Source organism: Acomys minous (genome assembly GCF_964271855.1).
Source record: "Acomys minous genome assembly, chromosome: 9".
Lineage (NCBI taxonomy): Eukaryota > Metazoa > Chordata > Mammalia > Rodentia > Muridae > Acomys > Acomys minous.
The window spans coordinates 89,843,667-89,984,445 of record NC_140490.1 but is presented as its reverse complement, the minus strand read 5'-3'; the positions used below and the strand labels follow the sequence as shown (position 1 = coordinate 89,984,445).

General features: G+C 45.8%; 4 protein-coding genes and 2 long non-coding RNA genes across 16 annotated transcripts; 3 read left to right on the top strand and 3 right to left on the bottom strand.

The window, feature by feature from the left end:
• The first annotated feature begins 2,759 nt into the window (after positions 1-2,759).
• Positions 2,760-25,645, top strand: TDG (thymine DNA glycosylase). Of its 5 annotated transcripts, none has more exons than XM_084794244.1 (10): positions 2,760-3,135; positions 12,659-12,789; positions 14,220-14,461; positions 15,629-15,698; positions 17,594-17,729; positions 17,899-17,981; positions 18,454-18,548; positions 22,563-22,734; positions 23,277-23,402; positions 23,900-25,645. In XM_084794244.1, the coding sequence occupies exons 2-10, from the start codon at positions 12,711-12,713 to the stop codon at positions 24,034-24,036; spliced, it is 1,140 nt and encodes a 379-aa protein (XP_084650370.1). In that variant the 5' UTR covers positions 2,760-3,135; positions 12,659-12,710; the 3' UTR covers positions 24,037-25,645. The 5 variants fall into 5 exon arrangements, with proteins under 5 accessions (XP_084650370.1, XP_084650368.1, XP_084650366.1 ...); XM_084794242.1 differs by lacking the exon at positions 2,760-3,135 and adding an exon at positions 3,845-3,987; XM_084794240.1 differs by lacking the exon at positions 2,760-3,135 and adding an exon at positions 3,869-4,087.
• On the bottom strand, positions 15,707-57,483 carry GLT8D2 (glycosyltransferase 8 domain containing 2). Of its 3 annotated transcripts, none has more exons than XM_084794246.1 (10): positions 56,606-57,479; positions 47,885-47,931; positions 45,260-45,352; positions 38,314-38,485; positions 34,895-35,012; positions 34,365-34,449; positions 33,386-33,498; positions 31,714-31,880; positions 29,038-29,150; positions 15,707-16,841 (listed from the first exon to the last, which is right to left on the bottom strand). In XM_084794246.1, exons 2-10 carry the CDS (start codon positions 47,901-47,903, stop codon positions 16,678-16,680), a joined length of 1,044 nt encoding a protein of 347 aa, XP_084650372.1. In that variant the 5' UTR covers positions 47,904-47,931; positions 56,606-57,479; the 3' UTR covers positions 15,707-16,677. The 3 variants fall into 3 exon arrangements, with proteins under 3 accessions (XP_084650372.1, XP_084650371.1, XP_084650373.1); XM_084794245.1 differs by lacking the exon at positions 15,707-16,841 and adding an exon at positions 25,852-26,896 and having other exon boundaries at positions 56,606-57,474; XM_084794247.1 differs by lacking the exons at positions 15,707-16,841; positions 29,038-29,150 and adding an exon at positions 30,056-31,202 and having other exon boundaries at positions 56,606-57,483.
• Positions 40,591-44,403, top strand: LOC311604400. Its single transcript, XR_014781474.1, has 2 exons — positions 40,591-40,622; positions 43,691-44,403. It is a non-coding gene; the product is annotated as an uncharacterized lncRNA (long non-coding RNA).
• Positions 57,484-66,769: 9,286 nt separating the features above from the next.
• Positions 66,770-108,487, top strand: HCFC2 (host cell factor C2). 3 transcript variants are annotated; one of them, XM_084796139.1, is made up of 16 exons: positions 66,771-66,972; positions 69,077-69,225; positions 70,828-70,988; positions 75,535-75,743; positions 76,457-76,541; positions 82,031-82,137; positions 82,247-82,435; positions 88,249-88,416; positions 88,977-89,029; positions 92,970-93,144; positions 97,316-97,389; positions 99,340-99,474; positions 101,679-101,864; positions 102,389-102,674; positions 103,658-103,736; positions 106,037-106,169. In XM_084796139.1, the coding sequence occupies exons 1-15, from the start codon at positions 66,810-66,812 to the stop codon at positions 103,720-103,722; spliced, it is 2,205 nt and encodes a 734-aa protein (XP_084652265.1). In that variant the 5' UTR covers positions 66,771-66,809; the 3' UTR covers positions 103,723-103,736; positions 106,037-106,169. The 3 variants fall into 3 exon arrangements, with proteins under 3 accessions (XP_084652263.1, XP_084652265.1, XP_084652264.1); XM_084796137.1 differs by lacking the exon at positions 103,658-103,736 and having other exon boundaries at positions 66,770-66,972; positions 106,037-108,487; XM_084796138.1 differs by lacking the exon at positions 106,037-106,169 and having other exon boundaries at positions 103,658-105,831.
• Positions 108,488-109,476: 989 nt separating this feature from the next.
• Positions 109,477-127,020, bottom strand: NFYB (nuclear transcription factor Y subunit beta). 3 transcript variants are annotated; one of them, XM_084796331.1, is made up of 8 exons: positions 126,847-127,019; positions 124,411-124,495; positions 118,397-118,490; positions 116,273-116,403; positions 113,710-113,907; positions 112,316-112,397; positions 111,728-111,807; positions 109,477-111,191 (listed from the first exon to the last, which is right to left on the bottom strand). In XM_084796331.1, exons 2-8 carry the CDS (start codon positions 124,414-124,416, stop codon positions 111,159-111,161), a joined length of 624 nt encoding a protein of 207 aa, XP_084652457.1. In that variant the 5' UTR covers positions 124,417-124,495; positions 126,847-127,019; the 3' UTR covers positions 109,477-111,158. The 3 variants fall into 3 exon arrangements, with proteins under 3 accessions (XP_084652457.1, XP_084652458.1, XP_084652459.1); XM_084796332.1 differs by lacking the exon at positions 126,847-127,019 and adding an exon at positions 126,288-126,423; XM_084796333.1 differs by lacking the exon at positions 116,273-116,403 and having other exon boundaries at positions 126,847-127,020.
• Positions 127,021-128,848: 1,828 nt separating this feature from the next.
• LOC311605632 lies at positions 128,849-132,067 on the bottom strand. The gene is made up of 2 exons (XR_014782034.1): positions 131,944-132,067; positions 128,849-129,357 (listed from the first exon to the last, which is right to left on the bottom strand). It is a non-coding gene; the product is annotated as an uncharacterized lncRNA (long non-coding RNA).
• Positions 132,068-140,779: the final 8,712 nt, after the last annotated feature.

The following is a 140,779-nucleotide window of genomic DNA, read 5'->3' as shown; positions in this document are numbered from 1 at the left end:
GAGGAAGCTGGACGGTGGATTTTTTCCCCCCCTTTCTTTTATTTAAAATTTATTTGTTTTTGTTTCTTTGGGTTTTTTGTTTGCTTATTATGTATACAGTGCTCTACCTTCAGGCCAGTGGAGGTGCTGGGGATTGAACTCAGGACCTCAGGAAGAGTAGTCAGTGCTCTTAACCTCTGAGCCATCTCTCCAGCCTTCTTTTTTTCTTTTCGATTTTTTGTTTTGTTTGACCAACTTGCGATCCTAGCTTCTGGTCACTATCCCTATCCTGTCCTTTGCCCTTCCTGGCCATTGTGGTGTTTACTGCATCATTTGTCCTTTCGCACAAAAGAAACTAACTGCATGTGTCCGGAGTTTGATAGCAGAGCGCTTGCTCGAAGAGCACCGGCTTTCAACCTGTCAGTCTCGACCTCTTTGGAAAGGTTCCACTGACCCTTTTACAGGGGACACATATCAGATAGCTTCAGATATTTACGAGTCAATAACAGCAGAATTACAGTTATGTAGTAGCAACGAAAATAAATTTATGGTTGTGCTCACCACAAACTGAGGAACTGTATTAAAGGGTCCACCCAGCATTAGGAAGGTGAGAGAGAGAGAGAAAGAGAGAGACAGACAGACAGACAGCTAGCTTTGTTCTCCAAGTTCTTTGATACTTTACACAGAGCCCCGCCCAGGCATGGTGACTTGGGTCATGGTTTTCCTGTAAAGAATCCTCCAATCTACATTACTTAATCCATGGGTGTTTTTAAAGATCATGCTTTGGCCTGGTCTACAATGTGTGCCTAGGACAGCCAAGGCTGTTATATAGAGAAACCCTGTCTTGAACCATGCCCCTCCCCCCAAAAAAAGAACCTCTGGGACTGAGCCAGGTGTGGTGACTCAAGCCTGGGATCCCAGATCTCAGAGGCAGAGGCAGGGAGATCTCTGAGTTCCAGGCCAGCCTGGTCTACAGAGTGAGTTTCAGAGAAACTCTGTCTCAAACAAACAAACAAACAAAAAACAACAAACAAACAAACAAAACCCAAAGACTGGAATGTTCTTTATTTTGGATACAAGCCTTTTATCAGATACACTGCAAATAACACTTTCCAATCTACGATTTGTCTTTCCCTTAGTAGTATAAAGAGAAACTTTAAATTTTAAATAAATTCCAAAATCATTCTGTTCCCACCCCTTTTTGAGACAAGACCTTAGTTTGGGTTTTATGGCTATGAAGAGATACCAGGACCACAACTCTTTTTTTGTGTTGTTTTGGAGACAGGGTTTCTCTGTTATCTTGGCTCTCCTGGTCTCACTTTTTTTTTTTTTTTTTTTTTGGTTTTTCGAGACAGGGTCTCTCTGTGTAGCCTTGGCTGTCCTGGACTCACTTTGTAGACCAGGCTGGCCTCGAACTCACAGTGATCCACCTGCCTCTGCCTCCCGAGTGCTGGGACTAAAGGCGTGCGCCACCATGCCTGGCTCCCTGGTCTCACTTTGTAGACCAGGTTGGCTTAGAACTCAAAGTGATCTGCCTGCCTCTGCCTCCCAGGTGCTGGGATGACATGCGTGTGTCATCATGCCTGGTACCCTACCCACTCTTAAAAGTTGAACCATTTCTCCAGCCCAAAAGGCCTCTCTTTTCTTTCTCTCTTTTTTTTTTTTTTTGGTTTGGGTTTTTCTTTTTGTTTGCTTTTTCAAGACAGGATTCTCTATTTTAGCCCTAGCTGTCCTGGAACTCACACTCTAGGCCACACTGGCCTCAAACTCACAGAGATCCACCTGTCTCTACCTCCCCAGTGCTGGGATTAAAGGCGTGCACCACCACGCCTGTCAAGGCCTCTCTTTTCTAAGCAAGGATTTTATTATTTATGTACATTTTACTTTATGTATATGTGTTTTGCCTGCAGGTTTGTCAGTGCACTACTTTTGTGACTGGTGTACCCAGGAAGTTAGATAGGGGTGTCATGTTCCCCTGGAATTGGAAGTAAGCGACAGTTGTGATCCACCATGCGGGTACTAAGAATCGAAGTCAGGACCTCCGGGTGAGCAGCCAGTGCTCTTCACCGCTGAGCCATCTCTCCAGCCGCCAGTGTGCTTTTCTTTAAAATACCCTAGAAAGAAAGACACAGGGGCCGGGTGCACACCTTTAATCCCAGCACTCGAGAGCCAGAGGCAGGCAGATCGCTGTGAGTTCGAGGCCAGCCTGGTCTACACAGTGAGTCCAGGACAACCAAAGCTACACAGAGAAACCCTATCTCGAGGAAAAAAAAACCCAAAACCTCTCATGTTTTCATCATGTAATCTGAAGAAACAAGGAAGCCAATCACTAGATGATGTCTGTAATGATTAAAGAAATAAGGTGCCAGACAACAGCTATAGTATTGAAACGCTTATTAGTGGGAGGGGCAGCACAGAGAGAGAGAGACAGAGAGATAGAGACAGTAAGAGAGAGGAAGAGAAGGGAGGAAGGGAGGGAGAGAGGGAGGGAGAGAGGGAGGGAGGGAGGGAGGGAGAGAGAGAGAGAGAGAGAGAGAGAGAGAGAGAGAGAGAGAGTGAGTCTGCCCTTTTGATAATTTGATAATCCTGGGCAGGGGCACTCCTAGTGGCAGGCAGATAACACGTCATAGGTTGCTAGGCAGACTGGGGACTGTATGCTAATAGTGTCAGTGTTCTGGGTTTCTCTGAGACAGTGCTAAGCCACCACGCCTGGCTTAGCAACAGCTCTGGGAGGCCTTCAAAGAGCAACTCTATAAAAATCTACCGGGCGTGGTGGCGCACGCCTTTAATCCCAACACTCAGGAGGCAGAGGCAGGGGGATTTCTGTGATTTCAAGGCCAGCCTGGTCTACAAAGTAAATCCAGGACAGCCAAGGCTACACAAAGAAACCCTGTCTGGGAAAAGAGACAGAGAGACAGAGAGACAGAGAGGAGCCACCGGAAGCCACGTGTGGTAACACACGGTTTGTAATCCTAGTCAGTACTCAAGAGACTGAATGTAGCACGGGGACTGCCTGGACTACAGGTGCAAAATTCTAAGCCCGTCGGGTACACCCTGAGACTGCCAAAACCAAACGAACGACGGAGACGTGGAAGTGGGATTGGTGTATGAGATTCGGAGGAAGCCTTGACGCATCCAGTATCACGGACTTCAAAGGTTCGTCCATCGATTTATGCCATTACAGATTAGTAAACTGAGGCCCAAACGGTAGGGACCTCCACTTTTAGGTTTTCCAATTCCAAACAGCCCTACTCCCCGTTACAGGAATTGACAATAAAGGCAGGTTTGTTGTTGTTGTTTGGGGGTAAGGCACAGTTTTTATTATTTATCATTATTATTTTGGCTTTCAAGGCAGGGTTTCCCTGTGTAGTTTTGCCCAGTACTGAAACTTGCTCTATAAACCAGGCCGGTCTTGAACTCAGTTCTGTCTGCCTCCGCATCCCAGCATTTGGGATTAAATGCGTGCTCCACCACGTCCGACCAAGACAGGCACAGTTTTTGGTTTGGTTTGGTTTTTCGAGGCAGGGTTTCTCTGTGTAGGCTGTCCTGGACTTGCTTCATAGACCAGGCTGGCCCCGAACTCACAGCGATCCTCTTGCCTCTGGCTTCCAAGTGCTGGGATCAAAGGCGTGCAGCACCACGCCCGGCCAGGTACAGTTCTCCATCTGCCCAAAATTCGGGGTGGAAAGACATCAACTTGCCACCAAGCATAACCTTCCGCCTACACATCCCAAAAGGCACCCGGAAACTCAGCCCACAAAAGCTGACGTCACCCGGGCGCACCCCATCCCTCGCCAGCCTTCAAGTTTCCCGAAAGGCTAAGCGGCGGACTTGGGGGGGGGTACCCCGAAGAGGGGAGGCCATTGGCCTAGCCAGCGTCACGTGACGGCGAGGCCGCCGGCCTCCACGGAGGGAGGCGGAAGTGCGCCGCGGACCGCCGCGGTGATGTAGCGGCGTGGGAGGGGCCGAGGCCAGCGCCGTCCGTCCACCGGCCGCCCCGATCTTGTGGTGAGTCCGCGCGCCGAGCGGCAGAGCGGGGCGCCCGTGGGCCCGGCAGGAGTAGCCGCACCCTCGGCGGCGCCGCCATGGATGCGGAGGCCGCGCGCAGGTAACGCGGGCGCTCGCGGCTGGGGTCGGCGGGGGCCGCGGCCCGCACAAAGGCCGGCCTGCGCGTGCGCGGTGGGCACCTCACCGCCCCCCTCCACCTCCCCACTCCACCTCCACCTCCCCTCTCCGAGCTTCTCCCCCAGCCCGCGCGGGTCCGCAGCCCCTGGTACCCGCGAGCTTTAAAAGGCTGGGTGCGGCTTCAGCCTCGGTCACCTGAACCGTAAACAATGGAGCAGGTGCCCTGTTGATGCATTGGAGGCTGCTTCCTCCGCATCCTCGCGGGAAGCTAGGAAGGGTGGTAGGGTAGATGCTTATTGCGGTGGAGTGTATATAACGCGCAAAGAAAGCAGTTTAAAGAGTGTCCCTTTTCAGTGGCCCCGGGATGGACTTTTAAAATGTCCCTTAGGGGTACTGGAATGTCAGGGGGACCTGCCAAAGTATAGATTTGGAGATTTAGACTCTTTGACAGAGAGCTAAATAAGAAAAAAAAAAAAAAAAAAAACCAAAATGGCAGGGCCTTAGCAGGTAAACGGGATATTGATTTACATATTAGGCCTGGTGAAGAATTAGCCTGCCTCGCAGTGGCGAATGGAGATTGAATTTAGGTAAGACACTCTTGTCTTCAGTGCGCCTCTCCATCCGACGCTGCGCATCTTTGAGAAGATTGGTGGAGGCTGATGGACCACCACGGAGTGAAATGAAAACATGCTTTACCATCAAAAGATTCAAGGGCACACTCTAGAGCGGTCCCTACCGACAGGGCAGGTGGATCTATCTCCAGCTTTTCAACAGTTTCCCACCTGCAGGGTGCCAGTGGCCTGTTAGTGAGAGTGGTGAGTGTTCCAGCCCAACTTTCACAAGGGTTGTAGAACTGATAGATTAGAGTAGTATAGAGGAAGTATCAGGTGAAGAAAAGCTTAGGTCCAGGCATGGTGATACATTCCTTTAATCACAAAAGAAGGAAAAGTTAGTTTGTAGAAGGAAGCACCCAGGCAGAAAGTGATGTCAGAGATTTGACAGAATAGGATATGCCCAGTTCTCAAGAGAGAGGAAAAGAAAGCTAATTAAGAGGCAGTGTTACAGAGAGAGAAGGCAGTTTTTACCAGGCAGTAATAGTTGCAGAGAGAGAGAGAGAGAGAGAGAACACGAACACTAAGGTGAAGAAGCAACAGGCCAGAAAATGAGAAGAAGCCAGAAGATTAGAACAGATTGCTGAATTACTTTGAGACCAAGCAGAGCAATTACAGGCCGAGAGAGACCGATTAAATAAGTCAGCTGGGAGAAGAGTTTGAGCCAGAACAGCTGAGCTGAACCAGCCAGCCCAGAGCTCAGAAAGAACAAGTAAGGGTGAGCTTATTAAGCAGTAAGTCTTAGAGGCTGATGACATTCTAGGCCTAGGTTAGAGTGTACGGAGGCTAGAAGCTTCCAGGACTAGGTCTAGGATACCAGACTAAGACAGTAATCCTAGGAGACAGCAATTAAAACAGGCAAATCTGGGCATGGTAGCCTTTAACCCCAGGCAGAGGCATCCATGTGAGTTCGAGGGGATGGCGTGGTTGGGGATTGAGCCCAGAGCCTCCAGTATGCTAACCAAGAATCTTACTACTGAGCCATGTCCCCAGCCATCTTTTATAAAGAGGTCTTGCTGTGTTGCCTGGGCTAGCCTTGGGTTCACCATGTAGCCCAGATGGACCTTGAATTTTTGAGCCTCCTGCCTCAGCCTCCCAGATGGCTGGGATTGTGGGCCTTTCCTACACGGCCTTGTTTGAACTGGACATTGTGATTGGTCCTAAGGTCTTAGTGCTCCCTGCCCATAGTAGCTAACGCACAGGTGAGTGTGCATTCTCCGTGTAGCACTGTCAGTGGCAGGCCGTACATGGTGTTCCTTCCCAGTCCACACAACCAGCTCCCTGGCGCTGAGTGCTCTGCTCCTTTAGCACTGGTCAGTTGTCTGTGGGTGTTCAGTGTCATGTATACTCGTTCAAGTGAGATGACTAAAGGAATTTGGAAAATGGCACCACAGACCCTTAAAATAGTGCAAAATAATTGAAAAGTAAAGAAGTTTCAAGCCCGCCCAGGTGGTGCACACCTTCTTTAATCCCAGCACTCGGGAGGCAGAGACGGACGGATCTCCGTGAGTTCGAGGCCAGCCTGGTCTACAAAGTGAGTCCAGGACAGCCAGGACTACATATAGAGAAACCCTGTCTCGAAAAACTAAAAAGAAAAAAAGAGTTTCTCATTTCTAGAGAAAGCTTTAAAAGATTTAAAACACATCTGAATTGTATTAATTGTATTAACTAGAGTTTTTTTGGGGGGAGGTGGGGGGGTGAAGTTTCGAGACAGGGTTTCTCTGTGTAGTCCTGGCTGTCCTGGACTCAGTTTATAGATCACTGATCCCCCTGCCTCTGCTTCATGAGTGCTGAGATTAAAGGCGTGCACCACCACACCCTGCCTTTTTTTTGTTTTTTTGGGCTTTTTTGAGACAGGGTTTCTCTGTGTTACAGAGCCCTGGCTGTCCTGTAGACCAGTGTCTGTCTACAAGGTGCTGTTTGATTCTGAGTGTCACTCGTCTGTCTTTGTCCACAGACACTTCGAAAACTCCCGACCCAAGGACTGATACCCAACTAAGATAGTCCGAGACAGACCAGGCTGGCCTCAAACTCACATCAATCCACCTGCCACCGTTTCCCAAGTGCTGGGATTAAAGGAGTGCACCACCACACCTAGCTTAGTCTTAAAAATAAAAAAATATGAGACAGTCTTGCTATGTAGCCCCAAGCAAGCCTCAAATAGCATTCATCCTGCCTCTGCTTCCGTGCTGGGATTAGAGCTGTACAAGGTGGTGACATCCCATAGGCCTCTCAGTCAGCTGTGTGAGTGTTAAGAGACCACAGACAGCTAGGAGCCAGTTCCGGGAACAGGAGGTCAGTAAGAGGGGGTAGAGGAGCAGTCTAGGAGAGAAAAAATCAGCAGGTAAGACTAACAGAAAATTGGGGGGGGGGGGGTTGGGGGGTAGAATGGGACCTTTTGGTGGAGTTTTTTTTTTTTTTAATCATTTATTTAATTTAAATGCATTGGTGTGAGGCTGTCAGATCACCTGGAAGTAGAGTTTCAGAAAGTTGTGAGCTGCCGTGTGGGTGCTGGGAATTGAACCAGGGTCCTTTAGAAAAGCAGACAGTGTGCTCTTAACCACTGAGCCATCTCTCCAGCCCCTCACCGAGCTTTTTAAAGTTCACACAGAATGGAAGGTCTGGGGCTTGTACTAGGCCATCAGTGTCGACGTGAGCTGCATCCACCTTGAAGACCACTCCTCCAGATCTGTCCTTAGGGTGTTTCCAAGAAGCTAAACTGAGGAGTCAGTCAGTGGCCTCTGCTCAATTAAAGCTGAGTGTTGGACTGCAGTACACAGAAGGCTCAGGCAGAGGCACAGCAAAGCAGAGTTGGAGAGCTTGCTGGGTAGCGTTGAGGCATAGTACTTATTGTTAGCATTGGTAGTACTTATTTTTACCTTTAATGGTTTACTCCGTGTGTATGTGCGTGCTCACAAATCTGTGGGAGGCCCATGTGCCACAGTTCAAGTATGGAGGTCAGAGGCCAGTTCCCTGGAGTTTGTTTTCTTCTTCCACCTTGTGGATTTCGGCTGTCAGACTCAGGGCATCAGGCATGGTGGCAAGCACCTTTACCCGCTGTCACTGGCCCAAGCATAGAGGCAGTGGGGGTGGGGGAAATGGCGGGCTTAGTTTAAAAGGATAGTACACAGCTAAGACATGGGTACAGCCGGGCGTGGTGGCGCACGCCTTTAATCCCAGCACTCGGGAGGCAGAGGCAGGCGGATCGCTGTGAGTTCGAGGCCAGCCTGGTCTACAAAGTGAGTCCAGGATGGCCAAGGCTACACAGAGAAACCCTGTCTCGAAAAACCAAAAAAAAAAAAAAAAAAAAAGACATGGGTACAGCTTCTCAAAGGGAAAAGTTCACAGGTGTCGTCAGTGGCTGTTTGTTTTTTGTGGGTTTTGTTGTTGTTGTTGTTGTTTTTAGACAGGGTTTCTCTGTGTAGCCCGGCTGTCCTGGGCTCACTCTGTAGACCAGGCTGGCCTCTGCCTACCAGAGTGCTGGGATTACAGGCATGTGTGCCACCACACCCTGTCTTGTGTGGCTGTACATAAAATTCCATGTCCTCCCGCTGTGCTTGAAGGATGTGATTTGCAACAAAGGTTAAAGACTGGGTGAGGAGAGATACATACACTTGTCTTAGTCACTGTCCTGTTGCTGTGAAAGAGACAGCATGACCAACTCTTAGAAAAGGAGACATTTAACTGGGGGGGGGGGGCTTCTTAACAGTTTTAGAGCGTTAACCTGTTACCTGGTGGGGAGCGGGCAAGTGTGGCACCGAACAGTAGTTGAGAGCTTTACATCCTGATCTGAAGACAGCAGGCAGGGCAAGAGCATGAGCGAGTCAGTGGGCCTGGTGTGGGCTTTAGAAACCTCAAAACCACCCCCACCCCCATACTAACCCCCTGTGACACACTTCTTTTGGTAAGGCCACCTCCTAACCCTTCCCAAACGGTTCATCAAGTAGGAAGTAATCCGGCAAATGTATGGGACTGCCCGGGCCACTGTCATTCAAACCACAGCACTGGTGTCTTTGTCTCCCTCTTACGGAATGTCCCTTGTCAGTAAAGTCCTAAGAGGTTTTATGAGGTACCCTCTTTAGATTTAGGGGCATGAGAAGAGTGTGTGTAATAGAGTTAAACTCAAGGCCACAAACACTCTTGGGCCTCATTGAGCCTAGTTTGCAGTTTTTAATATCCTTACTTGTATGTATGTCCTTAGAAAGATAGGCAATCTCTGTAGGAAGCGTGGTTCTCTTCAGTTATGTTAACATTTTTGACTCTGGAATAAAAAAAAAAACTTCCCCTTTTCATGTCCTCCAATTTTTCCTGTATCCTTCTTTGTGCCAGGTCCCAGACCTGGGGAAAAGGGGGGAAAGGAAAGAGCCTGCTACGCCTTTCTCTGCCTCCTGGTCAGCACTGTGGACCAAGTGGCTCTCTCTGCCTGCCTTCCCCAACAGGACGGACTATATTCTGTACTGGGCCTGGGCCTAAGCTCTTCCAGGGAGTTGCTTTTTCTCAGGTATTACCATGCCAGCCAGGAAAGGAATGAATATGGGGTCTGTTCAGTTTGAAACACTTAAATCTAACTCTTCATTATTATAGGGAGGAAGGGGAAGCTAGAAATACCAATGATGACTCAGTTTCCCTTTTACTGCCCTTCTCTTGGAGACTTATCATTCAAAAACACTGCAGAATTCTATCCCAAGTCGCATGTAAGTGTGGCATATTTTTTTTGTCTCTCTCGAGCAAGGGCTGGAAAGATGGTTGAGCAGTTAGGAACACTTGGTCTTGCTGAGATCGTGAGTTTCCCATCACCCACATACATGGCTCACAACTGCCCGTGACGTCACACTGACTTCCCTGCCTGGCCTCCACAGGCATGACACACATGGCATGCACATAAACTCATGCAGACAAACATAGGTACACACAGATCTTTCTTTCTTTCTTTTGGTTTTTCGAGACAGGGTCTCTCTGTGTTAGCCCTGGCTGTCCTGGACTCGATTGTAGACCAGGATGGCCTTGAACTCATAGAGATCTGCCTGCCTCTGCCTCCTAAGTGCTGGAATTAAAGGCGTGCGTCACCACGTCTGGCAAAATACTTTAAATGTATATAATTTCTTTGTACTTTTCACAATACCAGTTAACTTTTTAGTAGCTGCGTTGTTGCTGTACAATAGTGTATTAAGCCATCATATAATTTGAGAACAGTGTATTTAAGGAAATGAATGTTTGGGGGCGTAGAGGTGGGGGTGTAACAGTTGAGAGGACCTTGTGGAGGGCCTGGATTTGATTCCTAGCGCCCATGTGGAGGCTCACAGCTATCCATAAGTTCAGGTGTAGAGGCTATGGTCTGACACCTCTGACCTGCATGTACATGTTGCACATATATGCAGACAACTCTCTAACATATAAAATTAACCTTTAAGGTTACTAAGTTTGGGATTTTTTTGTTGTTTGTTTGTTTTATAAGAAATAAAATATTAGCTGAGTGTGGTGGCACACGCCTTTAATCCCAGCGCTTGGGTGGCAGAGGCAGGTGGATCTCTGTGAGTTTGAGGCTGGCCTGGTCTACAAAGCAAGTCCAGGACAGGCAAGGCTACACAGAGAAACCCTGTCTTGCAAAAGCAAAAAAGAAAAAAATAATAAAAATTTAAAGAGAGAGTTAATATTCTTCACTGGTGCCAGACCCTTCTCTGGCTAATCCAGTGCTTATCCGCTGGGCTTGGGCCTCTGTTGTCTCAGAGCATGCAGCACTCTAAGCTGGCCTCGCATAGGCAGCCTTTACCCCGTGTGACCTGTGCTGAGGAATTCAGGTTGGTTCAGCAGAACCGGGGACTCCAGGCAGCACTGCTCAAGAGCTGGTTGCTTTGCTGATAGCCCAGGGGTCAGAACAGGGACAGAAGCAGTGGTGACCATACAGAGGATTCCTGGTCACTCAATTTGGATGTGCTTCCAGGAAGAAAGTCTCAAGGCAGCCAAGGCCGTTAGCATAGTGGTTTTGAATGGCTAAGCTAGGGAAAGGCATTCCTCCCAGAGGAACGAACAAAAGTCTAAAGGAGCAGAGTTCCCACAGCAAGGGAGTGTGGGAAAATCTATTGTTGTCATTTGAGTTTATCTAGGAAATCAGAGGTTTTTTTTTTTTCTTGTTTTAGTTTGGTCGGCTATTTTTGTTTGTTTTCTCAAGACAGAATTTCTCTGTGTTTGAGACAGGATTCCTCTGTATGTAGACCAGGCTGTCCTGAACCCAGAGAGTCACCTGCCTCTGCCTCCCCAGTGCTGGAATTAACCATCAACCAGCAGTTTCTTTTTACCTTTTAACTTGGCCATTTTACTGAGATAAATCTTATTATAGAATTCATCTCCTTTGACCTTTGCTTTTTTTAAATTTATGTGTGTTTGTGTGTAATATGAGAATGTGGGCCCTATCTATGAGCAAGTGCCCACGGAGTCCAGAAGAGGCTGTCCAGTCACCTGGAGCCAGAGTCCCAGGGGATTGGGAGCTGCCTCATGCAGGGACCTGGGTCCTCCGAGAGCAGCGAGTGTTCCAAGCTCACTGTCTTTCCCCACAGAACACTGAGAAAGAAACCCGCTAAAGGAAACATCGCCTCCCTCCCTTTCCCCCTTCACTCTAATGCATTCTGCATTTAATGCCTGCGTGTGTGCTGCTGCAGTAGACTGCATGTACAGCATCCGTGGCCCTTGCTCTTGTGCTAACAGCAGCAGCTTGAGGCATTGTTTGCAGGTCACTATAGAAAGGCTTTTGGAAGTGGCTTCCATTGAAGGGCCTGGGCTTTGGAGTGGGTTTTGGTTGGCTGCTCCTTTTCTGCCTTGTGAGTCAGGGTTTCTCTGTAGGTGGACAGGATTACAGGGGTGCACCCCCGTGCCCAGCAAGGCCTTACATGCTTTACTTTCTCTCTCCTCCCCGCCCCCTCTCTTTTCAGAGCTGAGGACTGAACCCAGGGCCTTGCGCTTGCTAGGCGCTCAACCACTGAGTTAAATCCCCAATCCCCATAGGCTTTACTTTTAATGGAATTTAAGTCACGCTCAGAAGAGAGTTTAGAGAGATTTATAAAATAGTCCATTTCTACTGTCCACAAAGTGGCAAGCAACAACTAAAACAAAAAGCCAACAATAGCAAAAAATACAAATCTATTGGATACATTAAAAACAAAACAAAACAAAACAAAAAAACACAAAGAAGCCAGGTGTAGTGGCACACACCTTTAATCCCAACACTGGGGAGGGAGGGGCAGGTGGATCACTGTGAGTTCAAGGCCAGCCTGGTCTACAAAGTGAGTCCAGGACAATCAAGGCTACACAGAGAAACCTGCCCCCCCCCCAAAAAAAAACCCACAAAGAAGCCAAAAGAAAACCTAAATTAACATCATTAGGGAAATCTTTGTGTCAGAATGGGGAGTGGTGCTTATGTGGATATAGACTGTATTTTTAATTCCTGTGGGTTGATCATCCTTCAGGCTGGCCACCTAGAAAGTTCCTGTGCTCTCATTTCAGAGACAGTGCAGGTGGCTTCACAGCACCGGCAGGCTGTGTTGGTGGCACTTCTGGACACTGAGCAGTAAGAGTTAACGTGCGTGTAGTGAGGGCCTCGGTGAAGGCCAGTAAAGTATGTGCGGTGTCTGAAGCATGACTACAATCTGGCTGTAAAACACTTAGATTCTGAGGAGTCTTCATACAACCGATCATTTAAACTCCCACTTCGGAGCCGAGCATGGTGGCGCAAGCCTTTAATCCCAGCGCTCTTGAGGCAGAGGCGGATAGATCGCTGCTGTGAGTTCGAGGCCAGCCTGGTCTACAAAGTGAGTCCAGGACAGTCAAGGCTACACAGAGAAACCCTGTCTGGAAAAAAAAAAACCCAAACAAATAAATAAGAAAATAATAAGCTCACACTTGGGTACTTTTACTTTGGCAACAGAGCTTCTCCCTATCTGTTCTTTCAGCTATTCTCTGGAGCAAGTTCAGCCTTTTTGTTCATTTCCATATCAACAAACGATGGCGGAAGCTCCTGACATGGCTGTCACGGCGGAGCAGCAGATGCCAGCAGAGGCTCCTGCCCAGGAACCTGTCCCAGGTAGGTCTTATCCATGGCCCCATCCTAACGTGCCTCCGCCTCTGGCAGAGCTGTTAGTGAACACTTTCCACTTCTGCACGCTGTTACCTTACAGCATTGGCATTGAACGTGGTCCAAAGGCTCCGAGGCAGCGGAGCAGTAACACAGGCACTGCAGAAGTTGAGGTAGAGTGATGTCTCGGGAACAGCTGAGGGGACAGAGTGGAGGCATGGCACCCAAAAACCTGAGCGATTATGAACCTTTGGATTCTGGAGCAGCGAAGGAAAAGTTGGGAAATAGGACCAGATGAGGCAATCAGCCCAGCCTGGTCTACAAAGCGTGTCCAGGACAGCCAGGGCTACACCGGGAAACTCAGTCTGGAGGGTATAGTAAGAGCAAGGCTGGCTTGAAGGCACAAGTGGATTAGAGACTGCACACGTGGGGAGACTCTGAAGACTGTCAGAGCAGGGGAAGGAGCTGGGAACTACTCACGAGGTACAGTTACTTGGCTACAGCTAATGTATTGCATGGAGATGCTGAGGGAGAAGGGCACACTGAAGTACCAGTCATACTCCATTCTGTTATTGTAGTGACGTGGGTGTGTGTGTGTGTGTGTGTGTGTGTGTGTGTGTGTGTGTGTGTATGTATGTGTTGTACCTGCATGTCAGTGAACCGCTTACCTGTCTGCTACCTTTGGAGGCCAGAAGCTAACGTAGAATCCCTTGGAACTGGAGTTACAGATGGGTGTGAGAGCTGCCAGGCGGGTGCCAGGAGTCAAAGCAGGTCCTCTGTAAGAGTAGCCACTGCTCTTAACCATGAGCCATCTCTCTGCTTTGAGAAAGGGGTTTTGTGCACATGATGGGTGATGGTATACACTCTGTAATGGACAGGGTAGGCCTCAGCACACATCCTACAGCCCTTAATAACAGTTTATTCTTACCTTTGAACAGTGCTACCAGCCCAGAGAGCTTGCCCTCAGCATCTTTAACTCACTTTGAATGTGAGTGGAGCTTGTTCTAAAATAAGCCATAAGCCACCTGTGGCTGTCTACTCAGGGGAAATGAGTTAAAACCTCCCCCTTTGAGGACAGGGTCTCACTATACAGACCAGGCTAACCTTGAACTCATAGAAATTGCCTCCTGACGGCTGGTATTAAAGATGTGTACTGCCTCGTCTGGCCTTGTTCAAAAATTTGTTTTCTTAATTATTTACGTGCTGATAGAATTCTTATAAAGTGGTACATAGATCCCTAGGAAAACCAAGAAGCCACCGAGCAGCCATAGAGAATCAGTCTGACTATCAAATCTGCCTAGATGGAGAGTAAAAGGAGAAACCCGGTGGGGGGGGGGGGTACAGGGACGTAACTTGGATCAGATAGCATGGGGTGACCGCGTGGGGGGGTCTCCTGCAGCTTTTAGGTTCAAGTGATTCTGAATATCACTGTGTTTCAGAGGCTCCAAAGAGAAGGAAGAGAAAAGCCAAAGCAGCAGAACCCAAGGACCCAGTGGAACCCAAAAAACCTGCTCAGTCAAAAAAATCTGCCAAGTCCACAAAAGCAAAAGAAAAGCAAGAAAAAATCACAGACACTTTTAAAGTGAAAAGAAAAGTGGACCGTTTCAACGGTGTTTCTGAAGCTGAGCTTTTGACCAAGACACTTCCTGATATTTTGACCTTCAACCTGGACATAGTGATTGTAAGAATTTCTCTTGCTTGTTTGACAATAAGTAGCGTTCTTCCGGAAAGGTTTCTAAGAGCCTTGTGGAGGTGGGTAGTGTTACCTTCCTGAGGTTGTGTTACATGAGCGTGAATAAGAGGGTGAGCTTGGGATTGGGGCTGCTGTGAAGGGAAGGCCTTGGCAAGCCTTCATCTTTACAATGTTTTTCATTAGTGAAATATGAGATAATGCCTCCCTCACCAGATTGCACTTGAACGAAACAGCCCACGTGAAGCACTTTGGGTATGTGATCGTTGATAGTACTTGGGATGTGGCCGCACTGGGGTGGTTTTGCTTTTTGATGTTTGGAGCTACACTCACTATTAATCTGGCTGGCCTCAAGCTTGCAGCCGTCCTGGTGCCTGTGCCACGGCACCCAGCCCGGCACTGCTAAATTTGCGCTTATGTCTGTAGCTGTAAGAACCATTAGAATGACCATCGGGGCAGCTGTGTAGGTGCTCTGTGGAGGAAATTACAGTTTGGGAGGTGGCTCAAGACACAGCTCAGTTCGGCTGTTGAAAGACCTGTCTCTTTCCCGACCAAAGGCAGCCTGCCTTGGTAGGGGTCGGACTTCTTTTGTTTTTCAAGACAGGGTTTCCCTGTGTAGCAGCTCTGGCTGTCCTGGACTTGCTTTGTAGACCAGGCTGGCCTTGAACTCACAGATCTACCTGCCTCTGCCTCCCGAGTGCTGGGATTAAAGGTATGTATGGAGTTAAACAGTGTTGTGTTTCACTGTTCCCTTTTGTCCTTCCTTCCCTAATTTTTTTTTTTTTTTTAAAAATCGTGTAGCTTTTCTTTTCTTTGGAGGGGGAGAGGGTCAAGCCAGGGTTTCACTGCATAGCGGTGGCTCTCCTGGAACTCGCTCTGTAGACTAGGCTGGCCTCAAACTGAGCACTCCGAGAGTCACCTACCTCTCGTGCCCAAGCACTGGCATTAAAGGCCACTACTGCCTGGCTGTTTTCTTTTTCTTTTTTTCTTTTTGGAACAATGCACAGTAATTTAGTATGCTACATAGTGAAGGCGTGTGGCAGTATTAGAACAGCCTGCCTTTTGTCTGGACTTTGCAAATGAAACAAATGGGATATTTGCCTCAGTTCTAAAGCCCTGTTTTTAAGGATAAAGGTGTTTACCTGTTTTGTCTTCTAGATTGGCATTAACCCCGGACTGATGGCAGCTTACAAAGGGCACCATTACCCTGGGCCTGGAAATCACTTCTGTAAGTGTCTGCTCCTTAGGTATTGCTTTTCAGTGAGGTATTTTTATCAGTAGGATTGACAGGCTGGCCTCACAGTTATATAAGAATGAATAAGCGACACTCTGTGCATGCTTCTCTGATACGTGCATGGCAAGCGAGGAGCTGGAATGGTGTGGCAGCACTCACACTGATATTAGTGGAGAGGAGTGGGGCATGAAAAAGTAAAAAGTACTTCCTGGTGCCTTTTGGGCAGCTGGGGATCCAGCTCCACGCTCTGAGCATGCTAAGCATTTATTCTAACCTCTGTCATTTCTCTTTGCTCAAACTGTTTTCAATATTTTATTTTATTTATTATTCTTATGGTGTGTGTGTGTGTGTGTGTGTGTGTGTGTGTGTGTGTGTGTGTAGATTGTGTTTCTCAATGTAGTCTTGGCTATTCAGGAACTCCTATGTACACCAGACTGGCTTGAATACACAGAGATCTGCCTGCCTTTGCCTCCTGAGTGCTGGGATTAAAGTCATGTACTACTGCCTGGCATTGATTTCTTTTTCTTTTTTCTTTTTTGAGTGATTGTGTGTATGTTTCAAGGATAGGCTAACAATAATAATTGGCTATGACGGTGTGGACAAAAATGTTGGCGTTGCCAGATTTTTGTCAGTAGTATTTTCTTGGAGAGATTAAAAGAATTGATTATGGATCTGGAGAGGTGGCCCAGAGATTAAGAGCATCGGCTGCTCTTCCAGGTTGGATTCCCAGCACCCACGTGGTGGCTCACAGTTCTAAGGGACCTGATGCCCTTTTTTGGCACCAACCACACACATGGTACCCTGCACTCTGGGCAGAACACCCTTTTCTAATTGGTTTTATTTTTTATTTTTTTGTCAGTGTGACACAAGCTCATAGTAATTTGGGAAAAGGGAATCTCACCTGAGAACGTGGCATCACCAGATTGGGCTGTGGGCATTTTCTTGGTTAATGATTGCTATGGGAAAGTCCAGCTCACGGTGGGTGATCCCACCCCTCAGCAGGTGGTCCTGAGTTGATTAAGAAAGCAGGCTGAGCAAGCCAGTAAGGAGCATCCTCCATGGCCTCTGCATCACTTCCTGCCTCCAGGTTCCTGCCCTGAGGTCCTGCCCTGGCTTCTTTCAGTGATGGCGTGTGACCTGAGAGATGTAAGTTAAAATAAACTCATTTCTCCCCAAATTGCATTTGGTCATGGTCTTTTATCAGAGCAGTTGAGACCCTAACTACGACACACCATGGACATAAAATAAAATTAAAGAATTTCTTAAATATGGGTTGTTGGGTATCAGTTATATGTAAAGTGCTTTGATCTGAGATAGTCTCTAAAGACAGTTTCTATAGAAGAAAACAACAACGAAGGTTCATTCTTTCCTAGTGAGCTTTTAAAACAAGTACTTTTACCCTGGTGCTGCTCTGTACATGCAGGTTGTTCATAACACTGCCTACCAGAGCAGTGCATGTCCTCAGAAAACACTGCTTATCTGAGAGTAAGAGTCTGGATGTTCCTGCTAAGTAATAATGTCGCCTTGAACACTGTCCCCACTATTATAAATTCTGAGAAAGTGTGTCTTAGTTCCCCTCACCCTCAGAATGTTGGCGTTTAGTCGGTGGGTTAGTCTAGGGCAGATGGTGACATTACCAATTTGGAGAAAAGAACACAGTTTGAAGGTGTGTGTGCAAGGAAGGTAAATAGTTTCTTGCAGGAAAATGATAATTATTAAAGCCAGAGAGCTTTGTCCTGCTGCCATTGATCAGTATGGTATTTGACCTAGGTTACTAATTGATATATTTCAAGTCCTTTGTTTTTCACTTTTAAGAACAGGATGTAGAGCATTCCATCAGCTAAAAGCCTTGCACTTTGTGTAGAGGTAACAGAGTCCTCTGTCCACAGGGAAGTGTCTGTTCATGTCCGGGCTGAGTGAGGTTCAGCTGAACCATATGGATGACCACACTCTACCCGGGAAGTACGGCATCGGCTTCACCAACATGGTGGAGAGGACAACTCCGGGCAGCAAGGACCTGTCCAGGTAGCTACAGCATGGCTCCTCCAGTTACTTAGCAACATTATAGGGATCCTATCCAAACCCAGATCCAAGAATGCTTGTGTGATGCTTTGTGAAGGCAGTGCAAACACTGCTGGGTCTGTTCCTCACTGCCTCCCCCCCCCCCCCCCACTGTTTCTTACTTCAATTCTAGTAAAGAATTTCGGGAAGGAGGGCGAATCCTAGTGCAGAAACTGCAGAAATACCAGCCACGAATAGCGGTGTTTAATGGAAAATGTAAGATTTACTTTTACATTTTTATCTTTCCTTTCCCGTTTATTCAATCACTTTACAGCCTGGTCTCAGCCCCCTCCCTCCTCCCTGTAGCACCCTCGTACCCCCTCCTTCCCATTCCCTTCTCCCAAGGGGTAGCATCCCACCTTTGCACCTCAAGTCACAGCAGGACTAGACTAAGTACATTCTCTTCCACTGGGGCCTGACAAGGCAGCCCGGCTAGGGGAAAGGGATCCAGTAGCAGGCAGCAGAGTCAGAGACAGCCCCCACTCCCATTGTTAGGGGACCCCCATGAAGCCTGAGCTGCGCATCTGTAACATGTGTGCAGGGGGCCTAGGTCCAGCCCGTGCATGCTCTTCGGTTGGTGGTCCAGTCTCTGTGAGCTCCATCCTTGACCCCTCTGGCTCCCTCTAGCTTATCTTTTCTTACTGCTAATGGCAAGGGTAGTGTTAAATAGGTTTGTATTTTCTTTCAGGTATTTATGAAATTTTCAGTAAAGAAGTTTTTGGAGTAAAGGTTAAGAACTTGGAATTTGGGCTTCAACCCCATAAGATCCCAGACACAGAAACTGTAAGTCTCCTGCATGCATCTATAAGGCAGCTAGCGCGGGGGGGGGGGGGCTTCTAGTTAGTTAGTGGTCCTTTCCCTTAGTCCCAGACACTGGCATTTCTGCCGTGGAAAGAGCCACCTGTTTTATCAAATAGTTATCAGCTTATGTTTTCCGGTGAGTTAGAGTTTTATTTAAAAAGTATTTGTCAGCTAAATGTCAGAGGCACACACACAATGACAATATCAATGGTGGTTACTTACGAATTCAGATGTATGTATAAACACAGACCTCATGGATAAGATTAACTACTTTTGTATGTTTAACCACAGCTTAATGAGGGCTGTACATGCTAGACAGACATCCAGCCAACTTTCTGTTTGGTACTGTCACGTAATCAGAGGCATCATAAGACAGACCCGTGGCTTGCTGGCTTTCTCTCTCTCTCTCTCTCTCTCTCTCTCTCTCTCTCTCTCTCTCTCTCTCTCTCTGTCTCTCTCTCACATTTCACTTATTTATCTATCTACCAATTTATTTCTTTCTATATGTAGTTAGCAATAGGTTTTTGGTTGTCTTGTTTCTTGTGCTGGGGATCAGATTTAGGTTTTTTGTACATGTCAAGTAATTACCACTTAGCTATCCTGGCCCTCTTTTTTGTGTGTGGGGGGGCTTGTTTTTGAGTTTTTTGTTTCATTTTGTTTTCTTAGACAGTGTTTTTCTATGTAGCTTTGGCTGTCCTGGACTCACTTTGTAGACTAGGCTGGCCTCGAACTCTGATCCGCCTGCCTTTGTCGTGTCCACCCCCACCCCTACCGTGGCCAGCTTACCCTAGCGCTCTTAAACATAGTTTTCTCCAGCTCTCTTTTGTGTGTAGTGGCTGGCTGGGTGGTAACTGGGGCTAGAACCAAGGGTTTCTCACATGCTAGGCAGGGCAAATGATCTAGTACCGATGCTTCCCATCAGCAAGGGAGGCAAGAGCAGGAACCTGGAAGCAGAAATTGGAACTGAGGAAGAACGCTGCTTACTGGTTTGCTCAGCCTGCTTTCTTATAAAACCAGGGCTCTGGGCCTGGGGAGATGGCTCAGTGCTTAAGAGCACTGGCTTTTCTTTCAGAGGAACTGAGTTCAATTCCAAGCACCCACAGGGTAGCTCACAACTGTCTGTCACTCTAGTTCAGGGTTTCTGGCACCCCCACACAGACATTTGTACAGGCAAAACACTAGTGCACATAAAAATAAATAAATCTTTAAAAAAAAAAAAAGCCAGGCGTGGTGGCGCACGCCAGTAATCCCAGCACTTGGGAGGCAGAGGCAGGGCAGATCACTGTGAGTTCGAGGCCAGCCTGGCCTACAAAATGCATTTAGGACAGCCAAGGCTACGCAGAGAAACCCTGTCCTGAAAAACAAAAACTAGGCTCATCTGACTAAGACAGCAGCAGTACTCACAGTGAGCTGCGTCTACCACACTAGAGTTAAGGAAATGCCTCATGGGCCTGGCAGGATTGCTCAGCTTGCACAGTGGACTGTTAGACTCTTGAAGGCTTCTCTACCCCAGCTAGTTCCCAAATAATTGACACAGAGACTGTCATGAAGCACTAACGCTGGCCAAATACCAACCCTCTAAGCTATTTAGCTGTCCCCCAGCTACACACCCAAGTTACTTGCCAGTCAATCATCCTGTGTGGGATGGATCTGCTCCATCAGTCTGTCCTCGTGGCCACGTGCTTGTGGTCCTTCTGCCCCATGGGGACGTCCTTCTCTCTGCGTCCCTTCCTGCAGCTGTGCTTCCTTTCCCCTCTCCTGACACAGAGTCTCTCTCAGACCCCCAGGCCAGCCCAGGAACCCAAGCCCCACCCACCTCTCTTCTGCCCAGCCCAGGCTGCCAGCAGCTTGACTGAGCAGTCAAGGATAATTGGGGGGCAGAGTTACACAGCATCACTTGGTATACATGAGAATGTGCTTATCTAGGGTATACCCAGACCTTGGGGGCTAGTAATTAACAATTAAATACATTAGCAGCACCAGAACGGCCTCCAACATAATGGTTAAGATATTTTCTGCCAAGCTTGACAACCTGAGAGTTCAGTCCCCAGAGAACTGACTCCAACAAGTTGTCCTCCGACTTCACTTGTTCACATACCGCACACTTCTGCCCCCCCCAAACAAACAAACAAATAAATAAGGAAGTGCCTCATGGGTAAGGCCACTGGCTAGTTTGATCTGGGTAATTCTTCAGTTGAAGTTCCTTCTTGACAAATGAGTGTAGGCCTGGGTCAGTTGACAGCCAAGAAGTAACCATGGCAACTTTGGCAGTCCTCTACATAGCACTGCATTATACAATGTATTCTTTTTTTTTTTTTCTTTTTGGTATTATGTATATAGTGCTCTGCTTGCTTGGACAGGTGCAGGCCAGAAGAGGGCATCAGATCACATTATAGATGGTTGTGAGCCACCATGTGGTTGCTGGGAATTGAACTCAGGACCTCTGGAAGAGCAGGCAGTGCTCTTAACCTCTGGGCCATCTCTCCAGCCCCATACAATGTATTCTTTAGCATGAAATAGGAAGCTGTTGGTGTTGCTAGTGATTTAGTGCCAAGTGAAAACAATTTACTTTTCTTGTTATTTTACTTGTGGGTCAGTAGTTGGGTCAGTACTATGCCCACCAGGCGAGGCTGTCCTTAGACCTACAGAGATCCACCTGCCTCTGCCTCCTGAATGCTAAGATTAAAGGTGTGCGCCATTACCCTCAGCCAGTCTACTCTGGGTCATTTTAATTGAAGAATATCTTGAAAATGTGTGCTGTTATAAAACATGATAACATACCTACACATATATCAATTAGGAGTTTCTAAGAATTCTATTCTCAAAGCAAAATAATTACAATGTATGATGATGATGCCTCAAAACAAAATAATTATATGATAAAGAAACCAACTTACAAATTGTCATAAATATAGTAGTCCACTGCCTCAGTTGTGTGTAACTGAGAAAACAGAAAATGAGTTGTGCTCTTTGAAGGACAGTTTGTCCGCAACCAAAATGATAAATGCAAGTGTCTTTTCCTGTAGCCATCTGCTTCTGGTATTTTATCCAACTTCTAGGACCATTTCCAAATTAATAATGTAGAAGACTTTTTACTGTAGTTGATGATAAAAGAATTTAAAGCAACCTAAACCCTTTAGTTGGCTCTAGCTAATAAGTCATAAAAGGCTCTGTAACTCTTTAAGGCCTTTCATGCTTAGGTACATGGTAAGAGCATCTCTGAGGTACACTGTTGAGTGAGAAGAGCAAGGGGCGGGGCAAGGAGAGCACATTGTGCTTTGTGTGTTTATTGAAAAGGACGTGGGGCAGTAGCTGCACCTAGAGGCCTTTGATTGCCCATGGACACCTCAGGGACTCATGAAGAGTGATTGCCTCAGCAGAGGGAACAGGAGAGCTGGGAGGGAGACCTCAGCAGAAATGCTGCTCCCTTTGTTCCTTTGGAATTATGAAATATATTTACTTAAAAAGAAGAGACTTGCCAGGCAGTGGTGGCGCACGCCTTTAATCTCAGCACTTGGGAGGCAGAGGCCAGCCTGGTCTACAAAGTGAGTCCAGGACAGCCAAGGCTACACAGAGAAACCCTGTCTCAAAAAACCAGAAAAAAGGAAAAGACTCGATTGTTAGAGGAACACTTGGGGGAACCATGTGTTAATTTATTGGCTTTGGTCTTAAATGCAACTTCTTGAATTGATTTTGTATGTATGTGCGTATGTGTGAATATATCAAGTTATTAAGCCAAATAAAGATAAGTTTTTCTTTTCTTTTCTTTTCTTTTTTTTTTTCAAGACAGGGTTTTACTGTGTAACCTTGGCTGTCGAAGTCTCACTTTGTAGACCAGCCTGGCCTCCAACTCACAGCACTCCTCCTGCCTCTGCCTCCGGAATGCTGGATTAAAGGTGTGCACCGCCATCGCACTTGGTTAAAGATAAGTTTTTCTAACCACAGTATGAATAGATAAGAGCAGATGTTAAAGTCTCTGAACCTTGTTGGTCCCAGCTCTGCTACGTCATGCCGTCTTCCAGTGCCAGATGTGCTCAGTTTCCTCGAGCCCAGGACAAAGTTCATTACTACATTAAGCTGAAGGACTTAAGAGATCAGCTGAAAGGCATTGTACGCAACACGGACATTCAGGAGGTGAAATACACATTTGACCTGCAGCTGGCACAAGGTTTGCTACCATTCCCTCCTCTTATCGGCTTCTTGTGTGTATGGAACAGAAAGGCAGTAGCAGATACAAGGCAGGAGGAAGGAGAAGGGTGCTGTGGCCAGATGCTGTGGTGATGGGTCTCAGTGTGTTCGCATCTCCTCGTGCTGTGGGAGTTTGGGTCTGAGGAGCATCTCTCTGCCTAGAGTTGAGTGTGATGGATTTTTCCAATTCTTAAAGCTAATTTAGTTATATGCTACAAAGAATTTTAGCAATTGAGCTAATAGCAAATAAGGCTGCAGAGATGGCTCGGTGCTTGGGACCCCTGTTGATCTTGCAGAAGACCAGGGTCTGAATCCCAGAACCCACCTGACGCAGTTCTAGGGGACCCATTGTCCTCTGTCCTCCTTGGGCATCTGCATGCATAGAAACCCATGCAACTGCGTACACACACAAATAAAAATAATACATCTTAAAAAAAAACCTATTCAAATTATACAACTCAGCTGCATTTGCATAAAAAACTTATACAACATCAGTTTCAATCATCTTTTATTGTCCCACAGAGGATGCAAAGAAGATGGCTGTTAAGGAAGAGAAGTACGACCCAGGCTATGAAGCAGCATATGGCGGTGCTTATGGTGAAAACCCATGTAATAGTGAGCCGTGCAACTTTCCTTCCAATGGGCTAAGTACGTTTCCGTCCAGATGGTTTCTTTCAGAGGACTGGGGGGGGGGGGGGGTGACGGGAATGTAATGGAAATGGAGCGTGGTTGTTGAAGATTTAGGAGTATTACCATATAATGTAACTGAGTGTCTAAAGACTTCACAAATCGTTCCCTTACATCACAGCTTCTAAGCCAGCCCACCCATGTCTCTTCTTGAATAACAAATGATTTATCAGTCCTAGATCTGAAAATCTACTGGAAATTTACTGTGTCTCTGTTTGTTTTGAGACAGGGTTTCTCTGTGTAGCCCTGGCTGTCCTGGACTCTTCGTAGACCAGGCTGGCCTCAAACTCACAGAGATCCACATGCCTCTGCCTTCCTGAGTGCTGTGCGCTACCACACCGGGCATGAAAGTTACTGTTTTCAGTATTTTAATAATTCTTCTTTAGTGTACTTTAAAAATCTAATTGGATCAATTGAAACTTGACAATGAACTAAGATTTTTTTTTTCCCCTTCTCAGCAGCTGCGGACCTGAGAGGAGAGTCAGCCCCTGGGGATGTTCCCAATGGGCAGTGGATGACGCAGTCATTTGCAGACCAGATCCCTTCTTTTAGTAATTGTGGGACACAAGCACAGGAAGACGGAAGCCACGCGTAGGGACTGTGCCTCTCCGCTCTGCCTCAGCACTGCAGTTTAATGCAGTTGTCGGGGCGTAGACCCTCAGTTGCTAACTGAAGACTTTTAGTTTTAATAGTACTTTACACTAGTGGTGTAATTATGTTTGGTAGTCAACCGATGAGCTGTGTAGTTTGGAAAGAAAAAATAGGGTGGTTTTTTTATCTGAGTTTTGTATTTGGATTATCCATCATTCCAGCTTTTTATATACTGTATCTCATTTATGAAGAAACTGGTTTTCTTTGGGGAGTCAGTTTGATCTATGACTTTAAAATGCAACAGTCCGGATGTTTATAGTTGATTCTTTACTCTGCATACCTATGTATGCCACGACCCCTTTAAATGCCTAAGAAGGGCACGCTAGTAAGAATCAAGCTAGTACACAAAAATCCAGCCTCCGTGGATGGCGCTGACCAACCCGCACTGCAGTCCCAGCTGGGTTTATTCGCTCTCAGACCCCTTTACTCCCCCCGCGGTGTGTGTGGCGGGGCTTGGTAACAGTATGGCCCTTCCTGCTGAGGCATAAGCCCTTCCTTAGCTCTCCACTCCGCCCTGTCAAGCCTCTCAGAGGCGAAACGCCTGCTGCCCTGGTAGGCTCCTGAGAGCGTCAGTATTTATCAATGTTCTGATTTTATCCTTGACGTGGAAAGTAATGAGAAATGAACTTTCAGGGTGAACAGCGTCAGGCTGCAGGTGTTTGATAATCCTGTTTAAACTGGTGCTGTGTGTACATGGGATGTATTAAGATAATACAGACATTTTTCTTGCTAGGTAGAGCTAATCATTAATCAATAATTTAAAAATTATTGTCACTGCTGTGTTTTACTGTGGACTTAGTGAACCTCATGAGCAGTTGATTGGAATTTGTACCTTTGTGGTTTTTAATGCATTTTCCATGGTGCTACAAATAGCCTATTAGGGCTGGTCGATATTAAAACTGGGCCTTCAGAAACGCCTGCTGTATTCACTCCTGGTCACCCATGGATATTCTGACTTGGTGCATACCCCAGGAACGTGCTGGTTTTCAGTATGAAATGTCCGCGAGGATTTTATATCCCACAGAGGTTACATCGCCTGTTCCTCTATGAGTAATTAGAGAAGCAGTGTCTTATGATGAAGTTCAGCGTGCTCTTAGCTGTGGGAATGATGGATTTTATTTTTCCTTAAGTCTAGCTCAAGCTGTGTACCAGGCATACCATTTAAGAGGTGTGCTGCACTGCTGTTTACATGGACATCGTATGCAGGTGCTCCGAAGTGCCTCGCATCAGGGATTAGGATCAACTGAATTATTTTTTTCATGGGACTCTGTAAAGCATGTAGCTGAGTATGGCTGTGGTGTCTGACTATTGTAGCTTTACTGTAGATTTCCTTGTGTGGAAAAATACCTTTAAATTATGACACTCTGGAGGGCGAGTGTGAGGACCTTCCAGGTGCAGTCCTGGTGCTTCTCACTGAACTTGGCCACTGAGTAGTACATGTCGGTGCATCCTGTATGTGGCAGGGCAGGAGTTTTTTCATTAAATAATACTGAGATTTTAACTTCATATAAAAGTCTGGTAGTTTTTTGCAATAAACATTAAGAATGGCTATATTTAAGGCACGAGTATTTCTATAGCAAATTGTAATGGTGTTCTCCCCTACTTTAACCCTGAGGACAGTTTGCTTTTGTTATATTTACCATGCAGAGTAATATAGGAAAAGCACAAGAACTTGGATATTTTGCTTTTACAGATATCAATATTTTAATTTATAATTTTTTATAAAAGACACAACTGGCGACCTATTTTTTTTCAAACAAAACAAAACAAAACTCAGCAGCCAGACATGGTGGCACAAGGCTTAATTCCAGTATTCAGGAGGCAGAGGCATGCAGATCTTTGTAAGTTTGAAGCCAGCCTGATCAAAATAGTGAGTTCTAAGCTGGCCAGGGCTATCTATAGAGAACCTATTTTGTTGTTGTTGGGTTGGTTGTTTGAGAGGATTCCTCTGTATGTAGCCCTGGCTGTCTTTGAACTCACTCTGTAGACCAAGCTAGCCTCGAACTTACAGAGATCAACTTGCCTCTGCCTCCTGAGTGCTGGGATCAGAGATGTGTGCCGCCACCACCCAGCTAACTTGTTTTTATTATTTAAATAACATGGATGGATGTTTTTAATGTCTGCAGCACATGTGTGCCTGGTACTCATAAAGGCTGAAAGAGAGTCAAATCCCCCTTGCAACTGTATTTATAGATAACTGTAAACTGCTGCGTGGTACTGGAATCATTCCTGGGTCCTCTGCAAGAGCAGTCACACTCAAATATAAGCCATCTCTCCACCCAGGAACCTTGTCTTAACCAAAGAACTGCTACAGAAATACCTTAACTGTGAAAAATTAGAGGTTTTAAAGTTTGCAGATGTAACTTTCATTCATGTCAAGACCAGCCTGGAGAACATAGTGAGACCCTGTCTCAAAACACCAAACAGAAAGAAAGGGGTGGGGGTGGGAGATTAGTCATAATTATAGTTTGAACTAAAAGAAGTTAAATCTGCTTATATGGCCCCTAGCAGCTTTTGTTCCTTACGTCATGCATCACACATATATCAGAGGTGTTCATAAAGAACCGTGTTAGCGTAGGATACAAAGGCACAGTTCCATTTTTATCCAGGGAATATTTTAGGTGTTGGAGTGTATCATCTATTGTGATTGAGTTTAAAGATCCCTGCAGGGTCAGGAACAAACCAGCTCTCCCATAAGTCATTGTGAACACTAGGAAAATCCCAGGGTTTGTGTCTTCCATTCCAGTGGAGTAGTTTAGCCTCCTGCAGAAAGTGCTCCGAGTACCTTGCCTCACGGTTCCAGCCTTCGGTGTGTGCAGAGGAAAACAACAGGTGTGGTTAGTGAATACAGTTTTATATGAAGCCTTGGATCCAAGCTTAATGCTAAAAGTTTCCAGTTAGCAAGACTCGAACCTCAGATAAGCCACACTGGTGTAATACTACCTGAGTGCAAAGTGATAAACTAAAAGGTTATACAGTGAAGACGACGTAATGCTACCATTTCTTGGAGTATTCTAATGTACTTCTAGGCCATGGAAATACAGTTGTAAAAAAAAATTCATATCCTGTACTCTTAATTCTTTACATAACAAACTCCATTGAGTAGAGAGAAATGGGCAGCCAGGATTTTGTCCTTCTGCTCCATGCAAGTAACAGAACCTGGCTTTTGTCGCTCAGCACAGGCCCTGCAGCCGCTGCAGTAGAGAAGGGAGCTAGTCACCTCAGCCTCCACAAACGGAGCTCACATTCCGGAAGAGGCACTCTGACGTGAGAAGTCAGAGCGAGCCAACGTCCTTCACCTCTGCTCCGTGACAATGTGGTCTACCTCAGAGGGATGAGTTTAGGAGATGAAATCTGTTTTGATTTTTCTTTTTCTTTTCTTTTTCTTTCTTTCTTTTCTTTCTTTTTTTTTTTTTTTCTTTTTTTCTTTTTTTCTCCTTCAAGACAGGGTTTCTCTGTGTAGCCTTGCCTGTCCTGGACTCACTCTGTAGACCAGGCTGGCCTTGAACTCACAGAGATCCGGCTGTTTTGATTTTTCAAGAAAGGCTTTCTCTGTGTAGCCCTGGCTGTCCTGGACTTGCTTTGTAGACCAGGCTGGCCTCGAACTCACAGCGATCCGCCTGCCTCTGCCTCCCCTGAGTACTGCTCGGATTATAAGTGTGCACCAGATGAAAGCAGTTGTAACTAATTTGTTTCATAGACGTTAAGTCTTTCTGTTCAGACCCAAACCTACTATATCTTAGCATTATTGTTGCATCCCACATCCAAAACAAATCCAGATCGGATCACTTTGCCAGCTACTGCTGTGTAGACTCGCTTTTCGTTCCTTGCCTGAGTCCAAACCTTACAGAGGAGCAGACCTGTTCCCCTGAGAGATTGTGCCCGTCTTGCACGGCGGGAGTTGGTTAATTCACAGGGTGTGATTCGCAGCCTGCTCCAGGATCATAAACTGCTCTACCTCTTCCTTTTCCTGTTTTGCACAAGTGTCTGCTGGGTGTGCATGTACCACACATGTACCAAAGTTGACATCAGGTTTTTTCCTCAATTTCTTTCCAATACCGAGGCGATGGTCTCTCACTTTAAACCCGGGCCCTTCCAGCGTGGCTGCCCTAGAGAGCCAACTTGCCTGGAGAATCCCATCTCTGCTGTGTGTGTGCTGGGATTGCCGGCTTGGAGAGCCATATTCTCATGTGCTTGCATGGCAAGTGCTTTTATCCACAGAGCCGTCTCCCCAATCCAGCTCCACTTACCAGTTACTGACCTAACGGGCGTTAACGGGCCAGCTGTCTAAGGCCACTGTGTGCCTCACACCTCAGTAGGTTTTGTGTGTTGTAGATCACTGCAAGGCAGAAGTTCTATGCTAAGCATTATCTTACAGCCTTTTTTAATGTTTTTAATTTTTTTTTTTAAATTTCATGTACATTGCTTGTATGTCTGTGTGATGGTGTCAGATCCCTTGGAACTGTAATCAGAGACAGTCCTGAGCTCCCCAGTGGGTACTGGGAATTGAACCTGGATCCTCTCAAAGAGGCAGCCAGTGCTCCTAACCAGAGCCATCTCTCCAGCCCTAGTCCATAAACTTTCCATGAATCCTAGAATGCACCCCTCTGGCAACTAAAGATACCGTCTGCATATGCAGATTCTGAGCCTGAGGGTTAAAGAGGTGAGGCCACAAGGTTTGTCATTCCCCCCCCCCAACCCCCTAGGGTTCAAGCCTTGGGCTAGAGTGGTGGTTGCTGGGTTAAGAGTGTACTTTCTGCCAGTGGCTCATGCCTGTTGTCCCAGCACTGAAGGAGGCAGAGGCAGGTGTGTATCTGTGAGTTTGAGGCCACCCTGGTCTACAAAGCGAGTCCAAGACAGCCAGGGCTACACAGAGAAACCTTGTCTCGAAAAAAAAAAAAAAAAAAAAACAAGTGTCTGTCCCTTGCTTCCGGGCAGTACTCACCCAGGTGCCTTATGTGCCACAGAGGGTTGATGGTGGAATGCTTCCCATGAAACACAATCAGCATCGGAGAGGTAGCCACGCCCCCTCCCAGGGAGCTGCCATAGAGGTTTTCCCTAAGAAATGGGACAGAAAAGCAATGTTTGGTCTGGAGCCCTCATTTAACAAAGCAGATGCTAATGTGGTCCTTCAGAAAGATGTAAGGCTTTTGTTTTCCCCAGTTTTTACTATTTAGTTAGGGATTTGTTGTTAGAACAAGGGCATTTGCCAAGCGTTGGTGGCACACGCCTTTAATCCCAGCACTCAGGAGGCAGAGGCAGGTGGATAGTTGTGAGTTCAAGGCCAGCCTGGTCTATAAGCCTACCTCTCAACTTTTTTATTTCTAAAACTGTCAAACTTCAAAACATAGACAACCAGGAGCTCCCTTGCACATCACACAGTACACGGTCCATGTATGTGGCAGAGGGCCGCACTCTTATGTGCATCACCTAGATTCACAGTGTTAATATTTGCTAATATCTTGTCACTAACTCTCAGGGCTTTTTATGGTAAGCACAGAAGGTCAAATTCCGGTCCTATATTATTTATAATTTTGCACAAGTTCAATGTTTTTATGATTTTAAGATACACAGATGAAGGGGCTGGAGAGATAGCTCAACAGTTCAGAGCACTGGTGCTCCTACAGAGGTCTCCCAGCACCCAGATGGCTACACAGCTGTTTGTGACTCAGTTCCAAGGGATCCAACACCCTCTTCTGGCCTCCAAGGGCATGCATGCATGCATGTGGTGAACACACATACATGGAGGAAGTAGATACCATGCACATAACATTAATGTTTTTTTAATGGAAATAAAAAATTTTAAATTTATAAACTGTTTTGAAATCTTAATATACTAAAAATACTATATTGAAATAATGAAGACTGATGGGAAATACAATGACATGGTAATTGTAAATTTTTTTGCTCTATTTTTAGAAATCTGATCATTAAAACTTTGAAATTTTAGCTGGGCATGGTGGTGCATGCCTTTAATCCCAGCACTCGGGAGGCAGAGGCAGACAGATCGCTTTGAGTTCGAGACCAGCCTGGTCTACAAAGTGAGTTCAGGAGGGCCAAGGCTACACAGAGAAGCCCTGTCTTGGGGGAGGGGGACTTTGAAAATTTAAAAGTCACTTTTAATGAAAGTGCTGGAGAAAGCTCCTTGTAAAAGTGCTTGCCCCAGAACCCATGTAAAAACTCCCTGCTTGTAATCCCTGCCCTAGGAGGGTGGAGACAGGAGGATGGCCAGCTTCTTGGCCTAATTGCTGAGCTCCAGGCTAACAACAGATCTTGTCTCAAAAGAAGCTGGATGGTGCTCTTGAGGATGAACCCTGAAGTTATCTTACAGCCTCCACACAAATACTCAGGCGCACACCCATACATATAAAATGAGCATCAGTGGGGCTGGAGAGATGGCTCAGTGGTTAAGAGCACTGCCTGCTTTTCCAAAGGACCCTGGTTCAATTCTCAGCACCCACATGGCAGCTCACAACTGTTTGTAACTCCAAGATCTGACACAAACACACCAACACACATAAATTAAAATTAAATAAAAAATATTTTTAAAGAAGTTTTAAAAAGTGAGCATCAAATAAAAGGTTGGTTTGTTTTCTTTTTAATCCTAGCACTATGAAATTAGCCTTAAAAATGGGTCTATGCACTCTGCTATACTTGCAGAAGGGAGCCTAGCATAGCTGTCCTCTGAGAAGCCCCACCTAGCAATGGATCAGAACAAATGCTGAGACTCACTGCCCAACATTGGGCAGAGCACAGAAAGCCCTGTGGAAGAGTGAGAGAGGAAGGATAGAAGGACCCTGAGGGAACAGGAGCTCCACAAGAAGACCAACAGAGCCAACCTGGGCCCAGGGGGCTTGCAGAGACTGAAACCAAGCAAGGGCCATGTATATAGACTAGACATAGGCCCCCTCTCTACATATACGTACCCAATGGGCAGCTTGGTCCCCTAGTAAGGGGGGCAGGAATTGTCTCTGACAAGGACTTTCTTGCATGCTATCAGTCACTTCCCTCTGGCAGGGGTTCCCTCGCCAGGCCACAGTGGTGAAAGATGCTCTCAGTCCTGATATGACTTGACTTATTGGGATGGGCGGGGGTGGGGGCTCCCTTTTTCTGAGGGGGAGGAGAGGGAGGATACAGGGAAGAGGGAGGAAGGGTGGAGCTTCAATTGGGATGTAAAGTAAATAAATAATTTTTTAAAAGTAGGTCTATGGCTGGGTGTGGCAGAGTATACTTTTAATCCCAGCATATCAGAGGCAAAAGGCAGCCTGGTTTCCTAGCTGAGTTCCAGGCCAGCAGGCTAGGACTACATAGTGAGACCCTGTTTCCACAAAAACAAAACAAAACAAAACAAAACAAGGCAGTCCTATGAAAGCGTCAAGTCACATTGTTAAGAACTGACTAGGAAGCTGAAAAGGAACCGAGTCCTTTGCCTCACAGCACCTCGATTCTTCGGATCTGTCATCTGGGGAAAGATTTCACCGACACCCCTTTTCTCGCTCAACAGATTCTATGAAATGTGACCTTAGATGCCTTTTTGTTTTGCTCTGTTTTTGTAACTCCTGGGCTACGCAAAGAAGATTAGCTGGGAGCAACGGGGGCAGAGACGCGCAAACACACTTACTCCACATTCTTCTGCATCCATTTTTCCAGCTGTTTGGTGATGCGCTGGTGTTTCCATTCCGTCATGTTGGCGACAATCACCCCGGGGTTGAATGAACAGGTGCTGGGGCTGATGCCAAGGCCCTTGATGGTCTTCTTCCGGTAGTCCAGATAGCCCATATATGTGTTCTACAAAAGAACAGGATGGAGTCTTCTGTCTGTTTCTGGAAAGTGGTTATGTTCTGGAAGCTGTTGTGCACTATCTCTGTGCTTCCCTTGCCTCACTAGCAGCTTTCCACCTTCCTTTGGTGTGTTCTGTTGTGACAGAGTCTCTCTCTGTAGCTCTGGCTGTCCCGGAACTCGCTATGTAGACCAGGCTAGCCTCAAATTTACCGAGATCTGCCTCTGCCTCCTGAGTGATGAGATTAAAGGTGTGTACCACCATGCCCAGGATGTTTTTTAAAGGTGTGTTCACTCCAACATGCACATGCACGCATAAGCACCCTTGCATGCCACAAAGGACAGCTTAGAGAGTTGGTTTCCTGTGGGTTTTGGTCAGGCTTCCAGGCTACCTCGCGGCTCTCCGTTGCTGGGTTTGTCTTTCCTTTCCAAACTCTGAGTGCCCAGTGCCCAGCCCTCCTCCCCAGCACCTGTTGCTTGCTTTTCTGACTCCATCGACAGCCCATCCTGTTTCAGGGCTCTGCATTCCATCTGTCTGGCAGCTCCGACCTCTCAGCCACATCTGCCTAGCTGGTGTCGCCTTCTTGATGCTTAAAGCCGCTCCAACGGGCAAGCTGTACCTGTCTTAACGCTGGCTCCTTAGCACGGTGCAGTGGTGCACACCTGTAATCCCAGCACTCGGGAGGCAGAGGCAGGCAGATCTCTGTGAGTTTGAGGCCAGCCTGGTGTACAAAGAGAGTCTAGGACAGCCAAGGCTACACAGAGGAACCCTCAAGAGGAAAGAAAAAAAAAGCTGGCTCCTTGCCCTGTCTGCCTCAGTAGAGTACTGATTTCTATCCTTGTTATTTAAGCAAAATACAGAGTCAATAGTGCATCCTTAGCTCTTTCTCATCCAAATCTGTTGATAAAGCCTGTTTGTCCCAGCTTCAAAACGCCCCCTGGAACCAGCTAGTCAGCACTCAGTGAAGCCATCCTGTCCCTGCTGACAAGTACTGCTCACTCAGGACATTTCCCCTTGAAAATGATTTCATTTTTATTTTACATGCATGAGTATTTTGCCTGCATGTATGTATATGCACCTTGTGTGTGCCTGGTGCCCAAGGAAGCCAGAAGAGGACATTGGGTCCCCTGGAACCAGAGTTACATATAGTTGTAAGTCTCCATGTGGGTCCTGGGACCCAAACCACTAACACAACAGGTGGTGGTGAGCGACGTTAACAACTACCATTTTTAGAGCATTCTCTACACGTTGGACACTTCCCAGCATCCCATTGCAGCCCACAAACACAGCAGAATAGAGAGTGTCCACTCTTCAGATTAGGTAAGTGGGACTCCACAGGGTTACAGAAATTGGCCTGAGTGGGTGGGGAAAATGGAACCCCCATTCCTTACGCATCTCCTGGTAGTTCCCACTGGCTTTGGATGGGGAGGAGGAAGAGCAGGAGGAGGAGGAAGGAAAAAGAGGAGGAGGAAGAAGAGAAAGAGCAAAGATAGAGTTCTCTGATCATACCCACCTGCAGCCCCACAAGTTGGTTGATGTCTTGAGCAGAGGGCAAGTCACAGTCATCTGAGAAGGCTGCTGCGTGGCCCAGAGCCAAGGTGGTGTCATACAGTTCCTGGATATCACCTGCATTTGGAAGTATCAACAATTAAAATGCCAAGTATTTCTGGATTGGACAGAACCTTAGCTTAATTCCTAACTTCAGTAGAGCAAAGAGTACAGAGCTCCTCTTTTCCCATGGTGTGGTGGTATTCTGCAGAGTGGTGGTGGTGGTGGTGGTGTACGTCTTTAGTCCCAGCACTCTGGAGGCAGGTGAACTTCTGTGCGTTTGAGGCCAGCATGGTCTACAAAAATGAGTTTCAGACAGCCAAGGCTACACAGAGAAACCCTGTCTCAAAAACAAATACACCAAAAACCGAAACCAACCAAACCAACAAACAAACAACCCCCTCCAAAGAAAAACAGTTCATGCCTGTTGAGGGAGCCACTTGAAATATTCACATGGGTGTTAATTAGGCCTGTTGCTGTGTAGTCTCTGAATGCTTATAAAACATGCACACTCACTACAAAGTGCCCTCAGTGACATTTTGCTTCTGCATGTTTTATGAATGCAGAGAAGATGCCCGTAAGGTAGTAATTACTGCAGACTTGGCAATCAGAGAGGGGTCCTCAGAGGCCAATAGATTATCCAGGGAAGCATCAAACCCTGCTTTCAAAATATGGCCATTTGTTTGTTTCTTTTGGTCCTTGGTTTTTTTGAGAATCAAAAACTCAGATAGCTGCCAGCCTTCTGCTTCCCAAGTGCTGGGATTAAAGGGTGTGCCACCACTGCCTGGCCTCAAGATATACCCCGTTCTACAATAATGCTGTATTCACTTTACCAAATATTTGAAGTCACGAGGCACCTAGCACATGGAAAATGAAGGGAAAGGAGAAGTCAGTCTCCTTAGCAGCTGTGCCCTTCCAAGGGCTCCTGGCAGCCGGTGATGTACCTTGTACGATGACATCGTCGTCCAAATAGATGACTTTCTCATGTTGATGGACAAGCAGAGGGAGATAAAACCGAACAAAGTTCAGCTGTTAAGACGAGAGAAACAGTGGTGAGACAGGCATACAGCTCGAGGTTCCAGAAGAATCAGAGCTGACTGATGATTGATTGCGCACGGAGCAGAAGAGCTCCCGAGGTTTTGGTGGCCTCACTGCCTGGCCTACCTCCAGGTCCCACACATTGCCATCTTCTCACACACACACACACACACACACACACACACACACACACACACACACACAGTCTATATTTTCACACTTCATTTCTTTCCAATAGCTTCATTATGCTTATAGAAGCCATCTTACCTCCTTCCTTGAGCAGGCGGCCGCTAAGGTATGAATAAGCAGAGCTTTGTGGAGATGTAGCACACGCGAGACTGAACCAGCCTACGTGTGCTTCAGGTGCCAGGGGTTGTAAGGTGACGGCGGACTCAGGACCGACCCTCCCCGCCGTGTGCACGGCTCCTGTACTCACCGGCTGGAGCAGCTCAGGCCTCGATGAGTCTGGTCTAATCTTTCCCTTGAGGACGACAGGGTTGAACTCCACAATTTTGAAGTTTATTTCTCTCAGTTTCGAATGTTCGATCCATTTTCTAAAGAGATAACAAAACAAAACAAAAACCCACTAGCACACATTTCAAAGCTTTCCTCAATTTAATTCGCATCTCATCCCCAGGTTAGTCCGTCCTGGCCTTAGAAAGTTACAACGAAGTGTACGTAAGCATAGTTTGCGTGCTATAAATCCTTCTGAATGTTTCCCTATCTGGTCCAACTTCCAATATCCCCCTTTCCCCTCCCCCAGTCTCATGACTCTGTGAAAGAAACAAGCAAGATTATGATAGCCAAGTATAGCCCCACAGCCAAAAGTTCTCCCAGGAAGTTAGAGCAACAAGACCTTCCTTATCAAGCAGCACCTTCACTCGTGAGACAAACCACCCCATGCTTCTGCCGAGACACTGCGCCGCGCAGAGCCTCTGACAGCAGTCATGGTTTCCTCCTCCTCCTCCGGCTCCAAAGATGACTGTCTCCCAAGTCCCGCCATGCCCTGTCTTCTTTCCTCCACCCTCTCCCCTTCATCACTCAGCCTCACAGGATGTCCATCCTTCATCTGATTCATCACGAGGTTCCTGGTAGAAATAATCTCACGACAAAGTTGGCAATGACCCAAGTCACATATGGCCACCTTTGCTGTTGGTTGCAAATTGGCAGAAGGGCTGGGAGTAGGTAGCTCAGCTCACGCCACCTCTCGGGTATTTGCTTGTGGTGGTTTACTGAGGTGTACCATGGGTCCATACCTTCTACGTTTGTGGTCTACTTCAGTAAGAATGGGTTTCAAGATATTTAAGCATTGGGGGAGGAGGGGCCAACAGCCAAGAACTGGGAGACAGCTCACTCTGTTGACTATTTGTATGCTATGTACTGCTATAAACTGTGACATCTTTATTTCATTTTATTTTTTTGGCTTATTGGCTGGCTGGTTGGTTGTTGTTTTAAAATGAAAATCCCAGATTGTTCTATTTTACTAATAAAGACGTAGGAGCCAGATGCTGGGGTGAAAACCCTGCTAGTTCCAAGAGGCAGAAAAAGCACCCAGCTGACCTTCCTACACAGCTCACATCCTGATGGAAAAGGCTCAAAAGGCTCATGGGATCATCTGACAGCCCAGGAGGAAAAGGCCAAGAACCCCAGGACGAAGGTTTGCTAGCCCAAGGCTGAAGAGCTCAAGGGCCAAAGAGCCCCTTCTGCTTCCACACTGTCCTAAATACCCTTCAACTCAAAGTCCATCCTGCTCTTTAATCCCTGTCAGCTGGCTTCTTGCTCCACCTCTAGATCTAGGGTTAACCTTATTAAATCCTGTGTACAGAAAGCTCTTGGGGGCTGCAGAGATGGCTCAGCGGTTAAGAGCCCTAGAGGTCATGAGTTCAATACCCAGCAACCACATGGTGGCTCACAACCATCCACAATGAGATCTGGTGCCCTCTCCTGGCCTGCAGGTGTACATACAAGCAGAACACTGTATACATTATAAATAAATATTTTTTTACAAAAAGAAAGCTCTTGGATTAAAGGTGTGTGCTACGTCTGGCTGAACCACACCTTAATCACCTGTTTACAATAAACAAAATCCTTGGATCAGAGGTGTGTTAGAGCCAGGCATGGAGACACACGCCTGTAATCCCAGCACTCAGGGAGGCAGAGGCAGATGGATCTCTCTAAGTTCCAAGCCAGCCTGGTCTATGAAGCAAGTCCAGGACAGCCAAGGCTACACAGAGAAACCCTGTCTCGAAAAACAAAACAAAAAAAGTACATAAACAAAATAAAATAAAAAATAAAGGTGTGTTTGGGCTCAACCACAAGAAACAGGGATTTACAGTTCACAATCTCAGGGATCACAATGGGATAAAAGATCCTGCAACAGTTGGTCGATTGGTTAGTTGGCTAGTTTGTTTATTTGGGATGAGCTCTCACCACGCAGCTTAGTCTGGTCTCTAATTTGTACCCTCCTTCCCCAGCCTCTGGACTAGGAGTGCAGGAGCTGGGCACTTGGAGTTGTTTTTATAGCACTGTGGATGGAATACTGGGCCTTGGTGTCCACATTTCATTCTCATTTTTCCACCAGGCTTAAACTTTAAGAAAATTTGCAGGCCAGGCATGGTGGCGCACGCCTTTAATCCTAGCACTCGGGAGGCAGAGGCAGGTGGATCGCTGTGAGTTCGAAGCCAGCCTGGTCTACACAAGGAGTCCAGGATAGGCAAGGCTACACAGAGAAACCCTGTCTCAAAAAAAAAAAAAAAAGAAAAGAAAAAAAGAAAATTTGCAACAATTCTTCATTATAAGCCATGATTTTTGTTGTTTTGTTTTTGAGACAGGGTTTTCTGTGTAACAGCCCTGACTGTTCTGGAACTCTCTTTGTAGACCAGGCTGGCCTCTGCCTCTACCTGCCAAGCGCTGGGATTAAAGGCACGCGCCACCACACCTGGCTGCAAGCCATGCTTTTTACTAATCTATTTTAGAACTAATCCCGTTCGCTGGTCTTTATTATTCAGAAGTTCTTGTGTTACAGAGGCAAGTCTGTCAGCTTGCTCTTCTCCTTCCTGGGCTCAGGGAAGCACTGCCCAGACCAAGGTCACACATATCTTTTTGTTTGTTTTGTTTGTTTCTTTGGGGTTTTTTGTTTTGTTTTGTTTTGTTTTTGTTTGGTTTTTCTAGACAGTTTCTCTGCATAATAGCATTGGCTGTCCTGGAACTTTCTTTGTAGATCAGGCTGCTCTGGAACTCACAGCAATCCACCTGCCTTCGCCTTCCAAGTGCTGGGACTAAAGGCCTGTGCTACCAGGCCGGACTCTGCCTCAGCATTTTGAGTAGCTAGGACCACAGGCCTGTGTCAGCCTGGCTGAGAACAAATTCCTGAAAGACGTTCAGGTAAACTGCTTCAGGACTGGGTCTCTTTAGTGCACTAGACAGTTCACACCTGCAGAAATACCTGCTGTCAAACGTGACGAATGAGGCTTTGCTGATGTTTCCTCCATCTAGACTACACATCAGTCAGGTCACAAGTAAGGCCATGACTTCCTCTCAGTAATTCTAATGATAGTTATCTGTAGAGAAGGAGGAGGGGGGGAGGAGGAAGAAGAGGAGGAAAAGGAGGAGGAGGAAGAGGAAGAAGAGGATGAGGAGGAGGAAGAGAAGGAGGAGGAAGAAGAGAAAGAGGAGGAGGAAAGAGGAAGAGGAGAAGAGGAGGAAGAAGAGGAGGAAAAGGAGGAAGAGGAGGAGGAGGAAGAGAAGGAGGAAGAAGAGAAGGAGGAGGAAGAGGAGGAGGAAGAGGAGAAGAAAAAAGGAAGAAGAAAAGAGGAAGAAAATAGAACACTCTAAAAACCATAGTATACAAACTACCGTATTCGAGACAGAGTGTTCCGTAGTCCGACTACATAGAACACGATGTTGGCGTCAGTGTTGCTGTAGATGCTGTTGATAGCAGCCATGGCTGCGCCCATCCTCCCCGCGGCAGCACAGATCACCACTGGAATCTCTTCTTCCATGTCCTCGGGGGACTCGGAATCGTCATCTGGAAACATCAAAATCAGTGACTCAAGCGCAAGGCACGTTGCGGGTGAGCAGTCCAGCTCCGAGCCCCGCAGTGTGGGGAAGACTGCTGTACCACATCCAGTCTCTCTCTGTCCCTTGATTGGAAACTTCAGCTGGCACGTGGCCAACCACTAAAAACCACTCCTTCCCCGCCCCCATTCCCTTGCTGCAAAAATGTCATCAAGTTGGACAAATGGGATGTTGCTTTAAGTCACGTGCATCTACAGGGTCTGCCGTCTACTCCCGCCCCTGCACCTTTGACGGACGTGATGCTAAGAGGCAGAGCAACTTCCTGGATTGGTACCTGAGAGGTCAGGACCCTAACGTAAGAAGGATTTTGATCTGAAGGGCTGAGGAATCCACACATCAGATTTTCACGTTAATGCGGGGTAAACGTCTAGGTCTCTGTTATTTTGGGACACTTTTTCAGAAACCAGTCCACAGCCTCACACACATGCAGCTAAACACACTAAGAACCATAGAGCCCGAGGGGGCCCGGCAGCCCTTAACTCCGAAGTCAGAACTTGTCTGGCCTGTACTGCTATGGTTTTTCTGTTCCTCTCCATTCCTTAGTCGAGTTTCTCAAATGCTAACAGCAAGAGAAAGGACTAAGCCAGGCGGTGATGGCCCCAGCACTGGGGAGGGAGGCAGAGGCAGGCAGATCTCTGTGAGTTCAAGAACAGCCTGGTCTACAAAGCAAGTCTAGGATAGCCAAGGCTACAACAGAGAAACCATGTCTTGGAAAACAAAACAGAGACGGGGAAAGAGGGGATGGGGGGGGCAGGACATTAACAGAAGGGCGTGACTAGTACTCACGATGAATAACTGACCATGTGGGAAGAGATGAAACAGCTATGCTACATTATAATTTGATGGCACAATGCAACCTGCATTGCAAAGAATAAAAGCCAGCCTGTTTTACTAAGCCCCACCTCTCTTTGCAGACAGTTTTACAAAACCTCTCTCACCTAGGTCCAAGGTAGCTCTAGCTGATATTTAATTCAATAAACACTTATTGAAACACATTACTAGGTGTATTTTCTATATTTTAATAAACATTAAATAGTCTCTCTGGTTCTTGTTTTTTTGTTTGTTTTCTATGCACTCCTGTTTCTGCTACTAAAAAAAAATAACTCATGATATATTTCCTGACTTAAGAGACTCTCATAATATATCTTGAAGGGGGGAAAAGAATATAAAATTCTTAGCTGGGTGTGTTGGTGTATGTGGAGGCAGAGGTAGGTGGACCTTTGTGAGTTTGAGGCAGTTTAGGCTATATAATGAGTTCCAGGCCAGCCAGGGCTGCATATTGAGGCCCTACAGAATAAATAAATAAACAAAATTCTTTCTGGTCTTTGATCCAAACATGATACATAAATAGCCACAAATTTATCTGTGTCTATTTATAAAATTGTAATTTTAATTTTCTGTTTCTTAATTTTTTTTCAAATTCACTAGGTAACCATGGGTTTTATTGTTGTTGTTTGTTTTGTTTTGTTTTTCCCTTTCCTGAGACAAGGTTTCTTTGTGTAGCCTTGGCTGTCCTGGACTCACTTTGTAGACCAGGCTGACCTCAAACTCACAGCGATCCACCTGCTTCTGTCTCTCCGAATGCTGGGATTACAGGTGTGTGCCATGGTGCCCGGTGAATAAAAAATAATAAATATTTATTATTATTGTTACTGTTGTTGTTGTTATTATTATTATTATTATTATTATTATTATTATTATTATTATTATTATTATAATAAACAAAATAATGTTTTGGAGGCAGCATCTCATAGTTCAGGCCAGTCTGGAATTTGTGATCAGCCTGCCCCTACTTCCCAAGTGGTTAGATCACTGCATTCAGTTTTAAAATGCAAAACAAAAGCAGATGTGTTTGTGGCCGTGTTCCTTTAGCGGTGAATTGTCACCATGCGGCCATGTGAGGCGATCTGACACGCAAGCCTGGCTGTGCCGGCTCACCGCTGGCGGTCCTTGAGCAACGCCAAACTCCTCCTGATCGTGCCTCAAGACCAGGCGCATGCTCTCTTATCACTGTCTTTCCTTGCGCATGCTCTCTTATCACTGCAGTGTCCTTTACACGCGCTGCTCCTGGCGTCGGCAGTTACTCTGTACGTGGTTAATTCTCTCTTACCCATCTCCGCTGCACTGTTTGTCCCTTCTTATGGCACGGGAGCACTGCGAGGGCAAAGGCGGCGTACTTCTCTCTCTGCCCTCTGCTTCTGTCCTAGGGATGGGTGCCTCGTCATCTGTCTCTATTTCTGTAACTGAAGAGTCTTGTTTTTGGTTTTTCGAGACAGGGTTTCTCTGTGTAGCCTTGGCTGTCCTGGACTCACTTTGTAGACCAGGCTGGCCTGAAACTAGAGATCCGCCTGCCTCTGCCTCCTGAGTGTTGGGATTAAAGGTGTGCGCCACCACGTCCAGCTCTGAAGAGCCCGACTTTGAGCTTGTTGATTCACCCCGCTGCATGGTCAAAGTTTACTGAAAAGAACTCATCTGAGCCACGGAGTCACCTTAGAAAACAGAGCCCTTGAGGATATTTGTAGGGACAGAAAAATAGAAGACTAAAAAAGCAGGGTAGCTCCTAGAACATAAATCTGCCTGTCTCTGACTCCCGAGTGCTAGGATTAAAAGCACACACCCCAGAACCCTGTCTCGGAAAAACCAAGCCAAACAAACAAACAAAAATGTACATGCCTCTATTGTCTGGCTAAAATGGGCGGTATTTAAAGGAAGCAGCGAAGAAGCGCTGTGTCCTGCTTCCTTTCTCAGGGAGCCCAGCAGCTGCTGCGCACCGGGCTGGGAAAGGTAAGGTGGCGCTGGACCGGATGAGTCAACGGGATCCTGGTTTTCTGGGGAAGTGGGGGGAGGGGAGGAGAGGGGGAAGAAGGGGCGACCTCCTCGAGGTTTTCAGTGTTACTGCTTCTTCCCTTTGGAACATCCAGGCGCCAGGGGGTGTAGATCCACAGTCCCAGTCCAGCAATGAATGCCCAGAGAGAGAAAAACCTCCGACAAACAACTTTTTAGGTGTTAACATCCTTTTAGCTCGGAGCTCTCCCGTTCACACGGCCACTCTTACCGTAGGCGATATTTGGTAAAACAGCCTGTGTGCTTCAGTGAGGTGAGCGAGACCTATATGAATGGAGCTCGGGGAGCGGGAAGGGATTTCCAGGGTGGGCTCATATCATTGTTTGGGGCTGAGATGTTGGGGCTCTTTATTTGCATGGAGAGGAATTCCACGTGCTAGGCTATGTGCCTAGCTTTTATATGGCTGCTGGGGATTCAAACTCAGATTCTCACGCTTGCGAAGTGTGGTAGTTTGAATGAGATGAGCTTCCCATCCCCGCGCCGCCCCCCCCCCCCCTCATAGGCTCCTATATTTGTGCCTTTTTTTTTTTTTTTTTTTTTGAGACAGGGTTTTCTCTGTGTAGCCTTGGCTGTCCTGGACTCGCTTTGTAGACCAGGCTGGCCTTGAACTTGTAAAGATCTGCCTGTCTTTGCTTTTCTTTTTTTTCTTTCTTTCTTTCTTTCTTTTTTTTTTCTTTCTTTCTTTTTTTTTTTTTTTTTTTGGTTTTTCGAGACAGGGTCTCTCTGTGTAGCCTTGGCCATCCTGGACTCACTTTGTAGACCAGGCTGGCCTCGAACTCACAGCGATCCGCCTACCCCTGCCTCCCGAGTGCTGGGATTAAAGGCGTGCGCCACCACGCCCGGCTGTCTTTGATTTTCAAGTGCTGGGATTAAAGGCACGGGCCACCACTGCCCTGCCGGCCCATATATTTCAATGTTTGGTTTCTAGTTGGAAGACTGCTGGGAAGAGTTAGGTGGTGTAGTCTTGTTCACTGGGGGTGCGCTTTGAGGTTTCAAACGCCCAGGCCAGGCCAAGTCTCTCTCTGCCTCCATTGGGGAAATAAACGTCAGCTTTAGCTACTGCTCCAGGGCTGAGCTGCCTGCCCAGTGATTCCACCGTGAGGATCATGGACTGACCCTCTGAAACTGCAAACAAACCCTCAGTGGAATGCTTTGGAATGCTTTGGTTATGGTGTCTCTTTACAGAGATAGGACACAGAGCGAGCACTCTCACGCATTGCGCCGTCTCTCTAGCCCAGGTATATGACTTTTTTTTTTTTTTTTAAGATTTATTTATTATGTATACAGTCCGCTGCCTGCATGTACATCTGCAAGCCAGAAGAGGGCACCAGATCACATTAAAGATGTGTATGAGCCACCATGTGGTTGCTGGGGATTGAACTCAGGACCTCTGGAAGAGCAGACAGTGCTTTTACCCTCTGAGCCATCTCCTCAGCCCCATGAGGTTTAAATGCAAATTCAGCCATACTTCTCAGTAACTTGTTTCTCTTACACGGCACACATGGCACTCCTTGTCAACATTCTATTCTTTTTGTTTGTTTTCATTTTGAAGACAGGGTCTCTCTGTGTAGCCTTGGCTGTCCTGGACTCGCTTTGTGGACCAGGCTGGCCTTGAACTCACAGAGAGAGATCCACCTGCCTCTGCCTCCCCTAATGCTGGGATTAAAGGCGTGCGCCACTGCCTGGCCTCTATTCTTTTGTAATGGTTCTTCAACATCATGATGTCTTTTTTTTTTTTTATGGTTTTTCAAGACAGGGTTTCTCTGTGTAGCCTTGGCTGTCCTGGACTCACTTTGTAGACCAGGCTGGCCTTAATCTCACAGCGATCTGCTTGCCTCTGCCTCCCAAGTGCTGGGATTAAAGGCGTGCGCCACCACGCCGGGCCCATGTTGTCTTTTTATTTGAATGCTGGGTGGGATAACAAAGTGGGACTGGATCCATTCATATCACCCACGTGCTTTGCTATTACACACATAGCTGGTTAATCCACCAGGATGTGCACCCCGCTGCAGTTGTTTAGCAGATGTTATAAGACAAGCTAAAGGAATCTGTGGGTTTACAAACACAGCGTAGTAGGAGGAACACAGATGCAGACGTTCCTCCTACCCATCTGTGGTGGTTTGAATAGGAATAACCCTTAGCGGCTCATATGTCTGAGTGCTTAGTCATCAGAGAGCGGCACTGCTTGAGAGGGATTAGGAGCTGTGGCCTTGCCGGAGTAGGTGTGGCCTTGCTGGAGGAAGCTTGTCACTGGGTTCAAAAGCCCAAGCCAGTCCCAGTGTCTCTCTCTCTCTCTTCCTGCCGCCTGCAGATCTGGATGTAGAGCTCCCAGCGACTTCTCCAGCACTGTGTCTCCCTGTGTGCTGCTCATGTTTCCCACCATGATAACAATCAACAAATCGTGGACACTGTAAGCCTCGGTTAAATACTTCCACCTATAAGAGCTGCCGTGGTCATGGTGTCCCTTCACAGCGAGAGAACGCTAAGACACCGCCCTCCCTCGTTCCGTCTTCTTTCCTTCCCTCACCCTATCAAACGCTTGAGATGATGAGCCAACTAACTTGTGGCTCCACTCCAAAGTCCGTGTTAAAGTCCTGAGCCCCAGTGACTCTAAATATGACTGTATTTGTAGATGAGACCATTAAAGGGACAGGAGGGGACATAAAAACAAAAACAAACAAACAAAAAACCCTTGTGGCTATAGGTTGGGCGCTAAGCCTAAAGGACTGGTGCCATAATAAAGAGAAGGTGACACCAAGGACTCATGTACAGAAGCAAGGCCACATGGAGACACTAAGGGTGGCCATCTGCCAACAAGGAGAGGCCATGCGAGAAGCCAGCTGGCCAGCGCCTTGGCCTTACCGCTTCCAGAACCGTGAGAGAATGGATTCCCCATGGCAGCCCTAGCAAGTTAATACAAGCTAACTTCTGCAAACTTGCTCATCACACATGCGAAGCATAATGAGTTTTAAATAAACGACTAAGTTGCAGACAAGGGCCACTATGCAACGTTAGCATGAACCAGCCTACTGTCTGCTCGCCTTTTGTAGAAGCTTATTTTTTTAAAAATACGCTTATTTTATTTTATGTGTATGAGTGTCGTGTGTGTGTGTGTGTGTGTGTCTCCCTGTTCATGCATCACGTGTGTGCCAGGTACCCATAGAGTTCAAAAGTAAGTGTTCCCCGCCCTGGAACTGGAGTCGCAGACAGTTATCAGCCACCTTATGGGCACTGGGAATCAAACCCGGATCCTCTGCAAGCTGCCAAGTCACGGTAACGTAGAGAAACCCTGTCTCGAGAAAATCAAACAACAACAACAACAACAACAACAATTCTCAAAAGCAAACTGTGGAGAGGCTCTAAAGGGACAGGGTGCAGAGCAGTCCCAGCGGTGGGGACAACATTGTCCAAGAATCAAGAGCCCCCCTAGCACCTGCCTGGAGCTTCTGTGAAATGCAGATCCCCAGGCCCACACTGTCTGTGACAGACCTCTGTGGTGGGACCTAGTAGTAAGTGTCTGTTCTGTTTGCTTGAGACAGGGTCTTGCTTTGTAACTCAGATAGGCCTGAACTCACTATGTAGCCCAGGCTAACCTCAAACTCACAATCCTTCCTACCTTAACCTCCAGGTGCTGGGATCACAGGTGTGTGTAACACACCCAGCCCAGGTGTGTTTTAACAGGCCCTCCACACGGTGCAGAGTGAATAGGACTGGTCATTTGGAGCATAACCCAACTGTTACCCTATGGTAGATACTCTCCAAGCTGGCCCTAAGGGCTGTATCGTTTACCCCTGAACCCATTCACCGAAAGGAACCAACCGGAAAACACTGAAACCACCTCCTGAGGTGTCTTGTCCCGACAGTCTCCATGTTTGCTCACCTGCTTCACTCTTGAGAGCGGCTCCCTTACGAACTTTCTTGTACAGAATCCCACAAAGGGTCAGGGCCAGCAGGAACAGCAACACTTGATTGACTGAAATGAAGAGGGAATAGCATCAAAGTTTGATCAGTCAACCTCAAACCAACTGGAAAACAAAACAGAACGCCGGCGCGGGCAGCCACACGGAGGACACTTACTGAGCACACAGCCTGTGAAGTAATGCATTGACTTCACTCACTGTGGTCGGGTTCCTCGGAGCCAGGGCTAGACCCAGGCAGAGGCCTGAGACTCAGGAGGCTGCCTTGCATGAATATCTCATCCGTCTTACACACAGTGTCATTTCTAGAATGCCTTTTATGAGCTACTGCTAATTCTGAACAGACTTAAACTTATAGAACCCAGCTGCGTTTCAATGAATTCAAATGCCAGTCGAGCCCTGGCTCCAGGTGAGGAGGACCCCAGCCTAAACCTCTTTCCACACTGGTGATGCTAGGAATGCGATGGTGTTGGGCAGCAGTTTTTGAGTACAGAATGCACACATTGCTGGTTGTCGGTAAAATAACTGGGGATATTTGTGTTCACAGAGTTAAGCTGTATCAAATCATGTGTGACAAAGCTAGTCTCTGATTTCAACGCTGCAGGCATGCGACGCAAGCTACTCAAAACTGAGCATTCTTCTAGGCAAGTATATTACAGATCATCTTCTTTTTGTGCCAGGAGATAGATACTTTCCCACTTATAGAAAGGATAGAGGAAGGCCGGGCGTGGTGGCGCACGCCTTTAATCCCAGCACTCGGGAGGCAGAGGCAGGCGGATTGCTGTGAGTTCGAGGCCAACCTGGTCTACAAAGTGAGTCCAGGACAGTCAAGGCTACACAGAGAAACCCTGTCTCGAAAAACCAAAAAAAAAAAAAAAAAAAAAAAAAAAGAAAGGATAGAGGCTTTATGTTATAAAAATGTATTATACAAATATTAAGCATGGACGAATCTAAAGATGATCTTTAAAGGATGTGGAAGACAGAAGGAACACAAATGGAGAAAAAAATGGAGACATGTGACTCTGCCCATAGGGTATGCACAAGTGAAGGAGAGATAAACATGTTTTTTGGGGGATGAGAAAAAGACTTGTGAGAGAGGTGATGTTTATCCCCTTAGAAGTCGAACCACCATGTTAACCAGCTGAAAAACATCCTTGAACAAATTCGGAGAAGAGGTATAAATGTGAGCCAAAAACAGAAGGCGGAGCCTTTGGAGACTTGGGATAGTTTTGGCTGTTCATCCATCCACTTCCAGACGCTCCTAGAGAGAATGGCTCGAGGGAAGGCTTCGGGGCTCGGGCTCGGGCTGAGGCTCTGGGTTCTGGTTGCTCCAGGTTGCAGCAGAAGAAATCCTGCTGACTACACCAGGAGAATTGTTCCTCAGAACTGATATCCTTACAGTTTCATTATTGTATTCTTTTATTTATTTATTTATTTATTTTTTTGGTTTTTTTGAGACAGGGTCTCTCTGTGTTGCCTTGGCTGTCCTGGACTCACTTTGTAGACCAGGCTGGCCTCGAACTCACATCGATCCACCAGCCTCTGCCTCCCGAGTGCTGGGATTAAAGGCGTGTGCCACCACGCCGGGCCATTATTGTATTCTTTAATCTCCTTTTCCTATTGGTTAGGTTAGTAGGGTTATAAGTAAGGTCCTCTCAGTTAATAAGTTCATGATAAAATATAATTGTTACAAAAATTGAGCCTACACACACGTGTGAGAGTCGGGTCTGTGACCCAAGCCTGTGATCCCACACTCACCAGGCAGAGGCAGGAGAATCATAGGGAATCCAAGCCAGGCTGAGTTACATTGTAACACAGTGAATGTAGGCCAGCCTAGGCTACATTGTAACTCTTTTTTTGTTGTTGTTTTTTTGTTTTTTTTTTGGTTTTTTGAGACAGGGTCTCTCTGTGTTAGCCTTGGCTGGCCTGGACTCACTTTGTAGACCAGGCTGGCCTCGAACTCACAGTGATCCACCCACCTCTGCCTCCCGAGTGCTGGGATTAAAGGCGTGCGCCACCACGCCCGGCTACATTGTAACTCTTGTGGGGAGGGAAGAAGCTGGGATATGAACTCAGATTCCAACCTCATTTTCACCGCCTCTTAGCTATATGAACTCACATGGATTACTTAACTTCCATGAGCCTCTGTGGGCTTCTCTGATACAAATAAAAATTTAAGCTATTTCTCTAAAGATAATTATTGGCTTTATGCTAATTTAACTTTTGACACCCCCCCCCCAGAGTTTTGCGTTCATATATGTAAATGAAAGGATCTAGAGAATTTTATGTTTCTCCCCAAACTACACTTTGCTTCTGTGGTTCAACCTCGCGCAGGTCCAGTTTCCAGCTCTCTCTCTCACCCTTTTGGGCAAGAGTCAGGGATGGATAGCCACAGACCAGGAGGAAGAAAACGGTTCTGTAGGTCTCAAGAGACCTGGTTACTGTTCACCTTCCACCATGTTTAGAGAGGTGGCCCAGTCAATACCTGACCGACCCTACTGTGGCTGTTACCAATGACAAAAACATAACTGTGTTTTTCCTCTAATGAATAATGTTCTTTATAGTTATTTCATAAGTTCAGTTCTTACTTTTGCGTAGAAAAGCCATGTGTATCGACTTGAATAACAACCAGGACCTGTGGATTGAAAAGTAAAACGTCACTAAAGAAAAAAAAAAATCAATACCAGCTACACAGAGAAACCCTGTCTCGGAAAACAAAATAAACCAAACAAAAAAAGACATCAAGTGTTAAGGCTGACTCTCCCTCTGGAAATCTGGTATGTTGTGAAGTATGTTTCATTACTGTTCTGGATCTAGAATTCTGGGAAGAAAATAAATATTTCTTGAACGTTGTCTCAGTTTCTTGCTGCCGTATAAGATTATCCCAACAAAAGCAACTTCAGAGAGAAAGGACTTATTTTTATCTCACAGTCTTCAAGAGTATAGCCCACCGTGGTAAGGAGGTCAAGGCACACGTCACATCCACAATCAGGAGAGTGAGGACTACTTCTGCAGCTCACCAAGATCCTAGCCTAAGGGATGGTGCCACCCACAGAGGGCAGGTCTTCCCACTGCTGTTAATTCCACAAGTAATGCCCATAGGCCCATTTCCCACGTGATTCCAAATTGCATTAAGTTGACAATGAGATAACCATTACACACGTACAGTGCACCTCAAGAGTAATTATTCTGGCTGAACAAATGGGTCCAAAGAGATGATGATTTCTCTTCATTTTTTTTTTCATTCCCTCTCCAAAAGGAGCCCCATTATCTACTGGAGTAAATGGGACTACAGAGAAGTATCATTTAAGGAAGTCTCTTAATATGTCTGTAATACATATCCCATGCTTGCCTTTTTAAATAAGGAAGTGTTTCCATTGTCTGGAATACCTGGTGGAAACAGACAGTCCTAGAATGGGCAGACTTTACATCCATTCCAATAGTTCGTTCATTACTAAAAGCCCAGCATGTGATGCACTAGGGATACAGTGATGGACAAGATTAACAGGAGCTAGTACAATGGTGCACACCTGTAACCCCCCACACTCGGGAGGCAGAGGCAGCAGGATCTCTGAGTTTGAGGCCAGCCTGGTCTACAAAGTGAGTCCAGGACAGCCAGGGCTACACAGAGAAACCCTGTCTCAAAAACAACAACAACTACAACAAAACAAACAGAAAGAGAGTGAAAACTCAAGTTCCTCCACAATGCACTAACACTCTTTCAAGCACATTGCTTTCCCTTCAGATTCTCTTTTTGTTTTTGTTGTTTTCGTTTGGTTCTTGGTTTTTCAAGACAGGGTTTCTCTGTGTAGCCTTGGCTGTCTTATACTCTCTCTGTAGACCAGGCTGGCCCCGAACTCACAGCAATCCACCTGCCTCTGCCTCCCGAGCACTGGGATTAAAGGTGTGCATCACCACGCCTGGCCCAATAATGTCTCTTTTCAAATAGACCTGTTACAATCCTCCCCAGCTTTCCCAGGTTACAGGTTTTTGTTTTGTTTTGTTTTGTTTTCGAGACACAGTTTCTCTGTGTAGCCTTGACTGTCTCAAATTTGCTTTGTAGACCAGGCTGGCCTCGAACTCACAGCAATCTGCCTGCCTCTGCCTCCCTGAGTGCTGGGATTACAGATGTGCACCACCACTCCTAGCTCCAGGTTACAGTTTTTTCTGCGTACGTAATATAGTATCTTAGATACTCCTACAGAAAAGCAAGAGAAAAAAAGTCTAACCAATATAAACCAAGTGTGGTGATACATGCATCTGATCCCAGCACTTGGAAGGCGGAGGAAAGTGGATCCCTGAGTTCAAAGCCAGCCTGGGCTACAGACTGAGCTCCAGAGCCAGCCTGGGCTACAGACTGAGCTCCAGAGCCAGCCTGGGCTACAGACTGAGCTCCAGAGCCAGCCTGGCCTACACACTGAGCTCCAGAGCCAGCCTGGGCTACAGACTGAGCTCCAGAGCCACCCTGGGTTACAGACTGAGCTCCAGAGCCAGCCTGGACTACACACTGAGCTCCAGAGCCAGCCTGGGCTACAGACTGAGCTCCAGAACAGCTAGGGCTACACTGAGAAACTTTGTCTTGAAAAATGAAACAACAACAATAGATTCAACCATTAGATGCAAATTGTATTTTATGTTGAGACAGGGTCTCACACTGTAGCTGTCCTGAAATTTGTTATTTAGATCAAACTGGCTTCAAACTCACTGTTTCACCCACCTGCCTGCCTGTGTTTCCCTAAATCTGAAAGCCTAAAGTAAGTTGTTGTTGTTGTTGTTGTTTTAATCGTTTATTTGAGCATTTACTTCCTTGTGCTATCTTACCAATTGGTCCAGGAGACGGAAACTGACTTCCTTTATTTTTGTAAAGCCACTTTACCATAAATAGCAACCGGTCTTGGGAACTTAAGTTTACTTTAAAGGTAGGTGGGTCTGTTTAACGTGTGGTCCTTCCAAAGAACGTGTGACTTTGACGTTGGCCTGGAGGCTGCAGACAGCAACCGATAAGCTTCAGAAACCAGCAGCAGAGACACTGTAAGAAGGAAGATGGGGGTTGGGGATTTAGCTAGGTGGTAGAGCGCTTGCCTAGCAAGCGCAAGGCCCTGGGTTAGGTCCTCAGCTCTGGGGGCGGGAGGGGGAGGAAGATGGGATGGGAGGTACGCCAGGTCTGAGCTAGAATGCGGGAAGAATTTGTTGGCAGCGATCAGACAACTCATCACCAGATATTTGGGGTGAGGCTTTAATTCCCTATAACTATGCACTCACACCCAGCCTTTTATTCCCCTGGCCTCTGGCAAAACCAGGAGCTCAGAGCTCATGTCAGGGGGCCCCTCCCCCAACCCTAACTGAAACAACACACTGCATAGGGGCTTTCAGAGGTAGGTCTCAGGTCTTTTTTTTTTTTTTTTTTATCCATTTATAACTCTAAGTGATACTCGCTCATCTAACTTTTGGGAGTAATGTCATTTCAGAATGGCCTTTGGCAGCATGGTTCCTCCTCTCTTTCGGTGAAGGAAGCTATGTCGTGCCTCGGGAGAAACTGAGGCCAAGTCCAGAGTTCCTGAAGAAAGTTCCTCCCTAGCACCTCTACATAAGCCAAGAAATTTCTCCCTTGCTCCTAAACTGCTTGATCATGGCTCAGTTTCTTTCTTTTCTGGTTGTCCTGGAGCTCACTATGTAGACCAGGCTGACCTTGAACTCACAGAGATCTGCCTCTGCCTCTTGAGTGCTGGGATTGTGTGTGTACCACTATGCCTAGCTAGGTGCAGTTACTTGCAGATAAATACATTCGTTATGGCAATATGATGTGTGTATGTGGGGGGGGGGAGGGGATTATTTGGGTCCATGGCCTTCTTCAATTCTTAGAATTCTTTTTCAAGTAGAAACACTACTCTTCATTTTAAAAAATTATTTATTTTATTTGCATTGGTGTTTTTGCCTACGTGTATGCCTGTGAGGCGTCGAGTTCTCTGGAACTGGAGTTATAGACAGTTGTGAGCCACCGTGTGATTACCTGGAATTGAACTCAGGACCTCTGTAAGAGCAGCCAGTGTACTTAACTGCTAAGCCATCTCTCTAGGCCTCTACTCTTCATTCTTTAAGCGAGGACATGTGCCTCAGAAGGGCTCGGAGACCCCAAGATGCATCCCATCCTGCCTCTGGAATTCTCCCCACAGTGTGTTTCAGGCTTCTGAGGTTTCATATTCCATTTGCTGTCTTCGGCCTCCAGTCAAACGCCGAAGTCACAATTGGGTCAGTGGTAGAACAGTTCTTGGCCACTGGAGCATCAAAATTCACTGACCACAAAGTCTTGGATGTCTAACAGCAAGGTACAACACTGAGCTGAGGAGGAGGGATGCTCCTGAAGCAGACGGGGTGTGGGAAGCCCTGATCCACATGGCATCTCCTTGAGACGCAGAGCATCCCCACAGAAAGTGTGCTTTACACAAAGCATGTGGAGGGCAGAGTGCGTCTCTGTGATAGAACACTTGCCTAGTGTGCGCGGAGGTTCGGTCTGAAACACCGGGGAGAGGGGGGCATGTTCAAATTGTACCCTTCTCTCCCTCTTACAATTTCGGTTTCGTGGGCCTCAAAATGCCAGCGGCAAAATACAATAGAAATTCTGCAGTCATAGGACCAAATAGATCATTCTGCGATATGGCTGCCATGCTGCTAGGTAGCAGGGAGGCTTGCGGTCAGATGAGCCTAGGTTCAAATCTTAGCTCCACCATGCAGAAGACGCCTCCTGCCCTTGGAAAGTTAAGATACCTCACAGTGCCTACAGTATGACTTTGCAACCACCATGTTTGATAACTAATGAGAGACAGGGGTGTGAGGTGGGGAACCTCAACAATTTAGTGAGAGGTTGTTGAGAAACAACTTCAAAGTCTTTTTTTTTTTTAAGTCAGGGTTTCTCTGTGTAGCCCTGGCTGTCCTGAACTTTGTAGACCAGGCTGTCCTTCACCTACAACACTCCACCTGCCTGTGCCTCCCAAGTGCTGGGATTAAAGGCGCGTGCCACCATGCCAGGCGAAATTCACAGTTTTACAGTATCACCCTAAGATTACGTATTAATTGAAAGGGGGCTTTCTCAAGAATTGGAATGGAAAAAATCCCATCTCATCAAAGTGGCCAGACTCAGTATCATCAACAGCAGAAAAGAAACGAGAAACCTGTGTCTCGGGATGTGAGGAACGCCAGGAAATTCCCTCAGATGGATGTCATTTCATCTGTTCTATCACAAACAGGGCACAGTCAAGGCCGAACTGTGCTTCCTTCTGAGCTGTCTGGGCCTCTTTGAGTGTGTGGCTGTGTTGAAAAGGCCACATATCCGTGCACATACACAAAAACAAGGGTAAAACACAAACCAAAGACATCTTCCCACACAGCCAAAATGCCATGATCACGTCTAAGAAAATTAATAACATCGCCCACTAAGCAATCCATATTCAACTCCTATTGTTCCAGCCTGGTATCCTGTAGCTTGGCTTTCTATCTCTGGCGGTTTTTACTGTTAATTGATGTCACTTCCACTGCTTTTCCTTTTGTCACAGCTCTGACAATTTTGGAGAATACAAGACAACCAACGTACTTTAGAACCGTTCTGAATGATTTGTGGCACGGGGAAGGAGCGAGTGTGGCTGAATGGCACATAGGTGCAGCTACATAGGAGAAGCAACGCGTGACATCTGATAATTCAGGGAAACTACAGTTGACAGCACATAGTTGTACATTTTTAAAAAAGATTTATTTATCATGTATACAGAGCTTTGCCTGCATGTACACCGGCTCACCAGAAGAGGGCACCAGATCTCATTATAGATGGTTGTGAGACACCAAGTGGTTGCTGGGAATTGAACTCAGGACCTCTGGAAGAGCAGTCAGTGTTCTTAACCTCTGAGCCACCCCTCCAGCCTCCCACAGTTGTACAGTTTTAAATAGCTAACAATCTTGAGTGTTTCCAATACAAAGAAGCGACAAATGTTCAAGATGATAGAATACCAACTTACCCACCTAATCACTATGCCCATAAATTGAAAAGACACACCGTGCCTTGTAAAAACACACAATTATCTGCCAGTTTAAAGAAGCAGCCTAACTCCCCCACCTAGAGTATTCCATTCTTGCTTATAACCCCTCATTGGTACCCACTGAAAGTTAAGAGGAATCAACCCAATGGAGCACTCGTGGGCATGCTGAACAGCTCATGGTCAGTCTCTATTAGCCCGTGCATGCCCAACTCTACAGGCTGCTGCTCCTGGGAGTTAATTCAGGCAGCATCCCTGCCTGGAATGCCCATTTTTTCATCTCCTTCAGGGAGTGTTTGCCCTGGCTGGTGCTCGCTCTCCCAGCACCCATTCTATCTGTGACTTCTCCACACTGTTTTCTTTCCTTTCTTCTCCCCGCTCTCCACACTTTCTGTTTTGTTTTGGGTTGTTTGTTTGTTTGTTTGTCTGTTTGTTTTGAGACAAGTTTCTTTGCGTAGCCCTGGGTGTCCCTGGAACCTGAACTCACAGATCCACCTGCCTTTGCCTCTTAAGTGCTGGGATTAAAGGCGTGTGCCATCACTCCCAGCCGCCATACTGTGTGCCTGTGTCCTTAGCATGATGACTGAAGACGGGACTGTGCCTCCCTGATGTGCCTGTCCTGTCCCAAAGATAGTTTGAGTGAACAACAGGAGAGCGAAAACAAGAGAAAGAGGCTCTTTTATCACCGTGCTTGTCACTCCAGATAGAAAGAAGTCTGTTTATCCAAGAATGAGCCAGAGGTCCCAACCCAAGGATGCAGGCAGAGGGTTCTGGATGGGGAAAACCCACAGCTTTTCTAGGCTGAACAACTTCTGAGTGACAGTTTCCTTCGGGTAGGGGTCCACCCCGCAGTGCGGCCAAGCTTGTCAGCCCGTCTTCAGCACAGCTAGAGGTAGAGGTGGGAGTCACTCAATGTCAGTGACGGAACAATGAATTCCCAAGGCAAAGCAGAGGACAGTGGCCGCTTCAAAGAGGAGAAGAAAGAAGACCGAGGGCCTCAGGCCTTGGCTAGGCAAAAAAGCACAGCATAGAGAGCTGGGCTAGACCTGAGAAAAGATGGCGTGTTCAAAGCCCAGCCCTGAGGATGGGGCCTGGACAGCTGCCTTAGTGTGTCCAGACCTGAGATGAATTCCTTCATACCAGGCAGTGGCCAAGGAGATTAGCTCTAGCTTGGAAGAAAAGACAAGAATACGAAGGAAATTACCTCAAAGATTCAGAGCCCCAAAGATGTCAATTCCAATGAGTTGATGGAAGATTTGGGGATTGCTAGGTTAGAGACCATGTTTAATGCACTAGCAGGCATAGCATGAGCTCTCTCACTGAACGAACATGGGATTCCCTGAGTGATGTAAACACCCCACCCCCACCCCCTGCGAGGCGGCATCACTCCTAAAGTTTCTATTCAATCTCCCAAAACTGGCGTAAGGATCAAGTCCTAAACACTTGAACTCCAAACCACAAACCACATCCAAACCATAGCATTAAGGGACAGAGAAGAAGACGGCCCGGCCCCTTGGACGCTCACCAGGAGTGCTACGAAATAGGATTTCATAAAGGAGTCAAAACAAAAATAAGTGTGGTCAGAACACGGGACTGCAGAGCACGCTCCAAGCATCACTCACGGATGTGATAAACTGGTTCAACTTTGGGAACCACTGTGTGTTAAATGGCCTTAAGTGGGATTCTTTGCTTTGACACTTCGCAGGACCGTTAAAGTGCTTTTCCACTCTCTGGTCTGCCGGAAGGTTTGCGGAGCTCCTCTCCCCAGGGGTCTATGACCGTCTGAAAATTCTTTAAAAAACTCTGACACCAAGGAAGCAGTAAAAGAATGGTGTCCCGCTGGGCGGTGGTGGTGCACACTTTTAATCCCAGCACTTGGGAGGCAGAGGCAGGCGGATCATTGTGAGTTCGAGGCCAGCCTGGTCTACAAAGTGAGTCCAGGACAGCCAAGGGTACACAGAGAAATCCTGTCTCAAACAACAACAACAACAACAACAAAAATTGGTGTCCCTTGGGAATGAGAAATGAAGCCCGTGGCTTAATGAACATGCCTTTCCCCCCAGAGAAGAAACATGGAGGGCAAAGAGAGAATGTGGAGCTGGGGATGAGGCTCTGAGTGGAGGGATAAAGAAAGCAGGGTGCTGGGGAGAAGACGTGTTGTACAATGAGGGCCGTGTGAGGCATCAGAGTGTCATAGGGAGAACATATCAGCGTCAGGGACCGGCCCAGTGCAGGGTGTGTGCTCGCTCCAGTCACCCCCACCGTGTTTATCAGCATCGCCAGGGAAAACCCTCTTTGCAGACCCTGATGGTCACATATTACCTTATGTCACTTTATTTCCATTTTACAGATGAGGAAATATAGGCGCATGCTCTGTGATGAGACCAGAATCAAGCTTACGAGAGCCCTCCAGGCAGCACACAGCCCCACACCCTCACGCCTCTGGGGTGCAGCTCTGTCGTTGGCTGTAACAGAGGGAGGACTGAAGTCCCGTTATGTAATGCAAAAAGGATATTGCACAGAAGTGAAATGCCAGCCAAAACACCCCTCCCCCCTTCCCCCCCCCACCCCACCCCCAGCGTCACGTGGCCTAGCAGGCTGCAAGAGCGAACCTCACAGCATATCCACACGGTTCGACAGAATCTATGCTCTCTTTCCTTTCAGGCTCTGTGCTTAACACCTCTTCTTAACTCCTTTCACAAACTGTCTACGAGGGATATTGGACTTTCCTGAGGTATTGCAAGCACCGCTAAACACCGCTAAAGCGAACGTAAGACGGCCTTCGGGTGGTAGAGCAAACACTATGACTCCTGTGCTACAGCAAACCACAGAGTCCTACAATCGCCAGCTCTCTTACTGGGTATGGAAGCCCCCAGAAGAGTTTCTCAGGACAGATTCCAAACGCATGACTCAGAAGCCAGTTAAAGTCATTTTGGCTCAGAAACAGACTCACATTTAATGCTAACCCTGATGGCTTCAAATCCAATGCAGACAAATCCCACTGTTAGAGCTGGGGCCAGGAGGCCAGGGATAAACTCTGCTCTGGGGGGTGGGGGTGGGGGGAGCCCAAGATGTGAAAAGGCTTGTACATTGAGCATCTTTTATTTGCTATAATAGTGGAGATTCTTTAGGGTGCTCCCCTTACAAACTAGGGGGTTAAGTCTGGAGGGGGCAAGTCTGACGCCTCCGATTTGCTTCCTTGAGGCCACAGCAAAACAAACAGGTGCTGCAGACGGAGGAGGCGAAATGGAAAGGGTACCTTGTCCGTAAAATTGCTCTATTTACCTGGTGGATGTGAGGGTAAGCTTTGGGCTCCTTGGTCCAGAAGCGCTGCAGGGCGGAGCGTTCAGACTGCGGCTGGCCTGGCAGAGGCGGCTAAGATTCCCCGTTGCTTTTGCCGCTTCCCAGATCCCATTGGAAATCCCAGGGCTAATATGCTGTTTCCAGGACAGTGTGCCTCAGCGGTCCACACCCACCTCCGCTTGCGCTTGCGTTGACTTTGAATGGCTCGGGTTTCTCTTCCACTCCCTCAGCAGCTGGGACTCCAAGCTCCTGAAACCACTTCCAGATGTGCTCCGCACGAAGGCCGGGCAGGCTGGCTGGCCCGGGCAGGCATCCGCTCTCAGCTTTCTCTTGGAGTCCACGTGTGTCTCTTGCAGGCCTGTCCAAAAGAGGGCTGTTCTGGAGGAAAGGATTCAAACCCAGGAAACAGCAAATGCCTGGAAAGTGAAGTTATACCACGGTGCGTCTAATCTAAGTTTCAAAAGAAAAAGCAACAGCCAGGTTCGTGTTGGGACTCTGACATCGCCTGTACACTCAAATGTCGCCACGGCAAACCAAAACACAGACAACTGTGGTCTTCTAAACTGAGGCTGCGGTAAAGACCCAAGTTTCCAGATGGAGTGTGTTCGTGGCCGAAGCGGAGAGAAACCAGGCAGGTGGTTAGACTCGGTCGCAATCTCTGACACTCTGTATGTAGCTTTCCAGTTGATTCCCAAGAAACCCAGGAATGGTACCAGCACTTTGTGTAGGTTGGTGGAACTTATTCCGTTGTGGCCCTTCGTTAGCTTTCGTAAGGAGACCCTTGCTGACTGCCCATGGCAAGCGGTCCTTTCTTTCACAAATACAATGCAAATTACACGGTAACTGAATTTCCAAGACCAGTAAGAACTGGGGTGGTGTGGCCTGGCTGTAATCCTAGCACTTAGGAGGCAGAGGCAGTGGGGGTCAGGAGTTTAAGGCCAACACTGGGTTATGTGAGACCTCGCCTTAAACGAACAAACAAATGTGTTTTTTTTTAAGGAGGAGGTTATCATCCATGTTAATAAAAGTATAAAAAATGATGTATTTTATTTTACTTACGGAAACCCGGGATACAGAGTGAGTTCGAGGCCAGCCTGAATAACACAGTGCCTCAAAACAAAGAGCAACAGGCAGGCTGAGTAGAGCTCTTGTCCAGTATGGACAGGGCCATAAGTTTAATCCCCAGCTAGAGTCATATATGCCAGGTTGTTTTAAATATACTTAAAATAGTTCTAACAACTGAAAGAAACAGTATTCATTTTTCAATTATGAAAATTTTTATTAAGATTCAGTTTTCCAACTACACTAGTGATGGCTAAGTACTCCTCAGCCTAAGTACCCTCAGCCTAAGTACCCCGCAGCCTAAGTACCCTGCAGCCTAAGTACCCCTCAGCCACGTGGCTGGCAGCTGTGGGATTGGGTATCAACACTCTTGAGGATTGTTTCCTTACGTTGGAGTTGGAGCAGGGGATATCCCAAATATCCTTCAATCACGCGGGGCTTTGAACACTGACAAAACAGAGCCACATCTTCTGCTTTGCTTCCTTCTCACAGTGTTTGTGTTAGGTAGACTAAATTTTGGTCCATCCTTCAATGAGCTAACTGAGGCTTTGAGCCAGATAACATCCAATAGCAAAATAATTTAGTGCTGAAGCACAGACTCCTGTTAGGGACTCCTCAACTATCTCCTTTTGTTTTGCTTTAAAGACAAGGTCTCACTATAGCTCTGGATAGCCTGGAACTATGCAGATCAGGCTGGACTGCACCTCAGAGATCCACCTGCCTCTGCCTCTCAAGGGCTGAATCAAATGTGGGAGCCATCATGCCTGGCTCTCGCTCCTTTAAACTTTTACTTGTTAAAAAAATATTTTGAGTTTAAAAATATTTGCTGTGTGTGAGAGTTTGCCTGTAGATATATGTATGTGCATTGCGTGCATGCGTGGTGTCTGAGAGGCCAGTAGAGGGTGCTGGGTCGTCTGGTGCTGGAGTTAACAGACGGTTTGTCAGCCACCTTGTGGTGGGGGGAACTGAACCAGGCCCTCCTGCAAGAGCAGCAAGTGTTACTAACTTCTTAGCCATCTCTCCAGTTCCTCCAGCTCCTTTTCATTTACAAAAAAAAGTGTGTGTGTGTGTGTGTGTGTGTGACTGTGTGTGTGTGTGTGTGTGTGTGAGCTGTGTGCATGCACGCACGCTCATGCATACAGGTAGAGACAGAGAGGGAGTGAGATATTGTTTACTAGATCATGTGCAATTTAACAGTGCTACACTGCTGAAGAAAAAAAAAAACCAATTCCCCCTCCACATTGGCTGTTAACTGCCAGTAGCTGCTCAGCTAAGGATAGGACCTCGGTGCCCCTCCCCCTCACAGGAGGATGCTGACCGGTTAGATTGTGGACAGGTCTGTGAGCTCAGTGTCATTTCATGTCCAGAAGACAATGTTTCACAGCACTCTCCCTCCCCCTCATCCTCCTCCTTGTTCTTTCATTTAATTTTTTTAATGTGTACATGTGTGTCTGAGCATGGGGACACGTGACTGCAGTGCCTGAGGAAGCAGGAAGAGGGCGCTCGAGCCCCTGGAGCTGGAGTTACAGGTGCTTGTGAGACTTCCCACATGCCCGTGAGGAGCCGGCTTTGGGTCCTCTGAAGCAGCAGGACGTGCTCTTAGTCACAGCCCCAATTCTCTGAGCCCTAAGTTCTTTCAGCCATCCCCTCTGCAATATTCCTGGAGCCTCCTGGGGAGAAGAAGAGTGCTGGAAGAGAGGGGGGCGCTGAGCACTCAGGAGCAGTTGCCATAGCCTGTACCATCTGAGGAGATTCTGAGCTCTGACCTACAACCCTAACCAACAACTCACAGGACACCAGAGGTTTCTTATCTATGGCCAAGGTTCCCATGTTGTTGTATGCATGGATGAGATAAAACCAATGACACCCTAACGATGCTGTGGTACCCAGTGGGCTTGGAGCTTGTTTGTCACAGTCGCAGGTTTTCAGTTTCCCCATCTAGTAGTTCTGTTAGGAGAGACCTAACTCAACTGAGGGTTAAAATGCATCATGCATGCCAGGCCCTGGTGGCTGGGTTCCGAGGCATAAAGACCCGTTATGGTCAGATAAAGTAAGAGTTTTTAAAAAACCATCTCAGGCACATGGTGGTAGCAGAGGCCTTTAACCCCTGCAGTCAGGAGGCAGAGGCAGGCAATTCACTGGGTTAGAGGCCAGCCTGGTCTATAGATCAAGTTCCAGGACAGCCAAGGGCTACACAGAGAAACCCTGTCTCAACAACAACATCAACAACAAACCCAACCCAACAGCAAGAATAAAAACCCATCATGCATGTAAAATACTCAGAAAAGGCCAGATGACTGAAAATTAGTATATCTGGTGCTTTCAAATCATATTTAAATGGAAATTTAATAATAACATTTAATTAATTTAATTTTGTAATAGTTTTATATTCAAATAGTTAATTGATAAAGATTGAATATGTTCAAGATACATGTAATGATGACATCACACACACACACACAACCACACACACACACACACACACACACACACACTTATACTTGTGTGTAATGATTACCAGGTCAAATTAACACATCACCACCTGTGTTGTACATCAGATTCCCAGAATATGGTCATCTTACAGCTGTTTTTTTGTTTTGGTTTGGTTTTGGTTTTTCAAAATTTTTTTTGTTTTTCTTTTTTCTTTAAAAGACTTTTTATTTATTATGTACACAGTGTTCTCCCTGTATATACACCTGCACACCAGATCTCATTATAGATGGTTGTGAGCCACCATGTGGTTGCTGGGAACTGAACTCAGGACCTTTGGAAGAGCAGCCAGTGCTCCTAACCTCTGAGCCACCCTGTCCTCTTTTTTTGGTTTTTCGAGACAGGGTTTCTCTGTGTAGCCTTGGCTGTCCTGAACTTGCTTTGTAGACCAGGCTGGCCTCGAACTCACAGCAATCTGCCAGCCTCTGCCTCCCAAGTGTTGGGATTAAAGGCGTGCGCCGCCGCCGCCGCCGCCGCCGCCGCCGCCGCCGCCACCACCACCACCACCACCACCATGCCCGGCCAGCTGTAAGTTTGAATCCTTTGACCAACATCTACCCACTTCCATTTCTCTACCCTCCTGGACCTATCCCTGGCAACCGTGATTCTACTCTCAGTTTCTTTAAGTTCAACATTTTTAGATCATTTATATAAGCTCTTATAGTATTTGTCTTTCTTTGTCTGGTTATTTCACTTAATTGATTGTTAAGGTTCATGGGTTTTGCTCCACATGTCAGGATCATCTTCTTTTTCTGGCCAAGTAATAGTCTATTATACATAGGTACCATGATTTCTGTGCCCAGTCATCCATCACTGGACACTTAGATGGTCTGCGCAGCCGGGTGATGGTGAGCAGTGTGCAGTGAGCATAGGGCACATTGCCATCTCCTATGGGCTAGGATAGTAGGAGAATGCTTGCCTGGCAGAGGTGCAACACTCAGTTTGTGACCAGAACCATATTCATTTCATTTCTTTTGTGTATACCCAGAACTGGGGTTGCTGGATCGTACTGTATTTTTTTTTCACTCAGTGTGTGTGTGTGTGTGTGTGTGTGTGTGTGTGTGTGTGTAGGCTTGCATGTGTGCCTGAATGTGTGCCTGCATGCTCATATATCAGTAATGCACATGTAGGCATCATCAGGTAACTTAGGGGAGTCAGGTCTCTCCTTCCACCACGTGGGTTCCTGTAATCTTAATTTTCTTTTCTTTTCTTTTTTTTTGAGACAGAGTCTCTGTGTAGTCTTGGCTATCATGGACTCGCTTTGTAAACCAGGCTGGCCTCTAACTCACAGCGATCCACCTGCCTCTGCCTCCCGAGTGCTGGGATTAAAGGCATGCGCCACCACACCCGGCTTCAATTTTCTTAACAACGATATTTTATTATGAACTTACTAAACGAGCCAACCTCCTTTACAACCCGACTAACCCAAACAATATGAAAAGGAGATTAAAGAACACAATAATGAAACACTAAGGCTATTGTTCCGAGGAACGATTGGCATAGTCAGCAGGACCTCAGCAAACCAACAATCCCACCAAAGCTGCTGCTGGAACCTGGAGCAGCAGCTGGAACCTGGAGCAGCAGCTGGAGTCCAAAGCCTTGAGGATAACGTAATCAACAGCTAAAACAATCCAAGGCTTCTCTCCCCGGCCTCTTGCATTGGGCTCTTATACATCTCTCTCCTCTCAGAGTCTCTACTCTGATCTTTTCAGCTGGCAACATCCATGCTCCCCCATGAAGTGGCTCAACTTCTAAAGGGATAAACATCCTGCTCTCTCACAAGTCTGTTCCCCATCCCCCACTTGGGATCAACACAAAAACATGTTTATCTCTCCTACAGGTTCCAGGGATCAGACCCCTCCGGTCCTTAGCCCTACCAGCAGGCTCCTTTACCATTGAGCTATCTTGGTAATGCTGTTTTTCGTTTGTTTTGAGGAATATCCATTTCTTTTCTTTTCTTTCTTTTTTTTTTTTTTTTTTTTTTTTTTTTTTTTTTGGTTTTTCGAGACAGGGTTTCTCTGTGTAGCCTTGGCCGTCCTGGACTCACTTTGTAGACAGGCTGGCCTCGAACTCACAGGGATCCGCCTACCTCTGCCTCCCGAGTGCTGGGATTAAAGGCGTGCGCCACCACGCCCTGCCTTTTTCCTTTTTCTTTCTTTCTTTCTTTCTTCTTCTTCTTCTTCTTCTTCTTCTTCTTCTTCTTCTTCTTCTTCTTCTTCTTCTTCTTCTTGTTTGCTTGTTTGTTTGTTTTCGAGACAGGGTCTCTCTGTGTATCCCTGGCTGTCCTGGACTCACTTTGTAGAACAGGCTGTCCTTGAACTCATAGCGATCCACCTGCCTCTGCCTCCCAAGTGCTGGGATTAAAGGCATGCGCCACCACGCCTGGCAAGGAGGAATATTCATTTCTATTTTCCATAGTGCTTGTACCAATTTTATTATTCATGTTGAATAAAGAAACTCTAAGGCATGGAATAGGGAAAGAATTATAACAATAAGTTATTAGTAACTCTGTACAAATGTGACAACTGGTGCTTTACTCGTGGCCTCATGATTTAATCCTTCTCTATACTTTCTAACAGAAATGCTATGAATATCTTACCTGGACAGCAACGTCTGTAGTTTAAATGCCTCTGCAGTGTCCTACTTCTAGAAAGCTCCTATTTTTCTGCAGAAGGACCATTTGGAGCCTTGCCCTTTCTTCCTGCCTGAAATCCAACCTTGATGCCAGAAGTGGATTAGCCTCTTCTTTCTGAGGATCAAAGGCCCACACGGTGCTGCTGCAGATGGCTGGGCAAGCTGTGTGCAGAAATTACAGCCGAGTAGGTCAAAGTCCTGACAGGACACAGATGGCTCCCAGCAATCTAGGCAGAGACTTTAAAAAAGACACTGTAAACTGGGTGCAGCGGCGCACACATTTAATCCCAGCACTCAGGAGGCAGAAGCAGGCAGATCTCCGTAAGTTTGAGGCCAGCCTGGTCCACAAAGTGAGTCCAAGACAGCCAGGGCTGCACAGAGAAACCCATCTCAGAATAAATAAGGCAAAAATATATATAAACGAATCGATTAATTAAAAAGGTCACTGTTTGAAGTGTCATTCGGAATAGGGGCATAAAGTTAAGCCATAGCAGAGCACTCTGAGGGTGGCAGTGGCTAGATTCACAATGTTAATATTTGCTAATATCTTGTCACTAACTCTCAAGGCTTTTTATGGTAAGCACAGAAGGTGAAATTCCGGTCCTATATTTTTTTATAATTACGCACAAGTTCAATGTTTTAATGACTTTAAGATACACAGACAAAGGGGCTGGAGAGACGGCTCAACAGTTCAGAGCACTGGTGCTCCTACAGAGGACTCCCCGCACCCAGATGGCTACATAGTCAGCTACCCTGGGGCACTAGCCTCTTGCTCTATAACTGATTCTTCAGTGGCCTGTAGCTCAGGAATAGGATTAGAAACAGCAGCGATATAATAAAGATGGTAGAAAATATAATCTTACTAAATGACAACTGTGTGCAAGACCCTGCCCAGGAACAGCGCGTGTCCAAGCTTTCATGACAATTGCACGAAAGAACAATAGATTGTCCATGAACTCTATATGGCCTCTGAAGGAAACGGAACACCAATAGCCATAGAGGTCAAAAGGGAACTTGGTGAGGACTGCCTAAAAAGAAGCCACAGGCGGCCAGGTGGTGGTGGTGACGGCAGCGGTGCATGCCTTTAATCCCAGCACTCGGGTGGATTGCTGTGAGTTCAAGGCCAGCCTGGTCTACAAAGTGAGTCCAGGACAGCCAAGGCTACACAGAGAAACCTTGTCTCAAAAAACCAAAAAAAAAAAAAAAAAGCCACAGGCAAAGGGAGGTTCATAAAGGTGGAAGTGGTTTTCAAAGCCAAACCCATAGAACAAGTCCCCAGTTCCCTTTTGCCTTCTGTTAAAACCTTTTAAGTGCAGGTTTCTTAGGGGTGTCGCCACTGGCTCTCCTCTTCCTCTACCCTTTCAGACATCTCCTGAGCACTGCCTACGTCGGTGCACTGTCCTGCCGACACTTTGTTTTCAGACTTCTCTAGAACTGTGGGACAATTTCACTGTTTTTATTCTGTTTTAAAATTTTATTTTATGAGCTGGGTGCAGTGGTGCCCAGCACACAGGGAGGCAGAGATAGGCAGATCACTGTGAGTTTGAGGCCAGCCTGGTCTACAAAAGCGACTCCATGACAGCCAAGGCTACACAGAGAAACCCTGTCTCGAAAAACAAAACAAACAAAAAAAGGGGGGGTGGGTGGAGCTGGAGAGATGGCTCAGAGGTTAAGAGTACTGTCTGCTCCCCAAAGGTCCTGAGTTCAATTTCCCGCAACTACATGATAGCTCACAACCATCCATAATGAGATCTGGTGCCCTCTTCTGGCCTGCACAAGTTACATCCAGGTAGAATACTGTGTATGTAATAAATAAATAAATAAATAAATCTTAACAAAACAAAACATTGTGAATCTAGGTGACTCATATAAGAGTGTGGCCCTATGCCACATACATGGGCCATGTACTGTGATTCTACATGACGTGTACCTGAGCTCCTGGTTATCTACGTTTTGAAGTTTGACAATTTTAGACATAAAAAAAAGTTGGGAGGTAGGCGTGATGGTGCATGCCTACAATTGCAGCATGTGGGAAGTGAAGGCAGCAGGCTTGATTCAAGGTTATGCTCAGCTATGAAGGTTAATGTGATGAAATGACCCCGTTCTAACAACAAAAAATCCCTAACTAAATAGTAAAAGCTGGAGGCTGGGCAGTGGTGGCTCACACCTTCAATTCCAGTACTGGGGAGGCAGAGGCAGGTGGATCCCTGTGAGTTTGAGGCCACCCTGATCTACAAAGTGAGTCCAAGATAGCCAAGGCTACACAGAGAAACCTTGTCTCAAAAAAAAAAGAAAGAAAGAAAGAAAGAAAGAAACAAAGAGAAAAGAAAGAAATAGGTTCTACAGTATGTGTTCCCTGCAGTCTCATCTTTGTAGTCTGAGATAGAGATTTAAAGTGCTTTACATGTTTGTTTCACTGACTGGACATATATTTCTTTTTTAAAAAAATATTTATTATTTATACATATTCTGCTTGCATGTGTGCCTGCCTGCCAGAAGAGGGCACCATATTTCACTGTAGATAGTTATGAGCCACCATGTGGTTGCTGGGAATTGAACTCAGGACCTTTGGAAGAACAGACAGTGCTCTTAACCTCTGAGCCATCTCTCCAGCCCCTCTTTTTTGTTCTTAAAAAAAAAAAAAAGGTAAATGTGTATATTTAAGTCAGACAACATGCTCTAGTATACATTTGGATAATAAAAGATTACTATAGGGAAACTAATACCTTCATCAGTCCGCAGTTAAGCGTTATGTGTGTGGGCTGTCAATCACAGCTTATATGTCATTTAATTTGAGTCCCACGACCAAAAGAGTTCACTGCTTACTTTGCGATCTGGTATGGAACCAAACTGCAAAGCGTTTGGGGTGGGGTTAAGGGCTGTACATGCCTACTGTCAGAGGCAATAAGTGCTTAAGGCCGGAAGCCATGAAATTAGGAGCTGTGTTCCAATGCTGCCTGACGTCTTTTTCTGTGTGTACCTGAGCAAGTTTCTATAGCATACGCCTCATTTCCCCAGCCACAAAAAGGAGGTAACAGGACCAACCGTACTGAACAGTTGGAAAGAGTCTGCGTTACTACAGAGAAGGTAATTTAGGATGCTGTTTGTGTATGGAAATCCTGCCAGTTGTTAGCTAGCAATGCCCTGCTGTGATGCTGATGTGATACTATCTAGATCTACCTAGGAGACAAGGCTGTGGGCAGGCCTGTAAGGGGTTATCTAGATTAGCTTAATTAAGGTGGGCATAAAGTGTGAATGGCACCATTCCCTGGGCTGTCATCCTGAACTACATAATGAGTAAAGGCTGCTGCGTTCCAGCGTTCGTGGCTCTCTGCGGACGAACTGCGACCAGCCAATTCCGGCCAAGCCTCCTCTTTATGATGGGCTAGTCTCAGTAGGTGAATCGAAACAAACCTTCCGTCCTTCGACGGTTCAGGTATCTTATCCCTGCAACAAGACAACTGAATGCACCGGCTTAAAGCAAACGAACCAAAAATCATCTTTGGGGCTAACTTCTGTCCTCGAGGGACGTCATCTCCAAATCTGATCGGTGCCACTATGTCCAGGCAGTTGTTCCTGCAGTCTGGAGGACCCCTCCTGCGAGATGACAGATTTGCCCTGGGCCCTCCCTGTGCTCCCGGGCACTTGGGACCTCTATGGCAGCTTTTCTCCAGTGCCTGCGGTAACAGTTTCGTGGGCGTGGCGCGCCCACTCTGAAGATGCTCAGAGTCGACCTAAAAGGACGAGGCTGTAGATCCTCCCCGAACACCCCACGGAAAGCCACGGGAGGGTAGTAGGCAGCACCGGTGGGAGGGGTTCCATCTTGGCGGCGCCCCGAGAGCCACGTCGCCACGGTCTTGGGGCGGGGCCCGTGGGTCACGTGCCGGGCCTCCCGCGCGCGCTGCTGCAGGCGCTGCCCGCCTGCCCGCCCGCCCTCCCCACGAGCCGTGGAGCCCGTGGCGCGCGGGGCATTGTGGGCCGAGGGGCGGGGGTTGGGAAGATGGCGGCTCCCAGCCTCCTTAACTGGAGGCGGGTTTCCTCCTTCACAGGGCCGGTACCCCGCGCCCGGCACGGACACCGAGCCGTGGCCATCCGGGAGCTGATGATCATCTTCGGCGGGGGCAACGAGGGCATCGCGGATGAGCTGCATGTCTACAACACCGGTAGGAGGCGGCGGCTGGGCGACCCCGCCTCGGCACCGCGGAAGGGGGGAGGGGAGGGGAGGCGCGGTGGACCAGGGCCTGACAGCTGTCACCGCTGGGTCGCCGCTTCCCTCAGCCCGGTGCGGGTGGCCGCGGAGCTCGGCTTGGATGGGCAGCCCGAGCTCGCAACGTGCTGGAAGGCGGCTCGGTTGCTTCCGGGCCGGCGAGCTGGACGGGGCTCCGCGGGTAGACATGGAGACACCCCCGCCCGCCCGCCCATCCCTCCCCGTGGACCCTAGTGAGACGGCGGGTTCCACGGTCTGCACCTCTCCCCCCAGGGCTGGTCCCTTCTTGTCCCGACATCCCCTCCCCCCAGTGTCAAAAACAAAATCCCACCCCAAGCCGGGCCTCAGTGGTCTTTGCCTTCCTTCCCCCCTCCTTAGAAGGTAGAGAGGGTCGAGGGGCGGGGAGGCCTCCCTGCCCTTTAGCTTGGCTACACTCAGCATCGCATCGGGGCGGGCGGAAGCCTGCAAGACTTTCTTGGGCGACGGTTGTCTAAACTGGCGGGATTGGGATTTGTGGGTGAAACCGGACTGGTCCCTACGTAGTTGTTGTATGAATAATGCTCTGCTCTTCTGGACTGGTCCTCGCTAAGAGGACTGTCGTAGTTGAGGCACAGCTGCAGAGCGCGGAAGTGTCTCTGGTCCTCTGGTGGGGAGGGTGGGCAGGCTTTGACCTCCTCGCAGGTTACAATTTTACTCCTCTTGTAAGTAGTGTAGCAATCATAGGAAACTACTGACTAGTTACTGAATTCCGAGTTGATAAAGTTAGCAGACAGTAGCCTTTCTTTTGTGAAACAACTGGATCACAGTAGCCCTCTAAATCCTAAAAACAGTAACAAAAAAAAACTGGACATTTTGACCCCCTCTGCTACCCTCCCCAATACCCCAACAACAAGAAAAAAAGTTTAAATGTTATTTGATTTGGTATAGTGTAAATACCCTGGGCTTAAAAGAAATTAGATTTGTTTTGAATCTTGCTTTGCCAGTTGTTCACAATTAGCATTAAAGTTACCAAGCCTCAATTAAGTTTAGGTGTTTAGGGGTTAAGGTGTTTTCAGGTCTAGGTAGATGTTTTAAGCTGACAGAGATGAGATATGATAGATACTGATTTTCTTTTCTTCTTTCTTCCTTTCTTTCTTTTTTGGTTTTTCGAGACAGGGTTTCTCTGGGTAGCCTTGGCTGTCTTTGCCTCACTTTGTAGACCAGGCTGGCCTCGAACTCACAGTGATCCACCTGCCTCTCCTCCAAGTGCTGGGATTAAAGGCATGCACCACCACCACTCAACTAGATGTTGATTTTCATTCAGAATTTTAGACTCACCAAGATAGGAAAGATGTTTTCTGCAAGGCTGCCAAATACAATTAGCCAAAACACCATGAATGTAACATTTATATAATTCATGATTGTTTTGTGGTTCTTCTTGCTGTATGTAGTTTTAAAAAAAACTTATGTGTAATATAAGTGTATATTTCAATAAAATAAAATAAAAGTTTTAGAAAAAAGTTACCAAGCCTTTCTAAATCTTCTATAATGGTGATGATACTTACCAAGATTTTTCTATGAGTTAATGATGCAAATCAGGCTTTCTTTTCTTGGCTGTCTAATTCTGTAGTCTAGGCTGGCCTCAAACTCACAGAAATCTGCTTGTCTGCCTCCCAAGAGCTGTGCTGGGTCTAAAGGCATGTGCCACCATTGCCTGCCCCAGATCTGGGTTTTCAACAGCAGCATTAGCATTATTGACACTTTGGTTCAGGTCATTTTTGGCTGTAGATGCTACCTTGTATGTTGTAAGGTGTGTGCTGGCATTCTCAAGCTCAACCCGGGACTTGGTAGTACCCAGTTGTGACAACTGAAAATGCATTTAGACCTTGCAAAATCAGTATCCTTGTGGGAGCAAAAGAATCTCCAGTTGAGAACTATTCAAATAGAGGATGGATATATTTATGCATGTCTATATACACATATACTTTGATTATATGTATGTATTTATCAAACTCATGGAGTGTGATGACTTACTTGTTATAATTGATTTTAATTTAATTTATTTTATTTTTTACAACTAGTTACCAATCAGTGGTTCCTACCAGCCGTTAGAGGAGACATCCCTCCAGGCTGTGCAGCCCATGGCTTTGTCTGTGATGGTTCTAGAATACTGGTATTTGGGGGAATGGTGGAGTATGGAAGATACAGCAATGAGTTGTACGAGTTGCAAGTAAGTGTATTTCACGTTCAGTATTTCAGTCTGAAGTGCTAACTAACTTGTCAAAGTTTTTTAAGAGATTAAAAAAAAACATTTTATTAGCACAGGCACAGTAACAGATGCTCCACATTTTCTATCTTCAAGGAAAGTGTTTCCAGTTCACTGACAAGCCGAAATATCTGATGTCGTTTCTATGTCTGGTATGGCGTTTATAGCCTAACTGAGTCTGGCCCTCAGCAATGCTGTCACTGCTGCATGTTTAGGTCTTTGTGTCTGGCGCAGCTGTCCTTCAGCCTACAACACAAGCACCCCCTAACTGGTGAAACAGATTGCTGGCCCCTGCTGCTTGGATTCTGGCATCAGTACTGTCTGTGGTGGGGCTTGGACATTACTGGTCTACCACCCAGAGCATGCTTTGAAAACCAGTGTCTCAGCACGAAAGAAATGGTTTCCTTTAGCAGTCATAACTATCCCCCATAGTCATGCAGAGAGAGGTTACAGTTTCATATAGCCTTTCTAATTTGATTGGCTTATTAAACCAGAGTCAGTCCTTGTTCACTATTCTTCCTATGTCCCAAGGGCCATCATGAGGGTATATCTATCTGCCACTTGGCATATGTGACTAGGTGGTACTTACCTCCAAGCAAGCAACCACTTCAAATAAGGAAGATTCTCATGGCCAAGGAATAACGTTTGGAGTTTGGTTTGTTAAATGAATTTGGTTTAAAGGTTAAGTATTAGTATTAGTCATTCATTATTATTATTATTTTTATAATTATTAATAACAAATGTTAAATATGTATTATCTTTAAAAAGCTTTCATGAATTACAAACATATAAGTACTTATTTTTTCACTTGGAAAAAGTTAGAAGTGATAGTAGTTATTATTAGTATTGTTATTATTATCATACGCTTAGTTTATTATTATGAGAATCCATGTATGTAGACTACACTCCTGAATATCTGCTAACACATACATAGACACACATATGCCTACATATGCACCTATATCTTTGTGAGACAAATCTCACATAGGCCAGGTTGCTCTTAAATTCACTCAGTAGCCAGAGATAGCTTTTAACTCCTGATTCTCTTGGCTCACAAATTCTGGAATTGCCATAGCCTTATAGGGACATACTTTTGTTGTTGTTTGTTTGTTTTTTGTTTTTCAAGACAGTGTTTGTCTGTAAAGCCTTTGACTGTCCTGGACTCGCTTTGTAGACCAGACAAGCTCCCAACTCACAGCGGTCCACCTCCCTGTGCTGGGACTGCAGGCGTGCGCCACCCCACCTGGCTTTTAATTTTAGAAGTTTGACATTTCTTTGGACCTAATGGTGCACACCTTTAATTCCAGCACTTGGGAGGCAGAGGCAGACAGATCTCTGAGTTCTAGGCCAGCCTGGCCCACACAGAGAGTTTCCGGACAGCCAGGGCTACATAGTGAGACTCTGTCTCAGCAAACAAACCAGAAGTTAGCCACTTACTTGTCATTTGTCTCCAGAGGAGCTTATTGTCTCTTCTGATGAGCTGCAGATATAGTGGTATGGTGTTTCACTGCTGACAGTACTGAAATAGAAATGCTTCCTGCTTACATGAGTGTGTTCTTTTTCTAGGCAAGTCGTTGGTTATGGAAAAAAGTGAAACCCCAACCTCCTCCTTCTGGTTTACCTCCTTGCCCTCGGCTTGGACATAGCTTCTCTTTATATGGCAACAAATGCTATTTGTTTGGTGGCCTGGCAAATGAGAGTGAAGATTCAAATAATAATGTTCCCAGGTATGCTCTTTTCTAGAACAAGTGCTTATTTTATGATTTAGGTTAAAATATTTTATCTTTATCATCAGGCTTAAGCTTAGATTTTTATATTTGGCTAACAATAAACACATTTTTATGTATTTGTTTTTCAATCCCTAGCAAATGTTTCAAACTGTTTTTATAACCAGAACTCATATTATTATATCTATACTTATATAATTGATTATGTCAATGTACTAGTATGTCTTAAGCCATAATTCATATTAAGTGGGTTATACCCAATACCAAACAATAACGTGGCTATTTTAAATTTGGTTTTTCTCACCAGGCGTGGTGGTGCACGCCTTTAATCCCAGCACTCGGAAGGTGGAGGCAGGTGGATTGCTGTGAGTTCGAGGCCAGCCTGGTCTTCAAAGCGAGTCCAGAACAGCCAAAACTACACAGAGAAACCCTGTCTCAAAAAACAAACAAACAAAAACCCTCCAAAACCCAAAATTGGTTTTCTCTGAAAACTTGGTGTGAAATCTTGTTATTAAATGAAAGTTATTGTTCTCATACTTGATACATTCTATTGAGGTGTGTTACACTAGCAAATACTGCCCCTTTGCCAAAGAGAGTGAGTCACTTTCTATTTTCTTTGTACTTGTTACTTATTTTTTATTTTAATTTTTTGTTTTGTTTTTCACAGGTTTCCCTGTGTACACCAGGCTGGCCTGGAACTCAGAGATCCAACTGCCTCTGCCTCCCAAGCACAGAGATTAAACATGTTTGCCCTTTTAAATCTAGTTCCTAAAATTTTCTGGATAGCATTGTAAATGGATTTGATTTGTTGTTTGTTTAGTTATGAGACAGGGTTTCTGTGTGTTACAGGCCTGGCTGTTCTAGAACTCACTTTGTAGATCAGGCTAGCCTAGAACTCTCACAGAGATCTACCTGCTTAGTTCTGGGATTAAAGGCTTGCGCCACCACACCCAGCTCTAAATTATTTCATAATTGCTTAATTAACATTGTTAGCATGTTATATGTGTATAGATTAGTATATACAAGTATGTATGTATATACACATAACATGCTAACTATGTTATATGTACATAACTATGTTATATGCACACTAATGATTTTATCAGTGCCTTGATTAAGCTGTATGTGTTTGTTGTGTGGTTGGTCATTATCTTGATTTTAGGAATTTTTGTCATTTCTATTTATGATCAGGGGCTCAATCTGGCTAGCCTTAAATTCACTGATATTCTCCTGTCTCAGTCTCCTAAATATTGGGATTACAGGTTGGAGCCATCTTGCCTGTGGAATTCTTTTATGTTAAGATTTGATCTTAGCTGGGTATAGTGGCCTGCTTTTAATGACAGCCTTGAGAGGCAGAGGCAGGCACACTTTGTGACTTTGAGGGCAGCCTGGTCTACCTAGTGAGACCATGTCTAAAAAAGAAAGAAAACTTAATCATTGTCTGTGATGTACATTTTTTTTCTTTTGACATTGTTTAGGATGGATCTTTAAAAAAATGTTTATGATTTTATGTGTTTGGAACTTTTGCCTGCCTGTGTGTCTGTACATGGTATGAGTAGAAGCCAGAAGAGGGCATTAGATTGCCTAGGAAAGTTGCTTGTGAGCCTCCATGTGGGTCCTCCCGCAGAGCATCCATTGCTCTTGTCTACTGAGCTACCACTCCAGCTCTGGGGTGGATCTTTTTAAAGAACTATTTATTTTGCTAAATACTTCTCATATATGTGCTTTTCCTTATTCCCCCTTTTATAACCTTCTTTTGATTTGTTGTTCTCTGTTTCCCTGCTATATCTGTTAACTCCAGTTCACTAGCTTTTCAGAAATTATTACACTTTAACTATTGTCTTGTCATTTTGGGAGTAGGTTATTATATTACTGTTATCATTGGTATAACTACCACATGGACTTTTTTGTTGTTTGATAATTATATAAATTTATATATATAAATTTATATAAAATTATATAAAGTTACTGTGAAACACATAGGAACCTTCGGCAGCCTCCAGGTTTTTTGTTTTGTTTTGTGTGTGTGTGTGTGTGTATGTGTAGTTTTTGTTTGTTTGCTTGTTTGTTTTTTGAGACAGGGTTCCCTGTGTAGCCTTGGCTGTCCTTAACTTGCTTTTGTAGACTAGGCTGGCCTCGAACTCACAGCGGTCCACCTGCCTCTGTCTCCTGAGTGCTAGGATTCAAGGCACGTGCCACCATGCCTGGCATAAGTACTTGTTTTTAATTATGAATATGTAGGAGTGTTTGTGTGGGTGTGGATGCCCAGTGAGGCCAGAGGTGCTGGCTCCATGGAGCTGGAGTGTTACAGGTGTTTGTGGGCCACCGGAAGTGGGTGGTGTATGTGCTCTTAATCATAGAGCTATCTCTTCAGCCCCTAAACTTTGAATTTTATGTTCTAAAATGTTGTGGTTTCTTTCCCTCATACTTGAGTAAAATATTAGTAGGAAATTGGATTGGTTGTTACAAATGAGCGTTTTGGAGACAGCTCAGCAGGTTACACTCTTGTCATCCAAGGTAAGGACTTTGAGTTTGGGTGTTCAGAGCCCACATAGAGAACTGGTGGCTCTCATGCAATCCCAGCCGAAAGGCGGAAACAGAAAAGCTCTGGGCAAGACTAGGCCAGACAGGGGCTGGAGAGATGGCTCAGAGGTTAAGAGCATTGGCTGCTCTTCCAAAGGTCCTGAGTTCAATTCCCAGCAACCACATGGTGGCTCACAACCATCTATAGTGAGATCTGATGCCCTCTTCTATCATGCAAGCGTACATGCAAGCAGAACACTGTATTCATAATAAACAAATCTTAAAAAGAAAAGAGACTAGCACAGGCAAACCCAAGTTCCAGGTTCAAGGAAAGACTGCCTCAGTTATAAAGGCACAGAGTGATTGAGAGGAACACCTAACGCCATCCTCTTGCTTATACATGCACACATATGTGCCCACATACGTGCATACCACATGTACCCAAAAGTCATTGTATTTAAGGATATGTCTCAGATTAATAACAAATTTTTAAGAAAAGAGGCTGGTTAGAATAAGTTTAATGCCTGTTTCTAAATTAAAGACATTGTTTAAGACGTTGCTGTGACATTTTATAGTATGCTAAAAAGGTTGCAAAGAAGTGCTTATTCCAGGTAGCAACACCTTCAAATATTAAATATTTGCCAAAATAGTGTCCATAATAATTGTTCTAGTTATCTAGTTCTACATAATAAATTAATGATACAAAATAATAGCTTTTATTGTGCTCATAAACTCGGTTAGTAAGGAGATCAGGGCACAGAGGGATAGCTGAACCCATTAGTGGAAAAGCTTGGATAGTTATCCCCGCATCAGAGAGTTAACTAAAGGTAGCTGAAGGATGGATTCAATTGGGTTTTCACCTACATGCCTATATATGGCTATTTTTTGAGACAAGATCTCATATAGCCCTGGCTAGCCTTGGACTATGTAGCCAGAAATAACCTTGAACTTCTGATCATGTACCTCTGTGCCTGGGCTGTACATTGCTGGACTGAACTGAGGGATTCCCGCTTGCTGGGCAAGCACTGTACCAGCTGAGCTGCATACCCAGACCCTCAAGCGGCCTTTTCAGGCGGTGCTTGAGAGTTCTGCAAACAGTGTTATGGTAAGAATACATCAGCCTTTTACAGCCCACCTTTGGCACATTTTATTGTTCAGAGCAGTCACAGACCAGGCTAAAATAAAGAGGAAGGAACCTCAGTTCCTGAGGGAAAGAATGCCAGTATTTGGGACTGTGTTTAAACCCACCACTGTTGTTATTGATAACAGTATTGGCCAGGGGCTGGAGAGATGGCTCAGTGGTTAAGAGCATTGATTGTTTTTCCAGAGGTCCTGAGTTCAGTTCCCAACAACCACATGGTGGCTCACAACCATCTATAATGTGATCTGATGTCCTCTTCTGGCCTTCAGGGGTACATGCAGGCAGAGGACTGTATACATAATAAATAAATCTTTAAAAGGATATTGGCCAGACATTTTGTGTCTTCACTATTAAATTATAGTAGGTACTAGGACATAGTAGAGTTTAATAAATGTGGATGGGATGAGTGAGTATTGAAGTTACACTTGCTTAGTGCCTTTATGTACGGTATGATGGGGTGTTTTTTAACTTTTTTTTTAAAAGTGTGTGTGTGTTTGAGTTTATGGCACCATGTGCATGTAGGTCTAAAGAGGACAGAAAGGGGCATCAGACTCTGTAACTGTAGTTACAGGTGGATGTAGACACCGGATATCAGTACTAAGAGCCCAACCTGAGGCCTTTGCCAGGGCGGTGAGTGCTCTTAGCTGCTGCACCATCTCTGAAGCCTCCCTGTCCCTTTCTTTCCTTCTTTCCTGAGATAGGGTGTGTTCTGTGTGGTCCATACTGACCGGAAACTCATGGTCCTCCTGCCTCAGACTCCTGAGTGCTGAGATTACAGGTATGCACCGCTATGTGTGGCTAGCGTATGTTGTCATTATGAACCAAAATGTAAAAAACCACGCATACCATCTGAACGTTTTAATCTCTTTTGTGATATCCTAGGTATTTAAATGATTTCTATGAGTTGGAGCTACAGCATGGTTCTGGCGTTGTGGGCTGGAGCATTCCAGCCACCAAAGGCATTGTACCTTCTCCAAGAGAATCACATACTGCTATTATATATTGTAAAAAAGACTCTGGGAGTCCTAAGATGTATGTTTTTGGTGGAATGTGCGGTGCTCGCCTGGATGACCTATGGCAGCTTGATTTAGGTAATCTTAATTTGATTCAGGAATTTCTTAGGATTGATAAAGAAAAGTTTAAATGTACTTAAAATATTTTTGTTTAAATATTTGTCAAGTTGCACTAAGATTATAGTCAGCATGTATAGTCTTAGGAACAGATGAGACATGATCAGTCATTTTGAACACATGAATGTTCAGCTTATGCTAGTGACTTCCCAGTGTTCTCCTTAACCATCAGCACAGGGCCTGGCTTGTCTAGGACAGTCCGGCTTTGTGCTTAACGTCCTGTGTAACTGTCAGTGGTGTCCTCGTCCACGCTGAGAAGGATCTGGTTGGGTTGCTAATTTGTATGGAAAGCAGTGTGGCGTTCATGACATTGCTAACCAGTGGGAAGCCCGAGGGTGGCTCTTTGTGAAGGGATTCTGGGAGTGAATAATCAGAAATATGCTTCTCATCGTCTACTGTCTTATTTAAAACATTAAAATCAGAAGTATTATTTGTAACTCAAAATTAATGATGCCATAAGCACACCTCTCCAGTATAAGTGTTCAATTCAAGTATGAATAGATTTCTGATTGGCAATTTTTATGGTGTGGAAATGTTTTAGGATGAAATTCGGGTAACTGATTTAAAATATTTTTGCTCTATTTGATAAGTACTACTTTTGTACTTAAGTCTGTAAATTGAGATGATTGGCTATTATTAGAGCAAGCTTCTGATTTGCTTATTTTTATTTCTAGAAACAATGTCATGGTCAAAACCAGAAACTAAAGGGACAGTACCACTTCCACGAAGCCTTCATACAGCCAGTGTTATAGGAAACAAGTATGGCTTTCTTTTGTTGTTTGCTTTTTTTGTTTTTATTTTTACCAACCTGAAAGATTCACACAGAGAAAAGTAAAGATGATGCTTCCTGAAAAATAGATCACTAAACTTAATAGTGCCTCCATGTGCTGGCCACAGCTAAAGTAACTTGATGGGGGAGCTGAAACGCTTGTCCACCATTGTCTTTTAGTACTGTCCCTGGTACTTACTGAGCTTCCCTGCCATGCCTTTCCTGATGTGGGGATGGTGTAAGTGTCAGCAGGTGTTGTCAAGCTGCTTTGCCCTCTGTCTGGTTGGATTCCTAGCAGTCACATGGTGCCTCACATCCATCACTCACTCCAGCATTCACATGGTGCCTCACATCCATCACTCACTCCAGCGTTCACATGGTGCCTCACATCCATCACTCACTCCAGCGTTCACATGGTGCCTCACATCCATCACTCACTCCAGCGTTCACATGGTGCCTCACATCCATCACTCACTCCAGCATTCACATGGTGCCTCACATCCATCACTCACTCCAGCGTTCACATGGTGCCTCACATCCATCACTCACTCCAGCGTTCACATGGTGCCTCACATCCATCACTCACTCCAGCATTCACATGGTGCCTCACATCCATCACTCACTCACTCCAGCATTCACATGGTGCCTCACATCCATCACTCACTCCAGCATTCACATGGTGCCTCACATCCATCACTCACTCCAGCATTCACATGGTGCCTCACATCCATCACTCACTCACTCCAGCGTTCACATGGTGCCTCACATCCATCACTCACTCCAGCGTTCACATGGTGCCTCACATCCATCACTCACTCCAGCATTCACATGGTGCCTCACATCCATCACTCACTCCAGCGTTCACATGGTGCCTCACATCCATCACTCACTCACTCCAGCGTTCACATGGTGCCTCACATCCATCACTCACTCACTCCAGCGTTCACATGGTGCCTCACATCCATCACTCACTCCAGCATTCACATGGTGCCTCACATCCATCACTCACTCACTCCAGCGTTCACATGGTGCCTCACATCCATCACTCACTCCAGCGTTCACATGGTGCCTCACATCCATCACTCACTCACTCCAGCGTTCACATGGTGCCTCACATCCATCACTCACTCACTCCAGCGTTCACATGGTGCCTCACATCCATCACTCACTCACTCCAGCGTTCACATGGTGCCTCACATCCATCACTCACTCACTCCAGCGTTCACATGGTGCCTCACATCCATCACTCACTCCAGCGTTCACATGGTGCCTCACATCCATCACTCACTCACTCCAGCGTTCACATGGTGCCTCACATCCATCACTCACTCCAGCATTCACATGGTGCCTCACATCCATCACTCACTCACTCCAGCGTTCACATGGTGCCTCACATCCATCACTCACTCCAGCGTTCACATGGTGCCTCACATCCATCACTCACTCCAGCATTCACATGGTGCCTCACATCCATCACTCACTCCAGCGTTCACATGGTGCCTCACATCCATCACTCACTCACTCCAGCATTCACATGGTGCCTCACATCCATCACTCACTCCAGCGTTCACATGGTGCCTCACATCCATCACTCACTCACTCCAGCGTTCACATGGTGCTCACATCCATCACTCACTCCAGCGTTCACATGGTGCCTCACATCCATCACTCACTCACTCCAGCGTTCACATGGTGCCTCACATCCATCACTCACTCACTCCAGCGTTCACATGGTGCCTCACATCCATCACTCACTCACTCCAGCATTCACATGGTGCCTCACATCCACCACTCACTCCAGCGTTCACATGGTGCCTCACATCCATCACTCACTCCAGCGTTCACATGGTGCCTCACATCCATCACTCACTCCAGCATTCACATGGTGCCTCACATCCATCACTCACTCCAGCGTTCACATGGTGCCTCACATCCATCACTCACTCCAGCATTCACATGGTGCCTCACATCCATCACTCACTCCAGCGTTCACATGGTGCCTCACATCCATCACTCACTCACTCCAGCGTTCACATGGTGCCTCACATCCATCACTCACTCCAGCATTCACATGGTGCCTCACATCCATCACTCACTCCAGCATTCACATGGTGCCTCACATCCATCACTCACTCACTCCAGCGTTCACATGGTGCCTCACATCCATCACTCACTCCAGCGTTCACATGGTGCCTCACATCCATCACTCACTCCAGCATTCACATGGTGCCTCACATCCATCACTCACTCCAGCGTTCACATGGTGCCTCACATCCATCACTCACTCCAGCATTCACATGGTGCCTCACATCCATCACTCACTCCAGCGTTCACATGGTGCCTCACATCCATCACTCACTCCAGCGTTCACATGGTGCCTCACATCCATCACTCACTCCAGCGTTCACATGGTGCCTCACATCCATCACTCACTCCAGCGTTCACATGGTGCCTCACATCCATCACTCACTCCAGCGTTCACATGGTGCCTCACATCCATCACTCACTCCAGCGTTCACATGGTGCCTCACATCCATCACTCACTCCAGCGTTCACATGGTGCCTCAACATCCATCACTCACTCCAGCGTTCACATGGTGCCTCACATCCATCACTCACTCACTCCAGCGTTCACATGGTGCCTCACATCCATCACTCACTCCAGCGTTCACATGGTGCCTCAACATCCATCACTCACTCCAGCGTTCACATGGTGCCTCACATCCATCACTCACTCCAGCGTTCACATGGTGCCTCACATCCATCACTCACTCACTCCAGCGTTCACATGGTGCCTCACATCCATCACTCACTCCAGCGTTCACATGGTGCTCACATCCATCACTCACTCCAGCGTTCACATGGTGCCTCACATCCATCACTCACTCCAGCGTTCACATGGTGCCTCACATCCATCACTCACTCCAGCGTTCACATGGTGCCTCAACATCCATCACTCACTCCAGCATTCACATGGTGCCTCACATCCATCACTCACTCACTCCAGCGTTCACATGGTGCCTCACATCCATCACTCACTCCAGCATTCACATGGTGCCTCACATCCATCACTCACTCCAGCGTTCACATGGTGCCTCACATCCATCACTCACTCCAGCGTTCACATGGTGCCTCACATCCATCACTCACTCCAGCATTCACATGGTGCCTCACATCCATCACTCACTCCAGCATTCACATGGTGCCTCACATCCATCACTCACTCCAGCGTTCACATGGTGCCTCACATCCATCACTCACTCCAGCGTTCACATGGTGCCTCACATCCATCACTCACTCCAGCATTCACATGGTGCCTCACATCCATCACTCACTCCAGCGTTCACATGGTGCCTCACATCCATCACTCACTCCAGCGTTCACATGGTGCCTCACATCCATCACTCACTCCAGCATTCACATGGTGCCTCACATCCATCACTCACTCCAGCATTCACATGGTGCCTCACATTCATCACTCACTCACTCCAGCGTTCACATGGTGCCTCACATCCATCACTCACTCCAGCGTTCACATGGTGCCTCACATCCATCACTCACTCCAGCGTTCACATGGTGCCTCACATCCATCACTCACTCCAGCATTCACATGGTGCCTCACATCCATCACTCACTCCAGCGTTCACATGGTGCCTCACATCCATCACTCACTCCAGCGTTCACATGGTGCCTCACATCCATCACTCACTCACTCCAGCGTTCACATGGTGCCTCACATCCATCAGTCACTCCAGCGTTCACATGGTGCCTCACATCCATCACTCACTCCAGCGTTCACATGGTGCCTCACATCCATCAGTCACTCCAGCATTCACATGGTGCCTCACATCCATCACTCACTCACTCCAGCATTCACATGGTGCCTCACATCCATCAGTCACTCCAGTCCCAGGAAATCAAATGCCCTCTTCTGGTTTCCTCAGGCACCAGGCACGCATGTGGTGCATATGTATACATGCAGGCAAAACACCCATACACATGAAATAAAATATATTTTCAAAATGTTTTAAAGAATTATCTTTCTCATTGGCAGTGTGAACCTGGAAGATCGGGACCTTAAAGCAGAGGGGAATAAACTCATGCACTAGCCGGCTTTATTCAGAGCATCAGACAAGTTATCCTCAGAGGGTTAGAGACACAAGGGCAAGCCACATGTGGCAAAGCCATGATTTTCATACTGGCACATGAGTAACAACAGATGAAGTGGACTCCTACCTGCTGCCACTGGGAGGAGCACAAAAGCACATCCCAAGAACAGTTCTGTGTTTGAAAGAAAATAGGGTCACAAGACTCTTGTTTTCTTGGAGTTTTCTCACAAGCGCAGAATTCTCACACTACTCCATTACTGGACTGTGTTCTGACAAGAACCTTCAGGTGCTGGGGAAAGTTTAAAGTTATTTCTCTGTTTTAACAGTGCTGGAGTTTGCACTGAGCATCCTTTTTTGTTTTTGTTTTGTTTTGAGACAGGGTTTCTCTGTGTAGTGTTGGCTGTCCTGGACTCTTTGTAGACCAGGCTGGCCTCGAGCTCACAGAGATCTTCCTGCCTCTGCCTCCCCGAGTGCTGGGATTAAAGGTGTGTGCCACCATCGCCCAGCTGAACTGAGCTTCGTACATGTGTCCTACCACAGAGCACATCACCAGACTTTTCTTTTTCTTTCTTTTTTTTAAATTTGAAGACCAAGTTTTACTGACTTGCCCGGGCAGGCCTCAGACTTGTGTTCTTCTTGGCCTTCTTGCGCCGATGAACTGTAGGCTGCGCCATCAGGACTGTGGAGCATGAGTTTACCTCAGCCTCCCATGCACTTGGCACTATACGGCATTCATAGCCACACTGGGCTTAAAGTTGTTGCACTTAAGTAATAGCAAGGACGAAAGTTACATGAACTGTCATCCTTTTTGGTCACTGTCTTAGGTGCTTTTCTGTTGATGAGATTAAAACACCTGGACAAAAGCCATTTAGGAAGGAAGGGCTGATTGTGCTCCCAGTTGGAGCAGATAGCCCACCATTCTGAGGAAGCTGCTGCCTTTGCAGTCAAACAGCACAGGCTCGTGCTGTCAGGGTTACACACAGCACTGGGTTTCAAGCATGTGTAGTCCAAACATTGTTACCTGCCAGAGTATAGCGTTGATTCAGTAGTGGGTTATAAAATTGTCAACATTTTTTGTTACTGTCCTGTTGTTGTGGCAGGTTTTTGTGTCATTTCCCAGTGTGGCCTTAAACTCATGGGCCCAAATATTCCCCCTCTTTGCCTAGCTTGCCAAGTCCCTGTGACTTCAGATGTGTACCACCCTTTTACATAATTTTCTTAGTCATATAATGCTGCCTTTACACTGTGGTAGGTGGTGGGTTGTTCTGAAGTTCTAAGTCAACCAATAATTTTTTCATCTTAGTATTTCTGATCCAAAAAGTAAAATTAAAGCACTTCCTGTAAGTGTTTGGCTTTCTCTTGTTGTCTAGGATGTACGTTTTTGGTGGATGGGTTCCACACAAGGGTGACAGTACTGAGGATTCACCTCAGGATTGTGAATGGAGATGTACCAGCTCATTTTCTTACCTAAATCTAGGTGAGTCTTGTGAAACGTATTCAGCCGCATGATGTCTAAAATAAAGTAACTTTTGTTATTTTGCTGCTTATGAGCAACCACGCAGTCACAGAAAGCCCTTTCGTTTTAGACACAGCCGAGTGGACTGCTCTAGTATCAGATTCTCAGGAAGATAAAAAAAATGCCAGGCCACGACCCAGAGCTGGACACTGTGCGGTTGCGATTGGCACTAGACTATATTTTTGGAGTGGAAGAGATGGCTACAAAAAAGCACTTAATAGTCAAGTCTGCTGCAAGGATCTTTGGTATCTTGATACTGGTAGGTAAGAGTACTTAATTAAGTTCTCCCTGTAGACTTAAAGTGAATATTATTTCCTCTCTTTCTTAAAATTAGAGACGAGTGGAAGAAATATATAACTACTCACCACTTAGAAGAAGTACATTAATCCCTCTCTCCTTGATTGTGGGATGGAAAGAATTCTTCCCGCTGGGCGTGATGGCGCACACCTGTAATCCCAGCACTCAGGAGCCAGAGGCAGGCGGATCGCTGTGAGTTCGAGGCCAGCCTGGTCTACAAAGTGAGTCCAGGACAGCCAAGGCTACACAAAGAAACCCTGTCTCGAAATACCAAAAAAAAAAAAAAAAAGAAAAAAAGAAAAAAAAAAAAAGAAATTTGTCACAAGGGGCTGGAGAGGCGGCTCAGTGGTTAAGAACACTGGCAGTTTTTCCAGAGGACCCATGTGGTAGCTCAAAACTAACTGTAACTCCAGTTCCAGGGGTTCTGACACCTTCACTCAGGCATGCATTCAGGCAAAACACCAATGCACATAAAATGAAAATAAATTAAGTTTTAAAATTTGGCACAAATTGGAAGAGACTAAGGATACACAATTGCCCAATATAATGTGTTACACAACACTGGGACAAAAAAAGAGAGTAATTGAAAAACTGATGAAATCTGAGAGCTGGAAGCTTAGTTAACAGGGTTACATTAGGTTGTTTTTTTGTTTATTTGTTTGGTTTTTTTGCTTACTTTTGGCAATGCTGGACATCAAACCAAGAGTTTCTGTATGCTAGGTAAGCATTCTAGCACTGAGCTACATCCCAGTTAAAACTAATAAATGCCTGAACATTAGGGAAAGATGAGGAAAAGGGCTTTAGCAACCCTGGGTTATCTTTGCAAGTTTTCTATACGTCCAAAATTACCAGGGCCAGCAAGATGGCTCCGGTGGGTAAAGGCTTTGCTGCTAACCCTACAGTTTAAGTGGGTGTCTAGGGCCTACACGGCAGAAGGAGAGGGCTGACTCCTGTACGTTGTCCTCTGGCCTCACACCTGCACAGCAGCATGGTCAAGAGAGCTCCTGTGCTCACTCATACACATGCTCCAGCGCGTGTAAGCACACGCTTACACACATGTGTAAATAAACATGTAAGATTGCCACAACAGCCTGGTGTAGTAGCATATATCTGTAATCACAGCAATTTTTCCAGCTAAAAAAGAAGATTCTAAGTTCTAGACCAGCTGAGTTAGTCAGACTTTCATCAAATACATAAATAATAGTTACCACAAAATGGAGTTTGTTTATAAAAAAGATGTATTAGAGCACTAACACTTTTTTATGGATCTTAGACCCATTTTCTTTTTAAAAATTTAAATTTAGTTATTGAGGGAAAGTCAGAGGTCACCTTGTGCAAGTGAGTTCGCACTGTGAGGACTGGAGGCAGTGGTCTTCCCAGCAGAGGCATCTGCCAGCCAAAACCTCGGCTCAGTGCTTGCTGCGTTTCTCCCCAGAGTTGATTGAACCAGGACCTCATTGTTATCATTAAAAATATGTCCAAAATTACCAGGGCCAGCAAGATGGCTCCGGTGGGTAAAGGCTTTGCTGCTAACCCTACAGTTTAAGCTGGGTATATAGAGTCCTGCAACAGATATGATATGGAGAAATTCATTTGGAAGAAATAGGGAAGAGGAGTTTGGGCCTGAGTGGGCCATGAGAGTAGAGAGAGACAGAGACAGTGTGAGAAGGGGGCACCCCTTAGGGACATGAAGGGGGGGAAGCCAAGGAAGTGAGAGTACATGAGAGGCAAAGTGGCAGATTGGCCCTTTTCTATCTGCTGTGCAGCGGAAGGCGTCTGGCGCACACCTGGTGGCAGCGGGCAGTGATGTCATAGAGGCAGGCTAGTGGAGCTGCTTGTATGCTAACACTCATACCTGCCTCTTAGCCTACTGCTAAGCTAGCTGTTCTCCTCCTTTTCAGCAAATAGGCATTGATAGCTCAGCTCTGTAACACGAATGACTGTAAACTGGGAACACAGCAGTGAGCAAGACTCATAGCATCCCTGCTCTCAAAGTACTTAAAATCTGAGAGGGTGTAAGGGCAGGGGGATTAAAAAAACAAACAAACAAACAAACAGGAATCAAGCACTTGGGAGGCAGAGGCAGATGGATCTCTGTGAGTTCGAGGCCAGCCTGGTCTACAAAATTCGTCCAGACAGCCAAGGCTAACAGAGAAACCCTGTCTTGAAAAAATCAAAACAAACAAACAGCCCCCACCACCACCCCCCAAAAAAAAGAAAGAAAGAAAAGAAAGAGGCAGATCACGTACATAGTCTATTAAAGTACTTTCTATGGGCTGGACTGCTGGCTAGGTGCTTAGGAGCCCCTGGTGTTGTAGAGGCCCTGAGTTTGGTATCTTACTGTTGCTTGTAGCTCCAGGTGAATCTAATCCTGTTCACCTTCAAAGGCACTCACTGTGAGCACTCACATAATTAACAATACAGATCCTTTTTTTATTTTTTGAGAATTTTATATATTGTATTTTTAAATTTCAGACTTTTGTTTTTTGTTTTTCTAGACAGGGTTTCTCTGTGTAGCCCTGGCTGTCATGGACTCATTTTGTAGACCAGGCTAGCCTAGAAATCAGAGAGATCTGCCTGCCTCTGCCTCCCGAGTGCTGGGATTAAAGACTGTAAGAGTGGGAGCCTTGGGAGGCCAGGTGATACAGATGTCCCATCTCAGGATTCCCAAACCACTTACTCTGTTCCCCCTGAGAGAGCATGGTGATGTAAGGAAAGGAGAGCACTGAGCAGGCGTGGCTAGTAGGTGTGGCTGGGAGGGCGGCCACTAAACACACCACATGGGTGGTCCTCGTCTTCTCTACCTCCAGGGCTGGTCACGTGCATTCGGCTTTCTTCTCACCAAAGCTCTTGTTTCACGTTTTCTAATAATTTTGTTAAGGAATTATTTTTTATTTTATTTCATGTGTGCTCGTGCACTCATGCTTGCACACACACACGAGTACAGGCGCCTGAGGAGGCCAGAAGGCAGTGAATGTGCTGCCTGACGTGTGTGCTGGGAACTGAACTTTGGTCCCTGTAAGAGGCAGTATTTGCTCTTTTTTTTTTTTAATTTTTGTTTTGTTTTGTTTTTCGAGACAGAGTTTCTCTGTGTAGCCTTGACTGTCCTGGACTCACTTTGTAGACCAGGCTGGCCTCGAACTCACAGCGATCCGCCTGCCTCTGCCTCCCGAGTGCTGGGATTAAAGGCGTGTGCCACCACACCCGGCTCAGTATTTGCTCTTAATCACTAAGCCATCTCTCAATTTTAATAACTTTCATGGTCGTATTATATTGTTGAAATTTAATGTTGTCATCCTTTAGAGTGTGTTGGGCTTAGTTTCAGAAGGCAGGTTACTTACATCGGGCTGGAGAGGTGGCTCAGCCGTTCACAGCTCATTCTGGGTTCAGTTCTTAGCATCCACATCAGGCGGGTGTGTTGAACTCCATTTCCAGGGCACTGGCACCCTCTTCTGAGCTTTCTGTTTGTACTGCATGCACACAGACGCATGGAAGAAAGTAGAAAGCAGTGGGTTCATTATGGCATTTTCAGACATTCCCTAATACTTTGTTCTAATTACCTTCCCTAAAGGATTTTTTTACATATCTATATTTCCTACAATAGCACACATTACCTTACTTTAGAGACAGAGTCTTATGCATCCCAGCTGGCTTTGAGCTCACTATATGGCTAAGAATAAGCTTCTGATTCTTCTGTCTCCACCTCCCTAGTGGTGGCATGAAGGTAGGCAAACAGCATGCTCAGTTTATGTAGTGGTTTTATAATATAAAAAGTTGATCATTAAAATGTTGGGGAAAACAGGGAATGGAACAACTAAACTGGAGGCTAGATGCTTCCATTTAAAAAGCATACTAGCAAAGAGAAAGACATACAGAAAATCTCATTTACTGATTTATCCTTTAAATTGAGATTTACTAACCAGTTGTCTTAGTGATGATGACACACCATGACCAAATGAGGAAGAAGGCTTCGTTTGCCTCACACTTCCATGTTGCTGTTCATCCTTGAAGAAAGTCAGGACAGGAGCTCAAACAAGACAAGAGCCTGAAGGGCAGGAGCTAAGCTGAAGCCATAGAAGGGTGCTGCTTGCTGGCTTCCTCCATCGTGCCTTGCTCAGCCTGCTTTTTTGTAGATCCCAGAACCACCAACTCATGGATGGCACCACCCACAATATGGCTGGGCCTTCCCCCCTCTGATCACTAATTAAGAAATTGTCCTTGCCTGGCATGGTGGCACAGGCCTTTACTCCCAACACTCCAGAGGCAGAGGCAGGTAGACTGCTGTGAGTTTGAGGCCAGCCTGGTCTACAAAATGAGTCTAGTACAACCAAGGCTACACAGAGAAAAGCTGTCTCGAAAAAGCCAAAAAAAAACAAAAAAAAAACAACAAAAAAAAAACAACAAAAGAAAAAGTTAAGAAATTGCCCTTACAACTGGGTCTTAGGGAGGCATTTTCTTTCTTTCTCTCTTTCCTTCCTTCCTTTTTTTTTTTCTTTGCTTTTTTTTTTTTTAAGATTTATTATGTATACAGTTTTCTGCCTGCATGTTCACTTGCTCACCAGAAGAGGGCATCAGATCTCATTATAGATGGTTGTGAGCCACCCTGTGGTTTCTGGGAATTGAACTCAGGGCCTTTGGAGGAGCCATCATCTCTCCAGGCCTTATGGCGGCATTTTCTCGGTCGAGATTCCCTCCTTTCAGATGACTCTAACTTGAGTATCAAGTTGACAAAACTAGCCAGGACATGGATAATACAAAGATAAGATAAGCTTTAGCCACTAAAGTTCTAAGAAAAAATGAGGACATGTAAATGTTTCTCTATGGAATATATCACTTTTGTTCTCTACTTGAAATATCCGTGCCTTTATTTTATTTTATTTGTGTGTTTTTTGTTTTTGTTTTTCGAGACAGGGTCTCTATGTAGCCATGGCTGTCCTGGACTTGCTTTATAGACCAGGCTGGCCTCGAACTCACAGCGATCTGCCTGCCTCTGCCTCCTGAGTGGTGGCATTAAAGGCGTGCGCCACCACGCCCGGCTGCGACCTCAGCTCTTAAAGATCTATTACTTGCTGCGGAAGTATGAGCACTGTTTTTATCAGGGTTACGTGCTTTGGGTGATGCTGATTTTGTTAGAGGGCTTTAAAGCTTCATTTTCCCCCCAAACATATCCAAGTCACCTTTGCTCACAGCAGTGCTTCTAGCATATGTATGCTGTTGCTTGAAAGTCAGTTCTTTAAGTTAAAAATAAAATTTCTAAAGGCAAAACAACAAAGCTGTAATAGGATACTCAGTCACACCCCTCAGCATTTTAGATGGGAGGAGTCACGTTCAGGATAGCCCTTCAGCCTTTTATGTTAAACAGTCCTTTTTGTTTGTTTTTTCTTCTTTGTTTTGGTTTTTCGAGACAGGGTTTCTCTGTGTAGCCTTGACTGTCCTGGACTCACTTTGTAGACCAGGCTGGCCTAGAACTCAAAGATCCATCTGCCTCTGTGATTAAAGGTGTGTGCCACCACGCCCAGTTTAAACAATCCTTTTTCATTCTCAGTCTAATTACTCAAGTAGTTTGGTGTTGGATTGCTTAATTGTATAAAAACCTAAATACAACCAGAGCGGCAAACTACTTTGATTTGACTGACTGTAAGCTTAGTTTGAGTGTATTCAGTAAACAGGTGCATTGCTCATTGCTGGTGTTCTCAAAGCTCCTGTCCACCAAAACTGTTGGCAAATTATTGATATGCTTGAAACTAAAGACATCATATGAATATTTTTCCTTAGAGAAACCACCAGCACCATCACAAGTCCAGTTGATCAAAGCTACTACCAACTCTTTCCATGTCAAGTGGGATGAAGTGCCTACGGTGGAGGGCTATCTTCTGCAGCTGAACACAGACTTGCAGTACCACGCGGCATCGTCTGACTCTTCCGCAGCACCAGATACGCTAGGTAAAATCAGTGTCCTGCTTAGGAACGCCTGTCTGCTTGTGAGCTTTGTAAACACTGCAGAAAATCCTGTGACTGTGCTTGGCCCAGGAAAGCATGTATTTTAAGATGTCCTGGCACATTCCTGTAAGCCAGCTCTCTGAGCTTCAGCTCTGAGCACTGGCTGTCTCACTCTGTGTGTGTGTGTGTGTGTGTGTGTGTGTGTGTGTGTGTGTGTGTGTGTGTGTGTGTGTGTGTGAACTCACAAAGGACATAGAGTTCATTCTGGTGCACTGTTAAGACTGATACTACTTGAGTTACAGACATGTTTTTAATTAGCTTTCAGAAATATTTTGCTGGTTTTTTTTTTTCAAAGTGTTTTTAACTGAACAGGCCCTTGGAAAGAACTAAATTTATTACAGTATTCAGGAAGGATTTCAACAACTATTAAGTAAACTAAGAAAGTAGATAAACTTGATAAAGATGATATTTTAATCTTTAATATGTACATTTAAAAATATTTACAACATATTTTATGGATGCTAATAAAGAGCATATCAGTGTGAACTTTCTCATTCCTACAGGAGGCAGGATGGACCCTCACAGACAAGGCAGTAATAGCATCCTTCATAACAGTGTAAGTTGAAGCATCTGTGATGACAAATGAATATTTATGGCTTTAGTCCCAGTTTTTATTGAGATTTTTTTGCATATTACTCTGAATAAGGGTCATTATTCCTGACTTCACGTGAGATTATCTCTGAGACATCCAGGCAACCCTGTTTCCACAGGGCTGGGGATGAGGCTCCGTGTCAGAGTGCTTGTAGCACACACAGCCACTGAACTCTGTCTCTAGCACCACATAAATAACAGGAGAAAATAAGGTTCCACCGCCTTATTATGATAGAAGTCTAAATTGAAAACTCTTGTTGAAGAAAAACCTAGTTTCCTTGCACATAGCATCTGATGCTATTCTGTTCAAACGGATCCTTATGAGCCAGGCCTGGTGGTGCACGCCTGTAATCCCAGCACTTGAGAGGTGGGGCCAGAGGGTCCAAGAAGGTCAAGGCCAGCCTCGGCTATATTGTTGAGTTCAGAGCCAGCCTGAACTACATGAAACCCTGTCTCAACCAAAAATGCATTTTTATATGTTTATATTGTGACATTCCTAGATGTCACACACATATTTATTCTGAATCTATAAAATATGATTTAAGTATACTTTAATATTTTAATGTATATTTCATTTACCCAAGAAAATTCATAGCTGTAATCCCAGCACTTGGGAGGAAGAGGCAGGCAAGTTGTCTGTGAGTTCGAGGCCAGCCTGGTCTATAGAATGAACTCCAGGACAGCCAAGGCTACACAGAGAAACCTGGTGTACAAAAACCAAATATATATTATATATATGTATGTATCAGTAGCTAAACTGAACAACTTCTCTGAGTTTACTTGTTCTTTATGAAGTGGTCATGGTAAGTACTTGTATGAGCTAATGGCTCGGCTTCCTAAACTTCATTATTTACATCTGGGAAACTGCTCTAAATGCCAGTGTGTCTTTCCATGGGAAGGGATGAGGCATAGCCCTGCTCTGAGCATGCCTGAGGACCAAGAGCATGAGAAATGCTGTAGACATTGTCTGGAAGGAGATATCACAAGTTTTGCTCATACAGTTTGAGGGTAGCCTGTTTTAGTAGACAAACTACACTTACATGATATGTTCACATGTGTCATGAGTATTGTATTATGTGTCTGTGTATACCATAAGCTAGATGGCACTGTTGCTGCCTTTCGATCTTGCTAAGAACACTCCTTTAAGCCAGTCTGGCTTTCTTTTAGTATCTAACTATACCTTCCTAAATGAAGTCCTCGCTGGCTGTGAACCTCTGTGATCTCAAGGCCAGCCTGGTGTACAGACAAAGTTCCAGGACAGCCAGGCCTACACAGTGAGACTCTGTCTCAAAAAACCAACAAATGGGAACAAGGGCAGTAAATAAAGCCCTTCCCCTGCTGCCATGCCGTCTCTTCCTGGCTTTCAGTCGGTGGCTTGTGTTGAGTAAGGGATGAGGGAACCCGCGTGTGGAGAACGCTTGTGATCCCAGGGCAGGGAGGCAGGCCAGCCAGCCAGTGCGAGACCTGTCTCAGGAAGCAAGGTGGCAGCATCCTGAGCAACTACAGCCAAGGTTTCTTCTGGTCTCCACACACATGTGCAGACATGTTCACATGCATGAACATGCTCACATAAAAAAAACAGAAGGTGAAGATTTGATGCTCTCCCTCCCCCACTTTCCCCTCTCTTCCTTAAAATGTTTGTAGTTGAGTTGGACTTGGTGTTTGTGCTCGATGACGGCTTATTTGTAGATGAGCCATGTGTGTTACTAGTGTTGTTCTGTCACCTACAACTTTGCTTCTTCTGCCATTAACCTCCCTTCATTTTCTTATTTTTTCTTTCCTGTAATTAACCTATACTCAAATTTCAGCATCTTTGTTACTTTTTTTGTCTCCTGGAGCCCTTCCTCATGCCCTACTTCAGGGCATCTGAAGCTTCTTAACACATGACCCGCCCCCTTCGTTCTTTTTTTGTTTAAGAAAATTGTACAATCCAATATCTAATGTAAGAATGCAAATGAAATACTTGCTAGTAATAATTTATAGAGAAATGTATTGTGGGTATGCAAGTGTACATGTTTGTGTAAGTATACATGTATATGCAAGTGTATGTGTGTGCAAGTGTGCGTGCGTGTACAAGTGTACATGTGTATGCGAGTGTCATGTGTGTGCAGAAACACATGGAAGGCAGCAGTCAACATCAGGTGTCCTCTGCCATCATTCTCCACTGTGTATTTTAAGATAGGGTCTGTGTCTGTTTGGGGTTTTTTTTTTTTTTTTTTTTTTTTGGTTTTTTGAGACAGGGTTTCTCTGTGTAGCCTTGGCTGTCCTGGACTCGCTTTGTAGACCAGGCTGGCCTTGAACTCACAGTGATCCGCCTGCCTCTGCCTCCTGAGTGCTGGGATTAAAGGCGTGCTCCACCACGCCCAGCTAGGGTCTGTGTCTGAACCCAGGTCTTGTAAATTCAGCCACCACACTGACTGGCCATCCTCCTGTCTCTACCCCCAGGCACTGGGGTTACAGGGATGTTCCATCTCATGCTTGTGCTGAAAGTATTTTATCAACTGAGTCATCTCCCTAGCTTGAGAAATTGCTTTTAAAATAATTATTTGGTATACATACAGTTTTACCATAATTAAAGATAAAAGCAGGGCTGGAGAGATGGCTCAGAGGTTAAGAGCAATGGCTGCTCTTCAGAGGTCCTGAGTTCAAGTCCCAGCAACCACATGGTGGCTCACAGCCATCTGTAATGAGATCTGGTGCCCTCTTCTGGCCTGCAGGTGTACATGCAGGCAGAGCACTATACATACTAAATAAATCTTTTTAAAAAGATAAAAGCAGCTTTGCATGCTGATAAGATAGTGTGTGCTAACTTTTACATAAAATGAATTTTAATAAAAAGATTTACATAATCTTTCCTTTCTATTCCCCACCCCAGCCTAACTCTTCTGCCTCAACCTCCTAAGTAACTGGATTACATGTCAGTACAACCAGGCTTAGCATTAGGAAGGTTTCTGATCGAATGTTTAATAGTAAATAATATTGATGCTAGTATATTGAATCTTTATACATAAAACTCAGTCATACAGAATAATTCATGTGCTGATTTTTTATTTTTATTTTTGGTTTTTGGTTTTGTTTGTTTGTTTGTTTTTGTTTTTTTGAGACAAGATTTCTCTGTGTATCCTTGACTGTCCTAGACTTGATTTGTTGACCAGGCTGGCCTTGAAGTCACAGCTATCCACCTGCCTCTCCCTCCCAAATGCTGGGATTAAAGGCGTGTGCCACCACGCCCGGCTGAGATTTTTCTTTTAGAGGTCATTAGATCTTTCCATTCGTGTCTAATTTGTCTTTAAAGATTGGATAGGGGCTAACAGAATGTTTCGGTATGTCATGCACTTGCAGTGCAAGGCAGACCACCAGAGCGCAGTCTCTGGAGCCCAGACAGAAGCAGGAGGATCGAGCTGGCTTCATAAGGACGGCCTCTGATGTCATGGCACGTGTGCACACCTTATGCACACGGGCAGCTGTAAAGTGTTAATAAAAATGTTAAATGTGGCCTCACCTGTGTTACATAAATATTTACTTGTAATACTAGCCACCCTGTGAGAAAGATAAACTAAAAATACAGCCGTTGGAGCACAGAGATTAAGTGGAAAAAATGTATCTTAAAATTGATAGTTTAAGGAATGATTCTATACAAATTAGGGATATAATTTTAAATGTTTTATGTTTGGGCAAAGTTTCTGTTGTTTTGAGAATAGTATTTCCTAGCCTGAGCTAGCCTAGAGCACTGGAGCGTTCTGCCCTATTTCTCAAAATACTGTGATTACAGGTGTGCACCAACATTCCCTATTGGCAAACTTACTTTCCCAAATGGACTTGTACATTATTTTGCTTGTTTTTTTCCATGTGCTTCTGTGTCACTGAACAGTACTTGCTATGATGAACTATTTTATTTCTTGTAGGTTAGTGATACAGTAAACAGTGCAAAAACTGAACACACAGCTATGAAGGGAACTTCAGTGAAAAACAAGCCAGATTTCAGAGCAACAGATTCTAATGCTGCCTTACACTCACCTTTGGCGCCTAATGCTTCTAACAACAACAGTTGTATGACGGATATGCTATGGAAGAATGAAGGTACAAAAGCACATTTTAGTAAAATTAAACCTTTATAATATTGGTAGGGAATTTTAAAGATACTACCAAAGTAGTCGTTACACTGTTTGTGTGTGTGTGTTTCATTTTTCGAGACAGGGTTTTTCTGTGTAGTCCTGGCTGCCCTAGAGCTCTCTGGCCTCAAACTCACAGATACCCACCTGACTCTACCTTCCTGAGTGCTAGGATTACAGGCATGTGCCACGGTGCCCGGGTGTGTGTGTGTGTGTGTGTGTGTGTGTGTGTGTGTGTGTGTGTGGTGTTGGTTGGTTTGTTGATTTGGGGATTTTTTGTTTTGTTTTGTTTTGTTTTTTGAGACAGGATTTCTCTGTGTAGCCTTGGCTGTCCTAGACTCACTTTGTAGACCAGGCTGGCCTTGAACTCACAGCGGTCCACCTGCCTCTGCCTCCTGAGTACTGGGATTACTTGTGCCACGGTGCCTGGCTCTGTGTGTGTATGGGGGGGGGGGTTGGTTGGTTTTGGTTTTGTTTTGTTTTGTTTTGTTTTTTGCTTTTTGTTGGTTTGGTTTGGTTTGGGTTTTTTGTTTGTTTGTTTTTTGTTTCCCGAGACAGGATTTCTCTGTGTAGCCTTGCCTGACCTGGACTCACTTTGTAGACCAGACTGGCCTCACACTCACAATGATCCACCTGTCTCTGCCTCCCGAGTGCTGGGATTAAAGGTGTGTGCCACCACGCCCGGCCTGTGTGTGTTGTGTTTGAGACAAAGTCTTACTATATAGCTTGGTTAGACTGGAACTAACAGAGATCCATTTGCCTCTTCCTTCTGAGTGCTGGGATTAAAGGCATATTACATGGTTTTGGTAATTTTTCTCATAGTGAATGTAGTTAACAATTGTAAATAGAAATTTCAATCAGGGAAAAATCTTGGTGCCATTTAGGTTGACCAGTGTGACTGTCCCTGTGCTTATTTTCTGGACACTTTTAACTGTATGATTATGTATCTTATTTCTGTTTGCAAAGTGTTGAGATCTCTGCTTGACAGATAGTGGTCATTTAGTAGATAGTTGGGTAGCAGGCATCTAAGTTAAGGTAATTCAGTTGTGGGAACTGTTAACCACTCGCATTAATAAGACATCACAGTTTGGTGGGTTTTTCCTATTTGAGTATTCTGTTGTATTTTGTTTTGTTTTAATTTTGTTTTCTAAACAGGATCTTACTTTGTAGACCTTGCTATCCTGGAAATCACTACTGTAGCTTAAGCTGACGTACACTTGTGGCAATTCTGCCTGGGATGTAAAGTGTTGAAGCCACTGTGCCAGGCTGTATTTTCATATTCAGATGCCATGAGATACAGATGAACTAGCTTGTGATCCCAGTATCTAAATTAGTTTTTAAATTCTGGTATATCCCTGGAATAGAAGTGGGGCTTTTAAGACATTGTGATAGCTCTTCTAAGTCTAATTGTTTCAGGCATTCAAATGTAACAGGATAAAAATTCTTTTTATTTCCATTTTGAATCTGCAATCTGCAGTAGATAAAAATACTATAGAAAGAGTATTTCCTATGCTGTTCTCATTTCATTACTTACACAAGAGGAACACTTTGTTGGTTTTCCTTTTTGTTTGTTTGGTTTTCACTTTTTTTTTTTTTTTTTTTTTTTTTTTTTTTTTTTTTTTTTGAGACAGGCTCACTCTGTATCCCAGGCTGGCCTAGAGTTCAGCTTTGTTTCCCAGACTAGCAGGCCTCCAGCTCCTAGTCACTCTCCTGCTTCCCCCCAGCTGGACATGGTGGCACATCCTGTTATCCCAGCACCCAGGAGGCAGAGGCAGGGGCTCACTGTGAGGATAAGGCCAGCTTGCTCTACAAAGTGAGTCCAGGACAGCCAGGGCTATTCAGGGAAACCCTGTCTCAAAAAGCAAACCAAAATAAAACAAAAAACAAGTGCTGGAATTATAGGCATTGTCCACGGTACCTGACAGAGTTCGAGCTTTCTTAATGTAAAGGCATTGTCTGGTATAGATAAGCTTGGTTCTAAACTTCCAATTTAAAATTTCTTGTCATTTTATAAGAAGTTTATATGTTGAAAACAAAAGATTTCCAAATCTTCAGTAAAATTGCTACTGAGCAAATGGTAAAGCCAGAGGTTGCCTGACACATCATGAACACTCTGTCAGGGAGCGGCCATGCAGTCTTGGGTTACAAGGTGTGTGACCTTCTTTAAAGATTGGAAGAGCTGCCCAGTGTGTGTCTCCAGGAGTGGAGGAGTGATACGATCAGATCTGTTCTCCTTGAAGGTGCCCTCTCTGGCTTCACAGGAGGAAGAGGCGGGTTGGTTAGGAAATACCTGAAGTTCTTTCAGGACAAAACCATGGGAAAGGTAGAGTAGGGAAAAAGCTCTTAGTGTACCTTTAATATAAAGGTATATTAAACTTTGCAGCTGTTCAGTTATGAGAGGAAAAAATGAGTCAAATAGGAGTCTGTTTTTACCTGAACATCGGGTGGACATTTACCTTATCAACTATAAATATAAATGTAGAAATTACCTAAAATGTAAGTTCCACAGGAGCAGAGGCCCTGTTGACATGCTCACCACTAGATTCCTAACAGTACTGTGCCCAGGTCTTATGCACTTGACTGGCATACGCAGGGAGAGGAAAGATGTGCTTATAGCCAGGAGTGGTGGTGCACGCCTTTAATCCTAGCACTCAGGAGGCAGGAGCAGGTGGACCGCTGTGCCTATGAGTTTGAGGCCAGCCTGGTCTACAGAGTGAGTTCCAGGACAGCCAAGGCTATACAGAGAAACCCTGTCTGGAAAAAAAATTCATGTCTGGTACACACACATACTCTAAAATGAGTGGTAGAGCCATTTGATCCATAGCTTAGTAGCACACAGTGTCAACATTTAGAGTGGAAGAGGGACTGAGGCGTTAGGCGTCCATGAGGGTCCAGTGCACCTTTTCTGAACACTTTGCACCCAGTGGCTAATCCACAGTAGTGCTTTGTGCGGTGCTTATGTATGTGGCTGTGAAAACTAAAGCACCAAGACGTCCACAACAAAAGCAGTGCGACCCAGGCATCTCTAGGCTTTATACTATTAGCCATTTCCCTCGCCAGGCGTGGTGGCGTATGCCATTAATGCCAGCACTCAGGAGGCAGAGGCAGGTGGGATCTCTTGAGTTCGAGGCCAGCCTGGTCTACAAAGTCCAGGACAGCCAGGACTACAAGAGAAACCCTGTCTCGAAAAACAAAAACAAAAGCAAAAGCAAAAGCAAAGCCTGGGGTCCCCATGCTTCAGCACATAGAGATGAACTAGGCAGGGGCTTGGACCTGTGGACAGGGAGTAATGCCTTAACCAGCTTCTCCAGTGCTGTCCACTCAGGACAAATAGGACGGTTGTTAAAGCTGAGGCCTCACTAGCAGCGCTCAGCACCAAATCTAAACTTCCTCCCTAGGAAGGACTGTGCAGAGGATTTTGACAGTCCTCTGAGTTGGTTGGTTTCTACCTGTGTCGCCTGTTGTTCTTTTATGCTAGGACTATGTTCCATCTTTAGTAAACACCAAACCTTGTGGAAGGAACATTAGGGTTAGTTTGAATGATTCTTAGCTACTGATTCCTTTGTGTGTGTGCGTGTGTGTGCGCGTGTGCGTGTGTGTGCACGCGCACACACATGAAGGCCAGAGACACATTGTCTTCTTCAGTCACTCTGCACCCTGTTCTTGGAGATAGGGTCTCTACTTTTTACATGGAGCTTGCCAGTTTACCTAAGCTGGCTGACCAAGAAGCCCCAGAGACCTGCCTCTCCCTGCCTCACGAGCCTGGGATAGGACCATGCCCAAGTGTCTCACATGGGCTCTGGGATTGAACTAGGTCCCCAGTTGTTTTTGTTTGTTTGTTTGGTTTGGTTTGGTTTGGTTTTTGAGACAGGGTTTCTCTCTGTAGCCTTGGCTGTCCTGGACTCACTTTGTAACCAGGCTGGCCTCGAACTCACAGAGATCCACTGCCTCTGCCTCCCAAGTGCTGGGATTACAGGTGTGGGCCACCATGCCTGGCTTGTTTCTTTAATCATATTAAAATGTAGACTATAATACAATGTTTAAGTGTTTGATGAAATTAAACACCCTGTATATTTATGAACTGTATTTCACAATATCAGAGTGATTATTTAATACTTACCTGATGGTTTGATTTTCAGTTGATGAAATATGTGCTCTGCCTGCAACTAAGATCAGCCGTGTAGAGGTGCATGGTGCAGCAACACCATTTTCTGTAAGTGTATGACCTGGTGCTGATTCTCATTCTAGACGAGGATGTGTGTTTTAATAATAAATAGCTTCTCACATCAGCCGGGCGTGGTGGCACACGCCTGTAATCCCAGCTCTTGGGAGGCAGAGGCAGGCGGATCACTGTGAGACCAGCCTGGTCTACAAATCGAGTCCAGGAAAGCCAAGGCTACACAGAGAGACCCTGTCTCGAAAAATAAAATAAAATAAAATGGAAAAAGCTTCTCATATCTCACGTAGTAATGACTTGATATAAATTTAGAAGTAGGTAGGTTAGTAGGAAATGTTCATAATATGTTTAGTCAAAAAATTAATACAATAATAATGGATATTTTGTGGTCCCAATTCTGATATAAAAATGCACTTAATACGCATATTCACATTCTCGGTGTATCAGCTCACTATGCTGCTGTATTGTGATAGTACCTCAGTTGCTAGGCAGCTGTCTCTGGATGTGAGGCCACAGATAATTTTGACATTCTTATCTATACTTTTAAATTTTATTTTAATGAACATACCCATTCTGCGTTAATGTAAATTACACTAACTGTTAAAAGATGAAATTTGTTATGTAACAGAAGTGCTTGGGTAGCTCTTTCATAACAGCACAGCAGAACTTTGTAATAACAGATTGGTGTGCATGCAGGCAAGCTCAGAAACCTGACCCTGAGTTGTTTCATGGATGGCCATAGTGGATCTGCATGTCACATTTAGATGCTTGCAGAGTGCCTCACAGATAGACCAAGATTCTCTTAATTAGATAAATGATGGCCATATGACCACATGCATGCATACATACATACATACATACATACTAGTTTTTAGGGTTTTTAAAAAAATAGTCATTTCATTTCTGGGATTATTTTATTGATTGCTTGCTTACCATTTAGAGTCTTTGAGACTTATGCATGGTTTTTTTTTTCTTTTCATTTTTGGAGTTTAGATCGTGTATCTCCCTTTATCAGTGTTCGCCTTTCCAAAATGTTAGCCTGTGTTTGTAGACTGTTCTCAGGGAAGGGTTAGGAAACGCAAATATTTTCCTTCTGACTCTGTTTTGTAATGTATCAGCCACAGCTGTGTTTGTTATTTCAGCTGGAGCCACGTGCTTTATAAAAAAGTTGTTGAAGAGTTTTTACAGCTTTAGCAAATGAAGACTAGTTTAAAGCGGCTCCTAACCTTTAAAGACTTTTCTAGTTAGTTGACTTTTTTTGTTCGTGCAGCCTGAATAACAGAGAATGTGAGTGCTAAGCACGTGCCTGTGCTGCTGTGTAATAACTGAAGTGCACATTTGTTTTGAGCTTGTGGAAACAGTGTGTCGTTTATAGGAAGATGTCTTAAACAGGCTGGGATGAGTGTGACTCACCACTGAAAGCAGCTTAACTTAGAGGCAGTCTGTTCCTAAAGCACAGCAAGGAAATGTAGGACAGTTCAGTGTCTCCCTTTCAGTATACACTGAGGTGTATTCAAATTGCATTTTAGTTTTGAAGATCTTGTCTCCCTTGATGTTTGGAGAAGCATAGGTATTTCAAATACCAAGATCTCTGGGTCTCTGCTTGTCTGTTTGAATCTAGAGAAAAGGCCAGCTTGGAATGGAGTTTTCTACCTGTTCCTTCTGGAGCAGACCATAGCATTTCTGTAAAGGAGTTACTCTGTCTGAACGTCTCCCACAGTGCTCTATAGAACACTGGCATTGACCTGTCACTGATTGGCAAGCATGCTGACTGCAGCCTGGTGGATAGTAGGGAGCTCCTGTTACACCCTGTCTAATGGCATCTCTTTTCACTGTCAGCTGACCTAGTCTGTTTATTACAAGCTTGTAGTGAGTGCTGTTCATCCATGTACCCACTTGTAAATCACTGCATGGGATTACATCAGTCTTGACATTTTTATGTGTAATGCAGTCTTCATAAATAAATTTTTCTTTCTCTGAAATTAGAAAGAGACACCTTCAAATCCAGTGGCCGTTTTGAAAACAGAACAACAATGGTGTGATGTGGGAATTTTTAAAAACAATACAGCTTTGGTGAGCCAGTTTTATTTGCTACCAAAAGGAAAACAAAATGTGTCAAAGGTAACTGTTGATAAATTATTTACACTTTGAGAGCTGAGGCTATAACTGTGCCAGAATGCATGTCTAGCATATGTGTGAATTTTGCTACAATTCCAAGCACTTTACAAAGTGAATTATGATCTCTGAGAGTGAGATTATTTTGATAACTCTGAGATATTTTGAAGGAATGAGATTGTGGTCTTTCTGTAGCAAATTAATTGAGAGTGCTCCATATGTAATCATCTTATTTACTGTTTGTTTTATTGTTTATTTTTTCTTTTTTTAGAGATTTATTATGTATACAGTATGCGTCAGATCACATTATAGATGGTTGTGAGCCACCATGTGGTTACTGGGACTTGAATTCAGGACGTCTAGAAGAGCAGTCAGTGCTTTTAACCGCTGAGCCACCTCTCCAGCCCCTGTTGTTTGTTTTTTCGAGACAGGGTTTCTCTGTGTAGCCTTGGCTGTCCTGGACTCACTTTGTAGACCAGGCTGGCCTTGAACTCACGGAGATCCACCTGCCTCTGCCTCCTGAGTGTTGGGATTAAAGGTGTGTGCCACCATACCTGGCTCGTCTTACATTCTTAAATACTGCTTTTGTAAATATGGCACAAATGCATCATTTAAAAATAGTCTATATTGACTAAGGTATATTTCTTTTCTTTATTGAGACAGAGTCTCATGTAGCCAGGCTAGCCTCAAACTTCCCTTCCTGTCAGCCAAGGATGGACTTAAACTCCTGCTCTCCTGGTACTGCCTCCCAGTTACTAAGATTACATGTATAATTGAGCTGGATTCCAAGGCATAAAGATCTGGTCTGGGGAAATAAAGTAAGGGCTTTAAAAGATGTCTCAGCTGGATGGTGCCTGTCTTTAGTCCCAGCACTCGGGCAGACAGATCTTTGAGTTTAAGGCCAGCCTAGTCTGAAAAGTGAGTTCCAGGACAGCCAGGGCATACATAGAAACTTAAAAACAAATGAGCAACAGTAACAGCAACCAAAGCCTGCTTCCGGCTGGGCAGTGGTACCCTGGTAATCAGCACTCAGGAGGCAGAGGCAGGCCTGGTGTATGTAGTAAGTTCTAGGACAGCGAGAGCTACATAGTAAGAACCTGTCTCAAAAAAGAAAGAAAAAGTACTGCTGTGTTCAGTTATTTCAGATAAAGGGTATCCAATCCAACCTATATATCACCTACCGGTTCAGTTTCTCTAGCAAAATTTTTGGTACCCCTCCTTGTTGTTCGTGTTGAATATTTTCCATTCTTGTTAGAAACAACAATTCTAGGAAGCTGTAGAGATGGCTCAGAGGTTAAGAGCACTAGCTGTTCATCCAAAGGTCCCGAGTTCAATTCCCAGCACCCACATGGTGGCACCTCTAGAATGAGATCTGGTGCCCTCTTCTGACATGTAGGCTGGAAGAATACTGTATCCATAATAAATAAATACATTAAGAACAAAACCAGAAATTCTAGTAAACAATCATTACTTTTATGGTTAGTGATATTCTTGGCTGGAGCTGAAGCTCTGTCCAGGTAAAGATACGTTCACATGAAAAGACATGTTAGCTGCCTAATTTGTCTTAAAGAACAAAAGAGCAGAAAAATCTACAGCTAGTAAACTTGAGTTTGAATTTTTTGTGTTTGTTGGTTTGTTTGAGACAGAGTATCTCTGTGCAGCCCTGGCTATCCTGGAACTCACAGAGACCTACCTGCCTCTGCCTCCTGGGAGGTGGGATTAAGGGCGTGCGCCACCCCTGCCCAGCTGGAGGCTGACTCTCCTGGTTCCAGCAGTCTCCAGTGTGACCTGTGTCCACCCTGTACAGTCAAGATGACCAGGCTTCCAGCAACATGCTGGCCCGCTGGCGCTCTGCTAGCCGGGAAGAAGTGCGAAGGGTTCACCTTCTCTGGCTAAGAGTCTGATTCAGAGGGGCTTGAATAAGTTCTGTACTAGAGTTTTACTCTTTGTGTGAGAAAGGGAAATGTGTGATGAAACTGGAACTGCATCCTTAAAATACAGCTGATTGCTTTTGTTGTTGTTTTTGTTTTTGGAAACAGGGTTTCTCTTATAGTCAGTCCTGGACTCGCTTTGTAGACCAGGTTGGCCTCGATCTCACAGAGCTACCTTTACAGCTCATTCTTAAAAGTTCTGTCATTAAATAAAAATTGAAGTGTAAGTTTGAAATAGTAAATGTATCTTTTCTAACTTTTGCATATTTTAAATTTTAGGTAGGAAATGCAGATGTACCTGACTACAGTTTGCTTAAGAAACAGGATCTTGTTCCAGGAACAGTATACAAATTCAGGGTCGCTGCAATCAATGGTTGTGGAATAGGCCCTTTCAGCAAAATCAGTGAATTTAAAACATGTATCCCTGGTTTTCCTGGCGCTCCTTCTACAGTCCGAATTTCCAAGGTACTCTGTCAGGTCCAGCCAGACTTGTCTGTGGTGCAAGTTATTTGAAACTTCTGTGTGTAGACATTGTTACTAACCCTTGGAAGATGGCCCAGGAGAGGTGGGTTACATGTTTAAAGGTTTGCTTTGTCAGCTGTGCATGGGTTTTTCAGTACCAAGTTGCAAGATGAGTTAGAATATGCAAACCACAGAGGGACTGGGAAATGAGTTCCCATTGTCTGGTTACATCACCAAGAGTTCATTTTGGAGAGTCTTAAATTTTAGGACATAGGAAATCTGATTATATTTTATAATAAATCTTGCTCTTTGTTAAGGAAGAAAATCCCCTTTGGAGGACATGGTAGGCTGACCGGCTACTTACGCTTCACTTTGTTTGTGGAAAGTGCGTGTACACTGTAGAGCAGTTAAGGGAGACTCTTAATCAGCAGGAAGAGCTCTAAGTCTAGTGCACTCACAGAAGGGAGGGCTCTGTGTTCTAAAGAGGGAAAACTGGAGAGCCTTCACCTCTTCTTCCTCTCCTCTAGAATGTTGAAGGTATCCACCTTTCCTGGGAGCCTCCAACCTCACCTTCTGGAAATATTCTGGAATATTCAGCCTACTTGGCTATCCGCACAGCACAGGTGCAAGATAACCCAAGCCAACTTGTGTTCATGAGGATCTACTGTGGTCTGAAAACCTCATGTACAGTGACTGCTGGGCAGCTTGCAAACGCACACATTGATTACACGTCCAGACCCGCCATTGTGTTCAGAATATCTGCAAAGAATGAGAAGGGCTATGGACCAGCCACACAGGTTCGATGGCTTCAAGGTAACAATAAGAAAGCACCTTTGAGTTGAGTTGTTTTGTTAAAGCTGTTGTAATGGGTATTTATTAGGAGCTGGTTAAGACGATGTCTTCTGTGCGAGTACTCTCTCCCACTGTATTGCTAGCAGTTATGAACTGAGTTTGTAAGTTGTTCTTAAAATGTATTTGCTCACTTCTAGATCCAAATAAAGATAGAAAGAAGCAAAGACTGGAAATTAGTATATGGATTCTTCCTTACCCATATAGCTACTTACAAAGAAACAAATAGCAAAATGAAGATAGAGGCCGTGAGGTGTCCCCCCTTTTCTGTTATGAAGGCTGTGTCACTCAGTTGTCCTGCAGCCACTGAGATAGTCTGGTAACTGGCTGTGGTCCACCTTGCTGTGTCGAGTGCTGCCCACACCCTCCGACCGGTCCTTGAGCAGTGCTCCTCTGTCAGCTGGCTCCCAGGGCAGACATTTATGGATAGTTCCAGTCTCAGTAGCTACTCTATCCCTTCATTTGCAGTTATCACAGGCGGAAGAAACTAAAATAGAAAGGCAAGGTCAGGAACTCTGCTTTTGAGTTTAAAAAAAAAATATTTTCGAAGAATCATAGCAAAATATAAAAAAGATAGTGGCTAATCTTGATTATTATAAAGCACTTAATCTTTTTGGCTTTTACTTCCTGTACTAGCAGGTGAAGGCAGTAGAGGAGTTTTCCTGTAAAGTCACTTTCAGCTCTGACGTTGTCTGTTTTCCTTAGGTGTTGGGTATAAGCCAGCCCACTGCCATGTGTCAGCAGTCTTAATGGCTCTTAGCTGTGCTTCCCTATCACTTCATTAAAAATCAAAAATTATGTCCTCCTCTCGAAGAAAGAAATCAGCACCTTAACAGGACACACGTTTTTAAATAGTGTTTTAACATTTGTAAGATTTTGTAAATGCTCTAGATGTTTTATTTTTGCATTATTTTTACCTCAAAATTGTATATGCTTTTTTATACCAGAAATAAAAGCACTAGACAGCCAATTCAGGCTCCTTGCCACCTTAGAGATGCAGATAGTCCCGTGACCACTTGGCTACAGGTAACTTCCTTTACAACTGTTGAAATCTCCTATTTGGCCTCTTAGTTCAGAAGTGAGCATGTACAGAGCAGGAACTGCAGAGAAGACCTGGCAGTTTGAGAGCTGCCATAGCTGCGCAAGCACAGGTCCAGCTTCTTACGCCACAGTCACATGCCAGTCAGGGTGACTGGGTAGCTGTGCCCTCCAACTGTGTGTGTGTTATGCCCAGTGACGGTGGAGCTAATTGTGAAGAATGAGAGATATGCCAGTTACTAACTTAAAGTGTATAGAGTATTTTAATATATAATTTTTGTAAAGAACTGGGATTTTTATACTACAGTATTTGTAATGTGTCTCACTAATTAAACTTCTCTTGAAGAAAATATGCAAACTGTTAAGACACATGAGTGGTTTCTGAACTCTAAAAATAAAATAAATGCACTACTGTGGTGTTGTTAGAATACCTTTTGGGGATACGTGAATCCTTAATCATTAAGTGGGTACTTTCCAAGCAGTGTTTACAAGGAGCACCTCTGGTTGGTTATTCCAGCAGCTCCCCTGAGGAGAGCTTCACTCTGCCTTCATTTAATTTATGTGCTTTGCTTTTGGCAGCGCTTGCTTTTTGCACTAGTAGACTTTGAACTTACCTCATTATTATGTTTATAATCATTTGTGTAGCTTCCATGATGTGTCTGATAGAAGCTAAAACATATCTTAACCAAAGTCACATGGTATGCAGATTTGCACATATCAAATAGTAGGCTTTGTTGTATGAGCTCAGCTAGGAAGAGTAGCCGGTTGCAGGAAGTGTATGTTTCAAGCCCAGTTACTTTACCTTATTAGAAGACTTTTGGCTTCCAATCTTATTCTCTGCATTAATTAACAGTTTGCATCTCAAAACATTTATCTTATTGTTGAGGAATAAGTTGATGTAAAGCAGATTAGAACATTGGTTTTGTGTGTGCACATTTTTACCTATTTGGTATATGATTTAGCTGATTTTGCTTAAAGGCATCTTCTGTTCTAGATCAGGAGGCAGATATGAGCCCATGGTCTAACATGCAGTTTGCTTCTTTGATGAAAGCGTAGCCTTTCTATACTAACCAATTTATTAAAATAATAAATCTTTTTACCTGGAGAATTGCCCAAATTGTATTTTTTCATTGGCATTACTTCATTAGGCATAAATCATGTTTCTGTTTCTATTTCTGTTATACGACTGGTGACTGAAAGACAGACATCCTTAGCAGATGTGTGTGGCTTTGCTGTCAGCAGTTCATGTGGTGTTTGAGCTGTGTGCCCATGAGTAGGCCGACCTGCCATGCTGACATGCACACCTGTAGCTTCTGAGGACTCGCACATTGTGAGGCTATGATCTGACTCACACAGACGTTGTTTTCTTTTTCCTCCATCGCTTCTTTCCTTTTTTTGTATGCTGGGGATTAATTTGGGACCTGGGCAACCAGGCCAGTGTTCTAATATCAACCTAGCCCAGGCAGATATGTCTTATAAGAGGATTTACCTTAAGTTAAAATGTATTTCTTTCCTCTCTCAGCTGTATAAGTCTTTGTGTCACAGTCCTCTTCTATGTGTTCTGGACTTTGGTTCACACAAATAGTAAAAGTATTGTTGATACTGCATGTTCTTAGAATTATGTTCTCTAAGATAATACGTATTGTCCTTATTTTTGTTCAGCAAATTATTTTGGCAGTTTAACTAGAAATAAGTTATATATAAACTCAATCTGTATTTAAAGATTAAAATAATCTGATTGCATGTATGAGGCACCTTTGCCCCATAACCCAATTACATGTATAATTGTCCTTGGAGAAGTGAAACTGTTGGCCCATTATTTTAAAGACTTGTAGACTCTGCTGTAATTAAAGGGCTTTTATTTAAAATGGTAGCCCATCGACATAAAAACCATTTGTTCATCTGTCTGGAGTAACTAGTGTTTGGAACTCCTGTGGTCACTTGCTCCCATATGGAGAGACTGCAAGTAGGCTTGCTCTTTGGCCATTCGAAGTGTAACTGTTGTTTCCCAAGCCTGACTTGAGGCAGTTCTGTGTGCTGTGTACCAATGATATGTAAAATAAAAGCACTTTTTTGCTACAAAGTTACAGGTGTTCTTATTTGCTTTGAATGATACAAAGGAGTAGTGGTGGCGTAGCCACACTGTGGGTGTTGATGTGTGTGCATTCATTTGACTACAACAGGTAGTCTCTAACTTAAGATGGACTGTTTAGAAACGGAAGTTAGGCTGTGGTCAGGAGTCATTTTCTCCAAGATTTGATGCCCATTTATCCCTTACTGTATTACAGTTGTGATCTGCATGCAAGCAAAACAGACAGATGGCTCCAAGAAGCAGTCTAGACTTGTTCTCAACTTTTGGAGTCTTTTGCTTATTTTTTGGAGGTTTTTCCTCCCCCTTCACACTTTGTGGTTTGCAGCAGCAGGTTCTGCCCCGCTGCTCCGTTGAGATGGCTCTAGCAACGATCAGGTATACTGCTGCCTTCCCAGGTCTCGGGCTTTCTCCTCATCCTCATCTAGTCACATGAGCACCCCTCGGACTTCACACAGTTCCTCATGTCTGTGATGCCACACCTGTCTCTTCACATACTGTCTCGTGTCTGTAACCCACATTTCCGCTCCCACCGTCTTTATTAACTTCACCAGTCTGGCCACAGCTTCCCTGCCCTCCTCCACCTTCAGGGCGACCTGACTGCGGCACTAGGCCTTCTTTCTTCCCGGTGTAGAAAATGATGTCCCCTCTCTGATGGTGTGTGTTGAGCTGAGACTGGGCCTTTGTATCTTCCATACTGGGCAGTTAATGGTGCCTAAATGTCTTAACAGGAAATAAAGAAATTCACCACTCTTCTTTTTTTCCACTCCCAAGTCTCAAATCAGGATCTAGATGGGGTGCTTTTGAAGGAAAGATAACCTGGGGAAATAAACTCTTTAGCTTTGTCTTCAGGAGGGAGATACTAGGTCTCAAAGAGATCTCAAACTGTAAGATCCTGATCTTAGTCATTTTGGGGTGTGTGTGTGTTGGGGTGTCTGTATGTCTGTGTCTATGTGTGTTGAGACGGTCTCACTATGCAGCCCTAGGTGTCCTGGCACTTACATGTAGATCAGGCTGGCCTCAAATTCATCCATCCACCTTCCTCTGGCTCCCAAATGTTGGGATTAAAGGCGTGCACCACCACACAGGGAAGAAGTTAGTCTGTTATTTTGACACAAGAGAACTCCGTGTCTGGAGACGATGGCAGGCTCCCCGGGCACGCCACTGTTGCCATCTTGCTTGGTGGAGTATTGCACAACAACACATCACTTTAGTTTAAAGAGATTTGCTATGAAACACTGTGTGCTAACCATAAACTATATATGGATACCAAAAAAAGGTAAAATGATAAGACTTTTATCAAACTTTTGCTTAAGCAGAACACACTTAACTGCCCAGGAACACCTGCCCCTCTCTCCTCCCTTCATACACACCACACAGTGTAAATGTTCTGGATTCGTTTTTAGTGGTTATTCCCATGTTGTAGCTCTGTCATACATGTGTATGTTCTTAATAAAATACTTATATTTACCTGGTTTTTGAACTTGTATGTAAAAGGAATCATGATGTATGTATCTGTGACATATTTTCTGGTATATTTTCATTTACATCCATGTTTATGCACAGGAAGTCTTTCATGTCTTCACTGCTGTATAACATTCTATTGCATTACTATGCTACAACTATATTTGTCCTTTTGTTTACCAAGATTTGGGTTGTTAGTCTCAGATTTGTTGCTATTGAAGACAATGCTGCTGTGGACATTCTGGCCAACTGTAATGTAAATTCTGTGTCCTTTGCTGTGTTCAGTGTTGAGAACAGTGACTGACACAGGACAGATACTCAGTAAGTGCTTGAGGGATGTGCGGCTTACTGTAGCCAGGTCCTTGTATGCGCAAGAGTTGTTCTAGGTCAGCTGTTTTCAAGCGCTGCAGCGTGGCCCAATAACCACACCTTGAAGAGGGTCTTTGAGGACAACTGTGTCCATTACTCCATTCACTGAGACACTTGTGCTTTCCCCCAAGTTCATACCGTCCTGCTGCGTAGCAGCTCAGCTGATGCCTGTTCAAGCGTACACACGTATGGTCTGTGTCTTTAAAAGTTGGCATGTAGTTTCTCATGTGGTGGTACTAACAGATGCGCCTAGCATGTGCTGCAGTTCTTGGAAGGCCTCGGTAATCTTTAGGGATGTGAGTGGGTCAGAGACTAGAGCACCGCAGCTTGCAGGAGGCGGCTACTGTGAAGCTGAGCTGGGCTGAGGTGCTCTCACTGGCAGCGTGGCTGGGGTTCCTGGAACTACGCCCTGGCCATGCTTGTTCTTGGCTGTCTAGTATTTGCCAGCTGGAGGCATAGTATACAGTACTTCTTGGTGGGTTTGAATTTTATTTCCCCAATTACTGATGGAGTAATTTTTCCATATATGGGTCATCTTCTGTGAAATACTGAGTAGTGTCTTTTGCCCATGTTTGATAACTTGTTTTTCATTGACACATACGATTTCTATATGTTCTGGGTGGCAGTCCTTTGCATATGGTACATACATTTCCTACCAAATTTGTGCATTGTCTTCTGTAGTTGTGTTGAATGTGCTAATCAATTTGGAGAAAACGTCAATCTTTCCCATGTGTCTTCCAGTCAGAAGCATTGTATGTCTCTCCATTGATTAGGTTTTCTTTAATGTCTTCCAATAAACAAAGTTTTCCCTATGAAAGCCTCTGTCTTACATTTGATTTCTCTGTAGGAAGTGTGTGTGTGCACGTGTGCGTGTATACATGCCTTTTGTTGAGATTTGCTTTGTAGACCAGACTGGCCACCTACTCAGAGATCCACCTGCCTCTGCTGGGCCAGCCCAAAGGCATAGTCTATCTACTCAACTTTTTCTAAGAGAACTACATATATGTGTGTGTATTTACATCTCACAAATGAATTACGTGTGAGAGCGAGCATGTGTTCCCCTTAGCTCCTGTGTTGAGGTCAGAAGACACACTATAGGAGGTTTTTCTCTTCTTTCACTGTGTAGGTTCAGCTTGGCAGCTCGCGCCCTTACCCACTGAGTTATCTCACCGCTCCAATATGGAGTCTGAGCTAGACCCTCATGCGTATTTTAATTGGAATATTAAAGGTAACTGGACTTCTTTAACTCACCAAGGCAATAGGCATGTTTTCGAGAAAGGCCAGTACCTCATATTACATGGGAGGAAAGTAGACACAAAGCTTCTAGCCCCTGTACCCAACACCAGGACCAGGGTAATTTAAGTCCCTATGCTGCTTGTGACTTAAATAGCTAAAATTCTTTGTCACTCTTAATTTGAAAGGGAGTATTTACAAAATTATAAAACCAACAAGCTTATTACGGATGGTAATCAGATGTAGCCCAGGACAGACATGAAGGACGTGTACCTGGCACATGCAGAACGAGTGTTCTCTGCCCTGCGTGGGTGTGGAGGTGGCAGTCCCAGGGGTAGGCTTGCCTTTGCCTTAAAGAATTACTCGCAGTGACGGTCAAGATCCTGTTTTGATGTGTGCTTTAGATTTAAAGGTGGCCAGCAGCCACTTCTTGTGTTGCCTCTTTCCTCAACTCAGCCTTCAAGTAGCTCTAGAGCATGGCCTGGTGCCCACGCCCGCACACTGCACCGGTGAGGCAGCGCGCGCAAGGAGGAGAGCCCACACGCAAGGAGCAAGAACCTGACCGCTTGTGGATCTGGTAACCCAGCAGTTCTGCTTCTAAGAATTTATTTCAAGAAAAGTTAACGATGTACACGAGATTCAGTGAAGGGCTTTTTATAACCATGAAGAGATGAAAAAGGTCAAAAATTCCAACAGGCGATTAAATAAATTAATCATGATTCAGTCATACAACAGAATAAAAACCCAGTAAAAACGATGCAGAAGACCATGTGTGGCCTGGGGAAGATGGTCACAATATATTGTTAAGTGAAAAAGCCAGTTACAAAACAGTGTGCACAACACGAGCCCATTTTTATAAAAATATACATATTTAGTGAAGTAAAAGGACAAACGAATTTATCAAAATATTAACATTGGTTATTTCAACACAGCAGGATGATTGTTGGTTTTGCTTATCTGTCCCCTCCCGTTCCTTCCTATGTGCATTTTCTGCAAGAAAGATTATTATTGAAAAGGGAGGTAGGAGAGGAGGGGAGAAGTTGTTCGGCCTCAGAATGTTCCCCAAGACTCAGGCAGAGTGGCCATTACTGCAGAGCCTGTGCCCGGGAAACCTGCTCCTCTTCGTCCACTGGAGCCCCACAAATTTCCTTCTGGACAAACTGTACAATAAGCCATTTTTGATAGGGCTAAAATCCAGAAAATTCACAAAAATTCAAAGTAATTACGAAAAAGACTAGATGAGAAAATAGAAATCTTCACTTTAAAAAGGGAACCCAAATACACACTACAGAACTGTACAAAGCATCGTCTAATGCTGGTGCACTGCAGACAGCAGGACAGCAAATCAAAGGCCCGTGAGCCACACAAGTCACGGCACTCGCTGCTCTCCGTCTGTTCCTTCCTTCCTGCATGTCTGCTGTTCCCACAGCCTAACAGGAAATCTGGTCTTTCAGTGAAGATAAAATGCCTACCAGTGGACTTAAAAAAATACCCCTCCTCTTAAAAAGGACACTATAACACGTGAAGAAAGGACCATCTCAGGGATGCTGGGCTGCATCAAATGGAAGTCAGCTCCAACACGCATGATAGTAACTAAAGCTACCTGAACAGGCAAGGACAGTGACGGACGCCAAGTTTAATAGGCCAGACAATACTTGGTTCTGCATCCAACTTAATTATTCAATTACATTTTTTAAAAAATGACGGTTGCTTAAGCTATTAAGGTTTTACCAAAAAAATTAATTTCAATAAATAAAGTAAGTGCTAAATATCTAGCTAAATTATCATGCAAGACAGTATATAGCCAAGACAAACTCAGAGTTATAATAAAGGCAACTCTCATTCAAAATGAACTCTACCCTTCTATTTTATTAAAAGGGCAAACATTATGAATTAACCCAGCTGCTTACTTGAATTACAAAATAACATGATTCAATATGAAAATAAGAAACTGTCTACAAATCTCTGACAGTAATAAATTGCAATATACAATGCATACAGGCGTCATACAGAGCAACAAACTCTCGTACAAAACAAAAATATTTTAATACCTTTAAAATCCAATTCTTTTCTTTAAAATCATTCATGAAAAAGATCCTCAAGTCAGAATTAACACCTCAATTAGTCAAGCATCAGGAAGCTACATTACAGCTACTTATTGTACAAAGAGGCAGCTTCCCTCACTTCCTCCACGCCTGCTCCAGACTTGCTCAGACTCTCACCCTCCACAAGCTTAGGTGCACCATGTCTTCAGATCACGAGAACTGGATCTGCTGGACACCGGAAATCTGCAATTGGAAAAATGTAACTTAAAATCTTTAAGTTTAATGTGTATTTCAGACATCAAACAGGCACAGCAGAGGGCTGTTCCCACCTCCAGCTTAGCCAGGCTGCCCAGCTCAGAGCTGTCAGTTATCTTCTGCACAGATGCAAACACCTGTGAAATGTTTTAATCATTAAGGAATTTTGATAGTCAAAATAACTTTATTACATCCTTAATGTAATTGAGATTACATTAATGCATTGAAATTATGGGTGAGTTAAAAAAAAAAAATTAGTGGGCCTTTAATGGCAGCACTATGGAGGCAGAGGCAGGCAGATCACTGTGAGTTCCAGGCCAGCCTTTAATCCCAGCACTAGGGAGGTGGAGGTAGAGGTAGGTGGATCGCTGTGAGTTCGAGACCAGCCTGGTCTACAGAGAGAATTCTAGAACAACCAGGACTATTATATAGAGAAGCCCTTTCTCCAATAAACAAAACAAAATAAAGCATCAGTGACTGTACCCTGTTTTGAAGCTGTTTGAACTACAGATGTGGTACCATACCTGTTGATAGGATGTCGTGTAAACCATAACATTTTGTTGTTGACCATCTGCAGTTATTAAGCCAGCTGGTAATTGGTTAGCTAAAAGGAAGGAAGGAAAAGTTAGGGGAAATAATCTTATTTCTTGGCCTCAACCTTAGTTTAATGTCATTAATGTTCCATTACAGTTCTCCCACAATATGCAAAATACAGTCCCATGTAAAATCACAAACTTTGTAAAAAAAAGTCAGGCTTTTTCCTCTTGTGCCATCCAACTCCCTACACCAACCGGACACCTCACTTAGCAACAGGGCTTGAGTCATGCTTAGAGCTAGCCACAGGGGGGCAGTGCAGGACGGAGCGGCGTGTGCTAACACTGAGGCCTAAAACGCTCCTTACAAGCTACAAGGTATGGAAACGACGCATACCTGGCAGTGAAAGGTGAGTGACTTCCCAGCTGGTCTACATATGTCACTAACTTCAAACACAAAGCCATAAACTTGTAGTAGTCACTGAGAACAGGTCTCTGACAAATTGCTCGGCCCTAAGACTCCAGCACCAATGCCCCATGGTGGCCCTGTCCCCAGCAACAGCTTTGTGATGTGCTTACTGAATGCCTCCTCCGTGAGCTCCTCGCTTAGTCCGTCTGTGGCTGAGACCGCTCCACCAATGCCCTTCTCTCCTTTCATGGCCTAAGGAATGAAGAAAGAAGCCAAAACAAGTGTGCACATCATGTAATGTCCCAGATCGGAAGCTTCAGTTAGAAACTTTCTTAGAGTATTTTATTAACCCTTTCTGGGATCTCTCACACGTGCATGAAGTTACTAGCCAAGGTGGGAAACAGTGGGACCCTCCAAGCTTAGTGTTTACAATTCCCAAATAAAAGTCAGTTTGAACCAGAGACCAAAGTCCCACCTGCTCTCTGGGTAGCGCAGCCAGTGTTGTGGAAAGTATTTGGGAGAGTTGACTGACAGTTTTCACACTTTAATAGTAAAAAACACCCACCTCCAGAGACTCTAACACTAAGGACGCCTTCACAGCAAGCACCAAGACCTGAGCAAGCCATGTAAAAAGCTGGTGTGGTGCACACACCTGTAACAGTGCTGGGGAGCCAGCCAAAAGGGTCTTGGGCGTCACTGGCCAGCTAGCCTAGCTAGTTAGTGAGCTTCGGGGCTCAATGCCCGTCTGAAGATATAAGGCACCAAGTGACAGACAGCAGATGTGTAAGATGTGCTATCAGAACGTGTGAGTGTACATGCACCCACACCCACACAGGTGTAGTCACATCACCCTTTTGGTGCCTGACAAGTTCCACATTGGTGCTGTCTCCTAGGTTAACACAACAGCTTATGTCGTCTTTTCTTTCTTTCCTCCTCCTTCTCCTTTTTTTTTTTTTTTTTTTTTTTTGCCTTGTCAAGACAGGTTTTCTCCAGGTAGCTTGGCTGTCCTGGAACTAGCTCTGCAGACCTTGAACTCAGAAATACACCTGCCTCTGCCTTCCAGCTGCTGGGATTAAAGGTGTGCCATCACCGCTGCTTGGCACGTACATAGTCTTTTCAATAATCTGCAACGAAAGTGCTGTAAATCACACCGGGCGTGGTGACTCACCCCTTTAATCCCAGCACTCAGGAGGCAGATCACAAGTCCAGGACAGCCAAGGCTAACACAGAGAGACCCTGACTCGAAAAAGGAAAAAAAAAAGAAAGAAAGAAAGAAAAAGGAAAAAGAAAAACTGCTGTAAGTCTCTGTTTACAGATGAGACGCCCAAGTCTGAACTACTTAGACCTGCTGCCCTCCCTAAGAGTCCAGGCCTTGGGCACCCCAAACCCAGAATCCTTTTCATCGCTACCCACCTGGTGAAGTTTGTAATAAACTAAGGAAACAATAAAAAGGCTTGGAATGTGAATACTGTAGTTTGACACATTATATCCTATGGAAATGTTATCTGCTGCGAGGGTTTTAAGTGGCGCGCTGTGGCCACTGGCGACAGCGCGCGCCGCCCACCTCTCTGAACTTCTGAAGGTAGAGCTTCAGCGGCTCCACGTAGCTGTCGAAGCCCAGGGTGGACATGGCGAACAGAATGTCCTCCCCGTTGATGGTCTTCCGCTTCTCCTGGTGACAGCGTTCGCTCGCCTCAGACGTTATGAAGCTTATGAACTCGCTCACACATTCCTGAACACATTCTTTGGCATCTTTTGCAATCTGAAGGGGGGGGGAAAACCCTAAGTAAATTTGTAGGAAATCCAAGTGTTACCTTTTTAGCTACCCAGAGCACATCCCATTTACTGACAGGACCCTTTCAACAGGCCGGGCTCTCTGTGGACATCAGCTCTTCCTGTCCACCTCAAGGGCTGGGACTGCAGACGCAGCTTTAAAAGCCCAGGGCTTTGTGCGTGCCAGGCAAGCACTCTACCAACGGAGCCACGTCCCTACTGCTGCTGCTCGCTGAACGCTAGCCCCTGAGGTAGTCAGGTATGTTGTGACAGCCAACTCAGAGTCAGAATAAACTGAACAAGCATGTACATAAAAGTGAGAGGAACTTCTCCAACTCATCACAGCACACGGAACTGAGTGGCCCTACTGTCCATACAGATAAGCCATGTGCCCAGGAAAGGCAGCGCTAGTGTGCCTGCGCTGAGCACACGATGCTTCAGACGCAGGAAGCACTTTTCTCAGCATTTCCATGAATAAAGATGTAGAAAATAAAAAGCAGTCCCTCCCTAAAATAAATAAACAAATAAAAATGGACTGGAGAGATGGCTCAGAGGTTAAGAGCACTGGCTGCTCTTCCAGAGGACCTGAGTTCAACTCCCAGCAACCACATGGCACGCACAGCTACAGGGGATCTGACCGCCTCTTCTAGTCACCTCAGGCACCAGGCATGCACATGGTGCACAGACATACATGCAGACAAAACACTCATACACATAAAAGAAATGATTAAAAAACAATGTTCAACCCTCACCCCCACCCAAAAAAAAAAAAAACCCTGAATTTATAGAAGACTTGGAAAGGAGTAAAATACTAAAATTTTGGCTTTTTTACTATTGAGGTTAGAAAATGTCAAGCATAGGTGCTGAGTATTGCCAAAAGCAGCATATGATTAAATCTTCTCTTCAAGTTCTGGGATCTGCTGGGCGTGGTAGTGAATGCCTTTCTTTAATCCTTGGGAGGCAGAAACAGGCAGAGGGCACCCTGGGCTACACAGCAAGTCCAGGGCAGCCAGAGCTATGCGATAAGACCCTGTCTCAATACGTGCAGATACAATATATACATATGTACATACATAAAAAGGTAAGTTCTGGAATCTAATAATGAAAACCAAATAGATCAATCAAATATTTCTAGAGCCAATTAAGCGGCAGTGATACTCAAATTCCTTCCTGAAAAATTAATGTCATTGGGCCCCGGCAAGATGGTTCAGTAGGTAAAAGTGCTTGCTGTCAAATCTGGCCACCCGAGTTTGATCTCAGGGCCCACATGATGGAAGGGAAAGAACTAAACACCACAGGTGTCCCTTAGCCTTTGCACATGCTCTGTGCTGTGTGTCATATCCATTTTATATGGGGAAGAAAGTAATGAGCGCACACTGAACAAAAACAATGACGTGCAAACCAAGTGTATAATGCTGTATTTCCTAGAAGTCATGTTGAATTAGTTTACCCCCATGCATATATACCCAGCATGCATGCATATGTGTATATGTAGCTGAACCATGCAGCCCAGTTAACACAAGGCACTCCTCCTGTCCTCCTTACACCGTGCCTCTAATATCTGGTGGGCTGAGTTATAGCATGTCTCTTTAGACCAAACACACTTCAGCTGCTCAGGGGCCACAGATGGCCGCGGTTCTGGTAAAAGACAGGGCAGGCATGAGCAAGTCTCAAACATTTACTCTGCCCTAAACACATGGAGGCAATCTCTTTCATCAGAACTTAGTGTGAGCACCATACAACAGTGTAGTTATTGTTAAGCTTTATTTCAAAAGAGCATTCATAAAAGTGATGGCAAACATATATATATGAAAATGACCTCAGACCACCTCAGCTAAGTGATGAGGTCTGTCTGTCTTATGACACAAGGTGTCACTATGTGGCCAAGGCTGGATGGAATTTACGCAGCACTCCAACTCTTGGCCCTCTGTCTGCCTCAGCTCCCCAAATGCTGGAATTAAAACCAAGTGCCACCACACCTGGCTGAGGAATGTTTTGTGAAAGGCATACTCTGAAGACAAAGCTACTGTTTGTCAGTTGAAGTGCACATCGCTTTCATCTGCATAAAAATGAAAATGGCTGTTTCCAAAGGTGTTGTGAAAAATCTTGTCACACTTGTCAGTCCAGTGCCACCTAGTGTCTGACATTCTAGATGGAGGGGAGGCGAAAGGACTGAAGACACAACACTGGTCAGGAGCCACGGAGTCAGAAACAAATATCTGATGTGCTGAAAGGCTGGAGACTGAAGTCAATAGCTAGCTCCTGGTTGAACTGTGTATACACGAGTCTTACAGTTTCCATTCCCTCTCCCTCCCCCTGCAAAAGAAAAGCCAGATAAATCTCCTCTACGTTACCTTTCCTGTTTGAGGTATGGCATTTTTCATTATCCTAGCCACATTTGCAATTGGAAGATAAATATCTTGTTCTCTGAAACTTTCTTTTGAACCATTTGTATCTTCATGATCATTCATGCTGTCCTCAGTATCTAAAGAAAGTTTTTTAAGAATTAGGTTTAGGGGCTGGAGAGATGGCTCAGCGGTTAAGAGCACTTACTGCTCTTGCAGAGGACCCGGGTTCGGTTCCCAGCACCCACATCAGGCAGCCCACAAGCGCCTGTAACTCCAGTTCCAAGGGACCTCATGCCCTCTGCCTCCACAGGCAACTGCACACACATGGTGCACATAAGCTCACCCAGGCACATACACATAAGTAAAAATAATAGTTTTTAAACTTTTCATAATTTTTACTTCAACCTTGAAAAGACTATCTGCGATGTTCTAGTGAGCCATGTGGCCCATCACCCGATACGCCTAAGATATAACTGTGTTTTCCAGTTTCCTCAGGGCTCGAGTTGACCCACTGATCTCAACCCCGTTACCTAGCATTCTTTTGTCTTCACTGTCCTGTAAAATGCCACCACCCACTCTTCAGACAGTCCTATTCATATATGTCCCTGTGGCGCCTTCCAAGGTGCCCCCGTCATGCAATGCCTTGGCTAGGCCTGTGCTGTTTCTAATTCTTTTTGCTTCTCACTTCCTCTACCAGGACTTTTTTTCTTGATGCCAGGTATCGACTGCATTCCTGGGACTTGGGTCTATGAGCAGATCGGGGAAGCCCAGCACTGGGGGACGTAAGTTGGTGTGGAGCGCTTCACTTCCATGCGTGAGGTCTTGCGCTCAGTCCTGGCTATGGCAAAGCCAGTGCCCACTCACCACCTCAGCTATAAATTCAGTCTGTAACCTTTGCTCCTTAAATACTGCCACCTACGGTTTATGTTTCTCCAAAGCCCAGTTTATGTAACCCTATATATGTAAAGTTTTTTTTTTTTTGTCTTTTGAGACAGGGTTTCTCTGTGTAGCCTTGGCTGTCCTGGACTCGCTTTGTAGACCAGGCTGGCCTCGAACTCACAGCGATCCGCCTGCCTCTGCCTCCCGAGTGCTGGGACTAAAGGCGTGCGCCACCACGCCCGGCTATATGTAAAGTTTATAAAGCATAAAACTCCTAGCATTTACATAAACTTGTTCATATAGATCAAATTAAATTCTATAGATGAGAAAAATTAGACTTGAATATTACTGACCCAATTGGATAATGATAATATAATATAATATAATATAATATAATATAATATATAGGAACACTAATCCCTTCACAGTTTCTAAAAATACATTTACTGTTTAAATTTATAAATTAAAATGGCCTCTGGGAGGAGAGGCAGATAGATCTCTGTAAGTTCAAGGCTAGCCTGGCCTACAAAATGAGCCCAGGATAGTCAAGGCTACATAGGGAAACCCTGTCTCAAAAAAACAAAAACAAAAAATTTAAAATAATAATAACAATAACAACAATAATAGCATCATCATCATCATCACTATCATTATTATTATTAAAATAAAATGGCACAAAAGCAAATTATTTTTTGGTTATTTATTGTTTACAGGGAGCCAGTAATAAGTTATGAAATGTTTTTAAAACACTAATAGAACTCTTTCTAGGACGCACCGCGCTTCTGAAGACTATTTCTAAGAAAAAAACAGTAGGGTACGCCTCTGCTGAGTTTGCTTTTGGAGAATTCAGACTAGACCCGGGGCCTTGTTGTTTGTCTAAAGCACTGAGCTCTATCCCCAGCTGTGATGTCTGTTTCTCCTTCTTTCCTCGCCCTTTCTTCTCCACTTTTCTTTTGAGACAGGGTTTCTCTGTGTAGCCCTGCCTGGCCTGAAACTAGCTATGTAGACCAGGCTGGCCTCGAACTCACACAGAGATCTGCCTGGTCTTAAATTCTCAAGTGTGAGACGGGGGTCTCACAAAGTTCATTAAGCTAGTCCTGAACTTGTAGCCCTCCTGCCTTGGCCTGCCATATATGGAGCTGGGATTACAGGTCTGCGCCGCTAGACCAGAGAACCAAAGTGTGGCATCGCTCACACTGTTGTGCAGACACTGGGGACCTAGGGTACTCTGGCTCTAGCCGTGGACCTTACCATCGTGGGGCTGGATAACATAGTGGCTTCCTCCAATGTAGTCTGCGGAAATCCCTAGTTGAGAAGCATCTGTTGTAGAATTGTCGCCATCCATCTAAGGAAACAAAGTCTTTTAGTGCTCTTCAGGGAACAAGACTTGGCACTGAGACTCTCACTGGTGGACCAATTCTGTTTCTCAGTTTAATGAACTGAAAGAAACTCTATTTCTTGACTTGGAAAGTTTTCAATAATTTTCTAACTATTCAATATTCCATCTTTTATATGTTATAAATATAAGAGACAAACAAAACAACAAAATGGATCACAGTCCAGGCCTTCTGCTTTTCAACTACATAATCCTCAAATATAGTTAATTGACCTTAACTTACCACACACCTTCAAATCAAAGTAAGCAAAGCAGCCCCCAGGAGGGCGCCCAGCCCCCCTCCCAGCTGTCCCCTGAGACCTAAAGTCCCCTTTGTTCCTGCAGCACACCTCCCTTTGCTCCCTCTATGCCACCTAAAAGCAGAGTCACCTTTTCCCCCAGCAGGGTCCCGTTACAGAGCCCAGACTGAGCTTGCAGTCCTGCCTTGGCCTTCTACAAACTGGATTACAGGCACACACCGCCACGCCAGGCTTTACATCAGACTTTTTGGTTCTTTAAGGAAAAGGAAATATCTAAGAGACCTGAATATAGAGACAGGAAAAGTACAATCATAGACAAGGATGGGCCTACAGGGTCTGTTTTTATTGGTGGTGGCCTGAGGTCAACTTCAGCTGTCACTCCTCGGGTCATACACCTTGTTTTATGACAGACTCTCACTGACCTGGAACTAGCCAACTTGGCTTGACTGTCTGGCCACTGAACCCCAAGATCTGCCTATTTTTCACTTCACTTGCCACCCACCCTGGGCCATGCTATCGTCACAGCTGGCTTTTTCTTGAGGGTTCTGGAGACTGAACCTAGGTCTTTAAGTGGCAAGTACAGAGGCAACACACTATCTCCTCAGACCCTACCTTTTTTTTGTTTGGTTGGTTTTTGAGAAAAGTTTCTGTGTTATTTTGGCTGTCCTGAACTCGGTTTGTAGACCAGGCTGGCCTTGAACTCACAGTGATCCGCCTGCCTCTGCCTCCCGAGTGCTCGGATTAAAGTCTGTTTAGGACTGTGAGAAACAAGAACTTTAAAAGGTGTAATCCCATACCGGGCGTGGTGGTGCACACCTTTAATGCCAGCACTCGGGCAGAGGCAGGTGGATCGCTGTGATTTTGAGGCCAGCTTGGTCTACAAAGTGAGTCCAAGACAGCCAGGGCTCCACAGAGAAACCCTGTCTGAAAGGGGAAAAACAAAAACAAAAAACCAACAACCAAGAACTTGAAGAGGAATGCTCTGGGGGAAAGGAAACCCTTAGCCTGAGCAGATCCCACTTCAGTTCCCACCAGCAGATCCAGAGGCTCTCTGCTTTGCAAATCCAGCACAAGGCAGGACTGGCCTGTGTGCACGGAGAACTCAGGTGCGCGCTCTACAGGGCCAGGGCGGCGGGTGCACTCACTGCAGCACCTGGCTCCTCACCCTGCCTTCTCCCTTGCTGCGGCTTTCTCTAATACCAACGTACCAGGCTAGTTTCCAAGGTTTCAAGATGGCACATCTTCTATGCATCTGTTGGCTGTGATCTAATTCAGCTGTAGACATCCATTTGTAATTTCTAGCTGTTTGAAGGAGCCCTTAACAGTCTGTGGAGATGTATGCAGGGGTCCTACTCACTGACCCGCCCACTCATTTCCATGCACCTGGCACAACCCTGCCTTCCCATTATGCACTGATGCCCATGCATGTCCAGCATCACTCCACAGACAGCGCTACTCTTTGACCACAAACACCTCTCATAGATACGGAAATGCACCTCCTGGCCATGCAGAGATACTACACTAGCTGAGGGGTCACTGTTGTAGAGGAAATAGGAACAAAAAGTCTGTCTCAGAACCCCAAATTAAAAACAAGTCTCTCTCTCTTTTTTGGGGAGGGGGGGGCGACTTTTTTCGAGACAGGGTTTCTCTGCGTAGCCCAGGCTGTCCTGGAGTCACTCTGTAGATAAGGCTGGCCTCGAACTCACAGAGATCCACCTGCCTCTGCCTCCCCAGCGCTGGGATCAAAGGTGTGCACCACCACGCCTGGGTCTGAAAGCAAGTCCTGACAGGTGAGGTCTGGCAGCAGAAATCCTTGGCTAGGTCAGTGTTCACAGGATACTCGGCTTCAAGTTTCCCCAAGCAAGAGTGTTGAAGCAGCTACGTGGGCCTGGAGATGAGCTGACACACACACAACTGAAGACACTAAAGCAGAGGAGGGCCTGACTCCTGTCTCCGTGCTGCACGCTACCGTGTGCGCTGCCTGCACTGGCCCTCTAAGTAGGCAGGTTATACTATTTCACAGCTGTCAGAATTCAGGACAGAGCTGTGAAGACAGGGCTTGGCACGCAGTTACTGCAGGCCCTGGCTTGCCGCTGCCGCTTGTGAAGCCCGTGTCCTCTACTGAACAGTCACGCCTGCCTTTGGGTCTGCAAGTGCCTCCTGCTCCTCGCCTCTTTCTGCCATTAAAAGCCCGTCCCAGACTTTAATTCCAGTGTTTCCTTCCCTGCTGGAATTTCTTGATTTATCTTGTTCTGTAATCTCTAAAGCTTTCCCATTCACTTGTGTGAAGCCGCCAGCAGCAGCAGCAGCAGCAGCAGCATTCCTTAACACAACAGTGGGATGCCAGGGTCTTACTATGTGCTACCTACTCTGCTGTGTGTAACAGAGGGGAGAACTTGTTATGTCATCTAAGAGTTTGTTTTTCTGTGCAATTTTTGTGAAAGAGAAGGCAGATGAAAGTCAGCCAGCAAGGATTTCACAGACTGAGCACTCAGCGTTTATGGGTCCACGCATTGTGTGGTCACATAACAGTTAAGTTACACAGATAAGGGCTCTGTCCTCATCCTGCAGAAAACAAACATTGCATAATCTAGGCGACAGGGTGAGGAGTACAGGGCAGTATGGGCTCTTCCAGGACACTGGCTCTGGAACAGCCTAGTTTGAGTTCCTGCTACCTTCTGGCCACGTGACCTTGAACAAGGTGGATGAGTGGAGAACTGCTCACAGGGCCTCTCATGGACCAGGAGACATATCTGGAAACAATGCGCATGGCATACCGGGGATACACCATGTTGTTATGTATTTAGTAGCCTGTGTGTATGTATATATATTATATATGTATTTACCATTTGTCGTTATCTGTTTATGTAAATAATAACAATCAACCAACCAATTGCTAATGCTGCCGAGTGCTAAGAAAAATAAAGAGGTTTTGCTAGTGACCTTATTTCAAAGAGGCTTCACTGGACTAGTCTGAGGGGGCCAAGAAAAGCCCCATTAGGAGATGGCATTTAAGCCAGGCATGGTGGCACACGCCTTTAATCCCAGAATTTGGGAGGCAGAGGCAGGTGGATTGCTGTGAGTTCAAGACCAGCCTGGTCTACAAAGCGAGTCCAGGACAGCCAAGACTACACAGAGAAATCCTGTCTTGAAAAACCAAAACAAAGGATATGACATTTAAACTGAGACAGATAGGAAGAACAGAAAAGGGGGCGGGGGGGGGGGGGGGAACAATGATGTTTAAGACAGAAGAAATAGAGAAACAGTACTGGGGGACAAGCTAAGCAGTTATCGTGTGGACAGGAGCCACCAAAGGGGTTTTAAGGACGAGTAGAGTACGGTCCAGCACAGAAAATGGAGGGAGCAACACGAGAGCCAGAAGACAGGAGGATGTGTAGCGCTGCTGCCATGGCAGGAAGTGACGTAAGAAGATCCCCAGCACGTGTCCAGGACTGGAGCCCTGTACATCACCGCGAATTTGCAATGGTGGGTACAGCTGAGGCACTTCCTAGGCCTAAGGAACTGAGGTGCAGAGGTCACCTCATTACATTAGTTTGGTGCTTATGCTATCTAGCTGGGGTGATGATGACGTTCTTACATACGAAGTGACAATGCATGCTTAGTCTGACTTTCAAAGCAGCAGTGTTTACACTATGCTAATACAGTAAATGCACAGGCCAACAGTGTCTTCCTAGTGTTTATTTACTGAGCATTTCCAAGTCCCGTAGGAGATGGTGGCCTCATGCAGCAGTTTAAGAAAAAGCTAGAGAGCTGGGCGTGGTGGCGCGCGCCTTTAATCTCAGCACTCGGGAGGCAGAGGCAGGCAGATCGCTGTGAGTTCGAGGCCAGCCTGGTCTACAAAGTGAGTCCAGGATGGCCAAGGCTACATAGAGAAACCCTGTCTCGAGAAAAAAAAAAAGAAAAGAAAAGAAAAGAAAAGAAAAGAAACAGCTAGAGCCGGGCGTGGTGGCACACACCTTTAATCCCAGCACTCAGGAGGCCAGCCTACAAAGTGAGTCTAAGACAGCCAAGGCTACACAGAGAAACCCTGTCTCAAAAAACCAAGCCAACCAAACAAACAAAACAAAAGAAACAGCTATGGAGACTGGTCTACAAAGCAAGTCCAGGACAGCCAAGGCTACACAGAGAAGCCCTGTCTTGGAAAGAAAAGAAACAGTTACAGGCCAGTGAGAGGGCTCAGCAGGTAAACTTGCTTGCCCCCAAGCCTGACATCCTGAGTTTGATCCCTTGACCCACAAGTTACCTCTGACCCCACATCAGACCACAGCATGCATATCCACAATGTCATCTCCACATAGTGAAAGCCTTTAAGCTGCTTAGAAGCCACAATGACATTTATAAAGTGGTCACAAGTGTGTTCTGGCACTTGGTTCCTAGAAGCATCTGTCATGGGTCACTTTCCTCCTCCTCCTGCATCAGCCTCCTGCAACTACTGGTCTGAGTTCTGGTTCTTTCCAGGCACAAATTCCTTTTCCCTCATACGCTACCTAACGTCGTACCTTCTCCTTATCTTTTTTGGAGAGTAAGAAATAGTATCAGGGTTCCTCGCCTCCTCTGTATTTTCAGCCCTGTCTAAACTCGTGCCATCTCACTACGCCGACAGTGTGCTCTCGTGGCTTGTGAAAACACGCACTTCTCCCCGCTCCCTTGTCTAGCCCTCACTCTCACTGCAGCACGTGGTCCTCACACACCTTCTCACTGCCATTTGAACTCCCTAATGCATGCTTTTCAACTCCAGCGTGCCAACGAAACCATTCTGAAAAGCTGCCGGGTCCTGCCAACCTGACGATCACTGCAGTGCTGACACCGCTCGCCCCACTACCCTTCTCCCCATTGTTAGCTTCAACCCACACTTGTTTTCTTTCTTCCTCTACTAGCGAACTCATTAATGTTACCTCTACTCTCATAAACACTAAGTTTACAGTCACTGTTTGCCTGGATCACCGCCCAGCCCAGCCTCCTGTCAAGAGGAACTCACCGAAATACTTCCACAAGATCTCCTCCATCAAATCCGACCCTCTCCATAGCTTCGCAAGAAGGTTCCCTCTGGAACCTAGCAAAACCCTCAGCACTAGAGCTGGCCTGGAGGACCACCAAATGCAAGCATGAAGCAACCATGACTCATAGGAACTGTGCCCTGCCTGGGGTCACAGATACTGTAGCAGAGCCAGTCAGGCGTGAGGTTTGTCACAGCATCCCCATCTGGAAAAAGTACCTGTCTCCATCCCCAAACCTGCGACTCACTGGGTGACACCCTTTACCTAGCCAAATCCCACCATGCCTCAGGCGGGTCCAGGCCAGGAGAGGATCCCTGTGGACATCCCCAGGTCAACCACACCCCTCTTCGTAGCAACTGGCACAGGGAGATTCAGCCTTTCCATTGACACGTTCACTTTCATTACTACCCTACCAGCTGGGCAGCCAGCCCACAGCCAGGCGGTGAGGGGCCCCGAGCGATTGTGAGCATGTGCCAGGGGCTGACAAGCAGCAAGGGGACTGAGCACAGGCACTGCCTGTCTAGCCTGGGAAGTCACCCCACAGCCCCTCCAATCCATCAGCTCTTCTTTAGTTTCACACGGCATTAACCAACACAATTAAAACATACTTACTGTCATGAAATACTGTCAGAATTGTGCGTCAGTGATGCTCACAAACACCCGTCAAAAAGGTGTTGGATCCTTGTCCAATTTTAACCTAAAAGACAAACATCTATTAATAGTAAAAATGTAGAGTCTATAGGCGTTCTTAAAATTAAAGAAGGCACGGGTCACCCTACCTCCTACACTTAATCAGTGGAGGGTAAAAAGTAATTCTACAGGGAAGTGGGAGAAATGGCTTTCTAACATAACCCTGAAATTGTTTTAATAATCAATATTGATCCCAGCACTCCAAATAAGGGACCAAACTACATATTACACAAGAGACTGAAAACCCATACATCTAAATTTCATAAAATATTAACAACAAGGACAGAAACACCCTACTTATTAAATTGAAAATTTGAGGATGGCTTCCTTAAATGTTCCAGAGATGTATAAATTTTTAAACTGGAAAGGAAGAAAAAATTTACGTCAGAATATAATGCATTTTAAATTATCTTATGTTGTGCTTAGAAAAAAGGCACACAGTGCCCAGAGGGCACACAAAAACAAACAAAAACATCCACAGGCCCTTATAGTGTTTAAGCGCCATCATTGTGAACTAAAACTGCATCAAGACAGCACTTGGCACTTGAGAGGCAGAGGCAGGTGGATCGATGCGAGTTCGCGGCCAGCCTGGTCTATAAAGCCAGTCCAGGACAGTCAAGGCTACACAGAGAAACCTTGTCTCAAAAAACGAAAAATAAAAATAAAAAAGATAGCGCTTAGGTTTCACTGTGAGGCATAAAGAGTCGAGTAAATCAGAAACAATGGCAAAACTGTCACCTTCCTATTTCCCTTTTTTTTTTCCCAAAGCAAACAATTAACCTGGGGGGTGGAGGGGGGGGGCAAAACAAAAATCCTTTCACTGTTAATTTTAAAGAAAGGATTACGGGTTTGCATTGAAGCATGAAATGTACATAGCAGGGCGGGGATATTGTGGCTATTGAGTTGAATTTTTAAAATGGCATTAAAAGGCCCAGACGACAAGCAAAGACTTTGTGATAATTGTTATAATCTTAAAAGTAATTTGTATTATCTTTCCATATGTCCCTTTTCAGCTTTAAAAAGTGTGTTTGAACACTTAAACCCAGGAGTTGGGTTATTTGTATGTATTTTGCTAAAATGGACATAGGGTGACAGCCTCACCAACGAAAATCTTTGCCTAAGTATATATTTAGACTTAGTCCATTAAAAATACAAGCACTCTATCACTTCATATGGAAAGCATTTTCCCAAGGGCAGGTTATAATCTCTGTAATAGCTCAAGGGAATGCATACATCTGTTTAGCGTTTGAAGAAATGCAAATTTGTATCCAAGAAAAGCACTGTTCCCTTCCTCCAACCTCCATTCTTTGGCATCCACAACCACAGCTTTGCATCGACAGAATCCTTAAATTAACCTCCAGGAGCAGTGCAAATGAGGAAAAATTTGCCTTTGAAAGGAATTCGGGTTAAACTCTCACTACTTCATCAATAAAGCTCCTATTTATTAATGCCACCACTACTGACCAGTTGAGCCATCACTTTCTGTTGCCGACTAGTTTCCAGAGAGCTGAAGCCACCCCGGTGATCTGTGGCAAGATCCACAAAACTGGGGTCTGTGAGGATTAGCGGGATACCTTTTATTTTTGTAAGGTCGCCTGCTACCTAACCTTGCCTAAATCAAGCAGTCTTGTGGTAGCACTTCAGACATGAGGACGATCTGTGGGTGCTCGGTTAATTCTTTGTTCTCGGCAGACCCTCCCGCTTCTCCCCCCCCCACGCCCCATCTCCAACCCCCGCCCCCCACACACCAAGCACGGGTGACCGAAACCTCCGTGCAACCTCCAAGACTCCATTCCCACCTTCGGGGCAAGTCCGGGGCGCGCCAGCCGCCAGATGGCTGCATGTTGTAGGCGCGGAGCGGACCCGGGGCCGCCAGGCCGCTCGTTCCTCGCGGGGACCCGCCGCCTCTGCTCCTAGGTGCCCGGGCGGCCCCGCCGAGCGCATCCCCCGCCGCCCGCGCCCAACGCCCGCCGCCGCCGCCGCCGCCGCCGCTGCCGCCGCCGGGATGCGGGAGACAAAGCGGCCTCTCCGGGGCGCCGCGCACGCCGGGCCGCGTTCCCCGCCCGGCTCCCCGAACAAAATGGAGCCGGCCCGGGGCTTGCCGCCGCGAGAGCCCCGCAGCCGCCCGGCACGGCACGGCCCGCCTCGCGGCCCCGCGCACAAAAGCGCCCGCCGTCCGTCCCCGCGCCCGGCCCGGGCCCGAAGCACAGCGGCCTCGCCCGGAGGCTGCGGACGGCGAGTGGCCCCCGACCGCCGCGGCGTTGGCGGCGGGGACGGCGCCGGGAGGAGACGGACATTTCATTCGAGCTAAAGTGGAGTCGGTTTAGGAGCGATCATTGGCCGAAGCGAGACACAAACCTCCAATGCAGCCCTGGTTGGCTCCCGTCTCCAATCGGCTGTTTGGTTGGACAGAAAATGGCTGCGAAGGAACCAGTCCCAGCGCGGAGCTCCACTTCCAGGACTCGGCCTCCCCTCCCTCCGCCGCGGGCCGCTTCCCTCTGCGTGACTCCCTCCCTCCGCGACGCCCGCGCCCGAGGCCACGCCCCGGACACGCCCACTCCGCCCAGACCGTGCCACGCCCCGGAGCCCGAGAGCCAGCGGAGCTCAGGAAAAGCGCGCGGGCAGGCTCAGCCAGCGGCCTCCCTGCTGCAGGGCTCCGGAGGGGCCGGTGTCTGCAGCGGCATTCTCATCCCCGGATCCGTACCGAGCGGGCTGGCTCCTGCCTCCTCCTTCCAGCTCCTCTCCCACGTCTCTTGCCAGCGTCTCGCCCGCTTGGCATCAGCCCGGAGGGGGAATCGACACCCCAGCTGCCTTCCCGAATGCCTTGGGCACCTCGTGTTTTCCTAACGTCCCTCCAAGCGACCTCAGGCACGCAGCGTTCCCGCTCAGTCACCGAACGTGGCTGCGGGTTTTTCAGGTTTCGTTTTAGCACAGGTCCGCTAGTCCAGCAGACCACCACCGTGTGCCCTGGTCTAAAGGTGCCGCTTTCTCTTGTGAGGCCCGACCTATCAAGTTGGCTGGCTTGCTTGCTACCTGATGTGTTTTTTTCCCCCAACCGGGCTGCAAAAACTCAGGGCCTCTATGCTGCCAAGGCCTGCCCTGTCAGCTTCACTGAAATCTGGATCGAATGTCCCTTGGCTGCCATCCTCCCTCATGGTGGAGATCCAAACGCCCTGCATGGCCAGGCGCTGCAAAGTACTGCAGGATGCATGCATCCGGAGCTGGGAAATCTGTTTCCCTGACTTTCGCCAGCAATTCCTGGCACTACATGAACTTTCTAGATTTACTTATTTAAAAATATGTGGGAAGCCTGGCACGGTGGCGCATGCCTGTAATTCCAGCGCTCAGGAGGCAGAGGCAGGTGGATCTCTGAGTTCGAGGCCAGCCTGGTCTACAAAGTGAATCCAGGACAGCCAGGTCTACACAGAGAAACCCTGCCTGGAAACAAACAAAAACAAACTTAATTTACTAAGCCAGGTGGGGGTGGGGCACGCCTTTAATCCTAGCTCCATAGGCCAAGGCAGGCAGATCTCTGTGAGTTCAAGGCCAGCCTGATCTACGCTGTGAGTTCCAGGGACAGCCAAGGCTATGAAGAAAATTTCCGTCTTGAAACTCCTCCCCCTACCCAAAAGAGATGGTTTTCTGTATAATTCCAGCTGGCCTTAAACTCAAGATCCTCTGTCCCTGACCCATGAGTAACTGAGACTACAGGCATGCACCACTGGTGTCTGTATTAGTCAGGGTTCTCCAGAGAAACAAAACTGATAAAATGAATAGATAGATATTCATATATACATATATGTGTATATGACTTTAAAATCCCATATATGTATATATGATATATATTATGCATATACATATAGAGAGAGGGGGAAGGGAGAGGTGACCTTATTCACATCATATTAAGGTGAGTCTCTGTATATTCAGTTGCTAATTGCTGAACTGGCAGTGCACTAAGTACTAACAGATTGTGGTGTTGTCATTCTATGGAGACTCTCCTGTCTCAGTGTTGTGTAGAAATTGTTCTCCATCATCTCGCATTAGTCAATAAAGAGCTGACGAGTGTATAGCCTGACAAGTATATAGCAACACGGAGAGTAAAGGCAGGGCTTGTAATCCTGGTGGGGGGCATGGGGGTACCCAGAGGAGGGGTGGGGGAGAGGAGGTGGCCAGGAGCAAAGGAGAAGGGTGCCAGGTTGCCAGGCCATGAGGAGGAGGTGAACAGGAGAGAAGTCGCCTTGGGGACAAGGATGGAACAGAGGCAGCCAAGGCAAGACTAGTGGACAGGTAACAGGGCATGTTGGTTGGGAAGTAGCTAAGCTACCATAGGGGTTAAAACAGAAGAGAATCTGCCCAGCTGTAGTGCTTTAAAGTGTATTAATAAATCTAACAGGTCTCTGTCTCACTATTTGAGAGCTAGAGAAGGCATAGAAAAAATCTTTAATTTAACGTGTGTGTGTGTGTGTTTTCAAATAAATTCCATACATGTTTATGGGATGTATTAAAGTGGCTCACAGGCTGTGGTCCAGCTAGCCCAACAATGGCTGTCTACCAATGGAAAGCCCAGTAGCTGTTCAGTCCACAAGGATGGGTGTCTCAGCTGGTCTTCAGTACATGCCAGAATCCCAAAGACATGGGCTCTAATGCCAGTGAAGGAGTGGGCTTGCCGGTGACCTCAAGCAGGCAGAGAGAGAGAGCAAAGAGCAAGCATCTCCCTCTCCCACGTCCTTTACGTAGGCTGACACCAGAAGATGTAGCCCCGGTTTCCATTCTCAGCACCCACACGGTAGCTCACAACTGTCTGTAGCTCCGGTTCCAGCGGCTCTGACGCCCTCACACAGACGTATGTACAGGCAAAACACCAATGCCCTAAAAATAAATATTAAAAAGAAAGAATCCGTGAGGTGGTGGCACACGCCTTTAATCCCAGCATTCAGGAGGCAGAGGCAAATGGACTGATGTGAGTTCGAGGCCAGCCTGGTCTACAAAGTGAGTCCAGGACAGCCAAGGCTACACAGAGAAACCCTGTCTTCAAACAAACAGCATAGCATGCTGTCCATTTCTAACCCCACTTCAGCACTTGCCTCTCTCTCCTCAGTCCTTTCTGTGCTGACGGCCAGAAGGATATGACTTCTGCTCCTCTCTCCCATCTCAGCTATACCATTCCCCTTGACCCCACCTTACTACCCTCTGGAGCGCCTGGCCACACACACACACACACACACACACACACACACACACACACCAGCTCTTATCTCAAGATCCCAAGTGGCCCCTTTTCACTTCTGAACCCTCTTCTTCCAAAGAGAGAATTTTCCTATTCTTCCTTCTAACACAACCCCTAGCACAGTAGCACATGTCTGTCGTTTCAATGCTCAGGAAATTAAGTCAGGAGGATCTGTAAGTTCGAGACCAGCCTTTGCTGTCTCCTGCCCCCCACCAAACCAACAATGAAATAATATATATAAAAAAAACCAAAAACAACAACAAAACCCACTAAAAATTAACCTCTCCTCTTAAGACTTCTATGTCCCCCAATAGCATTATCCAGGTCAAGTCCTTAACAGGTACATTTTTTTTTTGGGGGGGGGGGGAGTCCTTAAGCTCCAAATTACAATCAGCAAGCTTTACCTCTTCCTAAAATTGGCTCCTTCTCCCTGGCTCCCTCCCTGACCCCCAGAGGAAAGACAGTGAAGAAGCTGGAAGCTGCAGCCCTGAGGGTGAGCAGGAGGCAGAGCCCAGCTCAGGTCATAGCTTAAGTTATGGCCTTGATAATAAAGCCAGAGCCAGAGCCGCTTGCAAATTTTTTTACCCAAGGAGACTGAGACAATGTTTGCTGTTTTAAGACACTGTTTGGGATCACAGCAATTAATAATCAATATGATGTAATTACCTAACACTTTGAAATGGCTAAATAATATGGCAGAAGCCAAAATATCATGCCACTAGCTAAAAGTGGTTGTGTTTTGGTTGGTTGGTTGTGGGGTGTTTTTTGTTTGTTTGTTTGCTTTTGTTTTTGTTTTTTTGTTTTGTTTTTTTCCTTCAAGACAGGGTTTCTCTGTGTTAGCCTTGGCTATCCTGGAGTAGCTTTGTAGACCAGGCTGGCCTTGAATTCACAGAGATCTGCCTGCCTCTGCCTCCTAAGTGCTGGGATTAAAGGTGTATAAGGGGTTTTTTATTTTTTATATATGTATGTATGCATGTATATAGACAGGGCCTCACTTTGTAACTTAGGTTGGCCTCACACTAGAGATCCTCAGCCCTGTCTTCCTTCATGCTAGATTTATAGGTTTACCCAACACCAAGCCGAAACATTTGTTTTCACACTTACTTATTTGTGTATATGTGAGTTCCACTGCCTTGGCACATGTGTAGAGGTCAGAGGTCATCCTTCAGGAGTCAGTTCCCTCCTTCCATCATGTGGAAGGCTCAAACTCAGGTACCAAACTGCCTTTACCAGATGAACCACCTTGTTGGCCACAAACCAGTCTTTCTTCTCATATTTCTTTCCTCCTCCTCCTCTTCCTCCTCTTCTTCCTCCTCTTCCTCCTCCTCCTCCTTCCTTTTTCCTGAGACAGGGTTTCTCTGTGTAGTCTTGGCTGTCCTGGACTCTCTCTGTAGACCATGCTGGCCTCAAACTCACAGAGATCAACCTGCCTTTGCCTCCCAGTGCACCCCAGCTCTTTTTTTCTTAAAAAAATTTTTTTAAAAAATTGATTCTTTGTGAATTTCACATCATGGACCCCAATCCCTTGATATCTGCCCTCTGCCCTTGCAACCTCCCCCTCAAAATAAGATTTAAACAACAACAACAACTTGTCATGGAAGCTGTCGTGTGTCCCTTTCGCCCAAACAACTTTACTTGGCAAATGTTCACTGCAGTGACTCATGGGTCTGCTTGGAGGCCTCTGGCTACACCGTCCATGCTGGATCCTCACTGGACTCCTCTCGGATAGCCTGTTGTTGCCCCTGTCATGGAGGTCCTGCAGGTTTGGTTCAGCAGGACTGGCCCCTTCACATGATCCAGCAGTTCATAGCTGGGGTAGATGTTGGGGTGGGCCAGCTCAAAGGCCTGGACCATAGCTGAGTTAGTTGGTCAGCCCTCCAGCTCTCCCAAGTCCATGCCACCAGTGTGAGCTCTCCAGCTTTGCCCAGGCAAAGGATGAGACTGATTCTCTTGCCCACGGCAGCCGGCAAGGACCAGCTCTTCTGCACCACAGCCTGCCAGCTCTCCTGTGTGTTGCAGCAGGTGATGGGTGAGGTCAGCTCATTGCATCAACACGGCTCCCAGGCAGCAGCCCAGACCAGGGACCCACCACAGACCTAGATACTGTCCTCAATGGCAGCACAGGTCAGGACATCACCATTTCTGCCTCTCTTCATCCCTCGTCTCTTTCTCTCCCATCTCTCCACCACGTATTTGCTCATTGTATTGTCGCCCGCCCACCCGCTCACCTGCTCACCTGTGCCTCTTTGATTCTAGAGTGAGACACAGAAACCAGACTGCTGGAATTCTGCAACGTTCAATCTCTGTACAAAACCCACTGAGCAGAGTTTCTGTTCTGCTGCTGCTTCTTCTTCTTCTGAGATGCCCCAAAACTGTCATCAAATGCTACAAGGACCAAATTGTTGTAATTCTCCAATATCACATGCATGTACAATGCCCTCTGCACACAACTGAGACATTCCCATCCATAGGCACACCCCTGAGTGTTAGCAGACCCCGGGGAGCATTTACCAGAGAAGCATTCGTTCCTTCTTCTTGTTGCTCCTCTCTGAGTTTCCGTGTCAGGAACAAACTTTGGAATTCTTGCTGAAATTTCACATCAGGTTTCAAAAACATACAAAGTTAATATACATGAAAGTCTCCTCTCTGTTGCGTCGGTGTTCACATTCAAGGACCTCTACAGTGACAAATCTCTTAGGTAAGAATTCTAAGTAGAAGCCGGGCGCGGTGGCGAACACCTTTAATCCCAGCACTCGGGAGGCAGAGGCAGGTGGATTGCTGTGAGTTCAAGGCCAGCCTGGTCTACAAAGTGAGTCCAGGACAGCCAAAGTGATAAAGAAATCCTGTCTCAAAAAAATAAATAAATAAAAATAAAATAAAAAACCAAAAAGGAGGGGCTGGAGAGATGGCTCAGAGGTTAAGAGCACTGACTGTTCATCCAGAGGTCCTGAGTTCAATTCCCAGCAACCACATGGGATATGATTCCCCCTTCTGGCCTGTAGGTGTACATGCAGACAGAGCACTGTATATATAATAATAAATAAATATTAAAAAAAAAAAGCCGGGCATGATGGCGCACGCCTTTAATCCCAGCACTCGGGAGGCAGAGGCAGGTGGATCACTCTGAGTTCAAGGCCAGCCTGGTCTATAAAGTGAGCCCAGGACAGCCTAGGCTACACAGAGAAACCCTGTCTTGAAAAACCAAACAAAACAAAAACAAGAAAGAAAGAAAGAATTCTAAGTAATTTCTGGTATATTTGGTACTGTCTAATTTCCCTCCACTTTCACTCTAGGTTCAGCATCAAAACTGAGCAGGTCTGGCTTCTTAATGAAACCCATAAGATACCAGCCCACTTCCTCCTCTTCGGTTCAGAACTATATGGGTCTCTAGGTCCCATGCAGAAAAATCCACGAATTGTTTCTTTCTTTCTTTTCTTTTCTTTTTGTGGTTTTTCGAGATAAAGTTTCTCTGTGCAGCAGCCCTGGTTGTCCTGGACTCGCTTTGTAGACCAGTCTGGCCTTCATCTCATAGAGATCCACCTGCCTCTGCTCCTGAGTGCTGGGATTAAAGGCTTGAGGTGCCACAATGCCTGGCTTCTTTCTTTTATTTTTATTTTGTTGATTTTTTTTTTTGAGACAGGGTCTCTCTGTGTAGCTTTGGCTGTCTTGGATTCACTTTGTAGATCAGGCTGGCCTCGAACTCATGAAGCATTTCTTAATGGTTGCTTGGCAGGGGGATGTCTTACCCCAGTCTGTTGTGACAGAATCCCTGAGACTCAGTAACTTGTAGTGAACAGAATCACTGGCTCGTGGATCTGTAGGCTAGGAAACCAAAAATCAGAGGACAAACGCTGTCCCTGAGGCACCTTCTTTATCTAGCAGTAGACAAAGTCTGTGGAGGAAGGGGAGAGAAAGGAGACACAGAGGGTTCCATCTAACTTTTTTTTTTAAAGTTTTATTTATTTATTATTATGTATACAGTGCTCTGCCTGAATGTACACAGGCAGGCAGGCCAGAATAGGGCATCAGATTATAGATGGTTGTGAGCCACCGTGTGGTTGCTGGGAATTGAACTCAGGACCTCCAGAGGAGCAGTCAGGGCCCTTAACCTCTGAGCCATCTCTCCAGCCCCCATCTAACAAGCGCCCTCAGGGGACTCTCCCATGAGCCTTTGTGAGAGGAGAGCCCCCATGACCCTAGTCGCCTTTTAAAGGCTGCAGCTCTCAACTCTGCTGTGTTGGGAATTAACTTCTGATGCCTGAACTTCAGAGGCCACCTTTTCCCCCCAAAATGGTGCCGATGAGATGAAGTGAAAGAGTAGCACAGGGGCAGGGGCTGGCATCGCGTTTTATTTTGTTTTGTTTTGTTTTGTTTTTTCCAGACAGGGTCTCTCTGTGTAGCCTTGGCTGTCCTGGACTCACTTTGTAGACCAGGCTGGCCTCGAACTCACAGAGATCCACCTGCTTCTGCCTCCCAAGTGCTGGGATTAAAGGCGTGTGCCAACACGCCCGGCTATATTTTAGCTATAGACCGGTCTAGCCTTTCAAAAAAGGAGGCAGAGGCAGGTGGACAACTAGAGCTGTTACACAGAGAAACCCTGTCTTGAAACCCCAAAAAATGGGCAACAGTAGTGCACCCTGTCCCTTTTTTTTTGGACAGGGTTTCTTAGTGTATAGCCTTGGCTGTCTTGGGATCACTCTGTAGACCAGGCTGGCCTCGAACTCACAGAGATCCACTTGCCTCTGCCTCCCGAGTGCTGGGATTAAAGATGTGAACCACCACTACCTGGCTCATGGTCCACATCTTTAATCCCAGCATTCAGAAGGCAGAGGCAGGCGGATCAATGTAAATTTGAGGCCAGCCTGCTCTACAGAGTGAGTTCCAGGACAGCTAGAACTGTTACACAGAGAAACTCTGTCTCGAAAAACAACAAACAAACAAACAAAAAAGCTGGGCGTGGTGGTCCATGCCTTTAATCCCAGCACTCTGGAGACAGAGGCAGGCAGATCGCTGTGAGTTCGAGACCAGCCTGGTCTACAAATTGAGACCAGGACAGCTAGCGCTACAAGAAAAGGCGTTTATCTTCAGGTCTATGCATGGTAGAGAGTGGATGGTGTGTGGAATCCGGAGTAGAGTCTGGATCAGAACCCTCATGCCACCCTCTACCAGCTGAGTACTCTGGGGACCACAGGCTACATCTGCCCTGTGGTGGTTTGTATAGGAATGACCCACATAGACTCATGTGCTTGAATGCTTGACCCATAGCAGGTGGCAGTCTTAGGAGGTAGCACTCGTTGGAGGAAGTGTGTCACTGTCAGGGCTGACTTTGAGGTCTCATATGCTCAAGCTATGCCCAGTGTGGAAGACAGTCTCCTTCTTGCCTGTGGAGCAAGATGCAGAACTCACCGCTTCTTCTCCAGCACCATGTCTGTCTGCAGGCCGCCATGTTTTCTACCATGACGATAATAAACTAAAGCTCTACAACTGTAGGCCAGCCCCAACGAAACATTTCCCTTGATTTTCATGCTGGCGGTGTTTCTTCACAGCAATAAAGGCCTAACTGAGACACGCCCCTTGTGCCATTCTTTCTTTATCTGCGGATTGAGGGGCTCCTTCACCCACTTCCTCACAGAGCTGTTGGGAGCGATGGGAGGGTACCACACAGGGCTTAGAGTGAGTGGCGCTGCCTCTCAGAAAGACAGCCAAAACCGCTAGTCGTCTGTTGCGGCGATTGAGACGGTTAGGACTGAGGACGTTATTAAAACCAAGAGAAACTGAGTAGTAATTAGGCGGTGTGAGCTTTGTTAATATTTCCCTACTATGGCAGAGTTGTGCCATTCAGTAAGGAGTACCTAGGGCAACCAGTTATGAGAGTAATTTATGTGCTCCCTGATAATTAACTTGTGGGTTAGCGGCGCCCGAGGGAAGGAATAAGAGAGCAGAAGGTTTTCATAAGGTCTCCAGGGAATGGCTCTAGAAGGGAGGGGTGCTGAGGCAAGCTGAACCTGGGGGAAAAGGAGCTCCGGACAGAGGAACTGGAGGCCCCTAACATGCCTCCTGCTTCAGGTATGGTGACAGCACCTGGGGACGGTTAATGGTTTAATGGCTCAACATTGAATATTTGAGACCTCTCCCATACTTCAGAATGAAAAAGGAAGTTCACTGTCCTGGAACTTTCTTCATAGACTAACTGACCTCAAACTCTGAGATCTGCCCGCCTGTGCCTCCCGAGTGCTGTGAACTGTCATTTAAAATGTTTCATTCATTCATTCATTCATTCATTCTACAATATTTGGTTGTAGTTTGGTTTTAGCTTTTTGAGACAGGGTCTCTATGTAGTCCTGACTGTCCTGGATCTCCCTATATAGACTAGACTGGCCTCAGCTCATAGAGATTCACCTGTCTCTGCCTTCCGAGTGCTGGAGTAAAGGCTTGCATCATCACCATGCCGGTCTCTCTTTGTTAGTTTTTGAGACAGTCTAATGTAGCCAGGGGCATGTCTCAGAACTGTATCCATCTCCCAGAGTCAGGGCTGCAGGCATGTGCCACCATGCCTGGCTGGAACTGTACAACCGTAAATTTTGTTGAAGCAGACAATGTCTATCTTTTTAGTTTTTAATCACTACATTTTCCCTCCCCCCCCATGCCTAGAACAGTGCCTGAATCAGAGCTGAAGGAAAATTTACTAAATGAATGACTATAAATGACCCCTGCCTCCCCCAACTTCTTCTCCATCGAGCACCTACAGAAAGTTGCTGCCTCTGTCCTGTCACTCCCATCTCTAGGACTCTCACACTCCACTGCCTCACAGTGAGAGGACCTCTCACCAGCATGTGTGTGGTGTGACACTGATTAAGCACTCGGGAGGCAGAGGCAGGTGGATCTTTGTGAATTCCAGGCCAGCCTGGTCTACAAAGCGAGTCCAGGACAGCCAGGACTACACAGAGAAACTCTGTCTCGGAAAAAAAAAAAAAAATCTCAGGGACTGGAGAGATGGTTCAGTGGTGAAGAGCACTGGCTGCTTTTCCAAAGGTCCCGAGTTCAATTCCCAGTAACCACATGGTGGCTCATAACCATCTATAATGAGATCTGGTGCCCTCTTCTGGCATGTAGGTGTGCGTGCAGGCAGAATATTGTATATGTAATAAATAAATCTTAAAAAATAAAATCTCGGCCGGGCGTGGTGGCGCACGCCTTTAATCCCAGCACTCGGGAGGCAGAGGCAGGCGGATCGCTGTGAGTTCGAGGCCAGCCTGGTCTACAAAGTGAATCCAGGACAGCCAAGGCTACACAGAGAGACTCTGTCTCGAAAAACCAAAAACAAAAAATAAATAAATAAATAAATAAATAAAATCTCTGGGCATTGGTGGCGCACGCCTTTAATCCCAGCACTCAGAAGGCAGAGGTGTGTGGACAGTTGTCAGTTTCTCCAGTGAATCACTCCCTACCCATGCAAGTAACCCTAATTAAACTCAGTGGGTCAGCCAGGGGCATGGTGGCACACACCTTTAATCTCAGCACTCCGGAGGCAGAGGCAGGTGGATCACTGTGAGTTCAAGGCCAGCCTGGTCTACAAAGGGAGTCCAGAACAGCCAAAGCTACACAGAGAAACCTTGTCTCAAAAAAAAAGAAAGAAAGAAAGAAAAGAAGAAAGAAAGAAGAAAGGGATTCAGTGGGAATGCAAAGGAAAGGAGAGAAGGTGATGAGCGTGCCTGAAAATGACCATGTAGGGCTGGAGAGATGGCTCAGCAGTTAAGAGCACTGGCTGCTCTTCCAGAGGTCCTGAGTTCAATTCCCAGCAACCACATGGTGGCTCACAACCATCTATAATGTGATCTAATGTGCACTGTATACATAATAAATAATAAATAAATATTTTTTTAAAAAAAAGAAAGAAAATGACCATGTATATCATGTAGATGTGGGGTGATACATGGACTTTCTTCATGGAGGATGTACCCTAATGCTCTGCCTCACCCTGCCCAACATCAGTGGAGAAAGTCAGCCATGAATGAAAACCTCCAAAACGGGGAGACACAATGAAGCCTTCCTCCTTTAAGTTGTTTATCTCAAATATTTGTCACAGAGACAGAATGCAGACTAGCACAGGTCCCTAGCCCCTTCCTTCCCTTTCCTGTGAGGTTTTGTCAATGTAGTCTTACTCGTGGTGCTCAGCATCACCAGTATATACGGTAAGCCTTAAAGGTGCCTGCAAAAGTTTTCACACAAGACAGACTGAGATTGGTGCCTTAGAGACTTGTGTGAGAGGTCTGGCACCCAGCAGAGTGATGGTGACCATCTTTCAACTGAGTCAGAAGTCAGGAGACTTAGTGAAGGACAGCAGTAAAAGGACATGTCAGTCACTGATGTTGGAACCACTCCCGCCTCCCTCCGTGGAGCCAGCCTTGGGGCTCGCCACCTGCCCTGTGGGGGAAACTAACACATGAGGGCAGAGGGCAGAAGCACAGAGGAAACATGGTCTCTGCAGAGTGTCTGGTTTTCTGTGTTATCTAAGCTATGACTAGATTTTGGTTTTGGTTTTCTGTTTTTTGGGCGGGGGGGTGGGGGGGGTGGGGGGATGTTGTTTTGTTTTGTTTTTGTCACTTGAAGTTAAGTCTCGAGTAACAGAGCCTTTTGTATCTTGCGTTAAATAAAAATGTTCCAGACATAACATCTGTAAAAGGGGAGTAAATTTCGTTACTTGGATGTCACTTGAGTGTCTCCTTTCAGCTGAGTTAATATATAACCATTAATATATAATAGCTAACCATTGTTAGCTAATCTAACAATACAAATGAAACCATTAGAAAGCTGGATTTAAGGCTGAGTGGTAGTGTCGCACGCTTGTAATCCCAGCACTCGGGTGGCAGAGGCAGGAGGACCTTTGTGAGTTCGAGGCCAGCCTGGACTACACAGAGAGTCCAAGACAGCCAGGGCTACACAGAGAAACCATGTCTCGAAAAGCAAAACAAAACAAAACAAAACAAAAGCATGAATAAAAAAAAAACAGGAAGGAGCCTTGAGAAGACAGGGTCTCTCTGTGTAACCTTGGCTGTCCTGGATTGGCTTTGTAGACCAGACTGGCCTCGAACTCATAGCGATCTGCCTGTCTCTGCCTCCCGAGTGTTGGGATTATAGGTGTGCACCGCTACCAACGCCCGGCTTTTTTTTTTTTTTTTTTTTTTTTATGGTATTTCAAGACAGGGTTTCTCTGTGTAGCCTCGGCTGTCCTAGACTCGTTTCCTAGACCAGGCTGGCCTGGAACTCGCAGCGATCCCCCTGCCTCTGCCTCCCGAGTGCTGGGATTAAAGGCGTGCGCCACCACCACCCCCAGCCTCTTTTGCTCTCTTGGTCCTTCGCTCTTGGCTCTTGGTCTCTTCTCTCGCCCTCTCCTATTGGCTCTCTTTCTCTCTGTTCTCTTCCTCTCCTTCTCTCTCCGACTCCCGCTCTTGTGGCTTGGTCAGTCCACATTGGCCATATTCATTGTACTATTTTCTCTCCCTGCCTTGAACTCTTCCAGATGCTTAATCATGTGTGCTCCCTCGTATCTGCAACAAAAACTCTCCACAACCGTCCCTTGGAGCGGTCATGTCCTCATTTTCTGTACTTAGGATCTGCTCTGGGACGTGTGCCTGAAAATATTTAAAAGACCCAAACCCTGTCTCCAAACAATGAAGAAAAGAAAAGAAAGAAAAAATTTTTTTAAAAAGGAAGGAAAGAAAGAGAAAACACACTCAGGAGGCAGAGGCAGGTGGATTACTGTGAGTTTGAGGCCAGCCAGGTCTACAAAGGGAGTCCAGGACAGCCAAGGCTACACAGAGAGACTCTGTCTCTCGGACAAAAAGAAAAGAAAAGAAAAAGCAAACTATAGAGAATTGTGGAATGGGACAAAGGAGAAGGAAAGTGGGTTCTGTTCCCCTTTGTAGTGAGAACACCTGTCACTTCACGAGAAATAAGGTCTCCATGTTGCAGGAGAGGAAACTGCCAAGGCCAACATCTGGTTAATGGCAGATTTTACAACTCAGGTCTGCCTGGCATCCAAGCTTAGCCTTCATTTACTAGAGCAAGGATATATATTCCTGGCACGAAAGGAAAATATTCCTCTAGCATATTTTCCAGAAAATACTTGAAATCAGACTGCTTGGAATTGGGAGCCCCGGCTACGTGTCCTTACTACTGGTTCCTTGGCAATGTGAGCACTCATTCTGAGACTTCTATAGGAATTAACCGTGCAATCTACTTGACTCATTCCTTCCAGGAACTTCCAAAGAGGGTCAGACTGCTTATCTGTCAGAAGCCAGGCCATCCCAGACGCATCCCAGAAGAGATACAACAAAATTTATGCCATGGCTGGAGGGATGGTTCAGCAGTTAGGAGCACTGGCTGCTCTTCCAGAGGACCTGGGTTCAATTCCCAGCAGCCACATGGCAGCTCACAACTCTCTGAAACTCCAGTTCCAGAGGATCCAGCACCCTCACACAGACATAGGAACAGGCAAAACACCAATGCATGTAAAATAAATAAATCTTGTTGTTGTTGTTGTTGTTGTTGTTGTTGTTTTTAATGTCTCAATGGCTGGGGATTGTAACTGCGTGGAACAGGGCTTGCCTCACAGCCCCCTTTAGTTGATCCTCTGCACTCAGAAAAAGAAAATGTCCAGGGGCCCGGTGTGGTGGCGCTCACCTTTAATCCCAGCACGCAAGAGGCAGAAGCAGGTGGATCCCTGTGAGTTTGAGGCCAGCCTGGTCTACAAAGTGGGTCCAGGACAGCCAGGGCTGTGAGTTCGAGGCCAGCCTGGTTTACAAAGTGAGTCCAGGACAGCCAGGGCCATACAGAGAAACCCTGAATAAAATGTCTATCTGTACACAAAATGATAAAAGAAAGTCTTGAGGGTCCTGGACCAGGCCTTGGCAAACTGCCTGTTTTTGTATATGATGTGGTGCTGCGACACAGCCATTATGGGCTGTGTACTATTTATGATGTTTACCTGCTGTGGTGCTAATAGGAGAGCTGGGATGCAAAGTGGGAACTGTTTCCTGGCTGGCCCTTTAACGAAAGTCTGTG

What these genes read in the sequence shown, in the direction of transcription:
- TDG (XM_084794240.1), top strand. Translation starts at nt 4,065, where the DNA reads ATGGATGCGGAGGCCGCGCGCAG. An exon ending in GATGCGGAGGCCGCGCGCAG is followed by an intron (nt 4,088 to 12,658) that starts GTAACGCGGGCG and finishes CTGTTCTTTCAG; the next exon opens with CTATTCTCTGGAGCAAGTTC. An exon ending in TGGGCCTGGAAATCACTTCT is followed by an intron (nt 15,699 to 17,593) that starts GTAAGTGTCTGC and finishes CTCTGTCCACAG; the next exon opens with GGAAGTGTCTGTTCATGTCC.
- GLT8D2 (XM_084794245.1), bottom strand. An exon ending in CGCTCTCAAGAGTGAAGCAG is followed by an intron (nt 38,486 to 45,259) that starts GTGAGCAAACAT and finishes TGATGTTTCCAG; the next exon opens with ATGACGATTCCGAGTCCCCC. An exon ending in ACCAACTTGTGGGGCTGCAG is followed by an intron (nt 31,881 to 33,385) that starts GTGGGTATGATC and finishes GTTCTTTTGTAG; the next exon opens with AACACATATATGGGCTATCT.
- HCFC2 (XM_084796137.1), top strand. Translation starts at nt 66,810, where the DNA reads ATGGCGGCTCCCAGCCTCCTTAACTGGAGGCGGGTTTCCTCCTTCACA. An exon ending in ATGAGTTGTACGAGTTGCAA is followed by an intron (nt 69,226 to 70,827) that starts GTAAGTGTATTT and finishes TTCTTTTTCTAG; the next exon opens with GCAAGTCGTTGGTTATGGAA. An exon ending in CGCAGCACCAGATACGCTAG is followed by an intron (nt 88,417 to 88,976) that starts GTAAAATCAGTG and finishes TCATTCCTACAG; the next exon opens with GAGGCAGGATGGACCCTCAC.
- NFYB (XM_084796331.1), bottom strand. An exon ending in ACCTTCAGAAGTTCAGAGAG is followed by an intron (nt 112,398 to 113,709) that starts GTGGGCGGCGCG and finishes TTCATTCCTTAG; the next exon opens with GCCATGAAAGGAGAGAAGGG. An exon ending in GCTCACGGAGGAGGCATTCA is followed by an intron (nt 111,808 to 112,315) that starts GTAAGCACATCA and finishes CCTTCCTTTTAG; the next exon opens with CTAACCAATTACCAGCTGGC.